The 129,204-nt window shown below is 39.5% G+C and overlaps 2 protein-coding genes across 8 annotated transcripts; both read left to right on the plus strand.

The window, feature by feature from the left end:
• Positions 1–36,550: 36,550 nt before the first annotated feature.
• On the plus strand, positions 36,551–101,566 carry exoc6 (exocyst complex component 6). 7 transcript variants are annotated; one of them, XM_069168594.1, is made up of 25 exons: positions 36,551–36,676; positions 48,469–48,640; positions 50,080–50,127; positions 51,953–52,043; positions 54,806–54,851; positions 59,300–59,353; positions 64,287–64,437; positions 64,531–64,692; positions 65,028–65,096; positions 65,663–65,746; positions 67,888–67,934; positions 68,108–68,228; positions 70,291–70,362; positions 70,958–71,055; positions 71,715–71,820; positions 71,976–72,085; positions 72,231–72,342; positions 72,443–72,577; positions 73,592–73,771; positions 74,576–74,605; positions 81,120–81,261; positions 82,536–82,609; positions 89,026–89,138; positions 90,630–90,641; positions 93,724–101,566. In XM_069168594.1, the coding sequence occupies exons 1-25, from the start codon at positions 36,579–36,581 to the stop codon at positions 93,848–93,850; spliced, it is 2,454 nt and encodes an 817-aa protein (XP_069024695.1). In that variant the 5' UTR covers positions 36,551–36,578; the 3' UTR covers positions 93,851–101,566. The 7 variants fall into 7 exon arrangements, with proteins under 7 accessions (XP_069024695.1, XP_069024696.1, XP_069024698.1 ...); XM_069168595.1 differs by lacking the exon at positions 90,630–90,641 and having other exon boundaries at positions 71,973–72,085; XM_069168597.1 differs by lacking the exon at positions 74,576–74,605 and having other exon boundaries at positions 71,973–72,085.
• Positions 101,567–108,314: 6,748 nt separating this feature from the next.
• cyp26a1 (cytochrome P450, family 26, subfamily A, polypeptide 1) lies at positions 108,315–112,385 on the plus strand. Its single transcript, XM_069168532.1, has 7 exons — positions 108,315–109,014; positions 109,423–109,647; positions 110,218–110,499; positions 110,803–110,952; positions 111,079–111,213; positions 111,628–111,774; positions 111,887–112,385. Exons 1-7 carry the CDS (start codon positions 108,826–108,828, stop codon positions 112,265–112,267), a joined length of 1,509 nt encoding a protein of 502 aa, XP_069024633.1. The 5' UTR covers positions 108,315–108,825; the 3' UTR covers positions 112,268–112,385.
• Positions 112,386–129,204: the final 16,819 nt, after the last annotated feature.

Here is a 129,204-nt window from a genome sequence, read left to right on the forward strand (position 1 = left end):
ATCATCGTGTTCAGGCTAGTGTGTCCGAGCTTTTCTGAAAACTGCCAAACTTGTCATTGCTGTTTTTTATAACAAAGGTTACATGGACAGAAGAAAACAGTGTCAAGGACTAATTTTAAGTGTGAATCAATCCACATCTGGTGCTCAGTGGGTATTTGTGGCAGCAGGATAGTGTGCGTGTGATTGTGTCCAAATACAGTGTGTGTGTGTGTTTATGTTGATGAAAAAACAGCTAGTGCAAAAGTGTGACTCACTGATGTGTTTTAATAGCTAGACAACAGTGGAACTCTGTGGCACGGAAGAATAAGAAAATAAAGTCACTAACCACGTTGCCTTAACCAGGTATGTTTATTCATGAATTGTGAAGTGAAATCTTGACAAAAACCTTGACCATACCTTCAGCAAATTATCATAACTAAATAACAACCCAGAAAAATTATATATTTATAAAATATCAACAAAAAAAACAACTTTGAAACCCAAAGAGATTCCTCATAACAGATGCAGGATGGTCGATCTAGCCACTGATGAGGAAAAATAGACTACTTCATCTCTCTCTGGCTTTTCTCTGAAGTTAAAAAGGCTGATAATGAAAATTTCCTGACCTGAGGTCTGAAACCTTCATAAGATGGACAGGACAGTGTTTCTACAGCTCACTAACAGTCTATTAGCTATGCAGGTGCATGTGTGTGTATGTGCCCTATAGTATATTAGTGGACATAAGTTAATGTGTGGTTATATTTGAACGACTGAGGAATGTGTTGACTGTTGACCTTGGCCAAATGGAAGCCATTATCTCCCCTTGCTGAGGCCCCCCCTGCGCTGCTGAGCTAATAAATTAATGAGAAAACACCACTCAAATTGATACGAGTGTCGCCAGCGGGCGGCGGAAGGGGCACAGAGAGGGAGGAAGGAGATGAAGAGGAGGAGGAGAAAGTATTTTTTTCAAATCACAGTACATTGTCCACATTTCTCTGATTAGAAATCATGCATGATGCTGACAAAGTTTCTTTAAAATGAACAGAGTTGTGTTGAACAGATAGCCAAGTGATTGGGAAGAGCACCACTTGGGTGTAAATGTGAGTTTCCAGATAAATTACCGGTCAACCTTTTGTTATTCCTCTGCTTTTTCCCTGCATTTCCCGTCTGTCTTGACTGCACCTGCCTCATAAAGGAAACAAAATGCCCTGAAATAAAGACAGAGAACCAGTGCAGATTATTTAGAAGCGAAACCTTAGAGGAGGGCCCCATCTGGTCCATACATAGACATATAACTCTTTGGTTAACAGAATTTTTTTTATTGCAACCTGGGACCATTAAGTCATGTCTTCACCACTCAGTGCAGAGGAAAGAGTAGTAAATTGGCCGTGCACTGATTTGTGTTGAAACAGAGCAAACAGTGGCTCCCGTGTTCTGTTTGGTGCCACACACGACCAAACAGCTTTCTGAGGACTTGTAATGATGACAAATGTCTGTTTCTGGGTATACTATGAGAGACAGAACGGTCTGCACACCACAGGTTGCCCCAACATTAACCTGGACAGTGTCCTACTTACACGAGGGAATGGATTGTGATCATTAGATTTGAAATGGATTATATCTTTTGTACATTTGCATATTTTTTTCCCATTAATTCCATTAAGTATGTCATTTTAGCTGTAAATTGCTGTCAGGTAAACTTATTAGAGCAACTAAACAAACAAAAGTACAGGGTTAGGACCATTGAATCTAAATAAAAATGGACCTTGGCCTCCAGATCGGAAAAGTGAAGCCAATGGTGATGTGCAATATTACTGAGGTTCACTAGTAGCTGGCTTCAAAAAGCTGTGGTCCCAATAGAGCATCAACTTTTCTCATGAAGTACAAGGCCAATAAATGTTTTCACCATTCATTCATTCTTACTGATCAATGTTCTGACCGTACGTCTGAAAATAATTCAATAATTAATAAGATATTAGGTCTTAAAGAGAGGTACTCTTTGGTTTGATTGACATACCTGGGGTGCAGTCAGTTTTCCAGTATTAGTATACATGATTCCCTCAAGCAAAATTATAAGGAAACACTGCATACATTTCTATTGTTATGCAGATGACACCCAGTTATATCTATGTAACTATTGAAACAAATCAGTTGGTAAAACTTAAAGAAAGGCTTGGATGACCTATAATTTTCTTCTAAATTCTGACAGAACTGAAAAAAAAAATGGTGTTTTCACAAAACTTGTGTTGTGATTTGGCTAAATATAAATAAAAAAATTAATTTCCCTCTTGGTTTTTAGACGATGCATGTACATTATACGGTCTAATTACATACGGTGCTGATTATTATTGGTTATGATAACCCAAATCTTCATAGGTCTCTACCTTAGGGCAGCACGGTGGTGCAGTGGTTAGCACTGTCACCTCACAGCAAAAAAAAAAAAAGAAAAAAAAAAAAAAGTTCCAGGTTCGAATCCGGTCCTGGGCCTTTCTGTGCGGAGTTTGCATGTTCTCCCTGTGCTTTCTTGGGTTCTCTCCGGGTTCTCCGGCTTCCTCCCATCATCCAAAAACATGCACCTCAGGTCAGGTTACCTGGCGCCGTGCTAGTGGCAGCCTGCTGCAGCAGCTCCCCCCTGAAAGCCCCCCCCCTGCTGTAGTGATGAAATTTCCCCTCGGGGATTAATAAAGTGTATAAAATTAAAAAAAAAACCTCACATCGCTTTCTCTGTTGGATTCCTGCGTAATGAATCTGCTCAGTTTGACCGAGCTGCAGAGATATGTCTCTGCAGCTCGGTCAAACTGAACACATTATTACCTTCATGCATTTGTGTAGAATGTATGATAGCGTGCTTTGATTAGGAATATTTGATTTTAAAGATTTTAGAGATTATTTCAGCATAACAGCTGTTTTTATAATTATCACTTCATTATTAACTTAATTAACTAATGATGCTCTCATTTACTCTTCTATTGACAGTCCCATGACATTTTAATGTCAACATTATCTGTCGAAAATAAGCTTTTTTTTTTAAGATAAACAATTCATTATGTTTATCTAAAGCTAACATACTTCTATATTTGTTCTACCCAACTGATATCATCATGGAGTCACTCTGCTCAGCTTTGCAAGAAGTTGTTTTCTAGAGCTGATTACAGCAGAAATAAGGCAACTGTAAATGCCTGTTACGATGAACAACATTACATACATGATGTACATACGTATACCGTAGTGTTACACAAGAGACGGAATAAAACATAATGTTCAAAATGAAAGTTGTGGAGGCTGAAACATCCTGAATCTGGTCTGTGGGATAGTTGTGGTTATTAAGTAAGTATTGGAGCCTACGTTTAACATAATGCAACTTGAAAGCATGTTTTTGTTAGACATTGGCCAAATGCCAATGTCTTCTGACCTCTATGCCTTCAGTTTGTACCACAGGTGTTTTCCTCCAAAATCCAACCTGATAACATCACTGTGACATCATTAACAGATATTTTACAACTGTTTTCACAGACTAAGTAGATGACTGCCCAAATACTATATGTGTAAAACTGCAGTGAACAGACCTTCAAGTAAGACACTGCTGACACAAGTGCTCAAAATGAACTAAAGCTTGTGTGTACTCCAAAGAAAACTACAATGTGCATGTCAGCAAAGCTGCAACCCACATGGAGATCTGACACCTAAATTCCACCGGGGCTGCTGGAGCTGATCACACCCTCTCTGGACAATACTTGTGTTCCACCAGACATGCACTTCAAGAGTCCCAGTGCAGCTCTTCACTCTGCTCTGCTAAATGTAATTGTTGTTGGAAGCTGCATCTAAGCTGCACAGAGAAATCTGAGCCAAGCAGAAATACCTTGTGCATATTAACGATCATACAAAGTAGAAAATCTAAATAACAAAGACAAATCAAATCAGACAAAAAAAAAGAAAAAGAAACCATTTCATTTCATAGCATATTTATCAATGGTAGAAGCACAAAAAACAGGCAGGCAAAATGTCCATCCGAAATTCTCCCACTGGGGCATGAAGCTATGCATGACATCATAGATGTGCAGGTACATTATATACATGTTCCTAGCATAGCAACTACACAAGTAAATGGCCCGCCAGTCTTAACCATGACCAAGTGTAAGAATGCAGAGACCAACTCAGGTCAACTAGATGTATACTGAGTTGTGGACATCTTTCATTTGGGCTCACTGAGTTACCATTGTCCATATAGGAAATCATGAAAATTGGCTTCTGCTGGAAATTGCCACAACCTCCTCCCTAAATGACCTGTCTGCAGCTCTATAAATATCTAAAGGCAACACATCAAGCACATGAACAGACCTGTCCAAAAATCCCACAGTTCTACATTTGTATCCCATTTACATAAATAATCAAAACAAGATATTTTAATTACAACCTTCTGATTCAGTTATTCGTATAAAAAAATAAATAAATAAATAAAAAAAAATCAAGTTGACTCATGTCCATTGAATTCAACATGAATCTGGCAGTTGGCGTGTGTCATGACGCAGTCATCAGTGTCAGCCATAAAATGAATTTAAAATATAAGTCGGGTTAACTACAAAAGAATTTCAATTTACGTATGCTCTCTCCACGATGTTGTTCCAGCACCTAGTTTCACTCTATTGGATGAGTGTTCTCTGTTCACTTTGACATTCAATTAATGTCAGTGTTTGGCTTCTATAAGACACAGGATTTTATTTTTGCCGTTCTTACATTGAACCGCATCATCACACTGGGTAGAGATTCTAATAATACAAAGGGGAAAAGGCATTTATCGTATTAGTTACTTCCTCCAAAGCAGATTTAACATGATCAGCCCATGGAGGCCAACTCGTAGTACAATAAATTACGACGCTGAAGCTCCCGGACAAGTATGGCAGTTTCCTCCTGCATAAAGTTTGGAGTGCGCTCCTTTTTTGAACGGCCATGATTGAAATTGTTTGTGACACCTACGAATTATCTATTCCTTCAAGTTTACCACAGCACCACGCTGCACCAGAGATGCGTCTGCATGTCTCTGCATAACCATAAAAAATCGGAATAATGTCCATTTGTAGCCACTACAAATAGTTATTATACTAGAGTCAATTACTTCGGTCAAACAAATTATGCTGTGATATGTAAAAGTAAAACAACATATACAGTGGGTACGGAAAGTATTCAGACCCCTTTAAATTTTTCACTCTTTGTTTCATTGCAGCCATTTGCTAAAATCAAAAAAGTTCATTTTATTTCTCATTAATGTACACTCAGCACCCCATGTTGACAGAAAAAAACAGAAATGCAGAAATTTGTGCAAATTTATTAAAAAAAGAAAAACTGAAATATCACATGGTCATAAGTATTCAGACCCTTTGCTCAGTATTGAGGAGAAGCACCCTTTTGAGCTAGTACAGCCATGAGTCTTCTTGGGAATGATGCAACAAGCTTTTCACACCTGGATTTGGGGATCCTCTGCCATTCTTCCTTGCAGATCCTCTCCAGTTCCGTCAGGTTGGATGGTGAACGTTGGTGGACAGCCATTTTCAGGTCTCTCCAGAGATGCTCAATTGGGTTTAGGTCAGGGCTCTGGCTGGGCCAGTCAAGAATGGTCACAGAGTTGTTCCGATATTTCAGTTTTTCTTTTTTAATAAATTTGCACAAATTTCTACATTTCTGTTTTTTTCTGTCAACATGGGGTGCTGAGTGTACATTAATGAGAAATAAAATGAACTTTTTTTATTTTAGCAAATGGCTGCAATGAAACAAAGAGTGAAAAATGTAAAGGGGTCTGAATACTTTCCGTACCCACTGTAACAGCAACAGCCAATAGTCAGGACTGGGTGCACTTCGATGTTGGTCCTTTTTACTTTAAATGATTATTTCTAGAGATTTAATGAGAACATAAATAGTATTTTTTTATTTACTGAAACAAAATCCAGATTACTGCTACTTTTTACTACAAAATGTTCACATTTTATGGATCTGATTTCAGCTCAAACAAAGTGCATAAGGTATTTCCAAACGGTACTGCATATTCATATTTCTGATATACAAAAAGGGGCCCTGTTTTATCAAACACTATCATCATCAGTTTTTGATCATCACTGCTTCAAATTAATTTCCTCTTCTGAAACATCCTCTCCACATTAACCTTGAATGTCGAGCGGATCAATACAGCTTTGTTCAGCATTCCATCTGGTGAGTCAACAGTTGAGCTCTGGAGTTGTCCCTGAAACCACTTACCGTGTGTGTGAAAAAGATCAACATCACGACATTAATCCCTTAAACAATAATCCAATAGATAATGCATAAGGGAGGCCATTTGAAGTGATGGAAAACCGGAGAAGGGACAACGGGGGCCACTGAGAGATTCATTCCTCTGGCAGCTAAGGAGATATCACTTAGTGATTCATTGGTGCACTCAAGTGTACTATTTACTTTTCAATTAGGCCATATACAAATGACAGATAGGGAGGTTTTAAAAGTATTCACATGCTAGTTAAAAGAGTACAGGACTTTCTGCCTGACCATCCAATTTAGATTGAGTCCATTTGAATGAAGACTCAAACAAGCTGCCCTGGCAGGGCACACACACTCATTATAAATAGTTACAAACATCCAACTGAATTAAAGTGCTGTTACAGCACAAGTGACATTTTAGGACAATAAAAAGGAAATCTCCAAATGTGACTGTTGCTGCTGGAAAAGAAAACGTATACAATGTTCTGTTAGATTTATCATAGATAGATAAATAGATTTATTTATTTATTTGTGTAGTTAGTTAGTTAGTGAGTTAGTTAATCATTAGTTCAATTCTTACAATGAAAACTGTACAACACAGTCATTCAACAAGTATCATGTAGCAGAAAAAGGACAAACTGTTTTGCTGTGTCAAATTCAAGTTTTTAAAATTCAAAAGGCTTTATTGGTATGAAAGTTTTAAAAAATGTCCAAAATATAGGACACTACACAAAAACAGTAATATAACAGTAATATGTGCATCATATAGTATATCGCATGCATGTGTGTGTGTGTGTGTGTCTAGGCCATTCACTGTTCCTCAAGTTGTGTGTGGCACATTGATACATATATGCAGGCCTATTCAATCTACGGCTTGCAAGCCAGGTACTGCTAATATATCTATTGGCCTGCATCTATGTATCTATTCATATTATGCTTTAAGTGTAAGAGGTATTTGTCGCCATTAATTGGCAAAATGATGGCTAATAATTTTGTGCAGTCTGTGTATTTTCAGTGATCTTCCTTTGACATTGATGTGATAGGGCATACAGTGTCACGTCTCCTTCTCCCAGGATTATTTTGAATTGGGAAAAGTTATTTAACTGTTTGAAATCTGAAATGACAGAGTTGAGCTTGCTAAAGTAAATGTTCCCTATTTTGTTGAATATTTTACATTGCAAAAGGAACAGGAAGAAACCTCTGACAGACCCAGGCTACGAGGTGGTCGGCCATCTGCCTCTACCTGCTGGGGTGAAGGGAGATCGGAGGGAGAAACGAACATCACAAAGACACCAAAACAAACACTGGGCAGGTTGGTGGAGCCAGTAACTGCAAATCAGATCCATAAAGCTCCAGAGCCATAGATACCTCCAGAAAAATATAGTGAGAGAGGAACTAAGAGAAAATGCACAAACTACGGGGAGAGAAGGCACAAAATGAATAACATGCAATAATTGCAGATAAATGCATGAAGAATATAAAAACAGAGTAGAGCAGAAACGCGTATTGCATCATTGGAGGTTCTGCAGCAGCCTAAACCTACTGTATAGCAGCATAGTTAACTATGCATAGTTATAGTTATGCATAGTTAAGGGGTGGTTAATTAAGGGTCATCTGAGCCAGCCCTATCTATAAGCTGTATCAAACAGTAAAGCTTTAAGCTGAATTTTAAAAGTAAAGGTGTCTGCCTCCCAAACCCAGACTGGGAGTTTGTTCCACAATAGAGGAGCCTGATAGCTAAAGGCTTTGCTTCCCCATCTACTTTTGGAAACTACATTCTGAGAGTGAAACATTATATTGAAATATTAGGGTACTGTGCATTCATGAAACATATGAATCAATTCTTGATTTTACACTGAGCGAATGAATAAAATCTAAAATAGGAGAAATATGACCTCACTTCCTAAATCCCATTAGTACTCTTGCTGCAGTATTTTGGATCAACTGGACACTTTTCATGGAGTTTCTGAGACATCCTAATAATAAGGAATTACAATAATTCAGAGCTAACAAGTGCATGGAGTACATCCATAACTCCTGAGAACTTTTGAGGTCTGGCCTTCTGGAAACATCAAGCCATTTGAAAAAAATATTTCTCCAGTTTCACAAGGAGGAGGACCCAAATGCCATTAGGGAAGTTGTAGAGAGGAAACAGCAAAACATGACTTACAAATAACAGATAAACAGAACACAAATGCCAGCCTGAGGCAAAGCAGAAAAATTCAGGTAATAGACAAAACAAAACACAAAGATCAGACTGATGACAAGTCCAAAGTAAAAACAGAATAAATGGAAGGAAAGACTCAGGGAAAACCTACGAGCACTGGGGAAGGCAACTAAGTAGTGGCCAGCTAGTGGCGGTAAACTGGAAGTGCAATATACTAGCAGGGCTGATTGGCAGAGTGGAAGTAGATGTAAGTAGAAAGAGAGTGGAAGAGCAGAATTAAGGAGAGACAAGTGAAAAGGAAAACTAAATAAAAGACAAAAGAAAAGATAACCAAGGTCCTGGCACTCGTTCAGCAGGTAAACTCACATGTCAAATTGCTGTCACATTTATGTAAGGAGGTGGTGTAATGTTAATATTGCTCAATTTCAGATGCAATTCATATTCATATACATTATCAATCAATTCCAGCCTCATCATTTGTTTAATATCTGTAGAGTTATGTGTGAACAGGATCCACACCCCTTATTTACAGTGAAGAACAGCAGCTGTTTTTATTATCCTCTAATCAAGGCAAACAGACCTAAATGATCCAGTTATAAGCTTTTATTGATCTGCTGCTGGTTGTTTTATGACATTTTTGTGCTGTTGTTACAATCCTACAATAGAGTTTTACTGCCGGGGCCCTTTGTAAAACTTCGTCCGACCGCAGAAATGCTTTGGTGTGTGTGTGTGTGTGTGTGTGTGTGTGTGTGTGTGTGTGTGTGTGTGTGTGTGTGTGTGTGTGTGTGTGTGATCAATGTCAGGATGCTACAATGAATAAGGTGCAGACTTGTTCAGTAGGCTGCTTGTCATTAATGCTACTTCATCTTCTTCATCTAATTAAGAATCCTTTTTCAGTCCCGTCCAGGATTTTGTGATTGTTGCGATCAAAAGTGTTTGATTTTGTGGCGGATTTTCTAAAAAAATTGCAAGTTGAGAAAGATTTTTTTTTCCTGAGGACTAAAGGAATAAAGGAATAAATATGTAATCACTTCCTTTGATGATCGTGCTGCAGATCACAGAAATATATTAGTTCTCATGTTTATTTATTTATTGAACTTAGAAAACCGTGGGGCTAAAAGTAAAAAAAACAAAAAAACTTTCCAGAACAGTCTGTGACTGTAATTTAGGAACAACAACTGCATCAGCTGTCAAAATAACTTTAGATGCTGTTTAATTCATGTTAATTCAACAATTGTTAATACAACAATTCAAAATCATTTTAGCATAAAGTAATATGTAATCACTTCCGTTGATAATAAGTATTTCATTCGATAATATTTATGTGAAGACCCCATTTCCCACAAGACAAACCACTTCCGGTTTCCTTCGGTTGTCAGAGTTTTATTTGGGGATGAGAAAACAGGAGCAGAGCCTCTCTAATAACACAAATGACTTCTCATTTACAATCAAAGCGAGTTTTGTTTGAAAAGACGACTATGCCGTAAAACTTTAGCACAGCTTCTGCTAACACATTTTTTTGCAGAAAAACTATGGCAATAAAAAAATATGGCAAGCTCATGCAAATATTGCAGAGTTTGCTTGAATTTGTGTTAATTATTGCAATCACAAGATTTTATAAACTTTACTTTTAATTTCAGAGCCTGCCATTCCCTCTCTGCCCAGATACTCTCCCTATTGTGCCTCTGCCTTTCAACAATACTGCTCCCAATCCCTCGTCAGACTCCCAATGTGCACTATAACTGCCTGCCCTTGCACCACTGCTCACTTGTCTAGCCATAGCGTTCCAGCATAACTTTTTTTGAGACTTTAACCTGAGCTGGTTGACCTGCCTGCCTGATCCCTTTTGGTTTTATTTGCCACCGCTGAAAGAAATAGTTCCAGTTAAATCCGTTTGCAGGTATATCTTGGATATTTCTTGCAATAACGGTATAGTTGACAATATGACAAAATACAAAAAAATATCACGTTGTTAACTCTGATAATGTACAATTTCATCAAAAATAAGTGTTATGCTGTATATGTCAGCATAAACGTGACAGTAGGCCTTCAAATATTCAGAAAAACTAACCAAAAATTATCTCAGTTCTTTAGTTTGTAAACAACAGAAACTCAAAGTGAGATTCAGATCCTGTAAACCTCGCTGAGGGGGGATTTGAGGGTGCAGCTATATCAGTAGTAGAGCTGCACCTCTGTTAAGTTCACCATGCTCATGATCAGGGCTTCTAATTCCTTCCTCGCCACTGTTATATTGCATATTCAACGATGTTTTGGCCTGATTTTCTGACGTTTGAGGTCAATGTCATGAATTAGTTTTGCCTTTGTTGCACTTCTATTTTGTAAGGAGTCAGCTTCGCTCCACGTGGGAGCTCCGGGGGCAGAGTCGCTGAAATACTAGAGAATATAACAGCTTTCAGCCACGCTTGTTGTGGAATAATCTGCAAAGGTAAACGCAAATCATTAATCATGTCAACAGGTCGGAATATCGGCATTATCACGATGCATTTTTTTCTATCATATTAGAAATTATACTGGTATTATCGTGAATGACATGATATGGTACACCCTTAATTATATACATCCAGACAGTGTTCAGATGGAGTCATTCTGAAATTTTGGGAGATGTTAAGCATGTGTAAACCAATGAGTGTCCCTGCTCCAGATTTTAAGATGGGAATTATTCTGCAGATCGTCTATGTCATGGATTTTGAAAATATAACCATCAATCATCAAGTCCTCCAACGAACACAACAAAAATGCTACTTTTTCATTGTCTTGGTAAGGTTTCGGAAATTAATCAGTTGGCAAGTTACTAAAAAATCATAGTCATGGTTACAAACAGCCCATGCTTACAGTTGGTCCCGCTACAAAACACTATTCTTCTACACTGCTAAGCAACAGACAGTCATGATTAGATGCAGGATTTATTTTGCAGGTTAACCACAGTTTGGAACCAAACAAGAATGTTCTTTTATCATAAAAGCATAGAAACGCATACAAATTTATACAAGCTCAAATTACACATACACACACTTATCACTGCTGGCCATTGCTTATTAATGTGGGGTTTCAGAAAACTACTGATGGGTTGATTTTTCCAGCTATACTGTGACTGGCCAGAACAATGCAGTGTTAATTTGTTTGGTTTCCGGCAAAGGACTGTGAAAACAGTGATGGCCACACAGACAGGAAAGGACATCAATAGATGAGCGATTGCTCGGCAGTGGGGGGAGCTTGACTATGCTTAGCAGAAAGGAGGATGTTGGACAAGGAAAGAGGTTAAAGGACAGCAAGTCAGGGTGACCTGATAGCTGAGTGGTTAGGGTGCATGCCACATGGGCATGAATGCTGTTTGCAGGGAGTCGTGGATCACTTCCTGGCCATTCCTACATCTCTTACTGCATGTTTTCCCACTCTTTTCCCCCACATTTCCTTTTTCTACTGCACTTATACAATAAAAAAAAATCTTAAAAGAAGTTGACTGAATAATTGCATAATTAAGAAGAATTGCAATTAAGAAAGTAACACGGCACCACTCCAGGAAAATAACACCATGATAGGCCATGCAGGAAGAATGTTGTGTTCTGTACAAACACATGCTTTCACATTTGCAAATGTATTCCAGACTGATTTATACCCAACTTGTGTAAACAATGTACGGTGTTCAAACACTTTATGGCTGCCAGCAAAGACTACTGAGCTACAGAAAACATGTCAGATACGGAGATAGACGTTTATCCTTTTTTATGACAGGAAGAAAGTTGTCTAGTTGCCCATGTCATCAGGATATGAACGAAATCATGTCGGACTGCTACTGTTCATGTTCGTTTTTGGTCATGTCATAAAAGAGGCAGACTTTTGTGGATATGCAGAATAGACCGGGCAGCCGGCACAATTTGCCCACCAACAAATAAACAGGATTGACTAAATATGTGCATCATTGGTTGGCCAACAGCCACGTGACTGACAGATGAAGTGCCCGTTGATTAGTCGAATGCCACATCTTTCTGTATTTGTCTAAAATTAAAACCCCTCGCTGTCAACAAGCCAGGGGGGATGGGACTGTTTCTAGTAGGCTTGACTTTGCTGATGTGAAAGGTTGGATGTATTTATATGGAACTGGTGAGTCTTAGTCGAGCCACCACTGGGTTGACCACCAAGAGATGGGGGCTGATGATGGTCTCCAAAAAAGTTCAACATTTTCCTCAGTCAAGTGCAAGGGAGAAATTCACAGCAGAGCTGGCCAAAAAGTGGAGAAATCCCAACCGCATCGTTCAACAGCTTGGGACCCTAAACTATCAAGTTGTTTTGGAGGATACAGGTCAGGATGTGAGAACTGTGCATATCTGAAACTTTAAACCCTTCTACCCGCGTGTTGAGGACTTGGAACACATGGAAAGGAAAAAGGTACTTTATATTTTACAGTAATGCTCAGAGGAAGAAGATTTCTCAGGTTTCCTACATTAATACTCTGCAGAATACATGCAATTCCCTGAGTTACCACCAAGCGTGGTCTTGTCAAGGGGTAGGAGCCCTTTACCAGCCGGACAGGAAAGAGATTGAATGAAGCATACCTGTGAGCTCGAGGAGGGGCAATTCACAAATAAAAGAAGCATGGAGGAGAACTGAGGAGGAGTGAGAGTGACTGAAAGAGAGGCAATTTCAAAATGTAATTCAGTTTCTGGATTTAGTTGCTGTAGAAAAGAAAGTGTTATATATTTTCAAGTAACTGAGCACTTGATTATCCAAGAACTGGCTGGACTGCTTTGAACTTTTTTGGAGACCAAGGCCTTGAGGAGCTGTGTGGATCCTTGGAGCAGGTGAACTGAGCTGAATTTGTGCGACTCCCTCTTGAACCTGTTTGGCTGGAACTGAAGACCTCTCTGGTTTTGGTTGGGTGTAAGATACTTCTCCTTTAAGGAAACTCTCCAGGCTTCTCCCTTTCCTTCCTTACCATACCCCTTCATCCTTAACCGTCATCTTCCTGGACATTAGAGCCCTTCCCCATCAGTTTCTTTGACATAGAAGCTCCTGAGGTCCAAACCCCTATAAACACTTATGATGCAAGTGCACACTTACAGACCCAACTTCCAAGACGTCCTCATGTGGAGACACCTGATGCCCATGGTCGTTCAGGGCCCCTATCTCTTCCTCACATGGAGGATTTAGCCCATGTCATATCAATCTCTTGCTTGAGAAACTGCGGATGTGCATCACTCACCTGATCCAGGAGGAGGTGCTCTAATTCTTACAGCTTCCTCTTCATATTCAATATCAGAGTCTCAATGTGAACTTCCAGGAGAAATCCCTACTTCTGCCTGAACCAAATTGAAGGAAAACCCCAGGAGGGCTGGGACAGGATGCTAAAAGCAATGGAGGATCAAAGTCAAACAATAAAATAACCAGCAGTAGGTCTGAAAGGAAGTCAAAACTCCATAAATTAACAACTTAAGGATCTGGAGGATCAAATAAATACAAATGATCAAAAGATGACATCCCATAAAGAATGTATGGAAATGGAAATGGATAAAGTAGTAAATGGAATCAAAACTGAAACCTCCTTCCTATCACAGATTCACTTTATGTTGGAATAACTTCAAGTAGAAATTCAGCAAGCTCTTAAAAGTTTTCACACAGATCCTCAAGAAAGTATCTGTAGGTTATCAAAAACCATTGAAGAAAATGACATTAAGATCATGAATTGAACTACAAACATCGGAAAAGTGGAGGTGGGGAGTAAGAAGTGGTTACAAAGCCCTTGAAAAGCAAACTTCTCGCTGGAGAGAAAACTGGAATCTCTTATTGTAGAAACCAAATCTACCACCTCTTATTCAAGCTCGAACATTTGTCCAGTTGATAAACCATCCACAGCTACAGCTGTACCTACAGCCCCAGCTACTACAAAAAGTGATCCTCTCAGCTTAACCTTTCCTACCTATGGAGCGTCTATTGATGATCCCGCTCCCCTCAATTACTTATCCAAATGTCACGATTTTCTTGCCCTACATCCACTAGCTGATGCTGACATTCAGAACCATACGCCAGGGTACTGCTTGTGATTGGTGGGAAATCGCCCAATCAAAAATAAGCACCTGGAGTGAGTTTGAAACTGAATTTCTTTCCACTTTCCTCTTATGGCAAGGCAAGGCAAATTTATTTGTATAGCACATTTCAACAACAAGGCAATTCAAAGTGCTTCACATAAAACTATTAAAAGCATCAAAACATCAGGCAAAGGAAAAGCAAATTTAAAAACAATTAAGAACATTGATCGAAACATTTAAAAACAGTCATTAAAACATTAAACAAGCTAAAAATAGAATAAAAGTTGCAGTGCAGTTTAAGAAATAAAATACAGTAATAAAATGCAGAAATGCAGGAAATTGATCAACATCCTTGAGTTTGGTTCAATTGAAGGCAGCAGCAAACAGAAAAGTCTTCAATCTTGATTTGAAGCAGCTGAGAGTCTCAGCAGACCTACAGCTTTCTGGGAGTTTGTTCCAGATAAGTGGAGCAGAAAAACTGAATGCTGCTTCTCCATGTTTAGTTCTGACTCTGGGGACAGAAAGGAAACTCATCCCAGACGACCTGAGGGGTTGGGATGGTTCATAAGGTTGCAGCAGATCACAAATGTATTTTGGCCCTAAACCATTCAGTGCTTTATAAACCAACAGCAGGATTTTAAAGTCAATTCTTTGTTGGACAGGAAGCCAGTGTAAAGACTTCAGAACTGAAGTGATGTGATCCACTTTCCTGGTCTTAGTGAGGACTCGAGCTGCAGCATTCTGAATCAGCTGCAGCATTCTGATTGACTTTTTAGTCAACACTTTCACACACAACAAAGTTCACACTTTTTAGTGTGAACACACTGTTACAATAGTCCAGTCTACTGAAGATGAATGCATGGACAAGTTTTTCCAAATCCTGTTGAGACATAAATCCTCTAATCCTTGATATATTCTTCAGGTGATAGTAGGCTGATTTTGTAATTGTTTTGATATGGCTGTTCAGATTGAGGTCTGAATCCATAACTACACCTAGATTTCTGGCTTGGTTTGTGGTTTTTAACATCAGTGATTGAAGCTGAGCGCTGACTTTCAATCGTTCTTCTTTGGCCCCAAAAACAATTACTTCTGTTTTATCTTTGTTTAATTGAAGAAAATTTTGGCACATCCAGTTGTTGATTTGTTCAATGCATTTACCTAACCCTTGTATGGGATTATAGTCCCCTGGCGATATAGTTATGTAGATTTGTGTCGTCTGCATAATTATGATAACACACTTTGTTTCTTTCCATAATCTGAGCCAGTGGAAGCATGTAGATGTTGAACACAAGAGGCCCCAGAATTGAACCTTTGGGAACACCACGTCATTTTAGTCCACTCTGATGTGTAATTAGCTACAGACACAAAGTATTCTCGGTCCTTCAAGTAGGATTCAAACCAGTTTAGTGCTGTGCCAGAGAGTCCCACCCAGATTTTTAGTCTGTCTAGTAGTATGTCATGGTCGACCGTTATGAGGACGAGCTAGCTGAAAGTGGGCAAACCTGAAGACAAGAAGAGAATGAAACCATCAGAGATTTTGCTTTCTCTTTTAGAGCTCTCTGTAGAAGATGGCAACCTTCTCTCACAGAAGCTAGCATTGTTAAAATGACTCTGAAAAACATCAAACCAATTCTTGCTAGTCAGCTCAGGGGCCGAATTGAGACTGTTGAAGATTTAGTGTGGTTTGGTCACCAGCTAGAAAAAGACCATGAACAGCAGCTTGAGTACACTCAAAGGATGGGTGTTAAAAATGCTGACCCCCTCCCCAAAAATGCCACATCTGGTCAACCTGTTGATAAACCCAGACCTTTTGTTTTGTGCTGGAGATGTAAAGGCAACGCCCCTTCCCTCTCCTGCCAACATTACAGTTCATCTATCACGTCCTCTATTTCTCATAGGAAGCCAGCACCTAATCACCTTCCATGTGCCCCAAAACCAAAAGGGTTGCCTGGTAACGTTTTTTTGTCAGTTGTAAAATCCAAAAGACCTGTCCGATCAACATCCAAACAAGTAAAGGAAATATCAAGTTTAGAGGCTCCACGTAATCCACTCAGTAAACCCTCAAGTCCTCCACAACTACTTATACCAATTTCCATCGGTATATGGTGTGGAACATCCATAGTTGACACCGGAGCTGATGATGATACATTCATTCATGAGTATCTCTGGGTGGAATTAAAGGGGTCAAAGACTGACCTCCAGCCATGGGAAGAAGATCCATTGTATCTTGCTAATGGTGAGGCAGCCACTCTCCTTGGATAAGGAAAGCTGTCTGTGGATCTTCAAGGAAAAGTGCCCACTTTACCTATAACTGTACTCGGGCCAAAAGCTCTAGTCTGTGGTATGGTTCTTGGCCTCAATTTCATGTCTAGTGTTGGGATGGTAATCAATGTGACTGATAAAGTGTATAGTTTTAAAGCAGACCCCTCAGTGACTTATCCTTTGCAGCCAGGTAGAGCCCATCTCCCACGGAATAAAGATCATGAGAAAAAAACAAACACCCAAATGACAAAAAAAAATCATTGGGACAACAGTACAGTCGTCGTTTTTTGCTGGACAGAAATGGCGAGGAGGCATCTGGCCTAGGCTGGCAGCTAGCCCCTGCAAGCCGGCTATCCCAACCATTCTCCTCGCAAATGTACGCTCCTTGGGCAGCAAGGTGGATCACATGCATCTTTAGAGGTCTACCCAGCTGGACATGAGAGGGTGCTGTGTTTGTGTGTTCACAGACATGGCTGGACGACAACATTCTGGACTCTGCCATTGATCTTGGCACCAGGCGGACAGATTTTTTGATTTTTGATTTTGATTTTATACACTTTATTAATCCCCGAGGGGAAATTTCTTCACTACAGCAGGGGGTCTCTCAGGGGGGAGCTGCTGCAGCAGGCTGCCACTAGCGCGGCGCCAGGTAACCTGACCTGAGGTGCATGTTTTTGGATGATGGGAGGAAGCCGGAGAACCCGGAGAGGACCCACGCAAGCACAGGGAGAACATGCAAACTCCGCACAGAAAGGCCCAGGACCGGATTCGAACCCGGAACCTTTTTTGCTGTGAGGTGACAGTGCTAACCACTGCACCACCGTGCCGCCCAACAGACACGACAGAGCCTCAGCTATGGCAGGAAAGACTCGCGGTGGCAGTCTATGTCTACATTTCTAGTCTATCTAGATGACATTATTGTGTATTCATCTACTGTGACTCAGCATTTTGAGCGCCTGTACACGATAATAGATCGACTATGCCAAGCCAATCTGACCATTAACGTCAAGATGTCAAGGTTTTGCATGCAAGAAATCAAATTTCATGGGCATATTGTCTGGAAAAGGAGTCAGTGCTGATCCTGACAAAGTCGAGACAATTCGATCGTATCCAGAACTGACAAATCTCAATGAGGTTCAGAGGTTCTTAGGGCTTGCTGGATGTGTTCATAAATTTGTGCGTGACTTCACAAAAACTTCTCCACCCACCATGGGTCACCCAAATTCAGACTTTCCATTCTAGTCTATACTGACGCCAGTGATACACGTCTTGGAGCTGTGCTGACCCAGTGCACGGAAAATTAAAATTAAGTAGATCTAGCTTATGCAAGTCGAACACTGAACAGAGCTGAAAGGAATTTCTCTGTAACAGAAAAGGAATGTGTTGCAATCATCTGGGCTTTAGAAAAATGGCAACATTATCTCAAACCAAGGCTTTTTACTCTCATTACAGATCATTGTGCTTTGAAATGGGTCCTTTCTTCAACAAAGACCATGAATTGCTTGATCAGATGGTTACTAAGGTTGCAACCCTTTGATTTTTTTGTTGACTATAGAAAAGGAAAACTAAATAGTGCTTGAGATGCTCTGTCATGGATCTCTCCTGGTGTCAGATGATGTCTGTACTCCATCAAAATGGATGAGGATATCCCTATATCCTTTGAAAGAATTTGGGAAGAACAACACAAGGATCCTAATGTGGAGAAAATCATGACTCAACTAGCTGAAGGATAATTTCTGAAGTATAATGATTTTATTTTTATTTTTTTTTAATTTTATTTCACTTTATTAATCCCTGAGGGGAAATTTCTTCACTACAGCAGGGGGGCTCTCAGGGGAGAGCTGCTGCAACAGGCTGCCACTAGCGCGGCGCCAGGTAACCTGACCTGAGGTGCATGTTTTTGGATGATGGGAGGAAGCCGGAGAACCCGGAGAGAATCCACGCAAGCACAGGGAGAACATGCAAACTCCGCACAGAAAGGCCCAAGACCGGATTTGAACCCGGAACCTTTTTGCTGTGAGGCGACAATGCTAACCACTGCACCACCGTGCCACCCCTAAATATAATTTAATTTAAGGGACAGTGCACTGCGTCAATGAATGGGGATCACCAGGTGCCCAGCACTCCAGCTCAGCATTGGTACTCCGAGACCACCTGCCTGCCACCTGTGCGACCCCGCCCAGATCTAAGCTACTTCTGTGTGGAGCATGGGGGCTTTCACACGACCAAGTTTGGACCAGTGCTATTTGTCTCTGTGGTAGTGGGACGTGGCTCAGCTGCAGGACGGACTATTTGGGGGAGTGGTAATTGTCTCTGCACATAAAAGCCCCTAGAACAGGGGTGGGCAATTAATTTTCCCAAAGGGACTCATGAGAAACTGGGACTGTTGTGGAGGGCCGGACCAATAGGCTGAACTCAGTTCTGCTCAATATTAATTTTATCTCTTTATAAAAAGCAGTAAATTGTATGGTTTTTATTAGCTGCTACTGGTAGTAGTAGATGTTACAATTAGGCTATTAAAATGTGGTGCAAGCATTATAAAAACGACAACATTATATCACTATTCAATCAACATTCGACGCCCATCTCTCCGGGACCCAGAGAACAGACGTTGCCTAGTTGCAGAAGCAGTTTGCTGTTGTGTTCTCCCTCCTGCCAGGACGCACGAACCTCATAGTGCACAACATTGCGACGTCTCCGGGTGTGACGGTGCGGTTGCGACCCTACAGGTTAAGTGAACACAAAAGAAAAGTGGCTCAGAGGGAATTGGCTGCTTTGCTGGAGATGGTAGTAATAGAAGAGTCCAACAGTGCCTGGTGTAGCCCCATTGTTCTTGTTGTCAAGAAGGATGGATCTATACGGTTCTGTATGGACTATCGCAGGGTGAATAATGTGCCACGATTTGATGCGTACCCAATGCCCCGGGTCGACAAACTCCTGGACTGACTGGGCACTGCGCGTTTCTTTATGACACTGGATTTAACCAAGGGCTACTGGCAGATTCCTTTCTCGCCAGAGTCCAAGGAAAAAACGGCCTTCTCCACTCCGTTTGGGTTATACCAATTCACCACGCTTCCCATTGGGTTGTTCAGTGCCCCAGCCACTTTCCAATGCCTCATGGACCAGGTGCTGCATCTGCATGCTGCATGTGCTGCCGCCTACCTGGATGATGTCATCATCCACAGCACCACCTGGGCGGAGCATGTGCAGTGGGTGGGCACGGTGCTGGAGTCCCTGAGGCAGGCTGGGCTCACCGCCAACCCAGGGAAGTGTGTAGTTGGATGGAGGGAGGTACGGTATCTGGGGTACCACTTGGGTGGTGGGCAGGTGCACCCTCAGGTGGACAAGACAGCGGCTATCGCAGCCTGCGGCCCAAGACTAAAAAAAACGTGAGGCGGTTTTTGGGGCTGGCGGGTTATTACAGACGGTTCATCCCGAACTTTGCGGATCTGACCAGTCCCTTGACCGAAGCTGACCCGGAAGGATGCCTCAGATCTGGTCCAGTGGACGGAGCAGTGCCAGCTGGCATTTGAGAGGGTGAAACAGGCTCTCTGTGGGGAACCACTCCGTCACACACCTAACTTCTCTCTTCCCTTTACCCTGCAGACTGATGCATCGAACAGAGGGCTGAAGGTCGTTTTGTTAGGCTAGGCCAGATGGCTTCCCAGCCTAAGTTGGGCGGTGGGGGTATGTGGTAGTGGGGCGTGGTTTGACTCAGCTGCAGGAGGGACTGATTGGGGGAGTGGTTCAGGGAACGGTGCCTGGAAGAGGCTTAATTAGCACAGCTGCAGTGAATCAGTGATTGTCTCTCTCCACATAAAAGCCAGGAGGTCACCGGACTGGACTCACTCCTGGGAACACAAAGCAGCAGGCTGGCTACGGACAGAACCCGTGGCATGTGCTCGAATGCCCGGTAGGAGAGCACAAGAGCTCGAAGTCATTGTTTGTGTGGAATAAAGAAGTTGGAAAACTGTACTTTGGTGGGTTGTTGTGCGTTCAGCCGAGAGAACCCACAGTGACAGCAAAGATGTCTGGCACAGTCTCATTTGTCACATAGTATCACATTACAGGGGTCCCTATTTCTTCTTAATTATGCTGTCTATTTAGCATGATGAACTGGGCTGAAGGAAACAGCATCTATAGTGGAAAACATATTCATTTAAGTTTAAACCTCATCACATTTGTTTGAAATCAAATCTAAATGGTGTGAAGGGCTTCAAAACTCGTGAGACACAAATCACTGCAGACAATTAAATATTAAATTATCCTGTATTATCATCAGAAACATTGCTTAAAAATGATTCACTTTGAGTCAAGTTTCACTTGTCAATTTTTTTTCCCATTGTGTACGTTCATTTCCTACACATTTTTAGTTCTCCAATTTGTGTTAATTAGTTGAAGTTTCTGCAGTTAAATGTTCATGTTGGCACTGTAGACAAGTTGTGTATATGAAGTGTTTGTCTTACAGACAAATACCTTGTGACAGAACAAGCTCTCCATGAACCCTGCTGCATTCTTGCTATCCATGGGAAATGTTATCTGAGAGAATGAGGGTAACAGGATGTGCTGTTTTATCATTTCCTCCCAGTCCCATTGTTTTGGGCTACATCACAACCAGTGAGGAAAAGAGGAGGCGGTGGAAAGAAACTACAGAACTGTCGGGATAAAGAGGAAGATGGGTGTGTCATTAACCAGTTCCACAGGAAGATGGGCTCGAGGCATGCAACAAAGCCGGAACCCCCGCTGGGTGTTAAGGTGCAGGCTGGCAGGGAAAGCAGAACCCCCCTGAGGACTGGATCATACGCCAGAACACTGAGCAGACAGAAGACTCGAGGCCAAGGCAGACAACCATCTCTAGAGCCAACTGAGGAGCAACTGAGGAAACTGTCAGCAGAACCTCGAGCAGGCTGGGCAGCCTTCCCACATCGCCCAGCCTGACACCTTTTCTTGCACCTTTGGTTGCATTAGCATGTATCGTTTAATGTTGCTTGTATTTGTGCCTTCTTCTGTGTGTTCCCATTGGTCTGTCCTGGGGCCTGTACATACCAAGCATATATTTTCATTATCTGGCTTAACTAAGCCTAACAATCATGATCACATGAAGTGGTCACACAACGGTGGTTATCACCTCACTAAGTCAACCCATGGTTTCGCAATCCAGCTTTGTGCGCATTCACCTGAAAGAGGCGGTGTTGTAGATTAGTCTACTTTCAAAATGACAAGACGAGACAGGACTTAACTCTGAAACTTTTCTTTAATGAATGAAAAAAGGGTATATTACTTACCTCATGATAATAAATGGTACAACTTGGTTGCTAACAATAAAAAAGTAGGTAGTGTCTAAACATAGCTTTTATCTTTTCCTAAGAGCATTGTGGGTAACAAGGTGAGCCGGTGTCAGTGGCTGTGATTCATTGATATCTGTGCACATATGTGCAGAAACCCTAATTTATTTTGACTTCAGCTTTATGTCAGGACTCAAAATGGAGTATGGTTTTTCCAAGCACCCTTCTCATGCTAATTTTAACTGAATGCACAAGTCTCTCCCACAATACGCCCCACCAGGCTGCTTTTTCAGCAACAAATAGCCAGGAGATGCCTTTTTTGCTGAGTCTTGCAGCTTTGGGTCTTTGCTGTCTTCCATAGCTGCCTCAAGTCTCGGTCAGCTCTCTTAAATAATCATACATTATTTGACAAAGTCACCTCGCATAATTCTTTCGGTGAATCTTTTCAAACCTCACTGGACTGATTAGAGACCGGCTTGAAGTAAATTGTTGGACAAGTGAGCAGTGCAACATACAATTCCTTTCTGGGACCACTGTGCCTTCACATAGAGTGATCCTGGTAAGTCACCCGTGACCTCCAATAGTGTCGGCTCCGCTATTATGTCCTTAGGTAACGGTGCAGTAGTCTGGTCCCGACTTTACCTCGAAAGTCTTGCAAAGTGTGAACCTTGGTACGACTCTCCTAACTATCTACTTTGCCCTTTAAATCCAATATCGGTCTCAGGTTTGCACCAAAGTGTCCTTTACACTTGCATTCATTATCTTGTCATGTTGATAGAGACAATTTTTCTGTTTATCTGTGGTTGTTGGGTTAAATCCATGGGTGACGTCAGAATGTTGGAGCCTTCCTCCCACCCTAAGCAGCACATCTTCATACAGAAATGGTCTTAGCTCTTAGATTCTGGACTTAGTGTTGAAGGCCTTTCCTTCCCTGCCTTTAGCTCGATTTCTGGGCCGAAACTCTCATTCTGGCTCACTTTGAGCCAGTAAATTATGCATCATCACATAGTTTTGCGCTTGAACGCATGTTGGCTATAGATCTCTTTTATCCAGGCTGTCAACCTGAAGACTGTTTTCAATTTACGGTCCCTTTCCAGGCACTGGTTTTAGGTGCTCTGTGTCTTGATTAACAAGCTGTACAGTGATATGGTATCTGGACTGGAGTTCAGAGTTCTCCTCATCTTCTTGATCATCACCTCCCAACTTCTAAGGTGATATCAGACGATTGTTCCATTCCATCACACTGTGGTCTGCTTCAGATCTTGCACAGTTAAGCCTCTGGTTGGAAGGTCTCCTGGGTTCTTTTTCCCTTGTTGGTGTAACAATAACTCTGGGTTGGTCAGGACTTGGATTTCCATCACTCAGTCCATCATTTGTTACCAACAAATAGTTTCCAGTTTTGAGTTGATCTAAAGCAATTCTTTGCATCACCTGCTTTAATTCTTGTTTGAACTGGTCTTCAGGACAGTAGACTCCTCATCCTCCATGGAGGGGATTTTTGCCCCATTTCATGCTCCCTGTGTCTGGCATTAAGGCTATGTTCAGACTGCCAGCCAAAATCAGATTTTTGTCATATCTAGATTGATTTGTGAAAGTTTGCACAGTAAAAAAATGCAATGCAATTTTTGCAATCCAGATTCAAAGCACATGGTGGTTTAAAATGCGATACCAATTGGAGATGCGTCTCTATCTGGACGCTCCGCTGGCTCAGGTTGGATTTCTCGCGTCATATGCAACGCGACACATGGTGACGATGTCAGTTTCAAAGACAGAGTGAGTACAAGCAATGCCTCAGCTAGCAGAACGCTATCAGAAAATGGAGAGTTTAGTGCTGTGGAGGATAACAATAACAACAATCCGTGGACAGGAGCCAAAATAAACTGTCTGCTGCCACTTCTGTACCAGCAGCTTGTTGGAAACCCATGTCACCAGCTGTGTGTACGTCATTACCACAGCAACCCATGCAGATAGGTTGGTGATGTCTGGGCACACCTAATCCGATCTGTTCACTTGCAATTAACAGTGCGGACAGTCTGATTTGAGAAAAAAATCTGAATATGAATCTGACAAGAATCTATTATCAAATGTGAACATTTGATAACAGCCTGTCCCTCCTTGGCCATTTCAATTTTGTCATGTACATTATAACTTTAATTTCCTATCTCCAAGACTTCACGTCTTGTACTGAACCCCTATTTGAAACTGTTAACTTCAATGGGGGTTGCTTGTCAGAGCTGGCATTTCGGAAAGCTTTATTAAAGGACTAGAATGGCATCTTAACTTTTATCATGACTATTAGCTATCAGCAGCCTCCCCACAACTTTTCACTGACATATTTTGGCTTTGTGCGAGGTGTAATTCTGTGTCCCTGCTTTCTCTATAGGTGTTTTTTTTACTGATATCATTTCTACAACAGAGACTGATTCAAGCACTGAAGCATTGGACTTGTTGTGGCCTACTTATAAGATATGAAAGTAAACTACCACTTTGAATTATGTTTTTATATTTATTTCTTATTTGCTCCTCAGTCTGTTTGACACCTGTGGGGCTGCAGGTGAAAGGACAAGACAGAGACTGTCATACATGTCATGTGAATACATCTAACATAATATTTTAATGAAATACACACACGTAAATATAACCAGATCTTCCCCTGCGATGGTCAGGTGAAATTATACGCCTTTAAATTTAGACAACATATTCTTACAATCTGTGATTGTTTTTGCCAGCACAACCTTGTGCATTTGGCTGCTGCAGCTGTGCTGCTTTCTGCAAGGATTATTTGTTTAACTTCATATTTTTGTAAATTCTAATTCGCTCCATGTTTGTAAAATATGTGGTTCTACTGCAGTACACTTGTCCATGTTTGTGATTGGTCATAGGCTAAAAAACGCAGCTCTGTCAGCTCTGTATTTACTCACCTTAACATGAAAAGAAATTTAGAAAATCACCAGACACAGCTTGATATTGTATCTACACAGAAAGCATAGCGCGAGTAGCACATTCCCCAGAGAAGCAGTAGCCATAGCAAGCAATACCTCTGTGTGTCTATACAGAGGATGTTCAGATACATTTTTAAGCATACGTATTTTTAAAGTCTTCCGAGCCCAATATACAATACCTGTAGTTGCATTCCCAAAACAAGAAATATAGACTTGTAGCCTAAAAATAAGTTTCGGGTTGCGTCTATGTGCATATAATGAACATGAAATGCGAGTCTTTACGCTAGACAACCTGATTGACTGACATAGTACATCATAGTAAAAGCACTAATAATAACCAAAATTGTTTAATTTAAGTTTTAAATGTGGGAATTAAGACTATTTAATTGGTCTAAATGAGCAATCAAAATGTATTAAAAGTGATCAATAAAACAAAGCATTTTAAGTAGATTCAACATGAATTGGAATTTTGACTAAAATCTACTCAGATTATTTGGCTAAAGTTACAAAATACATTTATTTGAAATTTACTGAAATACAAATAGTGTACTTCAAAGATATATCAGGATTTCAATGCAACAACTTTACATACAAAAATTAAGTAGGTTTAACAAAAAACTTTTTCCAATGTAATAATCTGCAATCGGTTACATTTCAAAAGTAACTTTCCCAACACGGGGTGTAAATATCTTAATCGCATCTTTTATGGTGAAGTCAGTTTTACTGTGTTTGGTTTCGCTGTGGTCCTGTTGAAGGGGGGAAAACAGTTTCCTTCCTGTATATTCATAATGGTGCCAACTGTAAAACTGTCTTTATTCAACACATTTCTGATGTTACTCGTCCCAGTGAAAAAAAATGGTTTTACACGTCCTGCTGTCCTTTCAGTTCCTCAGGAGGAGAAATCAAGATAAAGCCACAAGGTCTTTCCAGTTTCATGCTATCTCATATCAGTGCAGGTATTGTCATTCATAGCGACATAACCTATATCACATTGTTATACATAAATAGATTGTGCACTGTGTTTTTATTCATCCATCTAGTCCCACAGTTTTTTCCCCTCACACCGTCCTTTGATCTCTCCGTCTCTTTGACTTTAAACTCCTCTATAGTATGCAGCATTGTGAAGTATAAGTGATGGCACACAGAGGATTTGCCTATCAGTAACAGCACATGCTCTCTTGTTTCAAAACAACAAGTTATCTAAGACCACATGTCTCAGCAGAGCGTATGGCTGCACTGCTTTAGTGAACACTGCATGTGTGTGTGTGTGTGTGTGTGTGTGTGTGTGTGTGTGTGTGTGTGTGTGTGTGTGTGTGTGTGTGCATATCTCGGCCTCTCTTTCAGTTCTCCATTCTAAATGAATGCGGAGCCAATTTCACAACAATGACACAGACTTGGATTAGCACGCACACATTGTTAATTTAAAAACACACACACACTCAATCAATCAACCAAATTTGTATCTGCAGTGCAAAATCACAATGGAGTATGGTTCTAATACACTTTACAATTAAGGTAAATAAAGTAATAAACAACATTAAATAATCAATGTTTAAAAACCACACACAATAGAGGCATAAAGAAATAAATTAGAATAAATAAATAAAGGGAATGTTTTAAGCCTTCTCTTCAGGGTGTACTGTGTAAACCCGAAACATAAAATGAGATGCTTCCACAGGAGAGGAACCTGAAAGCTAGATGCTTTGGATCCAATTTTACTTTTGGAAACTTCACTCTGTGAACGAAGTACTTTTTTAGGATAATAGGGTATGAGGTCTTTAAGATATGATTTTAGTCATTGAGGGCTTTTTACATAAGGAGAAGACTTTCAATTCTATTCTTGATTTCACAAAGAGCCAAAAGAGATATGAGAGAAATAGTCTCCATCTTGCAACACCCGTCACTACTCCTGCTGCAGCATTTTATAGGCCTTTTATTATTATTGGGACATCCCAATAATAAGGGATCACAACAGTCTAGCCTGGTAACAATGCATAGATTCATTTTTCAGAATTGCGCCAAAGCAGGACGTTCCTGATTTTGACAGTTTTACACTGATTCTAGAAGAAGGCAGAAAGAGAGGCTAACTTTATGTAATTTTACTTGATTTATCCTGGTCAAAAATGACTCCAAGTTCTCAGAGCAGGAGTGAAGGCCATGGTAAAGTGATCTCAAGTGCAAATACAAAAACATTAGCTGAATTTAGAAGTAGACATTTACTGGTCATTCAGGCCTTTATGTCTTTTAGACATGCTTAAGTTTTGACAAACTGAAATGTTTCATTTTGTGTCATCTGCAATGGCAATGGCATGTATCCAGTGCCGAAGGGAAGCATGTGTAACGTGAAGCGTATTGGACCTAGTGCAGAACCCTGTGAAACCTCATGACTGCCTTTAATGGACAGAGCAGGAGAAAGCAAAAGCAGTGAAGACTAATTGTTCCAAATATTGTCGTTTGATTCAGAATCAGCACCTGAGTTACACACGTTTTTGTGACCAAAGGGCGCACATCAATTTCTTTGTCAAACGCTGGAAGTCTGTAAAGGAGACCCTTACAGTGCTTCAGGAAGCTTATGGCAGTGAAGCAATGAGCCTGGTGAGGTGTTTTGAGTGGCATTCAACGTTTTTGAGGGGCGGAAAACAGAAATAGGTACATCGGAATTCATTGACCCACCGTCATCTGAATTGAGCCAACACTGGTTTATAACACTACAATACTTAATAATACATATTTGACCACTGTGGAAAGGGAGTGAGTATTTTTTCCCCAGTAGTTACAATTATATTCATATCGAAGTTTGTGAAGTCATTACTACTGACAGCTAAAGGATAACATGGCTCAACGGTGCAATGATTTTGTCAGGCTGGCTATAGTGCCTCAATTAAACCTATGGGGTTGTTCTATTTTCACTCTTTTAATGATGAATAATATGCGGGTTATGGCATTAATGAGAGCTCCTTGTATGTTATCATGCTACGGGCTAAGTGAGATTCTTCTAAATTAGTGAAATGCCACTCACTCACCAGTTTATATGATGACAAGCTATAAAGAGTGCCGTTAGGAAAAGTACCATGGAGCGTGGATCCTCTGATTCATTACTTTATACATACAGAACGGGAACAGAAACCGATTTCATTCTACGACTTTTTAACTTTTTCTTTACAATAAATCAAACAGAGCGATGGATTAAGGCAAACAGACTGAAGCTCCACCATCAACTGGAATAACAAAAAAACAACAACATCTGATTAGAGAGATAGCAGCACCATCAACAAAATAACCCAGGAGTTTGGGAGTGCAATAGGGGTTGCTGCCCTCTATTGTATTACCACATGACATTAAAGTAAATAATAATAACAACGTTTTCTGACAAGCTGTGAGGTTCATAACTGTCAATCGAGCGTGATTAAATAATGATCAAACAAAAGAGGGTTTTCTAGGAAACACTATTAAATATTCAGTTTCTATGTCGTATGTTGGAACAAGATCGAAGGTATGATTAAAATACTGAGTGGGTTTATGTACATTTTTAGACAAGGCAGTTGAGTCTCCTAATGAATTAAATGCAGTACTGCGGCTTTCATCGTCAACATCGACATAGATGTTAAAAAATTCAGCTCTATATTCACTTTATCTGTCATACAAACTGTACTATCTGGTGAAAAACCTTGGTAGGAACCTTCTGTGAGTTCTGAGAATAAACGATGGAGTTAACCGGCATGAAACGTCTGTCATACAGTCTGGTGTAAGCCTCCAGATACTTCACCGATGTAAATATAACAGAAAACAAACTCGGTTAGTTAAAATGTCAAAAATTCAGAGTAAGGGGCAGGCGGGCAATACACTCCAACAAATGGAATTGTTTTTTATGTTTTCCAATCTGGATGAGGAGGCTAAGAATAAGGCTTTTAAATAAATTCTATTAATTTCAATTCAATTCAATTTAATTTATATAGTGCCAAATCCCAACACAGGTTATTTCATGGAACATAATCAATCATATCTAACTTTTGGTCTCTGGTTGAATAATAAGCTTGAGTCGAACATTTGTTGCAACTGTAGTTCGAGGACTGTGAGTTGATGCAGGTTTTTGTAAGACAAAATAAATAAATGTGATGATCAGTTTCAAATAATTTACCAAGAGAAATTTAGATGAGATAGATCTAATAATTAATCCACATTTAATTCTCCTGCTTTCTTGCTCTTTCAGAAAAAGGCAGTGCCAATTCTCAACAGATTCCCATTGCCAACTCTTTCTTGTATTGATCCTTGATTGAATAAATTTAAGTGGTTGTGGAACAGATGCAGGCTCAATTGGGTTTGGGTTTTTTCTGAGGGTGGACCGGAAGTAGCTATCTCTGTATCTGAACATGGGACAGATGATAATCGGTTTGAGGAGGTGTTTAATACTTTATAAAACATGTTGTTTCTTTAAATGCGAGCATCAAAACCAATTTGGATGGATATCGTCATTCCTAAAGAAGGAAGCACAATTCCAAAACAGGTTAAAAAAGTCTGATAAAATCGCACTTTAAAGTGAAGATGAACTACTTAATAATGTGACTATGGTTTGTTTGATTTTTACACTAGCCAAGATATGACTTCAATCAAACTTGATATTCGCTGAGATTTGATAGAATACCTGGTTATATTTCACTGTCTTTTTTTTGTTTGTTTCTACCCAGACACAGTAGATGTCACTACTCCCACTATCTCTCCCTCTCACTGCTGCCATACAAGCTATGGTCCACTGCCACGTACCCCTGTCATCTGACTTAAATACTTAGATAACTTCCATAACTACTATTGGCCTAATGCTAACCCTTAACCTTAACCTATTGTAACCTTAACCTATAGGTAAGTAGGCTGTTGGGTGTGTCACCGACACAACCTCTAACTAATTGTAGTAACTCTCTCTTTGTCTGTGTTTCTTTTATCTCGCAGGTGAAAACACACTCAGCTGCCTGATTGTAGGATCATATTACGTTTATAAATAAACTGCTAAAACTGTGATTTATCATTAAAGAAAACACGTAATTTTAATGGAAAACCTAAGAAAAAGTGAACAGGGCTCCTTCTCTAACTCCTTCTCCAAAGCTATTAATCTATAGCTTTTTAGCAGCAAGCAACGTACAAAGGATGGCGGTAGCTGCAATCCCACCACAAGTTCTCCAGGAACTTCAAGGTCTAGTTATCATGAAAACTTGTATTTTGCTTTGTGTTGTGTATTTGGGGGCTCTCCCTGTGAACACTCTGAGCCTAAACAAGTTGAGTGTATCCGAACATTTTGTGGAAAGCCATTGCCTTAAACCATTTAAGTTCAGGAAGAAAAAGAAATAAAACAAAACAAAACAAAACAAAAATACTTCGCTTCTAAAAACAAGGTATGAAGTTGTGCAGAGGACAGAACAGAACAGCAGCGCACATATTGTGATGGACCCTTGCAAATGTCTCTGTTGCCAAGATGTTGGACAGACACCCACAAACAGTCTTTAAATCTGTACAATGGAAATGTTGGTTTTTTTTGCCGCTCAATAAGCTTTGAAATGAACAGAGTTTTGTGCAAAGAATTTTGTGCAAGTTTTCTTAGTGTATAAGATAAATGCAAACACTGCCAGGATTGCCATTTTTGCAATGTGTTAAAAAAAAGAAAGAAGAAAAGACAGAGAAGTTTCAATTCCTACTGTTTCTCAGTGAAAACTTGCCCTCTTAAAGGAGACAGGAGCTGGGGGGGCTAACAGCCTCTGAGAGGTTCGTGTCTGCTGAGCAAAAATCTGTGTGTGTGTGTGTGTGTGTGTGTGTGTGTGTGTGTGTGTGTGTGTGTGTGTGCGTGTGCGTGTGTGAGTGTAAATGGTGAGTGACTGAGTAAATTAGACACTCAGAGAGACACTCAAAGAAACATTAGAACCTTTTGTCTGGATGACAGGAGTTCTTTACAGAGACACAACCACTTGCAATGAGCTTTGCCAAGTCAAACCCACCGTCCATGACTGTGACCTCCGAGTGGTGAAAAATCTCTGCCCCTTTAAAAATATCCTAGAGCTTTTGCCTCCTGACAGCCATTACCAACAAAAAAAAAAGAGATGTTTCAGCTGTCCTCCAATGGATTCTACAGCCTTTGTTCAGTTTTTGGCCAATGAATAATTAATCTATCTATGTGGTAATTACAGGGCAGCGGCACACGCAATTATTAAAGTTACTTACATTTCCCAAATAATGCCATTTTAGGTCACCTGTTTTACAACCAGTGGAACAAGATGTATCACTATTAAATTGTTTACTTCTTTTTACACAAAGGAGTACGCAATTTAAGATAGATGCAGGAGAACAACAAGAGAGACACTATGTCTATTGTACTAATTAATGTTGGAAATTAAAATGTATCTATACCAAAATTAGGTGTTAACCGAATAACCAAAGCATTCTGGTGTGTGTGAATGGCCCTGAACTGTATGTGTGTAAATACATATAAGGCAGATACAGGAAACTGCGCAGCAGAGTAGAAAAAAACAAAAGGGTTGGACTTTAAATGTGTGTTAGGTTGCAACGGTGACGGGAGGAGCTTCACAGAAATCAAATGTCTTTCATTCAAATAGATAATGACATTTTAAACTGTTGTATATTAAGGAAACCATGTAATATGGTGAACCTACACATCAGACAACAGGAGAAGCCTGATAGTGGGCTCGACAAGTTCTCTGTTGCTCCCTCTGCAGGTCAGTATTTGCCAGTGCTGCACGGACATGTAACATGCTTGACTTTTATGCAGCAATCAGCATGCAGCAACTTTATCCAGCAATATTCTTGAAAGCATTTTTATATTTTATATATATATGTTAAATATATATATATATATATATATATATATATATAAAAGTTGCTGCATGCTGATTGCTGCATAAAAGTCAAGCATGTTATATGTCTGTGCAGCACTGGCAAATACTGACCTGCAGTATAATATATATATATATATATGCACAGACCAGCATAATTCCCTGGATAGTTTTTAACATTTTTAAGATGAGCAGAGCTCTAATCAGAGTGAAAGTGAAAACAGTGCAGTTTACACTTAAGCTTCTAAGGAACCAACAGAGTGCTAAACCTGTCTTAATACTTGATTCACTGCTCATAGAGCTGTTGATAGAACCAAGGTGATTCTTGGATGGATTGGTTTCTAACAAAACAACATTCTTAACACACCTAGAAGGCAGTTTTTCTGTAAATTTTTAAAAGTTCCCTTGACAAAGTCATGTATTTCCCAAAATGTCCAGAAATAAAAAGTGATCTAGTGGGCTCCTGGTATTGTCTGAAACATCTGGACAACCAACCTTGCTCCAGGATGTCCTTCAGTGCTTTTTGTTTGGAGTGTAACTTACAATAGAGGTCAGCAGTTGCAGAGCAGCCTGTGCTTTGGACAGACACAGGAAGCAGGCAGAGGATGGAAAGGAAGAGCACATGGAGAGAAGAATGGGCACAGCGACTTCTCCCCGCTGTGACTCAAAGATCCTCTTCCAAAAAAGACACACTCACACAATAAGACCACTTGATATGAAGTGTATATATATATAGTGCTCATTTTTGGGCATTCTGATGTGAAGCGTGAAACCTTCACCACAACAGGATCTGATATGAACACAAAGTTTATTTTCTATGTATTCTGTCGAGCTTAAAAATCATTCTTGTACCTGCAAAAAGTTCAAATAAAAAATAATATAATACAATGAACAAATCTCAAATGTTATGCTCTTGGATAAATATGACCGGATGCTCCAAAACATAACTGCAAGTTTTGACTCTTCCTTACACATTTCTACATGGTACTCATGTTGCATAAGTCAGTACATAATCAGTACTCACTGGTTTGCACTACTGGCAATTACATTTTACTCAAGGTCTACCAGGACATTTTCTTGTGCACCAGCAGTTCTCATCAACTGCCAGTACTCTTTTATGCCCTCTCCATATCAGGTTATGGCACGTAAGAGCAGATAGTCCAAATTAACTGTGTACGAATCAGGACAATTTCTGAAATTCATACTAGATGGTGATGTGTAATTCACGAATGAGTTTGCTCTGAGCTGGCTTCTTTACAAGAAGGATAGAAGCCGGCTCCTGTCTGTGAGCCAGTTTCTTTTTTCTCTTGTTTTTCTTATATATATACACTGTATACTAGTCCAATTCTCCTGAATAGTGGTATATATTATATATACATATATACATATATATATAAGATTACAATAGCTTTGACCTTTGACTACTCAAATCTAACTAGTTCATCCTTGAGTCCAAGTGAACAAACTGTGCCAAATTTGAAGGTCACAGTCTGCTTAACCTTTGACTATTGGCAACCTGTGTGTTGTAACTTCATCCTTCAGCCCAAAGGGAACATTTGTCCGAGATCCGTAGACATTTCCTCAAGATGTTCTTGAGAAATTTCGCTCACAACAACAGGAGTGGTGTGACGTCACAGTGCCGCTGACCTTTGACTTTTACTTTTAGATCTTTAATCTTTATACTCGCATTCTTTCTGCATTGTGCAGCATCGATCTAACTGTGAGTTTGTTCCGGCAACTCTGACACAGTTCCTATACTGCTGGTATGCATGTGTGTGTGTGTGTGTGTGTGTGTGTGTGTGTGTGTGTGTGTGTGTGTGACCCACTTCTTGTTTTTGGTGGAGTAATAAGGAAACTCATAGTCAGGGCTTTTATAGATCTTTGTGTCAATCGCATTGTCGACATTCAAAATGGGCCAATACATTTTGAGACCAATAGAAGGAAATAGAAAGCGGTTGTGTAAGCCGGCCAAGTACTTCTGCTCTGCCTAAAATGTAGTTTCAGAAAAATGTGGTAGGCTTAATCTTTTTGTGGTACCATTTATTTTTATCCACACCATGCAGGTGGCTTGCTTATACGCTGACATCACAAGACATCGTCACATATTATTCATTATACCTTTCAACCAAATATTTATCATTCTCTCTCTCTCTCTCTCTCTTTCTTTAACACACACACAAACACAATATAACTGTACAGTATTTGTAAAAAAAAAAACAACCCAAAAAAACCCGTCATATGTAAGAAGAATATGAACTGTTGTACTTAAATAAAGTTCTGAGGTACCTGTACTTCAGATATTTCCACACCCATCTCCATTTACGATCTGCAGTTTGGTATTTGATATATGTAACAGAACAGAACAGAACAGAACATTTTTTAAAGTACACACTTTGTTGAGTCTTAGAACTTTTGTGTGCAGTCTAAGTCCCATTTCAGCTTCTGGTCGAGCATTTCCTTTGGTGAGGTGTTTAGGAGGAGGTTTAAATTCTCACACCAGTTAACAAATTAGTCCAAAACTGGCCCATGCTCCTCCTCCCCATCAGACAGGGGGCTCACCGAGGCAGTGTCATCTGCATAGCTAATAAAATTGCTATTTGAGAAATTGCTGGTGGAGGACTTGGTGTATAAAATAAACAATAGAGGAGGTAAAACACAACCCTGGGAGGTCAGAATATCTGCTAAAATACTGGGTTTCATAAATAAAATCTTGGCATGTATCTTTAGTTCCTCAAACTCAGAGTGCAGTAGGGTCATAATTGCATCATCTATCTCTAGAGGCTTGATAGGCAAATTGCAGGGGATCCATGAGGTGCTGTGTTTTTGAAACTATCGCTCCCAGCACTTCCTGACCAATTCTAACACTGCTGTAACGTCACTCAGTTAAAAAAGCTGTGCATACAGTGCAGTATTTAACATATAGCAGTACCATTGCTGAAAATCCATTGTTACCTTTTTATATAGCTACAAAATTAAATAAGAGACTTAATCAACTACCAAGGCCACAGTGAACAAGTGACTGTGCACAGTAAGTGTTATATTGAATATTGTATTTATTTGCTTTAGCTAAAGCTCTGCCATCTGCATTCTGTAAACTGTAGGAGAGCGCATTTCTTGGGTAGCTCAGTTAACATTCGTGACAACAGAAAACCAAAGTATGAATTATTGCTATATACAATATGATCTGAATTATTCTGTATATTTCATGTGAGATGTGACACTGCAGTGTTTTTTTAAATAATCATTCACAATGTTTTTCCCCCAGACAAGCTCCTAAAGAGTTCTAAATATAATTTAAACTATGTTTTTCATTAGCATTTCAATCCAATTTAAGACTTAACTGTTATTCATTCACTGCCTGAGGCCAAAAACATCTACAACTTTGATTCTTTATTAGCTGTTGACACTGTTTTAAGTCTAGAGGGGTAAATAAATCAAAAAAGTCAAACTTCTTCAAGCTGTTTCTTTAGGGTTCGTTGTAGATACAGGGAACAGTTGAATTCAGTTTTGTTGGCTTCAAAGTCCAATGAATCACAAGGTCTCTTTTTCCTGTTGCACCCTCTATTTCTGCTGACCATAGCAGGTGCCCTGGAATTCAGCATGTGCTCGTGCACACACACACACACACACACACACACACACACACACACACACACACACACACACACACACACACACACACACACACACACACACACACACAAACACACAGAGTTCTTGCTGTCCCGCTTTCTCACTCACACATGCAGATATTTAGTCTTCAAACTTCGCGTGGAGAGAAATGGCCAGTGACAGGGTCCATGCTGCTTTACCTGACCCACCTAGTCAAGATGAAAAAGAAGAAGACCGAGACGAAAAGGCTTTTGGTAATATTTTTGCAGACTTAGAATCTGTGGACTTGCCTCTGGGAACCACCTTAAGGTAAATTCAAGCAATATTCAAGATGTGATTTTTTTTTTTTTTTACAAACTTAATCTAAAGCCACAATTGATGGTAGACACACAACTTAACTTACAAAATGAATGATTTGAAATGCTGTTTGATCTTAACTTCTACCACTGCAGAGGTTGCTGTGGTGGGACCAGGCTGTATCAGTTGTATTGGCTCCCTTTTTTCAAAGGTTGACAATTTACTGACACAGCCCGGCACTAATCTGACTATATGTGCTTCATTGCTGTTCCATCAAATTCTGTGAAAATTGAAATTGTGAATTTTTACAACAAGCTCAATAATATCAGGGTTTACGGACTCATTTTTATAAGGCTGCAATTTTCTTTGTAATTAACAGTTTAAATTAGGCAGTTTTTCAAACTCACTCTGGTGATGTGGAGTATTAGATTTATTGTATTAAAAAAAAAAATCCCAAGTGTCTCTGATCCATAGAGCCCAGAGTTGTTCAGTTTGGTCTGTGCAGCTGGTATTAATCAATTAGGGGACATTTTTTAATGGTGGAAATTACAAAAAAAAAAAAAAATACCCAAGGGTTTGGATGGGTGTAACTTGACACTTTTAAGCAGGGTTAGTGCTTTAGTTATGAAGCAATTTGCTTGTATTATTGAAATTGTAACCAATTTCATGACAATATGTTTCTGCTTGGTTGATACAGCGAAAAACTAAGATGGTTTTACAAATCAGCTACTGTTATTTTTGAACAAATTTTGTTGCAAGCACCAAATTCATAAAACGTAAAGGATATGTGGAGGGTGGGGGGACCTGCCGTCACTGACGTCATTGCAGTTGTAGAGCGCCTCCCACAGGCCAGACCTCATACTGACCTGCCCTGTGTCGGAGCTGCAGTGAGTCGTAATATACACATAACAATCATGGCGGAGAATGAAACCCTGGAGTGTATAACGGAGCACGAGCGGATTTTGCAGGAAATCGAAAGCACCGACACGGCGTGTGTCGGTCCTACTCTTCGGTAAGAACATACGGTTTCTTTGAGATGCCCCTTAACGATTATAACGTTTCTGCGTTTGGTTGCGTGTCCCAAAAATATCAGACCTATTGTTCCAAGACCTAGCTTAGCTGCCCTAGCCACCGGCAGGCTAACGTTAGCAATTTCAGTCTACAGGCTTATAATGGTGTTGAAATGAGGAGTGAGGCTAGCTGGCTTGTTAGCGAGCAGGCTAACATTTCTCTTCCGTTTGAGTCCATTTTGACACTGCTGTAGATTAATGTGGGATTTCCCCGGGCTCATGTGTTAATGATGGACGACTGGTGACCTGTCAAAAAACGAAAACACAATTTGTGGGTGTGGCTGTGGCACTTCACATCTTGATATGCAGCTGGTGTTAGCCAGGGGCTAATTGTAACAATATCCGCTAGTTGTTGGACAGTAATAATAAAATAAATGCTTCTGACAGACCGTGTTACAGTCAGTCATCTGGACCTCCCTTTTTTGTTGTTGTTGTTGTTGTTGTTACGTTGTGCTGTGGCCAAAAGAAGCTCGATAGCTCGGATGCTGAATCGCTCAAGCTAATGCACTGCTTGGATGTATTAAGTAGCTAAATTAAGCTAAGTCCGCAATGAATGACAGCAGGATGACGAACCATTTACAGCCTCCTCTCACATATACCTGTTCTGCAGACATGCCTGTCGGCCCTGATTGTTTTTCCTGCTTACCTGGAGGAAACCACTGAATAATATGTGCCCTCAAGGGGAAACACTACGTTGCTCTCAGCTCGTTCCGGTTTCATTGATTCCTTTCATGATGTTAACGGCACTTTCCTTCTAACAGCACAACCAATGCGTTTAAGGGTTACATGTTCAAAAATGAAAAGTAATTCCCCCTTTACCTGATTGTAAGCCCCTACCTAACAAACTTTGTTTAACAGACAACACTTTTCTGAGTCCTACCAATTTAGACTATCATACTTTAGCCATCCACAAGCCTTTTGGATTTCCACTTTGGGACCTATTTCTGATCGTGTGTTTTTTCCTGCCTGTAGTGAAATGTCCAGCTTAACCCTAAATTTATAAAATTAGCATCACTCTTGAATGGAATCATTATTTGAAATCTTTGATACTGTCCGTTGAACCCTGGCAAAGGGAACGTTGCAGATGTGCAGATTTTTATTAGTGATGAACATCTCGCTGTCAGTGAATTGACCTAATGTGGAAGTCACATTAAACCGACTGTATCTGCCCTACTTCCTGGTAGCAGCTTCAGGGTTGAATGCAAGTCAGATATTATGTTCATTTGTTTATATTTGTATATGACGTCACTCTTGGACTGGTACAACAAAACCTATCTGGAGACACGCCATCACGTACACTTTCATGCTTTTTCAATCATGTATTAAACAGAGGTCAAATTAACTATGATGAAGTTATAGTCCATTTGTTATTCACACAGTTATTACTGATTCAGTGATGATTTTATTATCATAGATTGTGAAGGTAAACAGAAACACCTTTTCATTTTCCAGTCCACAACTATAACATCAAAGTAGCTACAGTAAAGAACAGGTATCAACCACAATAAAATAAAAAAAAAAAAAAGCATTTCCAGTAGAAAATGCAAAGTGTGAATGCAAAAAAAAGCAGAATATTGAAAAAAGTATAAATGGCAGAAAAAAGATAGAATAGCATAAATGTCCTCAAAAAGCTGAATAGCTTGATAGTTGAAATCGCTTGAAGTAGTAGTAGTTCGCGACCAAAAGACGTACGGAAGAAGTCAGAATAAATAGACAATAATAAAGTTGAAGGAAAGCTTGAAGCATTCACAAAGGTAGCAGATGTTTACTGCTGGTTCCTTTCAGGGTTTCCCCTATATGACTTTAACAGTGGCAGTCTGCTGCTGCTAAAATGTATCTGCCTCTGCAGGATTTTGTTTATTGATTCATTTCACTATCTTATCTCTTTTAAAAAAACTAATGCTACATTACTTTGTGCTGCAAACACTTCATATCGCATATTCACACAACGTGCGAGGAAAGCATATAAAAGAGAAACTTTGCACTCAGCTGATAATGAGAGCAAAGCAAATTATAACAACGAGCACAGGATAGTCATCGACAATTAAGCGAGTCGAGGTGACTATGTTTTCTGGATAATTATTTACAAAGGCAAAACCAGTCCTTCAACTTCACGTGTGCATGGTACAGTAACTTTACAGCAAAGACACTCATTTGATCATACACAGGTGTGTAAATTGACCTGAATATGAAGCTTGTGTAGTAAATTATTTTCCCCAAAAATGATCTACTACAAGCTTGGATATTATTTTTGTGGGTGGTGTGAAGTTTGCACGTGCTTTTACACACAAAAACCTTTTGTAAATCAGGCCATAAGTCTCGTATTATAACCAAGAGGAGATCATTGATGTGTCAGGTAATTTTAGTGAAACCCACACTGAATAAGGGTGAAGTTCTCAAATAATTTTTGAAGTATTTATCTTTTCTTCAGTGTTGCTCTTTGTAGATAGTCCATGCACCCTTTTTAAGAGCTGTGCATACAGACTTATCTGCTCGAGCTCAGGAGACGGCTCATTTTGATGGAAATTAGATTGTAGATTCGTGGTCTCCCCTTTCCATGGTAGGAATGCGACGTTGTTCGTGTTTTTAGCAACGTTTAATTGACGAAGTACTGATGTCAGAAGTTTAAATCTGCCACATTTTCCAACTTAACCGAAGTTGTGTCTCCTCGTCCTCCTGTCACATGAGTTTATTTGCTTTAACGTCACTGTGTGTCGTGAAGCTGCAGGACACTTTTGTTTTTGGCAAATGATTATCTTAAAAACGTGATTACCTCTGTTGTTGCATTGTGAACATTTACCTGCTGCTTGTTACAATCATTGATTGTCGGCCCCACCAACACTTCATGTTTTGGATCTCCACGCTGTCCTTTTCTCCATCTGCTCTCCTTTCACCTCCAACTGGTCAAGGCAGATGCTCGGCCCACCTCTGAGCCTGGTTCTGTTAACAGATGCTCCGCCCACCTTTGAGCCTGGTTCTGTTAACAGATGCTCCGCCCACCTCTGAGCCTGGTTCTGTTAACAGATGCTCCGCCCACCTTTGAGCCTGGTTCTATCGGAGGTTTCTTCCTGTTAAGAGAGAGTTTTTTCTTCCCTCTGTTGGAGGTTTTTCTCCCTTTTAAAGAGGAGTTTTTCCCTCTTAGCTTATGTGGGAATTGTTGAATTATTGGGTTTCTCTGTATAATATTGTAAAGTCTTGCTGTAAGGACTTTAATGTGTTAAGTGCCATGAAATAACCTGTGTTGTGATTTGGTGCTATATAAATTGAATTGAATTCTTATTATCTGGTCAGCGCAGTTTACTCACAGGTGTAAATTGACCTGGATAGGAAACGTCCCTAGTAAAAAAAATAATACAACGCAAATTTTTAAAGAGATGACACGGAGTCGTCACCTCCTCTCGTCTCCTCTGCAGCGGCGCTCCTCTTTTAACGGTGGCATACTGCCACCACTAAATGCATAGGGACACAATGGATCTCATGTTGGAATCTGCAATACTCAGTTTGAAAAAATATTCAATGACTTCAGTCTTTTTAAGTGTAGTGTCACCAAAACCACTCCACATGTCAATAGTATTTGCAAAAATGAGCTAACTAAGCATTGTAGTCATGACCAACAGGAAGCCATTGATGTGTCAGGGTTTTTCCAGAGGACGGTATGCTCCCGATCATGTGCACACACATTCACGGGTCCTGTGCCATTGATCGGCTCAAGCAAACCCTTTTTTTAAATTTTTTAATGTATTTTAGAAGTTGTGATCAGCTTTACCCTACCACTGTATCGCCCCGCTGAACTACACTGAATGAAACAAGATACTCTGTTATTGACCTCGTTCCTCTGCACCTGTTTCATTTCACTAAAAGGTCGTACTAATTTCTGTCTTGTTGCTCTCGAACGCTCTCTTGTCCACAACGGGGCGGAGCTGTGCCTTCGTGGGCGGACACAGGTGAACATTATTGTCCTGGCTTTACTAAACTGACATTGGTAAGGGCAGGTAATCAAACATAATATATAATATTGTGGTGCCTCCCTGTGATGCGTATCAACCCTATAACTTTGAGGCTATTTTCAGGATAATTCCACCACCTTCAGTTTAGGCTCTTATCTTGTTCATTACAAGGGCTTACCATTCCTGCTGCATCTTTAGGTTAAGGCTATCCCGATCTTCCATCCTTTGATATACTGTAATACTTTCATATTTTGTATATTAGCCTTTGTATTAAAGGAAAAAAAAAATCCTCTTATAAAATTGTTCTGTATTTACATGTATATCAATCTCAATCTTGGCAGTAGCAATATTTGTTCATAATTGGCAGTATCTGATTATATCAAAAACCATGATGATGAGACACTATGAATTAGTAGTTTGAAAAATGATGCCCTTATACCCAACAGCAATACGTGTCATTGTTTTATTCAGTGAAGACTTTTGACTGCAACTTTTGAAAAGTAAACACAGTTGTAGTGTAGTTTTATAGTTTAATGTCTGTTGAGTTCCTTCCTCTGCTCACAGGTGTGCTTGATTGGTCATTTCCTTGTCTGCTCTTCCCTACTTTTTTGGTTTCTTGCTTACTTTCACCCCACTCTGCTAAACAGTATTTATTCATGTTTTTAAAAAAAAATAGTTTGTGGGTGTTTATTTTAACAGTGATTTGCCAGGAAAGAGAGCAGAGGAATGACATGCAGCGAAGGTCCTGAACCGGACACTCGCTGCTAATGAATGTGACATTTAATAACTCTGCTATCAGGACGCCCAGCAAATGTACTTTTTTAAATTTATTTTTTTACTTTTCATACAAATTTAAATGTAATGTCAGCCCTTTAAAATGATGCCATTTAAATGCATCGGGATTTGCTGAAATACCACATCCACACGCTGCAGTAACTGAGTGCCAAACTAGCATTTACCGACAGCCTGTGAGACATTTAGGGAACTGTCCTGGCTCCTAAATGGTGGAATGAGCTCCCCAACGACATCAGGACAGCGGAAACTCTGTACATCTTCTGCCGCAAATTAAAAACACACCTCTTCCGACTTTACCTTGAATAGTAGAACTTTAGTAGCTTAAAATGGCACTTACTGATAGCACTTTGTAGTTTGGCTTTCTTGAAGAAATTGTATTTTCTTGATTCTTGTTGTTCTGGGTTTTGTACCCGCATGGTTGAAATGCACTTATTGTAAGTCGCTTTGGATAAAAGTGTCAGATAAATTAAATGTAATGTAATGTAACATCAGTAAATTGAATAGAATCTAATGCGATTCTGAATGTGAAATGTTTAGGCATGCATCCGTTAATTGTAGTGTCTACTGATATACTGTATATGAGGCATTTTGGGGGACATCAGAAAAAATAACCTGAGTTACACTCTGCCCCTCTAAACTATGAGTCCCTGCACACACATCAGTGGGAAACGCTGAGATCTTTCAGAAATGATGGAGATCTAAGAAATTAGTAAAGATTCTTGTCTGTTGGTGCTAGATCTGTCATCATAATTTGATTATTTTGGTGTACAAATATGTGGCTGTTACCATTCCCAAGGTCCCATATTTATGCAGTGATGAGTTTGTGGGTAGTTCAAGGAGAAGAATGTCAAGCTATATTCAGAGTGGAACCATAATTACATGTGACAACTAAAAAAACTATTTTCTCTTCAACGCCTCATCACACAGATGGCACTGGTATTTTTGGACAGCTCAATTATTTGGTTGTCTACCCACCCCCCACTCCATGCAAATACGAAGGGATATGAATTCACAGACAATAATTATCAGGCAGGATTAAAACCCTCCTGTATGAAGTTAGGGTTCTTCTTTAACTAGTCAGCTTCATCAAAATGTGTGGCTGAAATTTTTAAATGCCCCTGTAAATATTGTCCTTCCTATCAAAGGCAGCGTTTCTTGAAAACATAATTTTCTTTGGGAGTCCTTTAAAACACACGTATGTGTTATTATAATATTAAGCATTTCCCTTGAAAGGTTTGAAACATAACATACACATAATTTAAACTTAAGTTTGTACTGGTTGTGTCCAGACTGGTTGTATATTGCCGCCTTAAGTGATTATGGTACATTTAATAAAATGTAGTTTATTTGCCTGCGTGGCGCATGTTGTCATTTCATTTTGCTGTCCTCCATATTAACAGATGAGAGCACTCGCTCTTGCATCCCACGCCGTGTGTGTGCACTGTAAAGTTTAAAAAAATAATTTAAACCAATTTGCTTTAAATCTATGTTTTGGGTCTGCGGGTTTCAGTAGACGTTGTAGTGACACTTGGAAGTCTCGGGAACTTTGCTTACTTTAGCACTTAGCTGCCCTGTGGTCACTTGCCGACATACAAACCTTATCATTGTGAGCGAAATGCTATGTGGGGATTCACTGTCTGCTCGGTGCTTCACTCTAATGATTGTGCTCAGCTGTGGTCGACTTATCTGCTAGCTTTAACTAGCAGAGATTGTGCTGCACCTCTCTTTTTTTGAAGGACTTTCACACAGAACTTTTTGAAGTCTGTAGTCGTCTTTGCTTGTTTCTCCTGTTTGCATCGTAGCATTTAATCTCACAGCACCACACAGTTTTACTGGGCAAAGGTCCAGAACCTTGTAAGCACACATTACAACCAGGCATCAGTAAAAAAACAGGGAAAAGTAGCAAGAACGATAGGCGCATGCATGCATCAATTTTATATATGTTAATGACGACTGTAATAGGCAAAAAAAATACGCTCAATCCATAGTGTTATTTAAATTTTACCTAAAAAAATTCCAGTTCTCACTGAATTTTAATATTACAATAAAGAAATTATAACTGTTACTTTAATATATTTTACTATACCACAAAATGCTTAGCAATACGTCTGTGAAGGTTCCCAGTCATGGTCAATCTAATGTTTGTCAATGTCCCGTTCTTTTTGTTTTTTTAGTTACTTGAAGACGTTTCGCTTCTTGTCCGAAAGGCTTCTTTAGTTCTGGCCTTTAAAGAAGCATTTTGGTGAATTTATGGTTGACACGATTGTCTGACCACGTTGTTGGTGTGTTGTATGGTTGTTTTGATGAAGTTTCTTAATTTTTTTATTTTTACTTATTTATTTGTTTAATTAGTTTTTTCTTACTGGTCTTTCTTTGTCAGTTGCATGGTTTAATTATTTATTTATTATGGGATTTGTTTCTCTTTGCTGTAAAAAAAAAATGCCTTAATAAAATATTTAAGTATATATATAAAAAAGAAGTCTTTTGGATGAGAGGTTAATTCTCTTCAAGAAACTAAAAGAAGTCCTGCTGTCTTTGGATAAAATGTAATATAACACAAAATTTGTGTTGTTCAGTATACTAAATGACTGAAGGCAACTGTCCTGAGTTTTGCTGCCACTGTGGAAATACATTTGAGATGAGTGAAAACGAGTTCACAGCGTTCTTGCGGCAGGGAGAAAACCTGTCGAATTCCAGCTGTCACAGATGATGAAATTCACACTGGAGATGTTCAAAAATGACCAAATAGCTCACGCTCATTTAAGAAATACTGCATACTGTATATCTAAAATTTCTGAATGTAGCATTTCACTTCAGTCTCACTAGATGGAGCTTTTACTCCTCAAATAAAGCTGAAATGTTTGACAATGTCAGGAGGGCCGGCCATTGACTTAGAGATTTTGTTTGTCTGGGAACCTCATTCATCATTTCCAATGGAGAGTCACTGTCTGCTCAGAGACACATGCACAGCAACTACTGATAGACATGTTTGAGGCTGCAGCTATTATTATATTTAACACACTGGGTAATTTGCTAGTTTCAGAGTTAAAACTACTGGACATTTTTCACATGTTGTCCCTGCTATCTGCTTTACTGTGTCTAATAAATATATACGCATTCTTTGAACCTTTACTAAAAATACATACATAAATAGTTTACAACAAAACTGAGTAGAACCAATAACCCCAATATCAATAAAATGTTAACTTGTATATAATATTTGTGTTATTTCAACCTAGATTGTGAAACTTTTACGTACAATATGAATTATCATCAGTTGAGTGTCCAACATAACATTTTTCCCCACTGGCCCACTCTGTCGGTAGGTTACCGTTTTACTGTCTGGTTCACTGGTGGTTCACCAAGACAAGAAAATAACCCCTCTCATAAACCCCTATTTAATTGCAAATAGACCAAAGACGACATATCAAATGTTGGAATGGAGAAATTGTATTGTTTTATGTAAAGATTTTGAATTTGATGCCAGCAACACATCTCAATAAAGTTGGGACAGGAGTATGTTTACTACTGTTTTGCATTTCCTCTTCTTTTTACAACACTGTACATTTTTGGGAACTGAGGAGACCAGCTGTTGGAGTTTTGGAAGTGAAAAGTTGTCCCAAACGCATCCTTTTTAGTGTGGCTACCCATTTTATTTAAACGATCTTAAAAAAAAAGCTTAAAAAAAGACCCCAAAAACATCAGTATATTACATGTATTGATATTGAGATTAATCATCGAAACCTTATAAATTCAAACACATTGTATCAAAGAAATGCTGCTGACTCTAATACAACGTTAGCGACTCGAAATGTCCAGAAACTATACACCCAAGATCATTTATCACCGTCGCTGAGTTGTGATTTCTGTTGTTCACTTTAAGTTTTTCTACAGTGACTGTTGAAGTTAAGCTATTACAACAATTTGAAGGGGAATTGCAAATATATTATTTATTTTGTGTGTTCTAGTTTTTGTACAATGATTCTCTAAGTGGAATTGATTAAAAGTGATGTAAAATATTTTCGTTTGTTTACTTTTATTCTTAAAGTTTGTTTACTTTCTATTATAAAATTCTGCATTAGGGAACAGCTTGACTGCAGGCATTTTTTTTTCTTAGGACAATGCAAATCTTCTTGAAGTGTGCACAGTTCAGCTGTTTTATCTAGAAAAATACCCGTATCAGATTGGGACTTGATATTGGCAGATATTGAATAGTCAATGATTTGGATGGGGGGGTAAAAAACTTCATTAGTACATCTGCACCAGCAGCTAATAGTTAGCATGGGAGCTAGCCGTTTAGCCTGCTCGCATCAGGGAGCTGCTGGTTACATTACATTACATTTATCCAAAGCGACTTACAATAAGTACATTTCAACCATGAGGGTACAAATTCAGAACAACAACAATCAAGAAAGTAAAATTTTCTTCAAGATAGCCAAACTTCAAAGTGCTATAAGTAAGTGCCATTTTAAGTGCTACTATTCAAGGTAAAGTCTGAAGAGGTGTGCTTTTAGTTTGCGGTGGAAGATGTACAGACTTTCTGCTGTCCTGATGTCGTTGGGGAGCTCATTCCACCATTTAGGAACCAGGACCGCAAACAGCCCTGATTTTGTTGAGTGTTTAGCTCACAGTGAGGGAACAACAAGCTGATTGGTAGATGCAGAGCGGACCATGTCCTGGATGTAGACTAGACCCGATCTGTTCGCAGCATGGTACGCAAGTACCAATGTTTTGAAACGGATGCGGGCAGCTACTGGTAACCAGTGAAGGGAGCGGAGGAGCGGAGTAGTGTGAGTGAATTTAGGAGGTTAAAGACTAGTCGAGCTGCGGCATTCTGGATGAGCTGCAGAGGACGAATGGCACTCACAGGTAGACCTGCCAGGAGGGAGTTACAATAGTCTAGGTGTGAGATGACCAGAGCCTGGACCAGAACCTGCGTTGAATCAAACAGTAGCCAAAAGTGGCCGGTTTTTCAGTCACAGTAAATAAATCCCCATGTTCAATGCCGCCACCAACTGGTGACTTATTAACTTCCTGCAAACTGCTAATACTGTGCAGTTTTTTTGTCCGACTGGCTGTTAATTGGAGGCAACAACTACATCAACACTTTGGGCCCAAGATGAGCCGGGTCCTTTAGGATTTAAGCACCAGTGGTTATGCTTTTATTCAAGTTTTTTTTTTTTACCAATAATAATACTGAAGTAAACGCAGGACTGCATTGTTTTCATAAAATATGCATATGGCAAAAAAAGGCACGCACAACTTGTGCATCAGGAAAACGGAATGCGGGCACGGTTGTGACGAAATTTCGTATCGTGGGTAAACGAATGTGTTTCAGCCGTACGCCATCATAAGCGCTGATACTGTCCTGCTCTTGCTGATTCGGTTTGTTTCAAATTTAGTTACTCCTCTGCCTCCTTAAGTGATTATGGTATGTAACCCACATTAGTTTTACCAGCAACTAAAGAGTTATCTCACACATGCAATACTGACGTTTACCAGAGAGGCGCTCTCGTGCACGTCGGGAGATCAAGTCTTCTCCCGGGAGACTACCCTTTACGCCTCCAATGAAACAGCAGGTCATGATCTACACCACTGAAGAATCTCATTTGGTTGATTTTTGCTCACTGCTTTTGAGGAGCTTTATTTATTTGATTGTTAACCAGATCGACTCCGAAGGAAGAAGTTTCTTTAAGTCTGAGAAGAATCTCCGGTGAGTGACGAATGCGTTGCTCACAGTTAGCCGTTGCTGTAGAGCTACAAAGGAGGACAGTTGTAACAGTTGTTTAGTTGGGCTAAAGATACCAATCAGGAGAGAAGAGAAAAAAAACAGTCGGAGATAAATATTAATTTGTTGATGAATATTATTTTACGTGGTTGATATCTGTGATTGTGGAGCTACATGTGCGCGACGGGGCTAGCTAAGTGCTGGGGGTTAATGCGTTGGGACCTGTTGAGGCGAGCGGGAACGATGATGTCATTTTCTTGTTTTTAGCCAGAAGTAAACGGTCAGATTGAGAACAGTGTTGAGTGTGTTGCTTAGTAACTGTGGACGTTTAAATAATGCCTGTTAAGTATAAGTGATAGATGCCACTGACACATGAGTACATGTGTGTGTGAAATATGTTGGTATGTTAATATTGACCATAGTGAATATTATTATATATATGTGTGTATACTATATTACTGGTCATTTACTGTTACACCAACAATACAGTTTAGAAATTACAGTACTGACATCGTATTCAATTCTGCTGCATGCAGATTGGTTTTTTTTTGTATGGATCTGTGATGGAGACAGCGATCCCCAGAAACCTCCACAGAGCGCTGGAGCTGAGTGACCCTGCGATCCCTGATCATCTTCACCGTGGGTGAAGCTGCATTTGGGCTTCTTGGATTCTCCTGCCGGAGCACCGACGAGCAAAAGATTCAGATAAGAGTTAGTCTGAGAGCCTCCAGACGTACACTACCGGGTAGTAGACTAAAAGACAATAGACTGAAACTGACTGACTGTGAGAGAAATACCGGTTGGGGTTATGATTTGAATTTGTTATTTTTCTTTTATGCTGTTCCCTTGATTTTCTGTGCGTGTTAATAACTATAATAAATTGCAGTTCAGTTCCTTGTTTTAAACTGCAAACATTTGCCATGTTTCATTCACTCCCAGAGCGACAGTCCTAAACTTAACACAGGAAATCTAGTGTGTTACATAGACTACAGGTACATTTAATAAAATGTAGTTTATTTGCCATGACTGTGGTAAGCCTAAATGAATTAGGATCACGATTTTGCACCATGAAAACCCCGATCATTAGCTGCCATAGTTAGCCAGCCCCCGGCTGTTGATGCAAGCCAAGCCAGTGCCGCTCCTATACTGCGAGCCAAAGCAGTATGGCCTTTCATGAGACTTACCTTTTTCTCCGTCTTGCTTACCCCTTTTTTTCTCTGTTCCTTCAACATCCTTGTTTCATCACTGTGTTTGTCTTTCTCAGGTCTATTTACGATGACCAGCCCAATGCTCACAAGCGCTTCATGGAAAAGCTGGATGCCAGGATAAGGAACCATGACCGTGAGATTGAAAAGATGTGCAATTTCCATCACCAAGGCTTTGTGGATGCTATCACAGAGCTCCTCAAAGTCCGCACTGATGCAGAGAAACTGATGGTAAGAGAGAATACTGCAAAGAAGACAGCAGGCCACAAAAGTCATAGATAAATATCAAAATACAATTGCCATGTTAAGATGACCACATAAAAAAGTTTTTTTTTTTTTTTTTGTCAGACAGCATACTAGTAATTTCCTTCATACCAGCTTTTCTTTCAACAATCTGCTCCAGAATTGCAGACATATTGGAAAAAACCCAAGGAGCCAGTTTCACTTTTTGTGCTCCAGGTGGTAATTCTGCAGTCACTGTTGGCCTGATGTGTGGTTGTGTCAGAAACAGTCCTTGGTTTTGGTGGACCACATCCAGAGGTGGTCTGAGTTCGGTTCCCTTCAGAGGGGTTTGAGTTGGAGTGTTCACGTGTGTGAAAAATGCTGACTAATCGCTCTGAGTTGGTTTCCATAATGGTCTCGGTTGACTTTCTGTGAACGTCACCTATATCTTTGCTGTCAATCATTCCTGCTCTGGGCCTGTACCATCGATGACTGAGTAAAAGAAACTGTGATTATGTAGTTTGTTTCCCTTTTGAAGCTTCACTGTTGAAAGGATTGTCATCAAAAACCTGACCGGTCAATTGGGTCATGGCTCTCAGTTGTGTGACTAGAGCCGAGAGTTCAAAAATCCCCATCCAGGATCGAGAAGTTTGTCACTGAGTCTTGTGAGAAAGAGTCTGTCACAAGCCATTAAACCTCATGAAAGGCCCAGTGCAATGACGATGGGTTCAGGTCCTCGCTCCCTGGTTAATCTGAATTTGCCTGCCTTTGTCCATGCTCCTTCATGGACAATGAGCTGATTACAAGGCTGAACAGCTGCTGCAAGGGAGGCAGAGGGAAAAGAGAGAGCATGAAGAGGGGGAGCGGAGAGAAAGTAAGGTTGGACAGACAAGTAACACCAAATATAACAGAACCCAGACCAAGTTATTCATACATTCTTAAATGGCAATAAAAACAAAGTTTCTCATACTTTTACTTTTAAGCAGAAGTTCCTTTGTCACAGAAACCATAAAACTCCAATGATGGATGAAGATTTTCACTACATCCACCTTAATCAGACTTTGAGATTATAGTTGCCGACCTACAAGATGTGTCCCTATTCATATTCTAAGAATTCAAATTGGTTGGTTTTATTTTGGGTTTTCAACGTGCAACAGTTGCATTTTTTCATAAGATTCGTCTACAAATCTTATAAAAAAACAAAACCCACCGATCTTCCAGTCCATCCCTCAATACTCTGTGGTTCCCTGCTCCAAGCGTATTAGTTTCTGAAGAAGTCCATTTTAAAAAAAAAAAAGAAAAGAAAAACACCTCACTGATTGTTAAATATCTAAATCGGATTATATTGTGTAATTTTTGAAGTGAAAGTTTTGGTACGAATTCAGAATAGAGGAGAACAACAAAAGGAGCTGTACAGTAAAAACTGATGTCTGTGTTTGTTTTCAAAGGGTCAAGTAACAGACACTAATCGGAGACTACAAGAAGCTGGGAGGGAGGTAAGTCTGTGTATTTGTGTATGCATGAATGTGTAGAAGACAAAGCAGTGCTTTTTGTTCTCGTCAGGACATACAGTGGGTACGGAAAGTATTCAGACCCCTTTAAATTTTTCACTCTTTGTTTCATTGCAGTCATTTGCTAAAATCAAAAAAGTTCATTTTATTTCTTATTAATGTACACTAAGCACCCCATCTTGACAGAAAAAAACAAATGTAGAAATTTGTGCAAATTTATTAAAAAAGAAAAACTGAAATATCACATGGTCATAAGTATTCAGACCCTTTGCTGTGACACTCATATTTAACTCACATGCTGTCCATTTCTTCTGATCCTCCTTGAGATGGTTCTACTCCTTCATTGGAGTCCAGCTGTGTTTAATTAAACTGATTGGACTTGATTAGGAAAGGCACACACCTGTCTATATAAGACCTTACAGCTCACAGTGCATGTCAGAGCAAATGAGAATCATGAGGTCGAAGGAACTGTCCAAGGAGCTCAAAGACAGAATTGTGGCAAGGCACAGATCTGGCCAAGGTTACAAAATAATTTCTGCAGCACTCAAGGTTCCTAAGAGCACAGTGGCCTCCATAATCCTTAAATGGAAGAAGTTTGGGACGACCAGAACTCTTCTTAGACCTGGCCGTCCAGCCAAACTGAGCAATCGTGGGAGAAGAGCCTTGGTGAGAGAGGTAAAGAAGAACCCAAAGATCACTGTGGCTGAGCTCCAGAGATGCAGTAGGGAGATGGGAGAAAGTTCCACAAAGTCAACTATCACTGCAGCCCTCCACCAGTCGGGGCTTTATGGCAGAGTGGCCTGACGGAAGCCTCTCCTCAGTGCAAGACATATGAAAGCCCGCATAGAGTTTGCCAAAAAACACATGAAGGACTCCCAGACTATGAGAAATAAGATTCTCTGGTCTGATGAGACCAAGACTGAACTTTTTGGCATTAATTCTAAGCGGTATGTGTGGAGAAAACCAGGCACTGCTCATCACCTGCCCAATACAATCCCAACAGTGAAACATGGTGGTGGCAGCATCATGCTATGGGGGTGTTTTTCAGCTGCAGGGACAGGACGACTGGTTGCAATTGAAGGAAAGATGAATGCGGCCAAGTACAGAGATATCCTGGAAGAAAACCTCTTCCAGAGTGCTCTGGACCTCAGACTGGGCCGAAGGTTCACCTTCCAACAAGACAATGACCCTAAGCACACAGCTAAAATAACAAAGGAGTGGCTTCGGAACAACTCTGTGATCATTCTTGACTGGCCCAGCCAGAGCCCTGACCTAAACCCAATTGAGCATCTCTGGAGAGACCTGAAAATGGCTGTCCACCAACGTTCACCATCCAACCTGACGGAACTGGAGAGGATCTGGAAGGAAGAATGGCAGAGGATCCCCAAATCCAGGTGTGAAAAGCTTGTTGCATCATTCCCAAGAAGACTCATGGCTGTACTAGCTCAAAAGGGTGCTTCTACTCAATACTGAGCAAAGGGTCTGAATACTTATGACCATGTGATATTTCAGTTTTTCTTTTTTAATAAATTTGCACAAATTTCTACATTTCTGTTTTTTTCTGTCAAGATGGGGTGCTGAGTGTACATTAATGAGAAATAAAATGAACTTTTTTGATTTTAGCAAATGGCTGCAATGAAACAAAGAGTGAAAAATTTAAAGGGGTCTGAATACTTTCCGTACCCACTGTATGCATGCTCATTAACTGCAAGGAGAGTTCTGTATTAGACATGACCGTTCTTTAACCCAGTAGTCATCAGTGGTGGCTCTTTCTCATTGTCTCCCTTTCATTGTGTGTTCCCTCCCCCAGGTGACAGCTCAGACAGAGGAGGTGATTCGCTGTCGGATCCAGCAGAGGAACATGGCTACCACTGTGGAGAAGCTCCAGCTCTGTATACCAGGTACTGCTGCTAGCTCTGTGTTAATGTGACGGTCACTTTAATTCTAGTGTTAATGCGGTGTTAGTGTTAGTTACCTGAGTAACCACAGGGTACCACTGGAGTCCTTATCCATATACTCCTGTTTTAATAAGACCAAGAGCCGTATTCATAGAGCTTCCTCGTTCAAAGAGTTACTTTTAACAACGGAAATTGATGAAAATTCATAGAATGATGACATTTTATAAGAATTTTCTCTTAAAGTTAACACTAGATCATGGTAAAGATGAAAGTTTTTCACAAACCATCTTAGCCCTGTATAGAGGCTTAAGAGTCACTTAAGACTTAAGGAGGAGAAAATGGCAGAAAGATAGAGGTAGGAGTGTAGCAGGCCTGTGCTACCGTGGGGGTTCCTCGTGGACACAGACGACCAGCTGAGTCACAAAGTTCGTTTTTAAGTTGCTTTATTTTCCCAGAGATACATTCCACTGCTCTTTGCTCTGGCGCTCTCCTGCCCTGCCTCCGAGCGTCCGTCCAGTCTCTTGTCTTCTCTCTCCTCTCCAGGTCCTGCTCACTTATATAGGAGAGAAAATCATCCTGATTTAGTTCCGCTGTGCCAATTATCCTTCTCCTGGCACCGTTCCCTGAACCACTCCCCCCCTCTCTCCCCCCCGCAGCTGAGCTAACCACACCCCGCCACCACAAGGAGAAATAATCTCCAAAAGCTAAATGACAAGTGAGTTAATGAAATGCTCCAGATTAGATTGTGCAGGGATAATGTTTGTGTCACATCCTCCACTCAATAACCCAGTAATGCAATAACAGCAGAAATGAAAGTGATCTCAATGTAAAGATATTTGGCAACTGGAAACATGTAACGGTGCAGCAGTTGATGACTTGGGTCTATCGAAACTTCCTGTCAGCTGAGTGATCACACAAACAATCACAGCACTTTCACAGCCTCATATTGTGATGCATTTAATTACATTTCCACTGGATGTCCACACCTTGGAGGCTCACAAAAAGAAATTCATGGGCATAGCGGGCGTTTCCAGTGTTGTTGGTGTAATTGATGGGACACTCATCCCTTAGAGAGGGACCATCCAGCTTGTTATCAGCACACAGTTCAAAAGCCAGCAACTGTGACAGTATAGGGGTGAATTAGCGCACATGGCATTGGTAGCTTGCACTTCTGGGGAGGCACCATCAATGCTGGATGATGTATACAGGTTTTGGAGAAATATATTGTGCAATCAAGAGAATGTTTTTTTTCAGGGAAGGCCGTTCTTATTTTACCAAAACAATGCCAAACCGCATTCTGCACGTTTTACAACAGCACGGCTCCGTAGTAGAAGAGCCCGGGTGTTAAACTGGCCTCCTGCTGTCCAGACTTGTCACTTATTGAAATCATTTGTAGCATCATTTAAATACAACAAAGGAGACCCCAAACTGTTGAGCAGCTGAAATCCTATATCAAGCACCCATGGGACAATATTTCACTTTAAAAGTTTCAGCAACTGATGTCCTCAGTTCCCAAACATTTACAGAGTGTTGTTAGAGGTTACAAGCAATGAGGTGATGCATGTAAACATGCCCTTGTCCCAATTTCTTGAGACGTGTTGCTGCCGTCAAATTCAAAATGAGCATATATTGTCCCGCCATGGAGCTGCATGTCTCTGCCCTGCGCTTGTCGTCTCCACCAACAGTTCTTCTCTTCTATCTCTATGCTGTCCTTTTCTCTCTCTGCTCTCCTCTCACCCCAACTGGTCGAGGCAGATGGCCGCCCACCCGAGCCTGGTTCTGTCGGAGGTTTCTTCTTGTTAAGAGGGAGTTTTTCCTTCCCTCTGTTTGAGGTTTTTCTCCCTTAAAGAGGAGTTTCTTCCCTCCTAGCTTATGTGGGAATTGTTGAATTATTGGGTTTCTCTGTATAATATTGTGAAGTCTTGCTGTAAGGACTTTAATGTGTTAAGTGCCATGAAATAACCTATGTTGTGATTTGGCGCTATATAAATAAAGTTGAATTGAAAGTTGAATGTTTTTCAGAAAACAATCAAATTCCTCAGTTTCAACATTTGATGGTCCATTTGGGTTTACGTGATTTGCAAATCATTGCATTATATTTTAATTTCCATTTTACACAGCATCCCAACTTTTTTTTGGAAAAGGGGAGTTGTAAAATATATGTAAAAGAATGTGTCAAACAAGCGAAACCACACCTCCTCACCAAGGGTAAAATTTCTGTCCTTTCTTGCTCAGTTACTCTGGCAATTTTCCTAAAGAACTCCTTGCTAGAAATTATTTGCCCAAGTTAGGAGCATCCCTGACAGCATTATCAGAATGTTTAAGAATACGGCCCCTGTTCTAAAGAAAATCTACCAAACCAGGAGATACAAACCACAAGTTCCAAAAATATTTGTTGGTACACACTGGTATAAATGCTTTCATAGATGGCACTTCAAGAGTTGAAACAGCATGAGGCTGCTGTTTATAATGGAACTGGGAGAGTAGTTAGATGTCATAGGTTTCAGAAATCATAGAAAAAATACTGAGTCACAGTATGGAGGCCTGCAACTCCGACTGAAACCACTGCTAACCTCATATATAATATTTTGTCTGATTTTGATTATTTTCCTTGGTTTGGGTTCTTTTCCCTAAACATGACATCAGACCTTTTTTCAGACTCTTTCTGTTCAAAGTTAAATTTGTCTTTTTTGGGAGGGGCGAAATTTTGTAAAATGCTTGAACCAATGAACTAATCCTGTTTCCTGTCATCGCTTCCTTTGCAGTGCTAGAAATGTACAGCAAACTAAAGGAGCAGTTGGAGTCCAGAAGGTAACCATCTCAAATACCATTTCATCACAATGTGACTTTAGTGCTATTAAATAAAAATAAAAAAATCACAGGGATTTGGAAATCTCTTTAAATTCTCAGGATTTTAATGAAAACTTTAGTACCATGCTACATCACAACTGGGCCTGGTCAGGTGTGCTCTATGTGCTTGTGTGAGGGAAAGCCAGACGGAGTGGTGTGTTAAATAGACTTGAACTTTAAAAACCCGTAGAAGCGAGTGCAGCTGTGTTTTCCCCTTTTTAAAACCTGGTATAGAATTCCTCTTTAAAGAGTGACTTAGCAGCTGAAAGTTATTATTATTTTTTTTTTTATCACTTTTGGTTTGTGGAAGGGTACTCTAAACATCACACCAAAACATTACTTTTTGGTGTGATGGCAGATGCACACTTCTGACTACAACCAACCACATCCCTCTGAGAAAGCTGGCTGTGGTCAGTGGTGAAAAGAGTTGAAACTCTGAATCACAGTGAAAAGACTGCTTTTGCTGGCAGATAATTCAATTACTTAAAAGTAAATGTGAGTGTAGTAAAACAACAGACAAAACTTAATATTTCTGTGTGCCGTTACTCGTGCTGAGAATTATGACCAAATATATCCAGTGCAGTATTTTTATGGTTTTTGGTGGTTTCACGTTATATCACGGTAAACCTTTGGCTTCACTGTTTGAAGGGCGCTACCGGTTGATAGCCTCAAATGTGATGACTGATGACTAATTGCATAAACTTGGAATTCCAACATATTTTTCTGCTGAACTGTTGGAGTCAGTAGTTAGTTTTGAAATCAGCAACAACAGTGGTGACTTGCCAGTCTTCATACATTTATAGATAGGCTTTTGATCCAGACAAATTTATTTAAAAACTCTTAAAAAAAATGGCAAGTAGCAGAAACAGCTCCCCTTGGTCTTCACTCTCCAGCTCTCTTTTCTGTTTTTGAATGTATCGATATGATGGAGCCTCTCACATGGTGGTTAAATTTTGTGAATGTACAATTATTAAATAGAAGTTGTTTATATCTCAGAAATTGCTGTATGCCATGATGCTTTGACCTGTTAAAGAGTTTCTTACTAACCATTAGTGAAAGTGGTACGCAGTTAATAGATACACTCAATACACTCCACACCGTCAGTGCTATTAGTTTGTATAGTCCGGTGCCTAATATGTAGTTACAGCAATTGTTTCGAAGTTGAATAGGTATGAAGGTATATGAAACATTTATGTTGTGTGGGAATTAAAAACTGCACTAACATTATACTTGTATTCTCATGTCCATATTTTTATATAAGCTGTTTAGGTGGCACTTTTCCAACACAAAAATAATAGAAATCAATCATCTTAGTCTCCAGACAGTCTCTAAAGTCATGCTCTGCTGTGCAAGTTTTGTTTGAACTTCATTTTCACCCGATGAACTCTATGTTTGGCCATATTTACATGCCTGCCTCTGTAAAGAGGGAAAGGGATTTCACTCTGGACAGGAAAATAATGACCCTTTTTCTTGTTCATTACTGTGTACCAAAGGAAGTGACTATTCATTGGCAGGATAATTGACCCTCAGTGTGCCCTTGTTCACAACAAGGTCCCCTCACTACCGGTCCACCATGGCCCTCAGCCAATCCAAGGCAATTAGACCATGCTTGCCACCTTTGGAGATTTGTGTGTGGAGTGTACTTTAAACCAGAATTACATGGCCTGTACCTTGTTGTATGATTTGGAATGAGCTTGTATGGTGCATATCAACTTTACTGCCGTGTTTTATGTGATGATGCTTAGGTAACATTCTGGTCAATGTCCTGCCACTTTCAACCTTTGTTTCATCTCTCCTTGTGCTCCGCACTGTGACAGACCTTTTCTGTGTACAGTTTATGAGAGTGCCCTCTGTTCATTTGTATACAAGACATTTTACACTCACTGACCGACCAATTAGATCCCCTCACAGCCTGCCTATCAGCCTAATGAGGGGAGCTCAGCACACTGACCTAACATTGAACCCTTGTGATTTGTGCACAGTATGAAAGATCACAAAATCTTGATAACGAAGGTTGCAGTTTGGTAAGCATTTTACAGTGTGTGTAGACTTAGATGTAGGTCTTAAATTCCCCTCCTATTCATGTATTTAAGCTTCCCTATTACATTGTGATCACTGCCTACGTCTGATCTACGAAGAAACACGGCATTCTCTTTCTCTCCCGCTCAATGCTCATGTGCTATTCAGGTGTTCTACATCGCTGGCTTTGGGCTGCCAGTCAAGATGGAGAGATCGAGGCAGTAGCGCACTGATGAAAGAACACTTTGAAGGGAAAAAAATGGCAGTGTTTTAATTATTCAGAAATTTTATTTTATACATTTTAATAAAATGTAATTTCACATAACCTAAATGTATATTTTAGGCCCATAGCCCTTCTTCCTAATGACATTTTGGCCCATCCTAACAAAGAATTTGGACACTGCTGCTTCAGATGCTCTCTGAAAGCATTGTCATTTTTCTCAGAACACCATCATGTATTTATTTTACACCTGTTACTGTGCTACTTGTTTTTGCCACTGTTATTGCTTTCTTGTTATTTACAAACCCTGGTTTCCTAAAAGGTCACAGTCACAGTTTTTAAATGTGCAGTGGAGGGATGGTGGCAAAAAGTGAATCGACATGTGCTGCTTGTTAGTACCATCAGATATATGATCTATTTTACAATCGAGCATGAAGGACTGACTGAGCTGGAACAAAAAATAGACAATTTACTATACAACAGGCTCACAAATCATTTTTTATCAGCTGGTGGTCATGGTGATTGATCAGAATGTGTTGGTATTATATGTATTACTACGAGTTTATAATTAATAATAAAAAGTTGTATTAAGACTATTCAGAAACATTTGTTAATGCAATACATTTTAAACAAACTGATAGCGTTGTTGTTTTTTAACAGAACAACTAGTACAGAAGTCAACAACCGTAAGTCTCAACCATAAATGTCCTCAGAGTGGAGGATTGCAGCCAAACCCACTGAGCTGTCTTCTAAAACCTGAAGAGCATTTTATGTACATTTTACACAGCATTTTAACTTTTTTTGTACTTCTGATTAATATACAAGTAAATAAACACATGAGCACGTACAGGATTGTGATTCGAGATGAGTCGACGCTGCAGTCATTTAACAAAAGACATCCTTTCACACTCAAGCCTAATTTTAATTAGCTGTCTAATAGAAATTTAAGTCATATTTCACATTTGCATTTAACACTGACACTATCTGAACACTAGAGTTCGTAATTCTCAACTTTACCTGTCAGGCTTGACTTGATCACGTCTCAGATTATCTAATTATTCTAGCAGGTTTGAGAGGGTCAGGCTCTGTGCTGCGGTGGATTAATGAACTTTGTGAGAGGTGGCTGCGGCTTTTCCACAGCTGTGGGTCTGATGTGTTTCAGAAATTACAAATGAGCTAAACTTAAAAATAAATAAAAATAAAAACAAAATAAACCCAAAAGTAGCCTTTGGGGAAACAAGTATCATGTAGATAGTTTGTGTTTGTTTTTTTTGTTTTTTTCAGTAAAGAGCTGCTTTATAGTCACGAGTTTTGTTTCCAGGTAAATCTCTTCTACTTTCTGTACAGTTCAGCTGCACATGGAAGAATAATGCAGACTATTTCTTTTCTGGTAAACAAAGGAAAACAAAAATATCCAAAACTAATGAACCTGCTGTAATGTGATAAACACAGGGACATGGCACTGCATTTAGTGTTTCTTTTGCTTATTCAGAGGGTGTCAGTTGAGTGGGTGGTCTTGGATGTATTTGCGTACACACTGCTAAATGTGGTCATGTGCATTCCGGACCATCTTCAACTGTCTTCGCAGACCTGATCTCAATCTGTTCTCATTGCATCCGGGGTACTTTGACCTATCCGCCTATGATCAGGAAGCATGTCAATGCCAAGATGAACAGACGATTATATGCAACTCCACACTTTTGCCTTCATTCAGTAGGCTATGTGCAGATCTATGAATATGCAAATAGTTCTTGGCTTTATATCCAAGCACCCTTACACCACTCCCCTGCTGCTCGAGCTGTCATTTCAATAATATAGAAAGCTCCACCCCTGAGTTGATGGGATTGATCCCGAAGGTATGCGACATATGAACTTCTGTCTGTCTAAATCCAAACAGAAATGCTCAGCTTTGACATTGACTGTTTTTTTGTTTGTGATATGGCTTCTAGCATATAAAAATAACTGTTTGGACTTACTGGAGGGGGTCTTTAAGAAGGAAGGGGGAATGATTACATTATTCAAGCCAAGTGTCTATGTTCAAATGGTCACCTGACTATTGTTTCAAGACTGACTTAAAAAAAAAAAAATTAACCTGTGGATTAATGGGTGTATTAAAATATGATAGCTGTGATTGCGTCCTAAGTGAAGCTATAATTTTTTGTCTCCACAGATATTATGCTGCGCTGAAAACCATGGAGCAGCTAGAGAAGATCTACATCCCAAGGTAGGACCATACAATACAAGCTGTTGAAGTAATAGTCAATAAGAAATTCCCCCTTTTCCCCTTATAAAAGATTGTAGCTTGATCCTAGACAACTTGGATTCATTGAAGTGACAATATATTCAACTCTGAGTTATAGTAAACATCCATGTCACACTGTAAAAAAAACCCCAACAACTCTTAAACCACACCTTCAAGGTAATCCACCTCTCCACTGGTCATATTATCCATACAGTAAAAGTAAAAAAAAAAAAAAGCAGAGCGCAAATTTTAACCTTCCTGCTCTCCTCGGGTCTTTCATGACCCGTTTTCAAAACCATTTTGATCATAAACGTGTTATTTATTTGTCATTTAATTTTCCCAATTGACCCACATTTGTGCAGCTGTCCTAACGAGTCCTTTGCTGTTCGTTTACCAACATGGGAACACAACAAAGACAAACACACACGCACACACAACACACACACGGACACACACGCACACACACACATGGACACGGACACACATAAACATGGACACGGACACACATAAACACACACGTTCAAAGCTCCATGTGTGCAGCTGTCCTAACTCGTCCTTTGCTGTTCCTTTCCCGACACGGGAACACGACTAAAACAAACTCACACACACACACACACCTATGCACATACACACACTCGCACGCACACACACAGACACACACTCGCATGCACACACACGCACACACACACACACACACACACACGCACACAAGTTCAATGCTCCACACGTGTGCAGCTGTCCTAATTTGTCCTTTGATGTTTGTTTCCAAACACGGGAACACAACAAAAACAAACAAACAAACAAACACACACATGCACACACACATACATTTTCACATACACACACACACACACACACACACACATGCACATATAGACACGCACACACACGTTCAAAGCTCCACATGTGTTCAGCTGTCCTTACTCGTCCTTTGCTGTTCGTTTCCAAACACGGGAACACAACAAAGACAAACTATCTTTCTCTCCCTCACACACACACACACACACACACACACACACACACACACACACAAGGTGCGTGACATTTTTTGTGTTGAGTTGGAATGACATTGACTAACAAAATGTGCCACAGAATTGGACGATAATTTATGTATTATGTTTTATAAAATATCAAACCAGACCGTTTCAAAGAAAAAAAAATTAATTGGTTTCAAAACAATTTCTTTACAAAACAATGACAAGCACCAGACAGTGATATTCCATCAATACATTTTCCTTTGATCTTATTTATCCTAAAAAATAATCCACAAATTTGGCTTCTTTTTTTTTTTTACTCAAAAATGACTTATAATTTCAGAAGAAATGAGGTATATTGATCAAATTTTTTTAATAAAAAGCGTAAAACTAGTGTCGGTGAGTTGGAATGAAGTTGGCTGACAAGGTTTAATAACAAATGTGTGATGGAATTTTCCATTATGCCTTACAAGCACTAAAAAACAGACCGCGTCAGTTTTGACAACAGGAGGGCAGCAGGTGTGATTATTTGCTGTTTTTTTGCTGCCATCGGAAAATATGAAATGGTTTCCAAAAAAAAATTCAGACAAAAATATGACAGATACCAGTCTGTGATAATCCATCAAGAAATTAAAATTTTATTTCCATTATAATAAAAATAATTTACAATTTTCACATTTTTCTCTCTCAAAAATGAGTACAAATTTCATGAAAATGAGGTCTATTGACCATACATTTTAAAAGAAAAGTGTAAAACCAGTGACAGTAAGTTGGAATCGAGTTGGATGACGAGGTTTTTTTGATTTTTGATAAAATATTATTTTTGATTAATTTTCCATTATGCCTTACAAGCAGTCATACTAGCCGGGTCAAATTTGAAAGGTTTAAAAAAAAAAATTAAAAATTTTCATTATAGGACTAAGCACCTTTTGTCGCAGCTCTTACATTGTGTCTGCGAAGATAGCAGGAAGGTTAAACTGTACCAAAAGAAGATTTTAAGTTATGTCCTCATAAACAAACTAGAATACCCACCATTTGAGCTCTCGTGTTGCTAGAGTTGGTGGTTGTTGATCAGTATGACAAAGGGAATGAAACTTCCTTCCAAATGTAAAAATGTCAGATATAGGATTGTAATGTAGTCATGCAAAACATGAACGATAACCTCATACTATCAGTACTAGGCATAACCAAAAAGTTCAAGTGACCTAACTTATTTTTACAATCCAGTCTTTCTACTTGCCCCATCAAATCAAAGCATGGCCGGCTTAAGAAGAATAGACTGTAACCACAAGAAAAGACAATACGCTGGCAAACAGTTCTGTAACCACACACAGTGAAGCATTATTTGGGTTGAATGTCAAATTTTGTTCCCCACTGGCCCTTTTGGCCAGTAGGTCAGAGTGCCACTGGCCCTTGTATATTTTCAGTGTCCCAGGAGCCAAAAACTGAAAATAATGCTCCATAATTTCAGCTACAATTTAACTACAATTTATTGATGTTCCCTAAATGCATCACATGCACAACATCAGTAGACGCTACAATTTACTAGACACTTAAATACCTCCAAGTATTGGTAGATGCTAGGTAAATGAATGTGCACAGAGAAGCATCTTGTCTCGTATCTTTTGTATGGCCAAACTTTTTCAGTTAGGTGCACCGGACAGCACATCATTTTGAATCACCCAAGATTTTTCACTGCGCCTTTTGACGCCCAATAATACATTTTAAGTATTATATACTCTGTGAGCCTAACCTTTTCCAAGTTAGCCTTCACACTAGCTAAATCAGACCTGGGCATTGTACGGCCCCTGGGTTACATCCGGCCCTCTGGCTGTCCCTGACCGGCCCGCGTGAGGTCAATGGTAAATTAGGAATCAAACATAAATAAGTGTACATCATGCATGGGTAACCCAGAAGCCCAAGAATGTAATGTGAAGAGTTCACCCCCCCTCCCTGAGTCACCGGAGGGAGGTGATGTTCACGACATCCTCTCACTGCAGCAGGTGAATCTTCATCTGAAGGAAGTTGTTGCGTCGGCTGCAGGAAGCCGAGGTGAAAGATGATCTGTCTTCGTTTCAGCTGCTCATGAGGAGCCTGAAAGACTTGGATTATATTATTATTATTATTATTATTGTAGTGCGACATAATACACACTCACCTCATTTTACCCCAAATACCCCAATGGTACCCCCAATTTACAGATGTTCCCTAAACGTCTCACCACGCGAGCTAGTGGTCTGAATGTCCTGGCTTTGCACGTAGCAGAGCCCTTAGCCCCCCCCCCCCCCCCCCCACACACACACACACACACACTCTCTGAACCACCACTCACCTACCGGAGATCCCGCAGCTGAGACAGGTGCAGGAAGCAGACAAGATTTGGAGCAAAGTACGACATTTTGAGATTCCCAAGAGATATCGAGTGCTTGTTAACTAAGTTGTGTCAGAGAATTGTGAGTAATTTACCTTGAGGAACATAGCGAAGTAAAAACCAGTCAGGATAACAACGTTTTGTATGATGTGAATTAATTATGGTCATTGTTAGGAGCTGTTTAGCCTCCACCGCTGGCGGCTAATGAAGCCATGAAGCTAACTTGAGCACAACGTTACCGCTGCTGACTAGCACATAAACTGTGTGTGTGTGTGTGTGTGTGTGTGTGTGTGTGTGTGCTGAATTTTACTGTAAATGTTGTAAAAGTAGGTTGATTGCCAAGTGTATTATTTGAAATTGAGGCAAAAATAAGACCTGTGAAGGGGCGGTAGGAACAAAATCCGAGGAACTTAAAGTATCCAATTTTATTTGCACTTTGTTTTCTGAGATCTCCGAGGTTTTGAGGATTCAAACAAACAACCGAAAATACTTAACCCTCCTCTCACTAAACAAATAACTGAAAAACGGCAAATGAGGTAATGACACTACAAACAAAATATCAATAGCACTTGTTCCATTTTTGTATAAAGTTAATTTAATGCTGGTCTTTGAAATACTGCAAAAATATGCTCATTTTCAAAATCTTTTTTGTGAATGTTGATTGAATAGTGATATAATGTTGACGTTTTTACAATGCTTGCACCACATTTGAATAGCCTAATTGTAACATCTCTACTACCAGTAGCAGCTAATAAAAACCATACAATTTACTGCTTTTTATAAAGAGATAAAATTAATATTGAACAGAACTGAGTTCAGCCTATTGGCCTGGCCCTCCACAACAGTCACAGTTTCTCATGAGGCCCTTTGGGAAAATTAATTGCCCACCCTTGAGCTAAATAGTGGTGCCTAAAAATGTCAAGACTGCCCAAATGGCAAAGTCTGCTTCATCTTCCCCTCGTGTATTTCAGCCATTCACTAAGCATTTTTACAGGTAGTTGCCAACTCAGCTGTTTGGCACCGTGCTGGTAGTGCAGTGGGTTTATCAGAGCTTTTTCAACGAAAATGTCTGTCTTCTGTTGCTGGAAATGGCTGATTAAAACTGCAAGACTGAACCAGAACAGTTGAAGTTGTGAGCTGCAAAAATCAAACCAATGAGCAAGTTTAAAAAGCTCTGCACAGCTGAGGGCAACTCTGCGGAAGTTGCTGATAATTTGACAGTGACAGTGTTCACATTACACATCATCATTTTATCAACTGTTCACATAAAGATATTAATTTATACTGCTTGATTCCTTCATCATTTAGTTTCCCCTTTCCCACACTCCCATTTCGATCGCAACTACGTCTCATAAAAGAAAGCAATGATGCCAAGTTTAAAATATTTTCAGCCTCGAGTTGTACATGTATAAATCTCTAATCATGTTGGAGCTTAGTGTAATTACAGGATTAGGTTATTTCCCCAGCTGTTTTATTACATTATTTTTCATATAAAAATCACGTCATGCTTGTTTGGACACTACTTTGTAAAGTGAACAGGCCTGGACTGACTCTGCTGTGTCTCCTGCAGGGTCAGTCAGTACCGGTTCTGTCAGATCATGGCTGAAAACCTGCCTCGACTGAGAGAGGAAATCAAAGAGATATCCATGTCAGATCTAAAGGACTTCCTGGAGAGCATCCGAAAACACTCAGACAAGGTTGGAGAGACCGCTATGAGACAGGTATGAAATTGTATTTTTTAACAAATACATTCTAAACAAGAGCTGTGAAAAAAACTTATTCATCACCTCATTGGCGACTTTGTGTCTCTCCAGGCACAGCAGCATAGGACCTTTAACAGCGCTGTAGTGAAGCAGGTCGGCGTGGGACATTATACCAAGCCTGTGTACTCCCTCAACGGACGAACACACACTCACACTCCCAACGGCCTGCTGATAGACGACGACACAGGAGACGAGGAGGAAGCTGATGAAGAGGTGAAGAAACACAAAGTGAAAAAAAACTATTGATCTTTTTATGTTTATGTTTCCGTTTATGTTTTATTTTATTTTAACGAGTCTGTACTGTATGCCATATAAAAGGGGATAACAAAATGTACAGTCAGATAATAGTGTTGAGTCCTGGCATAAAATAAATTCATTATGTTGCATAATGGGGAACTATTTTCTATTAAAATTATAGTTAATCTTCACAGAATCTTTCTACCGGTTTTTGTTAGATAATATAACTGCGCTGCTGATTGAATCTAGAAGAATAAGTTAATAAACAAGTATTTTAATGGTAATCACGTTTCCTCATTTACATGTGACAGGTTCTTACAGCTCAGGACCTGGTGGACTTCTCACCTGTCTACAGGTGTCTACATATTTACACTGTGCTGGTAGGTATTTCTTTCATTAGACAGTTTTTCCACAAACAGCGTCATGCCAAGTGTCACAACACATTTCACTTTTATAAATAATAGAACTCATCCAACAACAACAAAAAAAAGATTCAAGAGTTTCAAATGGTCAACACATTACCTCATCACTGAGGTTGAAATAAGCACAGCAACAGTGTATTAATGCAGCGCCGTTCCATAGAGATCTGTATGAACACTCCATTTCTCCGTTCATTAGAATTGGATAAGCTCTCTTCAGCTACGCTAATACATTTGCACCATAGCTCAGAAAATATTTGATATAGTGCTGTTAGCTAGTTCAGTAGAGGGAACCGCAAGCCATATTTCTGTTTTTTACATAAAATGGTGAAGAACTTAAAAAATGTACCCCCCATGTGAATGGTTTGAAATCTACATTAATTAATTTCCAAATGTAGATCATGGCAGCGTTTCTCTTTTTTTTATTTGCAAAGTAAACATTCTGGCTTGTAATAGTGCGAAGAATCCTTGCTAGCAGCCTTATAAGCGTTTATTGAATCGGTTTCTGTATTTTTCTGTGTCTGCAGGGTGACCGAGAAACATTTGAGAACTACTACAGGAAACAAAGGAAAAAACAGGCTCGGCTAGTACTTCAACCGCAGGCTAACATGGTAAGCAACACGCATTGTTAAATGCATGTAATGCATATAATTGAAAATCATTGAATTAAATTTAATTTGTAGTCGATACCAAACACTAACTTTCCTGACTTCAGCTCTGTTCTAATGGGCTAAATGTTTTTAGATGAAGCAGCTTTAACCTCAAAAGGCAGCAAAGTCGATAGCGTGTTAAGTGAATAAGCAAATAAGGCAACAATAGAAAATACTTCTGTTGTATTGCTTTCACTTTAATTGCTGGAAAATGCTCTTTTTAAATGAATATTGACTGAAGGAAAAAGGCATCACAAATTCAGAATTCATGTTTTTGACTTAATGTAAAGAATTTCAGTCTTTGTTGCCTCCAATAAAATACACACTGGTGAACAATAATGCATGCTGCTATGACAGCACACTGCACTGACTTTTTTTTTTTTTAAACAACTTCTTGCCATGTTAGCAGAATAATTACCCCAAAAAATTGCAATGACCTAAGATATCTTCACATAGTGGAGATGGTTACATATACATACACTCACCAAGCACTTCATGAGGGATGTAATTATCCAATCAGTAAATTATTTGGCAGGGATCAGTTTGACCGTGGCATAACATGTCCCACGTCCTGGTTGGATGGGCTACAACAGTAGAAGAACACGTCTGGTTCCACTCTTGTCAGCTAAGGACTGAACAACGGCATAGGCTCACCAAGACCGGATCGTTGAAGATTTAAAAAAGAAAAAAAAGAAGGCAGCCCGGTCTGATCAATCTCCATTTCTACTGAGGCTGTAGATGATCTGCTCAGAATTTGGCTGTAACAGCATGAATCCATGGACCCAACCTGCCTTGTGTCAACCGTGCAGGCTGTTGCTAGTGGTGTAATAGCGTAGGGGGTGTTTTTCCTGACACGGTTTGGGGCCCTTCATAAACATCTGTCGTGGTTTGAATTTGTGGTCAACCGATTAAATGCTATTTTAATATAATTGATATCAGTTGATACCTGAGCTTCCAAGGCAGCTAAATGAAAAATGTCTGCAGACACATCTCAACTCAACTCAGCTTTATGTATATAGCACCTTTCATACAAGCCTGCAGCCCAAAGTGCTTCACATTGGAGCAACATACACATAAAAAACAAAGATCCAAACAAGTCGGCAAGTGTACAAAACAGAACAATAAGATAAGAAAATAAGGTAAAATTCGTAAAAATATAGGTTCAATAAAATATAGAAATTTAAATTGCAACAATAAAACCAACGTTGTAAGAATCAATCATAAAATTCAGGAAAGTAAAGAAAAACACGGAATGAAAACAATAATCCAAATTTAAAATCAGGATGATAAGCATCACCAAAGCCAAAAAATATAGGTTTTTAGTTTTCTTTTAAAAAACACTTCTGATGAGCTTCTGATGACCAAAGGCAGTGAGTTCCACAGTTTAAGGGGCATAAAAAGAGCTCTCACCAGACCTACTGTGGAACACATGAGGAATATTTAAAAGAAAAGCAGAGGATGACCGGAGGCAACCTTGTCATTGTGTCTTGGGTGGAACGATGTCCATTCGTTTTGTCGTTCTACGGTCAGATGTCAGGGGGCACTATGAATCAGTGGGAAACTTTCCAATGCTGAATGTAACATTACATGTAAGAAAACAGTCAAACTTATATTCTTAGCTTTTAAGAGCTGAGTTTGTTTAAATGGCCACTCTTTATAACATAAAATGTTTACTTTCTGTATAATTAGATTGATTTCTGTCTTTAGAAGGAACCCCCGACTATTTAGACTTGTAGACCTTCTTACATTACTGTTAGCATCAGCTACATAAATGTGATGTAAAAAAAAAAAAAAAAAACACTGCAGATGTCTTCGTTTTGAAGTTATTTCTCATTTATGTCTTAGCTAGTCACAGAGATAACAGTGGTTGGGACTGAAAGTTATGCCAGAGAGAAAGAAAACAGAAGCAGGCAACCTCATCGGGAACACTTTGCTCTGATGGTCTTTGCCATTTCTTCTTTTGATTTATGCTTTTCCTGCTGACTCGTGCATTGATGTGTGTTAACGTGTGTGTGTGTGTGTGTGTGTGTGTGTGTGTGTGTGTGTGTGTGTGTGTGTGTGTGTGTGTGTGTGTGTGTACGTGTACGTGCGTGCGTGTTCAGCACGAGACAGTGGAAGGCTACAGAAGATACTTCAACCAGATTGTAGGGTAAGAAGCACCCCTCTCAGGATGTCATGTGTGTCAGACAGTGACGGTTGATTCTTTGTGAACTTAAAAGTATTGAGGTGTGTGTGTGTGTGTGTGTGTGTGTGTGTGTGTGTGTGTGTGTGTGTGTGTGTGTGTGTGTGTGTGTGTGTGTGTGTGTGTGTGTGTGTCATCAGGTTCTTTGTCGTGGAGGACCATATCCTGCATGCCACGTGGGGTCTGGTGACCAGAGCTTTCACTGATGAACTGTGGAACATGGCCCTCTCCAAGATCATTGCTGTGCTCCGCACACACTCTGTAGGCTCACAAACACACACGCACACACACACACACACACACACACACACACACACACACACGCGCGCGCGCGCTCATACATATGCACACGCTGGCGGCAGGGAGTTGACTGTGAATGTGAAAGACACTGTTGAGAGTTAATAGAGATAACAGGGCCTGCTGTGAATCTATTTACCCTGGAAGAACCTTCATTCATTGGCTGATATACACACACACATAACATTTTGGAGGTCAGTACACCCACAAACACACTAATGATGTCACTCTCAAGAGAAGAGGTCTAAACACACATACGCATGCAGCCAAAGAGGAGGTCATTTGGACCCTAATGAGAAACAGATTGCAACAATAACAGCAGATTAAGAAGGCATATTCCTGACCGCTGGGCTGCAGTCAGTTGTTAATGTCCCTGTGGATTATGCTAACAGGACAGCGAATGGGCCGCACAGCATGGGGTGAGAAGACTAACAAAGGCCCTGGTAGCCCCTCTGCTGGGACATGACACAGGCAGCTCCATATTGCCAGGGTCCTGCACTTCCAGCGACTGCATGGCCAGTGCATAGGAACAAAGTGTATTTCCCTAACCTATCCATCCAGTCTAATTCTCAGCGTAAAACATCCAGAAATGTATGTCAAATAAATGTTGGTCATATGTTAGTTCTCCCTAATTTTCAATGAGCAAAACTCAGCATAACTCTAATCTGTCCATTTTCATCAAGCGAATACAAAAGAAACACACCTTCCTTATGATTTAAAGATCATGTGACTTAATAATCATGTCGTATGTAGCACTGACCAGAACATGGTAGATATAGACTTATAAAGTGATGAGATTGATTTCTGCCACTGCTGTGATTTACTGCTGTTAAGTCCGATCTCCAGCGGATTGTTGGTGTCTGTGTGTAACGTCTGAGTAAACAGAGGCAGGCAGCCATCGCTTCATGTCAAATCTCAGGCTGTGTTAATTTACTCTGTTGATTTACATACTCCCGACTTTGGCAGGATCCTTGTGTTCGAATCAAGGACTCAACTGTGCTACTTTCTGGGTCATAAATCACTCTGCATCCCAGAAAAATGGAGGGACTTTGTTTGTGTTGATTGACCCTCGGCTAAGGCCCGCCCCCTCTGTCAGTAAGACTGTTTATTGACAGTGATGGGACGGTTACTTTTGAAATTTAATAGGTTACAAATTACTAAGTGTAATGTGACTATTTCAATAACTTCACATTAATGTACTTATTACACTTTGATTACTCTAAGTTTTAACACTAAAGCTGAAAAGACAGAACTATCACTAGGGGCTGGGTACTGTTCACAGTGTTTCCACACAGGATCCTGACTGTCTCTTTTTAAATATATCTTCATCTTATCTTTCTTCATGGTTACCCACCTTGGCGTGTTCGGTTCGAGCAATGCACAGTGATTTGACTGGCAAATGAGAGGCAGTGAAAATTCAAACAAGAGAAACCATCAAAAACAAGGCTCCAAATACTGACAAATGAATGGAACCTGTTCAGATGGAGACAAAAGGCATTCCTGTGGTGGAAAAAATGCAAAGCAACAGAATAAATGTTATATTCTACATATATATGTTTTTTAGAGAAAATAATATTTTCAGATGTAATCAACAACATTTTGAGTTGTGATTGTAATTTAATTATATATATTTTTTCTCAAAACTGTAACTAAATTTAGTATATTTATTTTGTAATTCAATTACATGTGACTAGTTGCATCATACCAACACAGGTTACTGATACACTTTCAAAGCTTTCTATTCTAGCGCTCACGTACACATTTTACATTGACACTAAGTTGAATATGTTGCATCTATAGACAAACTTGTTGGTATAGAAAATATTGCTTCTCGTTAAGCTAAATTTAATTTGGAAGACATATTTTTTACTGAGAAAATAACTGTTGTTATGCAGTTGAAACTTAATAATTACAACAGATAATCCATATGGAGTAGGTGATCATAGATTTCCTTTCCCCAACTTTTTAATATTGTTTGCTCAATAATTATTATTTTTATTTTTATTTATTTTTTTTTAATCTCCAGTCATACTGTGATGACCCAGACCTGGTCCTGGAGCTGAAGAATCTCATGGTCATCTTTGCTGACACCTTACAGGTTGGTTCAGAGGTCTACCTAATGTTAACAGCTTGGTAAAGTATGTAGAATGATTAAAACATTTGCTGTTTCGTATCACCTCTTTTCCACTGCTGGCACTTGCTCAGCTCTTCTCAAGTCGACTTGCTTTTGGTGCCAGTTACTTTTCTGAATTTTGTTTTCCACTGCAGATACTGTAGTACCCCCCTCAATTAAATGATAACTGCTCTGACATCATCTGTACTGCAACAAACACTCTCTGCTGAATGGGTTTTGTTGGCAACTAAACCTGCTCAGTTCACCACGGTGTGGTTTTGCCAGTTGCCATTAATTGAATAGTCCAGTGACTACAGAAAACAGCGGCCTGACTAGTTAATGCGCCCGCATATGCTCACATAGTATGCAATGACAATTTTCTCTGACCAATCAGTTGTCTGCAGTGTTTTGATGTCACCTTTTTAATATCAGTTCAGCTCTCTTGGAACCTCAACAGGGTAGTATCAAAATGTTTTACCCAATGAAAAACCATAAAGAAGGGATTAGATGAGAGTAAACCAGAGCTGGTACCGGCAATGGAAAAGAGCCCCGGGTGTGATGTTTCTTCATGTGTGTGCAGGGTTATGGGTTCCCGGTAAACCGCCTGTTTGACCTGCTGTTTGAGGTCAGAGACCAGTACAATGAAACTCTGCTGAAGAAATGGGCGCTGGTGTTCAGGTGGGACTGTTTGGAATTGTATTTCTTTTGGGATAGGTCCAGAAATCTTTTTGACATTAATGTATATGTAACAGAATATACCTTCAGACTTGTGTTACTTCTCCGAACTTTCTATGTTATAAATGTGTTGTGTGGTGAGTTCTAGGATAACATAAACCCCTTTTAGGGATCATTGAAATAAAAAAAACAGCAGGTTCTTACTGACCAGTCATCCAGCAGCACTTAGTCGTATTAACTTTAACCCAAGACCAATGTGTTGACCCTGTTGAAGGTCACAAGGTGAAACTTGTCAGTTTCACAATGAAGTTGTTCTTAATGGTACAAGTGTTGTTAAAAATGTTTGCGTTGATTGCTCTGAAACTATGCAATCTTCTTGAGTATCAGAAACTGAGGAATCTGAGTCACTCTAGTACTTACTCATTTCCAATGAGGTTTATTTTACATACAAAATTTGTCATTTCATTTGTGACCTCTTGGTCCAGCTTAGGTAAATTAATAGAAAGGGTAATAGCAGGTGATTTTAATGTAGATTGAAGTTTGTGAATGAAGAGTCTGAAGAAAATAGTACGAGGGGCAAACTTTTTAAAGAGCTAATATTTGATAGTAATGTAATAATAAATTCAAGTGTGTGCAAACATTCAAGATGTTATTTTCTACAGGGAGATCTTTGAGTTGGACAACTACAGTCCCATCCCTGTGGACACAGAGGAGGAGTATAAACTGGTAGTCAGCCGATTCCCCTTCCATGATGCTGAGATAGAGAAGGTAATAAGTTCAAGTGCCAAAGACTCTCAAACTTGTATATCCATTTTGCACATGCATTTATGCACATGAAGGAGGTATACTGTGTCCTCTGCAGATAATCAATAATAGATTTAGTACTGTTGTTTTGTGTGTTTTGTGTGTCTGTGTGTAAGCAGCAGGACTTTCCTAAAAAGCTGCCGATGTCCCAGTCTGTCCCTCAGATCTACACACAGGTCAAAGAGTTCATTTACGCCAGCCTCAAGTTCTCTGAGTCATTACACCGCAGGTAAGTTCTCGAACAGCTCAAATGTTCACATATGGACCCTGAAACATTTCTACAGATCTGATCTTCACATACTTTTTGTCTTTTTATTGGGCAACGGTATAAATATCTGGGCTTGCTGAACCCAAACTTTTGTTTGTGTGTCCAGTTCAACGGAGATCGATGACATGTTGCGAAAATCAACCAACCTGCTGCTGACGAGAACTCTCAGCAGCTGTCTGCAAAACCTCATTAAGAAACCTCACATAGGACTGACTGAGGTGGGAGTAGATCACCAATACCAAAACACTGACACATATTATCATGACAAAAGGATTTAGTACAATTATTAGTCTAAAATGAAAACTTTCCTTCTGTTAGCTGGTGCAGATCATTATTAACACCACCCACCTGGAGCAGGCCTGCAGGTATCTGGAGGAGTTCATAACAAACATCACCAATGTGTCTCCTGAAACAGTTCACACCACAAGACTTTATGGCTTGTCCACATTCAAGGTAAAATGTCAATGTAATGTGTGTTAATCTTGTGTGTTACTGCTTTCAAAAAATTTTCTAAACCACACTAGCTGACCTAAATATAAGGAATAAGGAGAGAGTTAAAAACAAACTGTACTTTTGCAGATTTGGGGAGAGGGGTAGGAGTCTCGAGGAAAAGATTTTGATGTGTTGAATCTCGGCTGCTTTTACTCATTCAAACCTGTTTTTGTTTTGGGTAGCACCACTACATCTGGGAAATTTGTGAATAGCATTTAGTGCCTTCAGAGGAAGCTGTTTGAAGTCTTAAAATGTAATAAATGGCATCAAAATTGTAATGTCATCTATTATCTGTTCATTAATTAATTTGTAATTATTCTTATATGAACTTCCGATAGTTTAATAGTAACTCTGCAGATTCCCAGCATCAAACGTCACAATGTGAAATTGTCTCCAAAAATAATGATCTGTGGTTGTAGATAACAATAAAACCATCAAGACTTACCCACAATGCTATTAAAGGCATAAGATATATGCAGATAACATGCCCACTTACTTCCTCATCGCTGGTCACATTCTGACACTGTGTTCCACAGGGCATACTTATGTACTAAGTACCACCATACAGTTTTCTTTTTTAGAAGCCATCAGTAAGATGTTGCGTGTGTTAAACAAAGGGGTTAGAAAACGTGTCCATTTCAGGGTCAAATAAAAGTTGGTGGCTGATGCATTCAAACGCTATGGTTATTTCACCGGTCAATGCGGAACTGCCGTGTGTGATTTGAGACGACACTATATTGTTGAAATTCAAGTACTACACAAGTAAATGTACATGACATGTAAGACATGTTAGAATACGAAGTGAAGTATGTCATTTGTAAGTCCTTGTTACTTACTTCCTGTGAATTTTAGAGTGACCAAAACAAGCTACAGAAGCATAGAAATTACTTTTAAAAACAGAAACAGGACATCTAATGTATTTACTTAACTGTAAGAACACACTCCCATGAGGTCTAACGAAAAGTATTTTTGCAGGATGCCCGTCACGCTGCAGAGGGAGAGATTTATACCAAACTGAACCAGAAGATCGACGAGTTCATCCAGCTAGCGGACTATGAATGGGGCATGGCCGAGTCAGACGGCCGGGCCTCGGGATACCTCATGGACCTGATCAACTTCCTGCGTTCCACTTTCCAGGTCTTCACACACCTCCCGGTGAGTTTGATCCACACACTACCCTCGACCCGTTGAATCCGCCGCCTCTCCCGTGCAACTATGGGACATTGACATTGTTGTTTTTGATTTTTAAACTTTTTTTTTCAAAATGGTGTGTTGCTGTGTTTGTCATGTTTTTGTTGATAATAAGGATGTGAGGATTCTATTTTTGTAAAAAAATGTTTTTACTGTTTTCTTTCCATTTTCCCTAAACTCCCTGTTTTCTGATATTTTCCTACATATTCATCCAAATCCCTATTAACGTGTGGGGACAGTCTGACGATGAATTGGTTTACATTGTGAATTTGAAGTTGAACACACAGTATATGTTGCGTTGGCGATCTGCGCTTATGCATGTTACTGTCCCAAAAAAATTGCTTTTGTGCACACTGACATCATCCACACCTAACAAGGCACATTTGCTGACAGCAAAGTTTGAAGGACGGTGTCCTGGCTGAGATAGCTGACTGCTACAGCCTTTCAGTCCCATTGTCTAGTCTCAGTGGGCCACTTGCTTGCTCCTCTATCCCAACCTTTTATCATGTCTTGAATGACTTCCTGCCTGTATTGTATTTTTGTTTTTTCAAGAATGTCTCCTGTCTCCCCATCCACACCTTCTGTAATGAAAAGCGCTGTAAAATATTTTTTTACTCCTTAATTAATTTGTTTTGTCAAGCATGCAAGATATCTCTCGTTGAATTTACTTCCTCCTGTCCATTTATTGTTGCCACATTTCTTTTCCTGTCCTTTCCCTCTTTCCCTGCCCCTCTTCCATTTTTGGTTGGTTTGGGGTTCACTGCTCAGAATAACAACAATGACCATGCCTCGATGTCGGTGAGTATTCCTGCCTGGGTTTTTATAACACAATGCTCCCATTCTACAGTCAAAGGGGAGATGAAACGCATGCTTATGTTTGACTGTGGGACCTCCACTACTCCAGGCCTGTGGTTTTGTTGGCACCAAATGACATCCACAATAGCTAAGACCCGAAGGCAAGGTCCATTCGCGGTTATTAAATACTGGCCAAGAAAGGTTTTTCACTAAATGAAACCTCTTTTGTGAAAAACATCTTTTTTTTTTTTCATATGGCATGGTTTCAATGTCTTGTTTACAAGGGTGAAGGTTTGGTTTCAGATGTTGGTGGCAGGCATGATTTCACAAATGAAGAAAATAAAGTAGAATAATAAAATATGTGTGGTGGTTTTGAAATGTAGTTTTGAAGTTGGGGACAAAACCATCTGTCATCTTGTGGAACAAAGTAATCGCAGCTCAAATCTCCATTATAGGCTACAAACCACTTTTTGTTTGCCCACACATATTTTCCCCAGTTGCATGCTTTTGTACCCGAGGTGTACTTTACCATCAGGTCTATGGATGTCTCAAGCAAATCCCGGTAGCATGGTCCCTTTTTGAAAATGTATGCTTCCTTTAACACCACTCAAGATTTTTTTTTAACATCTGACATTTTCTGGCTTCACGGTTGCCTTTTACTCTGTCACTGTTGGCTTTACTTTTACGACTACGTCTTATGTAAAAATGAAGTCAAAAGTAATTAGGCCACAGCACATAGATGCTGCCAGGTGACCAGCAACCTTTTGGATGGCTGCACCGCGATGTCAATACATTGTATATTTTGCATCTGGCAAGGTAGACATAAATGTAGTTTAATGATAACAGCTGTGTTGTGTACTTGGCTGTACTGACATTAAATATATGAGGGTGCATCGGCTACGGTTGCGTGCGAACGTTTTGCAGCCACGTGACGGGCACGAAGAAGGAGTAAGCTGTAACATCTGTAAGTAAGTATTCCAGGTTTTGTTGCTTGATCGACATCAATGCCTGAGTTACACGTGTTTTTGTGAGCAGGGGTCGACTTCTCTGTGGCAATGACCAGAGGGCTCAGGTGTTGATGTTGATCAAATAAGAAAACTTGGAATACGTACTCACAAAGGTTATAACTTCTCCCTCTTGCATGCATGTCACAGTGCTGCGCAACAGGAGCAGTCTTGGGACTTTCTCGTAAATGATCGCAGAACTGAAGGACTTGTTAGATTATCTGAAACTATATTTCCAATGGCAGAATCAGGGACTCTATCTGACAATTTTTCGGACTTAATGAAAGACAATCTCACAAGTTTGCTCACTTTACGCAGTGATTGTTGTGGAGTTGGAAAGGTTTGCAGATTTTAGCTTCTTTCTTCACGCTACTGCTTACAACACTCTTCACTTTTACAACCAGATGCAACACCATGAATAAAAACAAGTAATAAACCCTTTTGCCTTTGATGTGATTGAATGTTTTAAAGCACCTTTAAGACCACAGCTCCAAACCAAAATGTTTGCATCTTTGTTTTTCTTTTTCCCCTATCTGCATTAAATCAGCAAATTAACGTTCTAAACACAATTTTCAAATTTTCAAAAATGATGACGCGGCGAAAATAACTCGTATTGGCCCTCTTACAGTGGGTACGGAAAGTATTCAGACCCCTTTAAATTTTTCACTCTTTGTTTCATTGCAGCCATTTGCTAAAATCAAAAAAGTTCATTTTATTTCTCATTAATGTACACTCAGCACCCCATGTTGACAGAAAAAAACAGAAATGTAGAAATTTGTGCAAATTTATTAAAAAAGAAAAACTGAAATATCACATGGTCATAAGTATTCAGACCCTTTGCTCAGTATTGAGTAGAAGCACCCTTTTGAGCTAGTACAGCCATGAGTCTTCTTGGGAATGATGCAACAAGCTTTTCACACCTGGATTTGGGGATCCTCTGCCATTCTTCCTTGCAGATCCTCTCCAGTTCCGTCAGGTTGGATGGTGAACGTTGGTGGACAGCCATTTTCAGGTCTCTCCAGAGATGCTCAATTGGGTTTAGGTCAGGGCTCTGGCTGGGCCAGTCAAGAATGGTCACAGAGTTGTTCCGAAGCCACTCCTTTGTTATTTTAGCTGTGTGCTTAGGGTCATTGTCTTGTTGGAAGGTGAACCTTCGGCCCAGTCTGAGGTCCAGAGCACTCTGGAAGAGGTTTTCTTCCAGGATATCTCTGTACTTGGCCGCATTCATCTTTCCTTCAATTGCAACCAGTCGTCCTGTCCCTGCAGCTGAAAAACACCCCCATAACATGATGCTGCCACCACCATGTTTCACTGTTGGGATTGTATTGGGCAGGTGATGAGCAGTGCCTGGTTTTCTCCACACATACCGCTTAGAATTAACGCCAAAAAGTTCAGTCTTGGTCTCATCAGACCAGAGAATCTTATTTCTCATAGTCTGGGAGTCCTTCATGTGTTTTTTGGCAAACTCTATGCGGGCTTTCATATGTCTTGCACTGAGGAGAGGCTTCCGTCGGGCCACTCTGCCATAAAGCCCCGACTGGTGGAGGGCTGCAGTGATAGTTGACTTTGTGGAACTTTCTCCCATCTCCCTACTGCATCTCTGGAGCTCAGCCACAGTGATCTTTGGGTTCTTCTTTACCTTCTCTCACCAAGGCTCTTCTCCCACGATTGCTCAGTTTGGCTGGACGGCCAGGTCTATGAAGAGTTCTGGTCGTCCCAAACTTCTTCCATTTAAGGATTATGGAGGCCACTGTGCTCTTAGGAACCTTGAGTGCTGCAGAAATTATTTTGTAACCTTGGCCAGATCTGTGCCTTGCCACAATTCTGTCTCTGAGCTCCTTGGACAGTTCCTTCGACCTCATGATTCTCATTTGCTCTGACATGCACTGTGAGCTGTAAGGTCTTATATAGACAGGTGTGTGCCTTTCCTAATCAAGTCCAATCAGTTTAATTAAACACAGCTGGACTCCAATGAAGGAGTAGAACCATCTCAAGGAGGATCAGAAGAAATGGACAGCATGTGAGTTAAATATGAGTGTCACAGCAAAGGGTCTGAATACTTATGACCATGTGATATTTCAGTTTTTCTTTTTTAATAAATTTGCACAAATTTCTACATTTCTGTTTTTTTTCTGTCAAGATGGGGTGCTTAGTGTACATTAATGAGAAATAAAATGAACTTTTTTGATTTTAGCAAATGGCTGCAATGAAACAAAGAGTGAAAAATTTAAAGGGGTCTGAATACTTTCCGTACCCACTGTATATAAGGAAACTTTAGAGCACAGCTCCTCTCTGGGGTTCAAAAAACAATTTGCAAGGTTCAAGGATTTCAGTTTTTTTTCTCGCATACCTTTGAATTCAGGGATCCCTGACTGTCTCTTTAGTTTTGTGTTAAAGATTTGTTTTTGTTTGTTATTTAATTGTGTACCTCAGTAAAACTGCAGACTGTATTATCCTTGACAATGAGGACACTACATCCTCCCTAAGTCTGAGTTTTTGCATCAGTATCTGTGAGAATGGGTTGTGTTGATCGGCCCTTCTGTGCCTTATCCACAAACACTGTAATTTACTGATCTATTCAGAGTTAGCGTTTCAAACACGTGAGGGGAGCGTTAGCTTGTAGCAATTCCACTCATTTTAAGGGGATGAAAATCACAAAAAATCACCACGCCTCAAAGAGGTGGAAATGCTCACGATTCTTATTCGCTTTAGAGTTGTAAACATGATGCTATAGATTTATGTCAAGTGTTACAGAGCATGTCTAATTATTGATTGAGATCAACATGTTCCCTATCTGCATGTGTTTGGCTTTGGTCTTTGCTTGATGTATGATTCTGGATATTTAGTGGTACTGAAGATCAGTCTCATAGATTTGTAATTGTTATCATTGGACTTGATGATAAGCTGAGCATGTTTTAGCAGATATATAGAAGATTTTATGAGGTTTAAGGAGGCCTCACTAAAACAAAACAGTAAAAACGAAAGATTTGAAGTGCATTTTTAGTCTTCTAGTTTTCTTCCTATCAGACACATCACCTCTCTTTCTGTCAGTGCTGAAAGTGTAGTAAGTGCTTCAAGGACAGAAAGTCATAATGACATTACAATAACTTTTGTTTCACAAAACATATAGATTTATCTTTGTCATTTTGTTTCCGTTTTTTGTCTGCTTAATGTCTTTCTTACATATCAAAAAAGCATTGTTCATTTGATTTCTTGTTTCGATTAGAATTTGTTTTGAATTTATGCATGATGCTGATACAAATCACAGCTTTAAAAGCATAATACGCCTCTCTGTCTGCACGGATGTAAACATGAAGATGTAGATGGACAGTGTATGCGGTGGGTGTTGCCTTTCCTGTCCTCAGTCTTATGCGTACCCTGCTACTGCAGGTCTCTTTGCGTGTTTTGCAGCATTAGCTCCAATTTTCAATTCAATTAATTTTGTTGGCAGTCAACTCTAAATTTTTGCCTGTGAATACCACAGTTTAAAATCAACTTACCCTGAAGAGCACCAAATAGTTACACATTAATTACACCAGGTAGATGCAATATAAAAATGTGCTTTGTTTTCGATCTCAACATATCCTAAAGGTCTTTTTACACCAGAAAATGGAACAGTACATTTTATTCTTGAGGCTTTGCAAATTCAGTGGTCCTCAAAGCTTCTTGTTATACATTCTCTACTTTGGCAGTAATTCTGTGTATTACTGTAGCTGGCCAGCCAAGTGATACGCTTCCTCTGTTTTGGGCTTTCTAGCCATCCTTTCTCTCAAAGGTCAGCACTGTCAACAGTTAATTAACAGTGTCAATTTTGTGTGTCAAAGTTTACCAACGTTGAATTTAATAAAAGACTCGTAAGCAAACACACTGATTGCAGCTATAACAACGTAAATACCTGCTATAACTACAGAATTTCACTTTTTGTGGTCATTCAAAATCTGACCAAACCTGTTCTATTTGACTGCCATACTTGAAAGAGTATCACCCTTGCTACCCAGCTGAAACCCAAACTTAGTGTCAAACTTTGTTGGTTTTGCTGCAAGTATGTGAGTTTACGAGGCATGGACATTTCATTCAGAATAACTTAACGAGGGTGAATAGAGAAAGTTCTGAGACAGTTTCTGTGGTGTGCAAAAGGACTTGAGTTAAGTGATGTTCACAGAGCTTAGGGAAACAATAACTTTAGAAAGAAAGTATGACACATTTTTGGTACCAATGGTAAATGCACATTTGAGATTTCACCGTGGACTTCAAAAGAACACGCACATCAAATCTTATGTCAAACTCGGAATATCGGCAACAGAGAACCTTGAAATACTTCAGGAGGCCTACAACAATGATGCAATAAGCCAGGTGAGGTGTTTTAAAGAAGCGTTTGGGCTTCAAGAGGTGCAGAATGTCACATCGGTCCAAGAACGAAGAAGGGCATCAGGTTAGGAGTACAACTAGGTGGGTTTATCTTTGACATCTGCAAGGTTCGTGCCCCGTTAATTAATTCTTCAGATTGTCAACTGTGATGTTCTGAAGCATCTGATTGGAAAAGATTTGGTGCAAACCCAACAATGTCACTTGAGTTCTCCCGACATGACGATGCACCCAGTCGTGGTGTGTTTGATATCGGCAGGTTTCTAGCCCAGAACACGACCAACCCACCAGATTTGGTTCCCTGGGACTTCTGTTTCCCCAAAAATGTTGCACTCACTGCTCAAGTTTTTAGGTGCATGTTGAAATCACAATTGTGCACGTATAGTACTGCATGTTGATCCAAGGTATTGCTTCCTCGGCTCTGTGCACGTCACTGTATTGCTGCTTTGTTCTTGGATGTTGTTGATTGCCCCCTCTGCTGCTGCATATGTTGTACGTTGCCGCTGATGCATATGTCATGTCACACAGTACATGTTTTTCACTCTGTCTGAATGGGGCGTGGTGGTTGTCAAATTCCCAAGGCAGAAAGACAACTTGTTGTTAATAAATTATCTAAAAATTGAAGAAAATGGAAAAAATACTAAGTATAAAGAAGCCTTGGCACTCACAACCCATAAGTTCCTGACCGCTGGGCTAGAGGGTAGATTTTGTTGATTGCTACCTGTATATGCATATGTGCTTCATTTATATTGAGAATTGGTTAACAGCTAACATTGATTTATCTTTTGTCCCCCTTGTTCCTTATCCCCGTTTCTATTTTACTCCTGTATCTGCTTGCCACAAACTCTCCTTCTGTTCTTTGACCATTTAACCTTTCACTCTATTGACGCTTGTTTCCCCTCAATCTGTTTTATACCTATTTACACACCTCCTTTCACTCATCTATCCTTCCTACACACTTTCTCATACCCCAATCCTTTCTGTGCACAATCCTTCCCTCTTTTTTGATCATGTTCACTCTTTCCAATTTCCTCATCCCACCTGTTCCCCCACCCCCTCATCGTAATCTCCCACTTCTCTTGCATTTGGTCTGCACTGCCACCCCCCCCCCCCCCCCCTCCCATCTCCCCCTGTCTTTCTCTGTGCAGGGAAAAGTGGCCCAGACAGCTTGTATGTCAGCCTGTAAGCATCTGTCCACATCACTGATGCAGATGCTGCTGGACACAGAACTCAAACAGATCAGTATGGGAGCCATTCAGCAATTCAACTTGGATGTCATTCAGTGTGAATGTGAGTAGAAAGAAATCAGAAACTTGTTTTTCTCTACTTATTCCGTCTGTAAGAACTACAGTATTTATTAATGGCTGTTTAATCACATGGTATAACTAACATTAAAATGTACAGACAGTTAAGTGGTATAGAGTGTTTCCTCCTGGATGGAGATGGAGCAACTGAAGTGAAGCACACGTGTGCACAAAAAAAACAATTTATCACACGTGCAAAAACAATGCACACCTTGCTGCGAGGTTTCTGTGTTTTCCGCTAGGAGAAGGGTTCTTGAGGCCTAAGTACATACTGTATAGTGTATTTGGGTGGAGTAATGATCATGGGAACTGTCTATCTTGCTAACATATAAGATTTAGGAAAATAACTTTTATTGGAACATCAAATCAAATCAAACTTTATTTGTGGAGCATCTTTTGTGCAAAATTGCAATACAAGGTGCTTCACAATGAAATCAAAATACAAAAATGTATAGGACAGATAAAAGAAAGAAATCAAAATAAAATTAAAAAAAATATATAAAATAAGTGACATGGCAGAAAAAAAAAATCAGTATAGAAATTAGTGACATGGCAGAGTATATAAAAGTATTAAATACACATAAAATAGATCACGAGAATGCCAAGTTAAAAAGGTATTTCTTAAGATTCTTTTTAAAGCTGTTTTTAAAGATTGTGAAACTCAGCTCGACTGGTAGACTGTTCCAGAGGTGAGGACCGTTTACCCTAAATGTAAACCCATATGTCTCTTTCCTTACCCTGGGAATTACTAAAAGGCCAGTGTAAGAGGATCCGAGTGATCTGCAGATCTCAGGGTCACTGAGAGATAGTCACTGCAAAAGAATGAGGCAGGATTAGTGGAATTTGGCACCTCAGGCCCCAACTCATCTCTCTCAGATACGATGGACACCAGAGAAGCAGGCAACACCTTCTCTCCATGCTTTCAGGAGGATGAGGTGGTAAATTTATGTTGCTCCGGCCATTGTCAGAACACCCCACCACCTGCTAGTCCACATCCCCCCATTTGCCGTATGACCACACGGTGGAAGAAGTATTTTTTTCTGCAGGTGTACAACCTCCGCTTGCAAAAACGATCAAACGCTTTGTAAAATGGAAAATAAACACACGATGCGATGATTTGGAAATCATGTTAACCCATATTGAATTGAAAATATATCAAAGTCAACATATAAAATGTTGACATTTTATGAATATACTATACTATAAGTTTAAATTGACTTTTTCCTGGTGTTCTTTTTTTAAAATATTATTTCTTCTCAGTGTTTGCTAGCTCGGAGCCGGTCCCTGGTTTCCAAGGAGACACACTTCAGCTGGCCTTCATCGACCTACGACAGGTAAACTGAAGAAATAGATGTAATTGTGTACACATTCTTACCAAGTTTGTCTGATGTTTATTTGACTCGAAGCTTTTGACTGTAGCTCTTTGACATTATTAGATACTGGATTGCTAGTTGAACTTTGCTGTATTTTTTTTAATCTTTTTGATTTTATGTATTCAATTTTTATTTTTGTTTTTATCTGCGTGAATGATTTAAGTAGGACTGTAACATAGGGAAGTACTGCAGGTGTTTTCATAGGATTGCTGTTTTATTTACACCTTTAAAAAAAAGTTAATTAAAAAAAAAAAAGTGCCTATCATCGGCGCTTCCTTGGTAATCGGGCTCATATTCAAGGGTAAAAAGGCAAAAATTCTGTGTAATTCAGCAGACATATTCAAGCATGCTCAAACAAGTGAATTACCCGTTTGTCAATGCAACATCAGCAGTTTAAGGTGTTCTAATGCATTGCCTGCTTTACTTCTGAAGTAGGTTTGTGATGAAGAGGTACCATTTGCTTTGTCTGCTACTTTAGCCATTAGTCATTATGAGAGACCATCCTGAAGTGTGATTTCAAGGATTACCTCATTGGTAACAGCACATCCTGAGGTGTGATTTAGTGGATTGTATCAATGGAATATGCTCTTTTCACAATAGGCAATGCACTGAAGTGTATGACAGCATTACTTCTGTTGCGCATCTCATGACAGTTACATGTTCATGAATATTTACAGCTAAGGAAGATTCTATAGTGTGTGATTTCATTCCGTGACTGACTAGTTATGTGGCTGGATTATTTGGAAGAAAAAAAAATGCCAAATTGGTTGAAACTAATCTTTTTTTTTTTCTTTTTTTTTCTCCCTGTCTACCAGTCTTGTATTACGGAGACAATGAGCTGTGTTACTGTATACTGAAGAGATAATTTATGGGTAGAAATAAACTGAAAACAGATCAGATATGACTTGATTGATACTTGGCACTTTACTTCTCGGCTGTTCCACATCAAACCTTTCTATATTACTTCGAAGAAAACTGTGTTCTTACTGGCCTTTTCAACTTTCACTTGTCCTATAGTTCACCTGCTCTGGGAAATTCCTGTTCTCCACAAATACAAACACAATCCTTCTGCCTCCCTTTTTTTCTGTAACCCAAGTGGTATGTTAAGTGTTGCTTGGTCTCATTAGTTTGTGTCCATGTTGACCTTTTAATCGGAGCCTGAGGTGGAGGCTTGACTCTGCATCCAGTCCAGGTCACAGCAGAGTGAGTGAGAGAGTTTAATATATTAGAAAAAAAAAAAAACTTGAGCAGAAAAAGCAACCAGCTCAAATGATAATTTAACAACACTTAGCTGTGCATTTTCCACTATTATTTGCTCAAGAAAATAGAAAGATAGGGATTAGCATGTGAAGGTATGCTGGTTTTGATTCTTTTGTGGCCACAGTGATCTCTAAAATGCTTTAATTATTTAAAATTTTAAACTGAAGCTTTTGTTTTTACTGAAATTTGTTTTGATTTTCTCAATTCTTTTCAAAACCCTCCCACATAAACTATTGTGAAATTACAGGGAATGACTTGTTGTTTTATTACCCAACATAAAGGGTAATCGTAAAGATGTATCAATACGCTTTCCCAGCTGCCAAGATTTAAATTCTTGTTCAGGAATACGGAATCATTAATGTTTGTTCAGTTGGCCTGGATATAGTCAAATTTGTTAACACTTGATTTCATTAATTGGTTATTCCACAGTACTTTCCTGAGACATTTCATAAAAAACATGAATTAGTACCTAGCATATATGAAAAAGACATTGTTTATTCAGGTCACTTACAATTAATAGCTAACATAGCTTATAAAGTGTTTTAATCATTTTAAAACATGTTAACTGAATATTCAAAACTATCAAACATTTCTACAGGCAAAACATATGCTGTAAAATAGTTCTAATCTTAATAAAGAGGGTATATTTAATTCAATTCAATTCAATTCAGTTTTAAGTCACAACACAAGTTATTTAAGCAATATTACACTCGAGGGTGTGCTTTAACATGATTGTTGGCACAGTGACAGTGATGTGGTCCGTAAGCATCATGATTATACGATGTCGACTATACAACAAGTTACCATCTAAATATAATATGTAAACAAAATGTATTCATATTGTGGGGCCAACTCACTCTGTTTCCAGGCAATACATGGGGTATGACTAAAACCTGGAACTACTAGTTGTATAATTTGGAGCACAACATAGTAAAGTCCTTGCAACAGAATCTTAAAACATACAAAGGAACTCAACAACTCAACAATTCCCATGAGGGAAAAAACTCCCTTTTAACAGGAAGACAGCGGGAAGAACAATAAGAAACTCCTGAAAGAATGCTGCTAAGAGGTGGGCAGCTATTTGCCTCGATTGGTTACGGTGAGGGCAGAGAGGAGGAGGAGAGAAAAGAACAGCATAGCGATCCGAGACAATTGCTGCAGACCAGAGATGTGAAACTTCAGGTTCAGGAATATCAGAAAAAAAAAAAAACACAAAACGGTGAAATGCATAATAAACAACACACAAAAGTACAGGAAGGACAAGGCATGAAGTTAATGATGTGTAATGATGGCTTATAAATGTAAAGAGACTCAAAGAAAGAGAGTGAAGAGGAGCTCTGTGGATCATTGGAAGGCCCCCCAGCAACCTTGGCCTATAGCTAAAGGGAGGGTTAAGGGTCACCTGAGCCAGCCCTAATGATAAGCTTCTTCCACTTACTTGGGTTTAAGCAATTCTTTGAGTTAAATTCCTCTGGAACTCAACAAATGCTTACAAAGTCATACTAACTAGCACTGCAGCTAGCTATTCTGTTCATAAATGTTGCCTCAAATATGTAACACATAAATACATTGAGTCTAAGGATGCTTGAATCAGTGTAAGTAATGTTTATTTAGTTTGGAATATAAACACTGCACCAGGTTGCTTAAAGCCCAAATTTACCAGAAAAAAATTATAAAAAGCACGACCTTCTGTGCTCTCAGGGCGATATACGGCCCCGCCTGGGTCGGTTTTTGGTTAGTGCTTTGTTTTCTGCGATGCAGCTCTTTAGACAAGATGCGTCCTTGTGCCTTGTAAACAGGCTGTTCGGTCCACATGTTAATCCTGGCCTTAGGTGGTGGGGTTAAGCTGTATTGACAGGCTGAGGTTACACAGAGGTCGTCCTGAACTTTCTCTTTATGAAATTGTTGTTGATTTTCTGGGTGTGACTGCTTTTTAGATTGTTATCCTGTATTTATTAAGAGTGATGTCATAAAGGCACTGTGATGCAAAAAATATTTATTTTAAGTTATGGTCAACAATGAACTAAAGTGCCTGAATAAAGTGTAGGCTTTTTGAGTAGCGATATAGAATATAGCAACCTTAAAAAGCTTGCTGTATGTAGCCTCTTAATAAAGATATATGGATCTGATCTAATATGGACGTGTTTATTGAGAGTAAAACATCCTTGAACAGTCTAGTTGGTATGGGACTAAAACACATGTTGAAGATATATTATATGTTTGTCAGTATTTAGTCGCCAGGCCTGTTTTCCATTGCACAGTTTCAACTGAAGAAGCCTGTTAGATGAGAGTAAAACATCTTCAAGAAAATCAAGCAAGTCAAATTGCCTTTGGATAACTTGGTCATGTAGACAGTTCCTCTTTCTAATGTTAGAAAGTTCTGTCTGAATGAAATTATGTTTTGGCCCTATACAAGTCAAATCAAATTGAACTGTATGGACGGCAGCGGATTAAGCTTATATTTTTTTTCATTTTGTTTAAAAGTGATACTAAACTAAACAGTGACTTTTTATTATTTGTGGATGCGCAGGGTAACATTAGGAGACAGGGTGGGCTGGGGCTAGCTGGTTAGCATGCTAACCTTCATAGACAGTCGTGCAACATAATACACAGATGTCTTTGACATGAAAATTAAGATGGCAATCTCCAAGATATAATTGAGGTAATTTTTTAGATAGTGTCTCCATTGTATAGTTTGTCCACTAAAGAGCACTCGCATGTATATTTTTAAACTATAAAATGTTGTATTCGCTGTACATTTTAGTCACAATTCTCTAAAAACTTGAAATTGTATCCTTATCAAAAATGTTTGTTTGGGTTACTGGTTTATGTTTGAAAATGGGTCTCAGCCAATATAATATCAGATTTTTATCAAATATCAAAAAGTCTACAATCTGTTGGGCTGTAATGAGTGAAATACCGCTGATAAACTGTCACTGCGAAGGAAAGCTGTGTGAACAAAAACATATTATCGTAAAGGATAAGGTCAATGGCCAGAGTAATAAAAATAACGTGTGTCTGCTAAAAGACGCTGAAAGCTCGCCCTGTCTGCTGCCTCTCTCAAGCCACCAGAACCACAATCTGCTCAAAACTGAAAAATCAATGTCTTTCTTCTCAGTCAGCAACAGAATCAGCAGGTCATTTTTTTTCTCACATTTTTCCAAGTTAGAAATATAGGGTATTACTGACATGCAGTAACCCAGCTACATCAAGGTAAGGCTATCAATAAACAGAATGTATTTGGTTATTTATCCAAATTGTTTCCAAGTTGTCTGCATGGTTACAGATCAAATCTTTATTAAAAGACCTGTATATATTGCAGTGCACTGAAAACAGTGTTTTTAATTACACCCAAGTCGGACTAACGTAAACACAAATGACACAAGAAATGACAGGAATAGTAGTAATTCTAGGAATTTAGCTGTATGGTGGAAAATTCATTGAAAAATATAACAAAAACAACTGCTGTCCTGGTCCATCCATTCAGCCCAAAATGATTTGCGGCTGTAAGACATGACCAAAACACAGAGGAAAAATAAAACTCTAAGGCTGTTTTTGTTTAATAAATGAATCAATGTTTTTCTTCAATGAGGTTTCAAAATGACTGAAGTTGAGGCAGTCGCTCTCTTTCACTCATCTGACTATACTTCCGCCCAGTCTTTGCAGGCCTAACACATATAGTTTGGCTCATTTCAGCTAATCCTGTTGCAATCTACCCAGTATTAGAAACAGTATTTCAAATCTCGCTTACCCATCGATGTGGCTGAAAGGTTCAGTAATTCTAACATCACACACCGAAGTAAAAAAAAAAAAAATCACCAACTACGCGTTAGCGTCCTCAAAGTTAGCATATTGCCAACAGTATAATAAACTCTCAATATCATCATTAATTGCCTTTTACTAACATTAATCCTTTGGATGCCTTGGATTACAGATGTCCTTAGTTTATGGAGTTGTTGTTAGCGTAGCCATCACAGCCAGTCCAACTAATTGATGATGTATATACATATAATCCGCATAAAATCCGCATCGGCATGTGCAGCTGGATTGTAAAAAAATATCCTCTAGTTTTCCTCAGTGAATACATACACCGTCATTTCAGACGACCGACCCTAAGATAGACAATTGTGAGAAAACACCCTGACTTCTTTGTCAATAATATCAATGCCGTGAGAAAACGGCTTATTGTACGATAATAGCGAGGATTATTGGTAGTGCAAGGCAATCAACGATGATATTGACAGTTTGTGGATTATATCGTTGTAAATATGCTAATTTTGAGGATGCTATCGACTTTATAGTTGGTCAACTGACACTTGAACTAGGTGCAGTGCACTTTATGCCTGCTGTGCTGCGCTTTCTCCCTCAATACAAAAGTATCTTGTGTGCTCAATTTAGTATCTCGTGGGCTCGATTTTATTTTTTTTCTCTCTATTGCCACTCCTGGGCTCTAAACTGCATGACTCTCTGTATACACATTGGTCACACCAACCACCACAACAAATACATCGTCAACCTGTAGGAAACACTGATTCTCTTTGCATTCTTTCACAAGACTTTATTATTACGGTCATCCATAATTACTGAAATCTTTCTTTTTTTTATCATAATTTCACTCTTATACTAAAAACATTCTATTAAATTACACTATTTCTCCCAAACAGTCAGGCAGCAGAGATCACTGCAGTATACCGTGACCACTTTTAACGTACTGAAAGTTGACAACTATAAATAGCAAATAGATTTGGCCCTGTGTGTTTTTAAGATTGTTGTATTTGAATTTGTACACCAATGTCTTTCCTGAATTGGTAACACATTGTGATCTGCGAAATCAAGCATTGATTCAATATGTAATCAAAGAAAATGATCCCCTCAAATCATAGAATAGAAAAGTGGAATTCCTGTTTCCAACTGTCCATAAAATCAAGGGCAGCATCTGTGATGGTAACAACCTCACAAAAAAACCCCAACTATAATTATTGTTAGAGAGAAACACTACTCCGTATTGATTCAATATTAATAAATGTAGCCATATTTATTTGTATGTTTTTTTTTTTTACGTTCTGCAAGATTCTGTTGTAAATCTGAGGGTTGTAAAATTTCTGTTTGTTTTGTAGCTCCTGGACTTGTTCATGGTGTGGGACTGGTCAACATACCTGGCAGACTATGGCCAGCCAACCTCCAAATACCTGAGAGTGAACCCAGCTACTGCCCTGGCTCTCCTGGAGAAGTAAGTGCATATGATATGTACACTACTGGTTTTTCTACAATATCTCCCCATCAGTTTTTAAAGGGACAAACAGTATTGACAATTCACCTAGGCAGGGGGTGAGGAACGAGCATGTAAATAGTCCATCCATCCTTAGACCAACCAAATATGCAGAAATATACTTTTGAACGGGGGGAGGGGGGTATCCAGGATAGGCTCCATCCTCCACTTATTGGCCAAATGGTGTTGCTATAAAAGGCCGTGCCTTTCACACCACAAGTTGAAATTTGACAAATGCTACCAAAATCAACACAGACATTCTTTAGATAATAGAACTCTTACATTTCCAATAGGTCTCAGTTGTTTGATCAAAAGTATTGGACAACACACCCAACATCATCACAATGATGTTTGATTTTTTTTTTTGGGGGGGGGGGGGATTTTATCCTCAACATTTTGATTGTTTTAACATTTTAAGTTAAAACAAACAATTGTTTGGTGCTAATGGGCTTTGCCTATGAATCAATGTGCTCCATCTAGTGCTTTCGCTCAATTTCCTTAGAGCTGAAAGAAGAGATGTGAAACTTGATTAAGTAACTCGGTAGGATGTGCTAATGCTTCCCAAAAGTATGATTACAATTACCCAGATGGTGGTGCTATAATTAGAATACAAATTTGGTAACTCTGTAGATATTTATGTTCAACCAGCTCTTTGCTGCACAGGCCTTCAGTTGTAGCCAAATTAGTTGCTTCCTTCTTTTGAAGGCAAAAGGCCTTCAACCCACACAAAAACACTTGCAGCTATATTTGTGTTTTGTTACTGAGCATACTGATACTGTATCTTTTGTAAGTTTTAGTCAGCACCATCAGACCGAGAGCAAACACTATCACTTCTGCTTGCGACAGTAACGAGGTACTTTGTTGTCTCAGGATGAGCAAATGTTAGCAAAAGGGAAGTTAAATTAATTGGTTTGATTTTTACATAAATATGGCTCCAGGTTTCATTAATTCAATTAATTGTATTATGAGAAATATTTATGCGTTCTGCTAGGAAGTACTGAAAAATGTGATATAACATAAACGATTCCATTTTCCATCATACTTTCATATTTCAGCCAGTATGATTGTGAAACAAGTCTAAAATGCCTTTTTCTGTTTGGAATGTTAAAAGTCTTAAAAGATTTAACATTTAACTTTTTGAACACTGCAGAAACCCTGTAAACCATGAAGCAGTTGTCATGTGCATAAAAACAAAATACACGTCAAACACCACATTCTATTGCTGTTAGTGTGCTACTACAGCAACACATATTATCATGACATTTTAAAGATTAAAATATTAAACATCACGTTGATAGTACTTAATTCCAATAATTCTCGTACACAACAATTAGATATAAATCTGTGTGTTTTGTGTCCCTGCTCTCTCTGCATTTCGGTTCCAGTGTTGCTGTTCTGTTTCTCTAAATCTTTTCTGCTTTGTTTCTGCTTCTGCTAACTGCTGCTTCTCAGAGTCTACAGGGGGTAGGTGCAGCATCCTCACTGCTTTTCTTCGCCCCTCTACATGCATGCCCTCATAAGCATAGAGTTATATTGTAGATGTGGTTGTACCTCCTCAATACTGTGTATACTGCTTCCTCATGCAGCAGTATTTCCATATGTGCACCCAGATTCTTTGCCATTCTGGGATGTTTTAGCTGTGTCTGAGACAGAGTGTTTCGCTCCAGAATGCCCTGAGATTTCATTTTTCTCTGCACAAATTCAAGTCGCACTGTTCCAGAAGCAGAAAGTAGCCCCAAAATGTGACGGCAATTCCTCAATGTTTCACCGTAGGTAGGGTGTTCTTTTCATGGAAAGCGTCCTTTTTTCTTCTTCTGTGAACATAGAGCTGAGCTGACTTGTCAGACACTGGTGTATCTAGGCTTGCCAGCTACCGCTTCTGGTTGAGTATGTGTCTTGAGTATCAATTTGTCATTGTTCACGAAGAGCTTATTCAAAGAAGCTTCGTCAGCTGGTTTGGGGGAGCTCAGCTGTTAAAAATGTTGCGACGTCCAGGTCGTAGTATTATGTGGCTTTTCCAAATGGGCAAATGGTCACATAAGTGATTTAAAATGACTTTTTCAAGGATTCTAGAAACAATGGGGAGGTTTGATAAAGGTCCATATTTTGTCCCCTATGAGTTTCAAGGTCCTATTTGTCATTCATCAATATTGAGTTTATCAAGTATTCGTACTCTGAAAACATATTAACATTATGAGGTGGTTTTTTTTGTATGCATTATTGTGCTCTTTATCTAGAAAATTAAAAGTTTCTATTTTAATAGTCAAACTCAGAGTTAGCACTATAAGGTTCTATTTGTGAGCCAATCAGTACTTTGAATGCTCTCATGAGGACCAATCGGGTTCTGCTTCTTGATGATGTCGCTGCCCTGCTCAGTAACTATTGGAAAAGGAGTGCAGAAAACAAAAACTCTGGGCAATTAAAAAAAATGTCACGCAACATGAGGTTCATGATGATGATGATGATCATCATCACATGAAGTACAGCAGTACAAATGCCAGACAAGTTTCTTTTAATCTTTTAGATCTTGCTGAGGAGTTTACAAATTTAATATCATTTTGACATTGTATATTTAGAATATTTTTAGGGTATGAAACAAACTTGTTCTGAATATCAGTTTTGCTACTTAGAATGCAGAAACTTTTAAGCTTAATATCTCAAAACTGCTGATAGAACTTTATTGAGTTTTGAAAGTGAAATGTGGTCCCATTCTTGCCTGATAAAGGATTTCAGCTGCTCAGCAGTTCAGGGTCTCCTTTGTCATATTTCTGATTTCATGATGGCCCAAATGTTTTCAATGGGTGACAGGTCTGGTCTGCAGGCAGGTCAGTTTAGCACCCAGACTCTTCTACTACGGAGCCATGCTGTTGGAATATGTGCAGAATGTGGTTGGACATTGTTTTGCTGAAATAAACAAGACCTTCCCTGAAAGAGACGTTGTCTGGATGGCAGCATATGTTGCTCCAAAACCTGAATATATCATTCAGCATTAATGGTTCCTTCCAGATGTTCAAGCTATCCATGCCATGTGCACTAATGCATCCCTGTACCATCACAGATGTTGGCTTTTTAACTGAGCGCTGATAATAATCTGCATGGTCCCTCTCCTCCTTAGCCTGGAGGATGCGGCGTCCATAATTTCCAAAAATAATCTCAAACTTTGATTTGTCAGACCAGACGACAGTTTTCTACTTCACCTCAGTCCATCTTAAATGATTTCGGGCCCAGAGAAGGCGGCGGTGTTTCTGGATCATGTTTCTATCTGGTTTCTTCTTTGTAGAGTTTTAACCTGCATCTACAAATGCAGCGATGAACTGTGTTCACAGACGATGGTTTTCAGAAGCATTTCCGAGCCCATGCAGGGATTTCCACTCTAGAATAGTGTATGTTTTTAATGCAGTGCTGCCTGAGGGCCCGAAGATCACCACCATCTAATATTGGTTTCCAGCCTCGTCCCTTGTGTTCAGAGATTTCTCCAGATTCTCTGAATCTTTTAATGAAATTATGAACCGTAGATGATGAGGTCCCCAAATTGTTTGCAATTTTACATTGAGGAACATTATTTTTAAATTGTTGCACAATTTTCCCACAGTCTTTCCTAGAATGATGAACCTCTCACCATCTTCACTGCTGAGAGACTCTGCCTCTCTGAAATCATCTCTTTATACCCGGTCATGTTACTGATCTGTTGACAGTTAATTAGTTTTGAAATGTTCAAGCAGATGTTCTTTTTTAACATTAAGCATTTTTCTCAGTGTTTATTTGACCTTGTCCCAACTTTTTTGAAATGTGTTGCTGGTTTCAAATTCAAAATGAGCATATATTTTTCATAAAACAAAACAAATTCTCATTCCAGCATGTTCTTTTACACTTAGTCCCAAATTTTTCTGAAACTGGGTTTTATATGTTGCTTCAAAAAAATGATAAAAAATTTCATAATGTGGGTAATTTTAAGAAAATTGCTCAAGGCGTTCTTGAGATATGTCACTCACAAGGATAGGACAGATGTGATGTCACTGTGACCTTGACCTTTGATCCCCAAAATCTAATCAGGTCATCCTTGGTACCAAGTGAATGTTTGTTAAGTTTAAAGAGATTACCTCAAGGTGTTCTTGAGATATTTTGTTCAGATTGCCTGACTCTTACAAGCTAAATATTTTTCTATTTGATCTTATTTCTATTGCTAATGCAGAGGATTTATGTAGCTGTATGGCCCGAGACGCATTCATGCACACTAGTGCTCGATAAATATGGACATGTGAGTCCTAAAAGACCTCTGAATGCGGTCTGAGCAGATCAGATCCCATTGCTTTCCTCAATTGATTTTGGATGCGTTCACACCTGTACTTGTAGCTGCCCACTTGTGATTGGATCACCGAGAAAAACACACTAATGTGAGGTTGTGAAGAGGGCTTTTAACAGAACTAAACAGATTCGCTGTGAAAGGCATCCTCAATGTATCCATAATTCCCCACAAATTGACAAAAGGTTATTTTATCCTACTGGGCCTGAACATTTGACTGACTCTGTTTTTTTCTTTCTCCAGGATGAAGGACACCAGTAAGAAGAACAACATCTTTTCTCAGTTCAGGAAGAACGACAGAGACAAACAGAAGCTGATAGAGACTGTAGTCAAACAGCTGAGGAGCCTGGTCAACGGCATGTCCTCCTAAAGATACACACACACACACACACACACACACACAGACACAGGAGTGATGTGTGTGTCACAACAAGCTGTAATAAGTGAAACATGCATGCAGTGACGAGCACACACTGAACTGGCAAGAAAGGAAGAACATTTTGACACATGTAAAGAAGTTACAACATACAACATGGCGGATACGCACACCGAAGAACCACACAGAAATTCTACACACTCAAAAAAGGGACAAATATACAGTTTATATACACACTTAACATGAATGCACAGCAACACACACACACACACACACACACACACACACACACACACACACACACACACACACACACCGCACAAGGCATGCAGGGAACGGACTCCTAGCAATTACAACATACACACTCACACAAAGTTATATTCTCTCCTTACTGTTATACCTGACTGAATACTCAGTGTAAATAACACACACATCCATACTAAACAAATTACCAGACTTTTCACAGGAATGAACAGTAAAATGTTTGTAAAGTATTTTTAATGGCCATCATAAGACAAACTATGTTTTGTACATGTGTGAGAGTGCAGTGATCGTAGCTGCAATGGGAGCCTGGTACTCCACAGGAAGCGACAGACAGACAAATATTGGGACAATGAGGTCAAAGGTCAACACTTAACTGCTTCGCGAGTAAAAGAGATGAGCTATTTACTAATGTCCTGGCAAAGACACACACGTCAGCATGATAACGTCACTTCACTTTTGTGGATGAAGTGGGAACGAAGTTAATGACAATGTACGAATCAAGTTTTTCCATAATAAAGCAACTATTTCTAGTTGTGTCAAATGACTGTCTTGTAGATTTTTTTTTTTTTTTTTAAATAATGATCATTTGAAAGAAAAAATTTCAGGCCTTATTCAGCCAACATCTCCAATTTAACCAGTTGTTCAACATTGGCCTGGTTTTAAAAGCCAAAAAAACCCCATTAACAACACATTTGAATGCACAAAAGACATCAGCTTACTCTGAGACATCAGGTTATACAGGTAGAATTCTACATTGTAGTGTTTGTGTATATGTACATCATGAATATGCTATTTTTATGTGTGTGCTGTTCTATGAGCATTTGGTTTCATAGTACAAGTGAAAAGCATCTCAAATTCAGACATGTCTGAAATATACAAATGTAAAACCAGGTTACAAATACACAGTGCAATCTGATATTTTCTACACCTACGATAGAAACCAGGTATATTATTTTAATTGCATTGAAAAAAAAAATCACATGACTGTAAATATGCACTAAACTTTTAAGTCCATTTGCAACTTGTTCAACTTCAGCATGCGTATATGCACCATTTACCAAATGCAAATGGCCTTTATGAAAAGAAAAAGCTGCACCTTCCAGTTTTATATAACCTCACTTCATAAACTGCTGCAATGAAGACGTGGCGTGGTCAGTCATCCGACTCAAGTGGGTGTCATGAACACGTTTGCTTGTATCAACTGCTGTAAATTACTTTTTTTTTTTTTTACATTAAAATATGAACTAGTCAGCTTGCTTGACGCTGCTCTTCACCCCTCTCTGCATTAACCTTCAGACAACATTTGCACATATCGTCTGGAGAATTATACCGTAACTCCAACCCAAGAAAACACCAGAAAGAGTAATCAATTAAACCTGTGCCACTGGAACTTTCTGTGGTTTCTCCAGTCTCCTGGTAACCAGTCAAGAATAGAAATATCAAAAGTTAAAAGTTAATAATAAAATTAATAAATCCTTTTTCAAATGGTTACTCTGGTATGAAAAGATTTCACTGCTCCTATTTGTTTGTCAAGCATCTATGTATGGAAATGTCACTTGTCCACCACATGTTACGCCTTAACTCGATGTGCTTTTGGTACCAGTTACTTTTCTGGATTTTGTTTGTGACATTTGCTCGGATTTTTGCTGGCAACCAAACAGAAGAATGTTTTCACCTCCTCAATGACCGCATTGTATATTTGTGCGTTACAATTACTTGAGTAGTCAACTAAAAAAAATCACATTGATAAACACAGTGATGCAATTCCAGTGACAATTCTCTTGACAAGTTAGTGATCTGCAGTATTTTCACATCGGCTTCAGCTTGCCTGGAATCTTGAGATGTGCCAAAAAAAAAGAAGCACATACTATCTGCAAATTTTGCCCACTGCAAAACCAAAAAAGAAGTTAAGCCATATCATGTGGTAGAAAAGTTGCAAATGACGGTCCTGTCAGAGACCAAGTGAACTCATTGTCCCAATACGTCAACTGTTAATACTGTGTATGAGTGTTTGAAAAAACAAAGTGATGCTGAGGTAAAGGACGGAAGAATAGATGTTGATGTCTTCAAAGACTAATGTTCATGAAAAAAAATGAGGTTTTATTGAACTCCTGGTGGCTTTGCTTGCTGTTTGTCTTTATTTTTTTCCTGCCTCACAATGTACATTTAAGCTAACCCCCCTGTGACAGTCTCACAGTTAATTCATGTGGGGGACCTCAGTGTGTGCTCCAACACAACATAGTAACATGTTAAGACATTTTTTTTTAGAGAGAGAGAGAAGAGAAACAGGGGCGGGTCTTTGACACCGAGATTGTAGTTGGAATCTTTTACATGTTTTCTGCACATATGGATGTCAAACGTGGGTGGAAATCTTTTAGTGACTTTTTTAATTTTTTGCTCGATCTTGTGGTGTACACAGGCTGGAAAACTTAAAACAAAATAATGCAATCTGTTACAACATGCAAATTCATGAAGCTTGTTTATACTGGATTGTATTCAATTGTGCAGGTAGCCATAACTGGATTTGTTTACCGATTGCACCAAGGGGGTTGATGACGGTTTTAGGTTGGAGCGTCACTAATGAAGGGTTTGCATGCGATATGAGAAATTCACCACAGTCACAAGAAACTAACAGTTGGTATTAACATGCGATCTGTGTACAGCATATGTTGGGTGTAAACAGATGGAACAAATAGTAATACAAATGTGACTGGACCAGCTAGACTACCTTTGATGGTGTATTGTAAACATATCTCATGTTTCCTGTATTGCATATAATTATATATATATTTAAAAAAAATTAAATAAAAAAAGTTAGTAAAAAGATAATAGTTATGTAATCAAAAAAGATGCCCTGACAAAGCCAGAAAGCCAAAAGTCTTACAATATTAGTCAAAATACATATATTTTATAAAACGTCCAAGCATAAGTTTAAAAATTACTTGGAATTGATTCCAAGTTTTGGGTGTTTTGAGTTCTTGAAGATCCAGTCACAGTGGACAGAATCAACATTATTTATTGATAGCAGGCAAAAATGCACAAGGCTGTGTTCAGATGTCATTATCCAGATCACATGTTAATACCAGGTGGAGGGATTTCCTGCCACATTTACCGATCCACATAAACGTGATTGTCACATAGCTTGGTGCTGGGTGGTATACTAGGTTTTAATTCCTGCGTAGTAAATTATTTTTTTTAATGCCATACTGGTGCAGCATTTAATGTCATTGACGATACATACATGTAGTCATAGAACTGAAATAACATTTAGTTATCACCATTGATGCATTCAGTTGCAACTCCTTTTAACTTTGCAGGCTATAATTTAAAAAAAAACAACAATAATGAATTAGTAAACCCCAACTAACATAACAATTTACATTGAATATTAGGAAAGGCTAGTGGTGGGGTCACGTTATGAGTGGCATCCACGGATGTAAGTAAATGGTCAGAGAGTCAAGAAAGACGTGTTCAGAGCATTGGGTTTGAGGTATGTCTTTTGTAGTTTGCAAAAAGTCACTGTTCTCCACTTTTATGCATCGTACATATAAAAACAAGACATGTTACCCTCCCCCCACCCTCTTCCTCCCCCCACACTTATGCCACAAGAGGGTGTATACCATTAAGGGAGCATCTCTGTGTGCGAGGCACATATGGTTAGTGGTAAGAGAAAGGTTGGACAGAAACGTGCAGCGATGCATTGTAATACCTGTGTACTTTTGCAAATTATCAAGTCGAGAAAGAAAATAACAAATACCACTGTCTTTATTCAAGCGTGCATGAAACCTCCACAATCCTTAAAAAAAAATACAGAGAAAAGCTTTTGGTCATACCACCCAGCACTATCTTGTACAATGTAGTGTCCCAACTGCACTCATTCTGCAGCCACAGCACAGTTTGTCCACTCAGTGGTGCTGTGGGTGTTCAGGCGGTGGCCTCTCCTTCCTTCTGTAAATCCTGTCAGTTGGAGGGTTAAAACATTTATAAGTTAACTGCAGTTTTTGTCTTACAAACCCACCCAAACTACTTGGTTTATACTTACAAGAAATCCATCCCGACACAGGGCCTGCAATCTAATCTTATTAGTGTTTTAGATATACATATACTGTATATTTAATAGCTCAATAACTTGATTTGTTTTTTCTTTTGGTTCCTCAGGGTGAAAAGAAGCTTTAGAATTGCATTTCCCACAAAACACAGCAATAATGAATTGGTTTCTTTACAGCCTCAGTGCGGGTTTGACGCCGTCTTCAAACCTGCACTTGTCTCCTGATGACGAGTTTTATATTGAGACTGTTTCTGTTCTGTTCATGTTTTGGGTCTGTGCTCTTCTTTCAGCAGGCATTTTTTTGCACTGAAAATGATTGAAGTTCTTTCCTATGACATTTAGTTAATTTGCCTTTTCTTAATAGTTACCTGTAAATGCCACTGTATATACTGCATATTTTGTATAGAAAATATAATAGCAGTTTGTCTGCTACAAACAGAATTGGAGATTGACACTTGTGATATGCAACTCCATCAACACCTAAAGTAAATATGTAATTAATAAGAGTTTGAATTAGTGTTTCTTGTTTATGTGGGGAACAGTCGAGGACAATGTTGAGATTTTTTTGATTCATGTGGGTACCTTCTCTCCATTCAGTTGCATGATTAAAATAATAAAATATGATATTGTGCTCCAGCGTAAAACATTCCAATATGAACTACTTAATTACTGTTCCTGTAGATTTGAGCTTTCACCAAAGTCAGTCTTTGTCAAAGGGTTTCCGTGCCATCACCTCCTCTCTGGGTTTCATCTCATTAGTATCAGCTGCTTCTCTTGTGTACAGGGCTTGTGCCATTTCAGCGCCCCCCTCTCTTACCATTAATGTCCATTTTACCATCAATTCTCAAATGAAAGCCAGTTTTCTAATAAGTAAATAGAAGCTGGACCATCCCGAACAAATGAAAGCTGGGTAATAAACATTGTGGATAGGTGGAATACTATACTGTGTATATTTGCAGTGCTATTTTCATCAGTCATGCTTACCACACCACTGAATGGTGCTGTCATATTTTCCTTTTTCATTCTCCTGTTACATTCTCTAATTTCCACAAATGCAGTTTTCAGTACGCATGTTTCCATTCACCTTGTGCATTAATAACCCTGAGTGGAAACACAGAAAAATAAAAATACTGTAAAAGTGTCTTTACACCTGGCTCAAGTAGAAACATTGTCCCATCAATAAAAAAACATGCAACAAAGATCAATGGAAACAGACAAATAATTGATGATTTACATGGAGTACGGAGAACCAACTCACTAGTATTCTCATAAAGATAGTTGATGGAAACGTTATTACATTTTCTGTTACATTTGACATTATTTGCATTTTCTTTTGCTGATTTTCTCAAAATTTGGTTAAAATTTCAATTTGCTTGGTTGACTATTTCCAGTCCTTTTCAGTCCCTTCAATTTTATGTATTTGTTATTGTTGTCAGGCACTGACAATGTAACTCCAGACTTCCTGTTGAGGTTTCACCTTTAAAGCCTATCAGAACAAAGTTGAAGAAATATGCCCTTTTAACAATTGGAAGTTTTTGGGGTATTTTTGAAGAAAAAAAAAAAAAAAAGGCTGAGCTGAAGCTATAGACCTTTTTAACAACAAACATTTTGACTGTCAATTGTGTCATTCACAGGTGTACTAGTGATGGCTCAGTTGGTTCCAGTAAAGCCATGGCAGTAAGCCAGCATGCACAAAAATAAGACCTCCCCTAATGTGGAATGCAACTGTCATTATTACACCTTTTAATAGCAGGGAGGCTGTGGCTCAGACGGTAGAGTGGGTTGAACACAAATCAGAAGGTTGGTGGTTCAATCCCCCGCTCTTCCTGTCCACATGCCTGAGTGTCCTTGAGCAAGACACTGAACCCTGAGTTGCTCCCGATGGTGTACCATCGGTGTGTGAATGTGCTCCTGATGGCAGCACCTTGCGTGGTGATCTGTCTCATGAATGGGTGAATGGAAAAACCATGTTAAAGCACTTTTAGACCAAAAGGTGATAAAACACTATACAAGTACAGACCATTTACACCTTTGCTTTCCCTACAAGTCAAAAATGTCTGCTGTGAAAATGGTGTAATAAAAAAATGGGTTTGGAAATAGCAATTTATCTGAAAGGATTGGAAATGACTCGACTGAAAATTAGTCCTGAAATCTACATTATTCTGAATACTAATGCAGCCAAGTGTGGGGATTACATGGCAAATTAAAAGAGAAGTAGATTACAAAATGTTTGCACTTACTATAAAATACAACTCAACCCTTGCAGTACATACTACGTATTATACAATGTGCAGATCTAAAGAGAATTAATCAAACCATCCACCACACTACCCATCCTTTCCAATTTTATAATTGATCATTCATATTACTACAGATGAATTGTCAGGCTACAGTTACACTGATTAGTAGCAGAGCTTTTACAGTAAATGTAGTTCAAGGAAAACTGAACAAGACCGTGGATCTGCATGCTTTATCTGCGATCTTTTTAGCATTGGTGCCAAGGAATGATCTAAATACAGAAGATCAATTTCCCCACGGGGATCAATAAAAACAAAAATTACCTTCAGTCTAACAGAGTTATGAGCCAGTTATGGATATTGTAAAGCCACAAGCAGTATGTTCAAGACAAATGTTTTAATTCACACACCTTTTCCAGTTTTTTCACTTTTAACTACGACATGCCAACTGATGATGTCACGGTTCATACCTCAGAACCGATTCTCTCTGGTTCCAAACTCCCCTTTATTTTTGTGGAAACTGGCAGAACAGCTAAAAATTTAGGTTTGCGAACCAGTTTAAATCTTGTTCACTGGGAGGAAAAATGTTAGTGCAGAGATTGTTTTCATATAAATCCACCCTGACACTCCTCGAGACAATTCTATGCTAGCTTACTGGTACCTGCCCAAAAAGGTTCCAAATTCCTAGTTTAGCCAACAAAACCATAAAAAATAAAATTAAAAAAAAAGCATATCATATTTTCTCATTATGTTAGAAAATATAATCCAGTCTGAATTATCTTTCCCTTCCAGATGTATTTCCTGTTGCATATTAGTTTTATATAAATCAGATTTTTTTTAGGAAATAGGTTTGTAAAAACATTATCAGAAATAAAGACCTCACTCTGTCTCCTTTTCAAGTAAATAATTAAATAAGTAAATTTTATATTTATGAGAATGAAGTAAATTCAGATATACATCTACACTCTTTTCTTTCAAATCCAAAAAGCAGTGTAGTTTTTCTTGCCTTCCACAGAACTGGAGAGAGGGTACAGTTTGATATCCAAAGGAATTCTTGCTTTGACTTTGTCACTGTTCTCAGTAAGAAACCCAACGAGATTTTGTTTCCCCAAATTTGTTGTTTTTATTTTGTGTGCTTTAATAAAAGTTTATTCAAGAGTAGCGGTTGCTTGTTATTAAACATATTGTTTGATGCAGAAAAAGTTCCGTGGAAATTGGGGCTGGGTATAAAAAAAAAAAATCTATTCTCTGATGCAAATTGATTTTGAATTGAATAATCCAATATCAATTCATAAATCCTGAGCTCGATCTTTTGGCCACATAACGTTCAAACGGTCTGCTAACGGCAGCGACTTACTTGTCTACCGTGCTAAAGTTCACGTGTATACTTTGCGAGACGTTTGTGGAAACTTAAGATTCTAGTGAATTGAGTGATATGAACCATGTCAGGTTCAGTAAACAGCTTTGTCAGACCACCACCGAACAAACAGACGATTACAGTACTGATGTAGCTCGTCTATGAAGTCTCACCGTCCAGCAACGATCCATCCAAGTCCCACAACAAAGGTCTGGTTAAATCAGCAAAGGTCAAGTAAATCCAATGCAGTTAAGTATTTAGTTCAAAACAAATGAATAACTCGATAATATACACGATCCGCTGTTGCATGATTTGAAACTTCCCAACAAGCGTTTGTAATTTTCTACATAGTTAACAGTAAAGTCAGATAGCATCTTCACACTGCTGGTTTGATTGGCATCTCATTGAGCCAACAGGAGCTTTGGTATCCTGTCCCCGGCCTACAACAGCCAATCAGAGTGTATCGAGGGTAAGTGTCACATCAAGCCTGCCGGAAGTCACGTTGGCGATGATTGACGCTTTGTATAGCCAATGAGATTTTGAATACGAGTATACAGCCTCAGTGGGCGGGGTTTATACTGGAAAGGAAAGAGAGAATCTTGTTGTTGTGAAGATTTGTTGTTGTCTAATAAAAGGTGAATTGATGTGACTGCTTTAGGGTCTATTCTTAATGTAAACAATATTTTTTTCATGTTTGAGGGTTCCTTGTAAAATTTACAGAATTGGTTCTGTAAAAGCCAAACAAAGTTGATATTGTAACTAAATTTTACCTAATCAAATCTGTTAAATTGAATTGGAAATTGAAATCGAAGTGGGACCTTGTGAATCGGAATTGAATCGATTTGAGAAATCAGTGCCAATACCCAGCCCTAGTGGACAGGAAGTGGGTGAAAGTGTGGTGGTCTCGAGATGTGAACATGGATGAATGAGACCAAAGCTAGAAGTGATTGAGAAAAACTCATATTAGCTGAGCCTTTAAAGCCACTGAGGTAAAAGTCTCTCTCACACACATTTATCAAAACGATAGAAGTGTCACTTCTACTGGGAAGGTTTTTCTTCTATCATCTTGTATCTCACCCTCACTGTGTTCTACCCACAAAACGGTATATAAAAGTTGAATGTGGCTTCCAGGTCTAAAAAAATGAGGTCGATGAGGAAGTGACTCAAGCTGCAATACCACCGAGTGGTCAGGGCCCCAACAAACCTTGGACAGGCCAAGCATTGCCATGATCTAAATGTAGTGAGCAGCTAATATAATAACCCCACCCGCTAATGTGTTGACTGTACACAAATCAATTGACAGTGGTTTGGATATTTCTTTTATTGACTGGTATAACTTGTTTATTAAATAATTATTTGATATTGATATTTCAGCAGGCAGAGCAGTTGTTTTCACGCTTTAAAGCCTCTTTCTTTCTCCCTCTCTCTCCCTCTCTCTGTTTGACAGGCAGTGAACTTGGTTGCAGGGGTTGCACGGGAAAGTTCACCAAGATGTCAGGGTCACAAGCAGGTCAGCCAGAGCGCAAGCTGGGGGGAGGAGTGATACAAACACACAGGCACGGCTGCAGCTGTTCTGAGCTTGTGCTGACTGCGCACTCTCTGCCTTGTGTGCGTGTGTGTTTATGCGTGTACATTGTACAACTGTCTTTGTAAGAGGCAGTTTTGAGCTTCAGACTATTGAGACCATCATCACCAGGTCACGGCATCTGGAAAACTTAGCCATACAGAAAGTGTATAACGACCTTGTAAAAAGGAGTCAGGGCAATAGCTTCATAAATATCTTGATTGCACATTGAACAATCAAATTATTTTATCATCCCTCAACATCACCCTAAAAGTTTGTTGAAAAATAAATAGATAAATATAATAACTGGAGCAATAAATACTTAGTTTAAAAATATAACTGTTGAGGTAAGGCTGAACTTAGAAAGGTTTGCCTAAAGAAACAGGCCACTGAATCTCTAGTGCAATATCGTTTTGCAGTAGCAAGTATACGTTTAGTTTGAAACGGTAGACATGAAAAACCACAACATAAAAACAATAATTAATTTGCACGTTGCAGTGCTTGATGCGTCAATCTGTACACTGAGTAAAGTCCAAAGCCTGAGGAATAAAGGAATAAAAGCTGCTTTTACAATTAGGGTGAGCAGAGGGCAACAGTCTGTATGTTGGCTGTAATGTGCTGTTGAACAATCCATTGCAAGAGTCCATTGGTAATGGAGGTAAGGAACAAGCGGCCAGTCCAGAAAGAGGAGGACATTGATACTGATCTTCTTCAAAGGGATGGTTGACGAAGCGGAGAACTTTAGCCAAACCATTAAACACCAGCAATGTTCTCCATGGCGTCTCTAGCTCTCTGGGTTCCGCCGCAGGATATAGCTGTGATACGAGGGTATCAATAAGTTCCATGCATGCTGCTCATGCGCAGCACCGTGATGCGGGAGAAAGATATAACCCTAATGAGTAACTGGTACAAATATATCCTCTCGATCATCATCAGTTCCTGAGTTATACATGCTTTTGTGAGTCGTGGAACGGTTGCGTCTGCCATTGGTTTACGCACCTGAAAGTTGAACAGAGAGCGAACATCAAAGTTTGTGACAAATTATTGAAGTTAGAAGAAATGGCAATAAAGATGACCTATTATCCTTTTCTGTATTTTCTATCATATATCAAGTGCGATGTTACAGTGTCGGATGTTCAAAATAAATGTGGGCCAAATTTGAAATAATGAGGTAAATGTATGTGAAAGTGATTCCTCTGAGAAAAATGTTCAGGCTGTGGACTGCTCAGATTTCTTTATATGGCACCTGATCAGTCTGTCTCTGAAGTTGTTCGAACTCAAAAGGTCTCGCCGTTGCCCCTCAGCAGCCTTCTGGAAGCTGGCCAATCAGAAGAAAGTGGGCTTTTGAGACAGGAACTAACATGGTTTGTTTCAGACAGACTGGGGGGCTGCATAAAGACCTAGTTTAAGTTGAATAAGGATTTGTATTTTGGAACCTTGAATCATGCAAATTTACTCAAGTGGAGTTCCAGAACATTTTTTTAAAAAACAGGAAAGGAACATAATAGGTTCACTTTTAGAATCTCCAGGGTTCAACCTCAGAGGAGTGTGAACATTATCAGTACAATAACTATGTTGGACTACAAGGTACATTTTGTGGAAAGCTGATAAGTTGACCTCTTGTTAGATCTCTTGGAGAGCCTACATGCACTCATTAAATTTCATTGCAATTGGCCAATCAGAATTAAATATATCCAGTCTCCCAAGTGTAGTTTTTGGCAGTGTGGTGATTCATGTGTTTGGACCAGGATGACATCTTTTTTTAAATCAACAGTTGATGTCTGGTCAGATGGAGTCCAGCAGGACATTGTCTGGTTTAGAGTGTATTTATGGAGCAGCATGGGGATATGTGGATATATAGGAATATAGAATATAATAATAATACATTTTCATTTTGAAACAGCGTAATGAATCAGGCAACAAGACGTGACTGATAAACCTAAATCAGGACGTGAATGTGGGTGTCTGCATCAGCGTTTTCATAAGTCTGTTTTAGGAGTCCAGAAATATCATAGTAAGGTGGATGCTAAGTCTTAAAATAGTACAAGTTTTTAAATCGAAAATGTATGTAGCGTTGAAATTCCCTTCAGACGCACACACATGCACACACACACACACACACACGCACACACACACACACACACACACACACACACACACACACACACACACACACACACACACACACACACTGTTTTCTTTATCACACCTGAATACCAGAATCTTGTTTCACACATTCACAGTGATGAGAAAAAGTCGTCCGCTACAGCATGACCACCTGGATCCCCTTTCAACCTTTACATCTCTCACCCACATGTACAAATATTTGTGACACAAGTATCTGTACATTTTACAGTTTTTTAAGTTGCCTATTTACTGCTGAACATCAAATTGTAAGAAAGTTTTAGTTAAATCTAACCTGTCTTTAAAGCCCAGAAACCTGAGAAGTGAGGCTGTAGTATTAGAAGCTCTGTCTTTGTGGTCTGATCTGAATGTACCATTCTGTGAAGTACAATTCATCTTATTTTTTTTTTAATGCAAAGTCGGATGTAATGTTAGCCCTATGTTGGAGACAATGCAGAAGTTAGCTGTGATTTAAAAACCGGATTAGCTGCAACAGCTTTTTTACACAGAGAAAGAACTGGTGTTGTCTGCTGTTTATTTTGCTACACAGTACGTCGGGAAGCAATCGGGACATTGGGAGTATTAAATCCTGAGTGGCGATGTGGAGATGGATGTAGAGCTACATGCAGAGTGTAACGACGATTTAAATTTCATGCAATTTTCAAGTTTATTTTATCTGCACTGCTCCGTCACACAAATGAGGCAACAATATTTTTGGAAAGCGCAAGCCGTTCAGTGTCTTTTTTTTTTTTTTTTTTTTTGCTGTGTCTCTCTGTGATGAACATTTGCTTACACAATTCAACCAGGAAGAAATGGTGGCAATTTGCACACAATTTGAGTCCATGGGGTTCTAAGGGTTAACCCTCCATAATATTGCCTGCTGGTTGTATACCTACACTAACCACTTAAGTTGTAGTTTACATGCACATATGTCCAAAGTCATTTCAATGTTGCTGGAAAGGAGCTATAAATTCTAAAATCTGGATTGTTCACACAAACTTTCAATCCTGACAGCACTGAAGATTTATATAGTCACCACATTTTCTAGACGGACAACCCGGGGTAATGTCAACAATTCATATATCTGGAAATATGGCTTATGGTAACATTCTCAGCCTTTTGCCCCTCGGTTTTGGAGTTGAATAATGGATATAAAATAATATTAATCATTTTATCCGTGGACGTGGGGGTTACAGTGACCTTGAACTTTGACCTTTCACCACCAAACTCTAGTCAGCTCATCCTTGAGGCCAGGTGAATGGCTGTGTAACGTACAGGGACAAATTCTGTGTCGAAAAATCCATGAAATGTTTTCCCAAACTGCCTGTCTTTTTGTATTTGTGATTGAAAACATTGGTTATCTAGCCTCATTTTCATGTAGCAAACAAGACAGATGTAGTGATCTTGTTTGGATACTTCAAAATGGATCTTTAGTGTAGCCAATGACAACATAAATTGTACCAAAAAATTGTCTAAACAAATGCTGTATTTATAAAAATTTTCAGTGGTGAGCAAACTATAATGTAAACGACAGGCTTAACTGATCACCATCGTTTGTCTATCCATAACTGCGTGCATACAATCTAACATTACCATCATCAGATAAAGAAAAAAAGGGAACGAATATAAATTCTATCACTCATCCGATTCTATGACCTGCCCCGATATTTTTACCCTCACTCCTCATGCCTAAACCTCACCGACATATCAGACATTGTAGCTCACAGAATCTCATGCGTCACAGATTTCAGGGTAACACCAAACTGAGGTCAGACATGCCAGGACGCTACAGTGACTCACTATCGCCCCCTAACGTCCAACATGGTGGGCTTTCATTTTTAGTACAAATTACACCTTTAATTGTAATGTTGGCTACAGTTTTAAAACCCACAGATTTCTAAATATAACCCATATTCCCAGATAAACATACAGGGGTCACAAAGGAAAAGTCATTGAATTGTATATACAGGCCATGATTGGAGACTATATATGCAGCCTATATGTGAACGTAATAGCGATAGTTGCCTTCCATTCCCACCAGGGTGAACCTGGGGGCGCCCTCCTTTAAAAAAAAAAAGCGCCAACAGCCAGATCCGTCCATGTAATGTCGCTGTAAAAGCAAGCAGCCAAACTGTCTCACCCCGACTGATCGGTTGGCTCTCTCACACGCGCACACAAACACACACACACACACACACACACACACTCACACACACACACACACACACACACACACACACATACATTAGGCAGGTCGTAAAATATGAGTCCAAATGCAGAGTGAGGATGTGGTGACACGGCTGATGAGCACCTTCTCCGCTCAGTGTTTACTTTGCATGCGCCTGCGTAGCCCGCGGATAACCTTGCGTGCGTTCGTGTGGACGCGCGTCCCTCCGCCCGACTCTGCTGACCCAAGTTTGAACTCTTCGGGAGAGATATCATTTTTTATAACACACACACACACACACACACACACACACACACACACACACACACACACACACACACACATCAAGAGAGAAAGAGGGCAGGTTAAAGTCTTTTTGGAGATTAGGAGGTGGTTCAATGTGAAAACATTTTGATCGAAGCTGCGAGTCAAGCAGAGTTCAGCTGCTTTCCAGCGAGGTGTTAAACATAATTTATCCTCATAGTCAATTTGAACAATTACAGTCCCAGGGATAAAGCTGCCAGTGTCATACGGTTTGGCACGCAGCCTACAAAAATATAATTTGTATCCGGTTAAAATGCAATTGTAAGCAGAAGCTATGCAATACGATACAAACAAAATTAATAAAATAAAACGCAGGCTTAACTTTGAATGACACCAGTGAGACCCACAGGGAGAGGGATTAACGTCCCCATTTCCATTATCTGAAGCTCCCTTAAAGTGTTGCTTAAATATTTTTGCTCTTAATTGCAGGCCGCCCTGCAGGCATGGTCACTGATCCTACAAACAGGGGCTTAAGCCAAGGTAATGAGTGTGTAAACTAGCTGCCTTATTGCCAACAAAGGCGTCTTGGGATGCGCCTCTATTGTCTGGGAGGGAATCATCACCTTTTCTCAGTGAAATCCGCTGGGATTGTCTGCGTGCAACAGGAGGTAGGGATTTAAGATGCGGTTTTAGGAACAAATGGTGAGGAAAAGTCAGCCAATACAGGCCGGAGGCGGGGCCGAGCAACACCCACAATTAAAGATGAACTTTGTGTGAACTAATTTATCTGAGGGAGGAGATGGCAACAGGCTGGCTGCAGTCCTGTGGCAGCCCATATAAGCGCTGGACGCGCAGCGCACAGTCTCAGTAGCTGCCAGAGCTCCACCTGGATCGGTACACCGCCCCAGTTTTAGACACCGCCTGAGACAGAAAGCCGTTGCAGCATGGCTGTGAGCACACTGCTGGCCACCCTCCTGTGCACCATCGTCCTCCCTGTCCTTCTGTTCCTGGTGGCAGTGAAGCTGTGGGAGGTTTACATGATCCGAGGCAGAGACCCCAGCTGCCCCAGCCCGCTGCCCCCCGGATCCATGGGCATCCCTTTCATTGGGGAGACGCTGCAGCTCATCCTCAAGGTAGTCTACTGTTAAATGCTGATTTATACTTTCACTTGAAAACACTTTATGATGGCCCAGACACTGTGAGGAGATGTGATTTTAACTTTTATTTATCTATTTTTCATTGTTGACATCTTGGTAAAATAATAACATTCTATTGTTTTTGGCTTACACACCTTATGGCACCTGCAAGGTTGAGCTTGTAAATATAAGTAAATATGCTGTAGACTTGTAAATATAAGTAAATATGCTGTAGTGTTGTTGTTTTTTTTAACGTTATCATTATTTAATTAAAAAAACATGTAGACAAATGTAGACATTACTTTTCTTTCTTTTTTTGCATTACCATGTGTATGATCTCCAGAGCTTGTGACAGTGTCTGATTATTTATCATTTGGTACCGGTTTTGTGTTTTTGTTTTTGAAGAGACGAAAGTTTCTGCGGATGAAACGGCAGAAGTACGGTTACATCTACCGCACACACCTCTTCGGAAACCCCACGGTGCGCGTGACCGGCGCGGACAACGTCAGGCAGATTCTACTGGGGGAGCACAGGCTCGTGTCCGTGCAGTGGCCAGCTTCTGTGCGCGCCATCTTAGGCTCCGACACGCTCTCTAACGTGCACGGAGCCCAGCACAAGACCAAGAAAAAGGTAAACTGGGATGGCATTTGAAATTCTCCTTCACAGGAACGTGGAGCATCAGTAACAATCACGTGGACTAAAATATATTTTTAGGCCTTTGTTTGATCTGTCCAAAATATTAACTTTGAATAAACTGCTTCTTTTTTTTACTACATCTCCTGTCCAGAAAGATAAACAAGGAAACTCCAGACCAATCAAATCTATGTAGCTACAATTTACAATTGCTTTTTTTTTTTTTAAGTTTTACTTTGGTCTGCTTAAAGTAAATCCAAATCCGATCTTTTATTTATCAGTAAGAAATGAGACCAGAATTCTCTATTATGTTTTACTTGCTTGAAATTTCACAAAAGTTTGCATCAGGGAGATAAGTTGATTTGCACTCTAACAGGCTGAAATCTTCTTAATACACTGCCGTATTGTGTAACGAAAATAAACGGAATGATTTCTGTTGGAGATTTTTGCAGTCTGTACTTTCTTGCACTACAATTGTGATAACTTGTGATAAACTGAGATTTGGCTGAAATGGATGGATGTGCTCGGATAAATCTAACCCTTCGTCATTTTTCTGTGCTCCTCCAGGCCATCATGCGGGCCTTCTCCAGGGAGGCTCTGGAGTTTTACATCCCGGTCATCCATGAGGAGGTGCGGACTGCGGTGAAGGAGTGGCTGGCGAGGGACTCCTGCGTCCTCGTCTACCCAGAGATGAAGCGGCTTATGTTCTGTATTGCCATGAGGATCCTGTTGGGCTTTGAGCCGGAACAGATCAAGACCGATGAACAGCAGCTCGTCGAAGCTTTTGAGGAAATGATAAAAAATCTTTTCTCCTTGCCTATCGACGTACCTTTCAGCGGACTGTACAGGGTAAGAGAAACTGAAAATTGTCATTAAATCGGGTCCCTTTTTAAGTGTCAGCATGTGATGTCAATGTAAAACTCTGGTATAGTCCTTTAATTCAAAAGAAGCCCATCACATGAGGCAAACAGCAAAGTGAAATGGTTGAAGTAATGTGCTTGGATATACATTCACAGTTTTGAATTCATCTACTAAACCTTTGGTCTCTCCCCTTTTCTGACGTTTGCTCTTTCCTTCTACATTTCCACCTTCCTTCTATCCTTCACTCCTTTTTCCATCTGCACTCCTCCTGCCATTCTTCTCGTCCTCCAGGGTCTGAAGGCGAGGAACTTCATCCACTCCAAGATAGAGGAGAACATCAAGAAAAAGCTGCAGGAGTCCGAGAAGGAGCCGAGACACAGAGATGCCCTGCAGCAGCTCATAGACAGCAGCAAGAAGAACGGGGAGTCCCTCAGCATGGAGGTAACGAAGACGTTACATCGTATTGCTGTATCTGAAAAAAATAAAATTTATGTTTTCTATCCTTACAAGCCATTGTTTTGGTTCTGGGCCTAAAATAATCCTATGTCTTGACTTTTCTGTTTCTAGGCCATCAAAGAGTCTGCTACAGAGCTGTTGTTTGGGGGCCATGAAACCACAGCCAGCACAGCCACCTCCCTGGTCATGTTCCTGGGTCTCAACCCCGAAGTAGTAGATAAACTGAGGCAAGAACTGATGAACAAGGTAACTACACTGTAAAATGTAACAGCTATAAACTTTTATTTTCACTTATGGCATGTTAAACTGTGAATCAGGAGGATGTTGAAGCTATGCCACATGAACAGGGCTCAGTTGCTCAGATCAACATGGGCTTTCCCTGTTTCTTTTTTCGTCGTGTGCCATGAGTTACTGAATAAATAGGCTCGTTTGAACTTGGAAAACCAGCAGATTTAACGAGCTAACCTCTAGTAAATGAGTAAAGCATGAATAGATGTATTGTTTTCAGCTGTCTTTTAACATTTTGCACTAGGTTTTAGAATATTTCATAGCACAATCTGTTATGGATTGACTCAAACAAGTCTGACATCGACAACCAATACAATCCCAGCTAGGTGCCTCCTGCTTCTCCTCATGCTCCTATTTCTCTCTTATGTTCAGGAAGAGCAGGGAATGGACCTCCAGAATTTGAACATTGAGTCTTTGGAACAGTTGAAATACACCGGCTGTATCATCAAAGAGACTCTGAGGATCAACCCTCCCGTCCCTGGAGGTTTCAGAGTGGCACTCAAGACCTTTGAACTCAATGTAAGCAAACAAAGTGAAGTCTCTTTGAAGTAAATACATTTTTTAAAAAATGGGAGATTTCAGAAACACAATGCAAAACCTGCTCACTGATAATTTTCCCTTTCCACCTCAGGGGTACCAGATTCCCAAAGGCTGGAACGTTATCTACAGTATCTGTGACACCCACGATGTGGCAGAGATCTTCCCCAACAAAGAAGACTTCCAGCCGGAGCGCTTCATGACCAAACCCTCCGCAGACTCCTCCAGGTTTCAGTACATTCCGTTCGGTGGCGGCTCCAGGATGTGCGTGGGGAAAGAATTTGCCAAGGTTCTGCTAAAGATCTTCCTGGTGGAAATGGTCACAAAGTGCCACTGGACTCTATTAAATGGGCTGCCAACCATGAAAACAGGACCTACTGTTTATCCTGTGGACAATCTGCCAACCAAGTTCACCAGTTATGTACAAAAGGAAACTGAGATAAAGAGGGGTTGTGTTAAAAGTACCGTCGAGTGAAATATGAGGTTTTACCCCAAAAGTCTCAAATCAGGTGCTTTTCATGAGGTTTTGGATTTCTGTGGCTCTTTGGAAAGTTATCGTTGGCTCCATCAGAAAATGTGTTTTCCTCTGGGCTTATGTCAAAGTGTTTTTTTTATATATATTGTACATATTGTAGATTACTTAAGAATGTATTTTACAATTTATATTATGGTTTTAATAAAATGGATTTGTATATATTCCTTTTTTTCTGGAGTTATGAACAAACTAAAATGGAGGCACTATATACACTAATCACTTCTGAGGAGTATCTATAGGATTGTGTACATATGTAATGTAGAGTCTGTTTATATAACTCTGTCTTACCTCTACTTATTTAAGTGACTTATGTTATATTGTATGGGCTTTTTATTTAATAAAACTGTTTTGCAGAGAACCTTTACGTTTATTTGTATTTACTCTATGACCACACCTTACTATGCTGATATGCAGTTGGTCCTTTGCTGCTAAAACTGCTCCGACCCATCAAGACATGGGCCCTTGAAGACCTGAAGGTGCCCCGATACAAAGCTATCAGCAGCAGATGCTGTATGATGTGTCTTGTCCTGCATGTACCCCAACAACTCGTTGTCAGAAATGCTGAGATGAAAAAGTGGCTGATCCCTAGAGGTGCCATTCGTATTCCACGAGCACATACCATTTGTTATTGGCAAGTGCCACAACAGTCCTACCACTTTAAAAGCAGCACCTTCTGTTAGGAAATTATATGAGCTGGTAGAATACAAGCAGCATACCACTGGGAATCAGCGACTGCACCATCAGTGGCACACCATCAGCCACTTTTTGTTTTTTGTGTCAAGATCTGGGAGAGACACTGAGGCAAGGCTAACTGTAGGGACCAAGGGGAAGGTAAAAACAAAAACGCAGACAACCACCACCTCTAAATCTAATTGACACTTAACTGGTGTAATTATTTGTTTAAATAATGAAAGATTGGTTTTAAGGGGAGTTGTTCTCTGGAACCATTTCTGATTTACTAAGAGTGCATCTATCCATTCAGCACTCAGGTGCAGCATCTCCAGGTCTGGAGAGAGTTACTAGATATAGTTAAGGAGGACCCAAACCCAAAACCTGGGAGTAGCAGCTCTGTACATCGTTACAGCCCATCTCTGTGTTCCAGCTAAAATCATAAATGCGGTTTTTTTTCTCTCTGTTTCAAGAAACTGTGTTTTTAGAGGGGAGACTGAACTTTGTTGAAACTCTGACATATTGGTAACTACATTTGATTTTGGGCAACTTTTCAAATCTAAACTTAAGGTTTCATTGAAAATGTTTAATTGTAAATACATGTTTAATAGGGTACTCGTTATGCTCTGTAATCACAATTTACTTCAAACAGAATTTAATAACAGAAAATAATGAGTGCAAATAAGTTGTTGGTGAGCTGTGTGATTATGATTGTAAATAATAAGATAAAGAGAGCTTTATATGGTTTATTTGAAAACTCCAGGTAAAGCTTGCTGATGACAGTTAATGTATTTGCTATGTACACAGAGACCGTGGGTGGTCCCAAGACACTCAGACAGGTCATTATCCTCACAGAATCAATACATTGTGAGGAGAGGAGAAAGAAACATCGGAGAGATCTGGAATTCGTAAGAAAGAAAGCAAAGCAGAGCACTGATGACCCTGGCAGATGAACAGGCGGAGGGTGAAACAGAGTTCATACTGATCGGTTCAGTTTCAGGGCGCTCAGTCAAGCCCTCCACTGGAAAGACGGAAGTAGGCCTGAAACATGGATTCATGACTACTGCAGGGTCAAAGATAAGATTATTTCATCACATTTAGGACAACAGTTAATGGATTACCGTTGAAGTGTGTTTATGAGGTAAGGTTTGAAAGTAGCAGGTAAAAATCAGGAGCTGTCTTCAGATAGGAAACTTTATTCAAAGAATGGGTATTTATTGGGCAGGGAGATCAGCTGAACACCATCTTCCTGTCATATGTCTATTAAGGCCTTCCTGCCCTGCTCACCTGATTGTTCTTGTTTTCTGTGCCTCCATCCCTCCTTTTCCTTTTCCATCTCTTTTTTCCCCTATCATCTCTCTTAAGTCCTCTACAGGTCAACCAGGCATGGAAGCCATGCTTGATATACATGCTCCATTATCCAAATTAGGATGATGCTGTGCACTTTTCAATTTCAATAAATAATTCAAATGCATCCCATTTGATGGTGTGGTCCCTGCACATGAATTGTCAGATGCCTAAAAAAGTTTTTAAAAAATTGTGAGACCGACTTTAGCCTGATTCAACTGGTATCGGGGGTGAGGAAGACTTGTAGTGATTAATTTATGAAGATTTAGAGTGGTAGATTAATATTGTCTTTCAAGAAATAGGTCAGCATCCTTGGAAATATGGGTGCTTTATGTTAACGTGCATGTCAGACCCCTTTCTCTCCACCAACACTTCCTGTCTTTATCGCCACTATCACTTTCAGTAAAGGTATGCAAATAAATTAAAATACCATTAAAAACATTCTGGGAAATTTGTTTGTTTCTAAGATGGAGCTGGGTTGTGTTGAGCCTAGCAACATCAGTCCTGGAAGCTGGGTAAAACAGGTCCAAAAATATTCCCATCAACAACTCTCACTTAGTTGATTTGTTTATTTATAGATGAACTTAAATATAAAAATGTGCAACAGTGTATCCATCCACCTAGCCCCTTCTTATGTAACATCTCAAGTTACAGTGTGGGTTGCTTGATATTGTCAGAGAGCGCATGTTTTGGTTTGGTTCTGTTCTCAGACAACAATAGCACATTTAAACCTCACGGTGAAAACATTACTTAAACTGTACATGCATTTGTGGATGCGATGACGAACTGTGTTCACAGACAACGGTTTTTGGAAGTGTTCCTGAGCCTATCTAATGATTTCCGCAACAGAATTGTCTGTTTTTAATGCAGTGCTGCTTCAGGGCCCGAAGATTAAAACCAGTCAACATTTTTTTTTTTTTTTCGGCCTTGTCACACATTTCTTCGGATTCTCTGAATCTTTTAATGGGTTTATGTACCCAAATTGAAATCCCCCAAATTTTCAAACATTAATCTTAGATTGTTGCACTATTTAAACCCCCTTACACAACTTGACCAGTCTTTTGTTGCCCCTGTCCCAACTTTTTTGAAACGTGTTGCTGGCATCAAATTAAAAGTGACCATTCATTTTTGATCGAACAATAAGATTTCTCAGTTTCAGCATTTGTTTTGTGGTCTTTGTTTTTATTTTCAATTCCATATGGGTTTACAGGATTTTCAAATTCGGGTTTTAATTTAATTTTACAGTGTCCAAACCTTTTTGGAAACAGGGTTGTAATACTATTATCCTGTCAAAAACTTATGTTGTTGTAGTGTCAAAGTAAAGCCCATTATGTGTTTAATAAGATGATACATCACAGCAAACAATGACACTATATTGTTAATCATAGATTTTGTGTTCAAAAGCTTATATCCTATGATCAACTCTAATCGTTTGCACAGAAAAAAAAACATTAATTATTTCATATTTCTAATTTACAAGGCAACGTATGGGCCTAAAAATATCTGATTCTTATCAGGCACAGTGAAGATGCCTGATAACTTCAGTGGGCAGCTATTTGGACTGATGACCAAGGTCGCTGACAGTCTGCTTATCTCTGCTCATAGCGCCCGCAGTGGAGAAGTCAGTTGAAATCAGCGGGAGTGTTAATTCCTCAATCTTCGTTTGCAGGGCGTCTGCTGTTCCCACCACCCCTGCTGTGGAGTCACAGTAGTGCCCAATAACAGATGCTAATGACATCGTTAGCATGGTTGTTTGTGACTCACTGTGATTCAAAATTTGAGAGACTGGTAACAAGATCAGCAGGTCAGATAGAGTTCAGCGCCCTCGGAGAGCTCCCTAAAACATCAATTCATTAATTGCAACTTTTATCAGGCGGTATCCAAGTGGTCCTTCTGCTTTTAGAAATAAAAAAAAAATGTTGCTGGAATATTGTGTCGAATGGAGAACAGACAAAGGAAAGAAAAATGCAAAAGAACAAATTACTCTGATTAAAGACTTATTTAATTGAAAGAGCTCAGCTGAACAGGTCAGGAGTTGATGGTCACACCATTTAATTATGATTTCAGTTGTTTTTCACAATCTTCCTCCTTCCTTAAACCTTGTTTTAGTCCCAGTAGCACTCGGGGCCTTTTAATCAAATCTTAAATGGATTCAGAAGAAAGCACATTACAATAAATATGTAATGAAAAGATCAAATTTTTCCAGTGTTTGACATGCAGTTCTCTGTGAGCATGCTAACTTAATGTTGTTTTAAACCAATCTTTACTTGTTTGAATGCCATCTCTTCTGCCTCAACTAATGATGTTATACAATGTGAGCAGGGGACAAACTTACACTAAGCAGGGACCTCATTTATAACCGATTAGTATGCACAAAACAGGCCCGAAAAGAGGTGCCCATGCCAAAGTTGGGAGGTATAAAACATGCATGCATACGGAAACTCTGACCCATGTGTATGGACATTTAGGTGACAGGGGAAACTGGCGATGCAGATAGTAGGTTGATGAGATTGCCAGATTGTAAAAATAGGACACCTTTATTGTCCTTGTATCGCAATTAGAAGTGCACCTCAGGTTGGTGCTTAGTTTGAAAAATAACATACAACCTCGCTTCCCAAAAAGTTGGGATGCTGTGTAAAATGTAAATAAAAACAGAATGCAATGTTTTGCAAATCATGTAAACCCACATTTCATTTGAAATAGACCAACGACAACATATCAAATGTTGAAACTGAGAATATTGTTTTCCTGGGCCTTTTTATGTGAAGTTTGCATGTTCTCCCTGTGCCTGCGTGGGTTCTCTCCAGGTTCTCTAGATTCCTCCCACCATCCAAAAACATGTGTCTCAGGTTAATTGGTGGTTCTACAAATTGCCTTTAGGTGTGAATGAGAGCATGAATGGTCTTTGTTTCTGTCTATCTTTATGTGTTGGCCCTGTGGTAGACTGGCGACCTGTCCAGGGTCTACGCTGCCCTCGCACAAACTGTGCCGGGATAGGCTCCAGCCCCCCCCGTGACCCTGTTCAGGGTAAAGCGGGTATAGATAAAGGATAATGGCAGCAACACATCTCCAAAAATTTGGGTCAGGGGCAAAAAAAGACAGGAAAAGTTGTGAAATGCAAAAAGAAACACTCTCACAATCTCTTACAATCAGAGTATCCCAGATAGGCAGAGTCTCTGAGGAGTGAAGATGGGCAGGGGTTCGTCACTCTGTGAAAGATTGCCTGGGAAATAGTGCAACAATCTAAAAATAATGTTCCTCAATGTAAAATTGCAAAGGATTTGGGGATTTTTATCATCTATGGTTCATAATATCATTAAAAGATCCAGAGAAAACAAAGAAACCTCTGTAAGCAAAGGACATAACCAATATCAGAAGGGCCTGATTTTCGGGCTGGCCTTTCCCTAATATAAGGCTTGAATATGAGTCCTAGACTAACTGATTAAATTGTCATCATTGGTTGGAACAATTCAAGATAACATCAAATAGCATTAGATATTTGCAGAACAGTGTCAATAGTTTTTAAAGATACTTTCTTATAATGGACGTGTATTACTAAGTATAGTAGGACTAGTAGTGTAATAGGACTATTTTTCATTGTACATATTATCAACAGTGAATGACTTGTTAGCCTAGATGCTCAGCCAGACCTTGTATTGAAGTTACTAGGTTGGATGAAACTACCTGCTGACTGGAAGGTCAGAGCGCCGGTTCCTTAAACATTATGGCACCTACGGCTGTAGTAGGTTCTCTCTGCCACGATAGTACCTGTGTATTTTTGTCGGGAGTCTACGACCTTTTTTTGCTCCGAGAGCTACTTTGACAAAAATGATAGTGTCTAGGAGCTATTCACGTCGAAGTAACATGCAAGAGTTGTGAGAGTCTCTCTGATGTCTGTCCATGTTTCACGAAGGAGCAGAACTTAACTCTGCCTGTCCCTCCTCTGTTACACCGACACAGTGAGAAAGCAAGGGGGAGCTTGTCCATTTGTTAAATCGTTCATATTGACAGCATTGTTCTCTTGGACAAGTTGAAGAAATAAATAAATAAATGCTAAAATGGTTCATCAAGTATATCTTGGTCCACCCAAGTAAGTCTATGTATGAAAAACACTGCATATTGTTTGAACCTTCAGTGAGCTACTGGAGACCCCTGGTCTAAGTCTTGATGTTGTTACGACAACTAAAAGGCACTTCTTTTTCTTTCTCCGGGTCCCTTGGGTTTCCTGTTTGAGTGTGTGAGTTTATTGTGTGTTGACCAGCATGGGTGTGATCTCCTCCACTCCTGAGACCCTGTACACACCAGGCATTAAAGTCCCATCGGAGTCGTCCTGGCTTGATCGGATCAGCTTTGGTCAGCCTTAAGTATGACAGTTCACACCCGGCATTATCATGCAACCCAAATGTGTTTCAAGTGACTACTTGTCATCAGATATTCCTCCCCCACTCTGTATGCAAATGACACATAGGCTACATCAAGGAAATATACAAGTAGGCTAAATAAGCACAGGAGGAGAGGAGTTAAAGCAACAGGAATTTAACAAAAGGAGACATGTCACTCACTGAAGCCTTATTCTAATGCTCCATCTATTAGAAATATTAAATGTATTTTATGTTTGTAAATGTCTGAAAACACTTCGTTAAGTTTGTAATTCCCAATTTGAAGCGTCAGACCCGATCAGTTTGGATCAGATTTTTTAACTGTTCCAGTGTGTAAAGCTTTGCTGCTGTGGATATATGAACTGCGCAAGCAGGCAGCTGCTCTTCCACAGCCTAATTCAATACCATTACAATAAAGTAAAGTAATAAAGCAATAAAGTATTGCAATTCCATAATACATTTTATTATACTTTTTATTCACTCTTTTTATACTAAACCATGGGAAAAAAAAGTTTAATCATACACTTCTAGAGACTATTTATGTGATGAGTCATATTTCCAAAAACAATGCCCATTACCTGCCAGTCTTTCTGCATTTTGAGTCCCATGCCTTGCTATAAATACTTGGCATATTCACACAGTGCATTTGGGTCTGTGTACCCCCCGCCCCCCAAATTCCACCTATTTACCTTAAAATTCTGACTTTGTTAGTTTTACTGTTTGTTTGTTTGTTTGTTTTTGTTCATATAATTGTACCGTATATGCATAATGAGGAAAAAACAGTATTCCAATCCACTATCTTCTCTACTTATGGTATAAGTCACAATACGGTTGACTTGGACATTTGTTAAGTTACTTTTAACATCAGACAGTAGAGCCATCTGGCACCTTTGTTTTGATCAGCATTGAACTAATTCATTATTAAATATTGTGTACATTATGCCACTCTGCACCTGCAAGAATATCATTTTTGTCATCGTTTTTTTCTGTGCAAGCAGTGGTTGTGCTTTGAATGGGATCTTGGAGCTGGCCACTATAAATGATTTCACAGTTAAATATTAAGCATCACACAGCTACAGAACAACTTCTATCATATTTTTTTTTAAATAAATTGGCCGACAACACAAGTGGAAATGGAAGAAAAGGGGACAGAAAGAATGTTAAAAATGGAAGCAATTTCTTCACACCCATATTTTGACAGATGGTGAAAACCAAGACCAAAGCTGAGAGGAGATTCCGCCTCATTCATCTTCTTATCACAGAAATACAGTCATACTATCACTCACACTGATGCTATGGGATAAGCACACTGGCTGACAGCAATAAAGATTTTTACACGTTTTAGGTTAGGTGTCATCACATATATGACGACAGTTCAAATAGCAAGGGCTTGTTTTCCTGGTAATTGTTAAATGAGCAGCAGTTCATGGCTTCCTTGAACTTTATCTTTGTTTTTGTGAGTGGATGGAAATCTGAACCCGTAGAACTGGTGCGTTCACCATAGGTTACACTATTGATTGTGTGTATGTGCCTGTAAAGTACACCTCTCAATGTGGTTTGAAATCATACTTGAGGTTAACATTTGTGAAGGATTTGTAAACCATATGCAGGTTTCATGATACGTACACAGTTGACCTAAAAGCTCTACAAATATGTTGCTACATTCTATTTGATATTTTTGAACCCTACTTTCTGATTGTCTTAGTACAAGCTAAGGAAAACCTTTTCATCAGCGTTTCATCTTGATCTGTTCTAAGTATTCTCATGGCCTTGACAATATTTGTGCTGCCAAGTGTTTATCATTTACATAACATGATCCTGAGAGCTCAGCTGAAACGAGAGCAGTTGTCTTGGTATCACATGGGGAAATCCTCTCTGTTTCACTGCTGTCAAAGTCCACAGGGATTACAGTGTGCACATTTTCTGAGCTGCCTATTGCCCTCAAACATACTTTTCCAAGTTCAAAAGTTCAGCACAGTTCTGAACTCTGTCGGGGACCAGCAGGGCAAGCGGTCTATTCTTCGGGGGTTAGTCTGTACTTTCAATAACAGCTTTTCCCACTAAGGCTCAGTGAATATTTGGGATACCAGGGGAGTTACAATTTAAGGTCAAAGTGAGGGACACTAATGACTTAACAAAGAGGTCATCCAGGAGGCAGCAACAACACATATGCATGTGCAGCAGTGATAGCTTGATCCCCATGTCAAAATCTCTCTACCCTACATACACAGCAACTGACACACATGGGGGGAGGCAACTGATAAGGATACTCTTTGAGACATACAGTATTTAAAAGTAAAAAGAGTTTATTATCAAGAATATAAATTATAGCAGCATGCACCTTTAGCATGCATATTTTACAATTGTATTTGCAATTAAATTGAAATAAGAAGATGAAATGAGCATGCGCACATTGGCATTGGATTGTCACAAACCTTAATAATGAACAGAATCTCTGACAAAACAAGGGTACTTTAACATCATGGTTTAAGTAAAGACCAGCGCTGAGACGTAGACGCATGTCCTGGCAGGCTGATGAAACAGTAATTTTCTTCTCGCTTCTCTGTGTGTGCAACTGTGTACGTGTATGCATGGAGTTTTGGAGTGAAGTCTAGCAAGTGGTATGTGCAGCAAGGATTCAAGGGTTTACTGTCTGAATTGGGGGTTGTGCGTGGTGGGGGTGGGGGTGGGGGTGTCTCTCAACTGGAGACATCAGGGAGTCTATGCTGGTCTACGAAGCAGGGTGTGGTATTTGAATGTAAATGTTGTCAAGGACACGTTAACGGTATTAGAGGATGAGTGCTGTTTGCGCCTTTCATTTCCTTTTTTTATTGTCTTTTAGATGTTTGATTGATCCTGGGCTCATGAATGTGGGGAATCCTTGTAAAAGTTCAGTTTAGTGACCCTCGTGACCTCCTCACCTGCTGTATCCTGTCCTCTAATTGCTCATTCACCTACCATTAAGCCTAAATCAGAGCGTAAACCATTTTCACAGACCTTTTTCAGAAGAGTTTAAAAGTGATTTTTAGAATTCCCCAATTGATTTTTATTCATTGCAACTACAAAGTTGTAACTCTCGTCTACAAAAAGACTTTCTCTGTACTATGATGTATGAAAGTCAACATTTCCTTGAACCACATATATTTTTAACAATAGAAAAATGTATATTGTTAAAAATGTAAGAATATTTAACATCTGGTTCAATGGTTCTGTTCTGATCCGTGGAAGTCAAATGCTGACATTTTGTCACAGAGATATGCACAAGGTACTCTTTAGCATTTTGTATTGCATATGTGCTGATGGCTCTTTTGTTAAGGTTTGTTTAGATTTAGGAAGAGAACATGGTTTGGGCTAAATGTATCATGGTTGCAATTTAGGTTAAATTTGGATATAGGCACCAGAACTACTTTGTTAGGATTAGGAAAAGATAACGGTTTGGATTAAAATAAATAATATTACGTTGCGTATATCATACACTCTATGTACGTTACTTAAAATAAATCCACATTGTCTTTAGCAGTCTCACAGCCTCCCGGGTGAAAGTCCGGTGTTTGGTCTCTGCACTCTGGACAACTTCAAACTTATCAACTTCAGCATATGAGCAGCACAGAGATGTCAGCTACACTGACTGCTTCTTTTGGCACACCCATAAAACAATTATTTAATTCCTGAACGCTGATGATGCTGAAAGCCTGAACTACCATATGAATCATGGCATATGAAATCCAATATCCTTGTGGTAATAACAGTGAACTAAGACAACAAAATGCAAAGTAAGCACAGGCAGAAATAACATCTATGGCTTGGCTTTACATATCCTGGAATATAGATTTGTGGGTAACAGGGCTCTTTGTAATTTTCTATTTCTATACTGCCATTCATTGTTGATAAGAATGACAAGGGAAGAGCTTACTGTCTTACTCTCTTATTACTTGATTTTTGTTTACCCTCGTAAAGAGAGAGTAAGAGAGAGAGAAATACATACATTCACCTGTTAAATTACTCATATAATTACAGCTTATATTGGCTTTATATTTGACTAATTCTATCACAGAAAGCCAGTTTAAATGCAATTTTTTTTAATATATACAAAATATGTATAATTTTTTTCATGTCTGTGACATATTCAGATGCCTATATAAATAAAAAAAATATGGCGAAAGGAGTCTGTTTCATTGGAGATAATTTGATCTGAAATTCAGGGGCAGAACCACACCACAAAGAGAGACAAATAATTAAAGAGGAAATCAAATCAATCGGACAAATGATTTAAAAATTACCCTTTGAAACGTGATGACATCTTAATGTTCCTGTTATTCATAATGTTGCTGACGTCATTGAGAGTCTAGTGTTACTACTGCAATATATTTCGTTTTGAACGTTATTACCAAAATGTATTACATTTTCCCTCATTTAAGACTAATGTCTTTCACCATGTCTCATTTTTATCAAAGAAGGATATAATCAACACCCGAGCACCTGGGGAACTCAGAGTGTATATTCAGGGTAGCAGAGTGAAAAGCACAAAGTAAATTTGGATTTCTGTTTAAGCTTTATGCATCCACGCTGGCATTAGCTACAATCGGACGCATTATGTTTCCAGTGTGTCCATCCTTCTTTACATACGTCTGTCCGTGTCGACATACATTCACTCAGTGCCAACGAGCATGTTGGTGGTCACTGTCGCCTCACATTGAACATGCTCATGAACACAATATCTCAGTAATGGCTCAAGGGATTTTCTTCAAGTTTGTCACGAATGTTCACTTTGCCTTTAGCATTGCAGTAATTGGATTTTGGCGGTCAAGGTCATATGGACCCACATGTCTTTCCTATTCTTCTGAACGCAATATCTCAGGAACGCCTTTGAGCGACCTTCTTATAATTTGGCACAAATGTTCATTTAGAGATCAAACGTAAGAGTTCAAGGTCAATAAAACCAGAAGTCTCTTATTTTAAATTTGTCAAGGATGAACTGATACATTTTTGGTGGTCAAAGGTCAGAGGTCACAGTCAATATGACCTCACGCCTGTCCTACACAAGTCCTACCCATCATTCCCTTGAGGGAATCTCTTAGCATTCGGTAATGACATTTACTGTGGCTATGGCTAATCGTGTCCACATGCCGTGGTGTTTTTTGGAAAGACACTGAACCCCAAGTTGCTCCCGATGGCGTACCATTGGTGTGGTGAATGTGTGTGTGAATAATGGCGAGCACCTTGCATGGCAGGTCAGCTTGCTCACTCTGGCCCGAGGAACACACATGAACTGGTTTTGAGTGTACTATGGGCTTTTGTTTCGGGCGTACTGTCACCCAGCAGACCTGGTTTCCCGGCTGTTCGGGAGTTCCTGGGAACCAGCTGAGGGAGCCAACTACCCTGGGTAGCCCGGCACCATCTACCAAGGCCTGGTTTGGTACTGCAGGTAGTTGGTTTTTTTCATGGTTCTGAGCTGCGATTACAAATCAGTGACTCTTACTTCCAATGCTGCAAAAACACTATATTTATTAGATTTACTATTATCACTAAGGGGAGACCAAACAGGACAGGGAAGGAAAAGCAGAGGGAGAGAAAAAAAAACCTATTGCTAATGAACCTGAAAGATTAGCAATAAATTCAGGTGCTTAAGGAGAGCAAGCGTGTTATAATTTGAAAATTGCTAATGTACAACGAGAGTTAAGAAATATAACCTCAAATAGCAGAGATAAATGGTTTTTAAGACAATTTTCCTCAACTGTCACGATTGGTAACGGAAATATTTTCCAGGACAGTATGTTGTAATCTTGTGCATACTGTCAGTGCGACCACTTTCATTCAGAGTTTTTCTGTATTGAAAGTCATACAGAAATGTTCCAACTAAACATGATTGCCATTTTGACTTTTACAGAAAAGTGAGCATGGTGCTTATCCAGACGTGAGACTGCATATTAAAGTGTTAAATCTGAGGTCAAATATGCACAAAGTGTTATTGATCCTGGTCAATACAGATGCAGCAGAAATGTGGTGTAGTAGTCATCCTTGTGCTTGACCAGTGATTACAGCCCATTCACTGAGTCCAGCATCACCTTCTCCAACACCATCTGGTACGCTGCAGCTACCGCCAAAAGCAAGGACAGACTGCAGTGCATCATTCGCTCTGCTGTAAGGCTGACTGGCTGCAAACTGCCATCCCTCCAGACCGACCCCTTTTTCAATTACTTTCCTCTGACAAGAGGCTGAGCTCTACCCTGACTAAAACCTCACTCCACAAGAACTATACAGTGCATCCGGAAAGTATTCACAGCGCTTCACTTTTTACACATTTTGTTATGTTACAGCCTTATTCCAAAATGGATTAAATTCATTTTTTTCCTCAAAATTCTACACGCAATATCCCATAATGACAAAGTGAAAATAGTTTGTTTAAAAGTTTTGCAAATCTATTAAAAATAAAGAACAAAAATATAACACGTACATAAGTATTCATAGCCTTTGCTCAATACTTTGTTGAAGCACCTTTGGCAGCAATTACAGCCACAAGTCTTTTTGAGTATGATGCTATAAGCTTGGCACACCTATTCTTGGGCAGTTTCTCCCATTCTTCTTTGCAGGACCTTTCAAGCTCCATCAGGTTGGATGGGGAGCGTCGGTGCTCAGACATTTTCAGATCTCTCCAGAGATGTTCAATCGGGTTCAAGTCTGGGCTCTGCCTGGGCCACTCAAGGACATTCACAGAGTTGTCCCGAAGACATTCCTTTGTTATCTTGGCTGTGTGCTTCGGGTCGTTGTCCTGTTGGAAGATGAACCTTCGCCCCAGTCTGAGGTCCAGAGCGCTCTGGAGAAGGTTTTCATCAAGGATGTCTCTGTACATTGCTGCATTCATCTTTCCCTCCATCCTGACTGGTCTCCCAGTTCCTGCCGCTGAAAAACATCCCCACAGCATGATGCTGCGACCACCATGCTTCACCGTAGAGATGGTATTGGCCAGGTGATGAGCGGTGCCTGGTTTCCTCCAAACATGACGCTTGGCATTCAGACCAAAGAGTTCAATCTTCAGACCAGAGAATTTTGTTTCTCATGGTCTGACAGTCCTTCAGGTGCCTTTTGGCAAACTCCAGGTGGGCTGTCATGTGCCTTTTACTGAGGAGCGGCCTCCGTCTGGCAACTCTACCATACAGGCCTGCTGGGTGGAGTGCTGCAGAGATGGTTGTCCTTCTGGAAGGTTCTCCTCTCTTCACAGAGCAACGTTGGAGCTCTGTCAGAGTGACCATCGGGTTCTTGGTCACCTCCCTGACTAAGGCCCTTCTCCCCCGATCGCTCAGTTTGGCCGGGCGGCCGACTCTATGAAGAGTCCTGGTGGTTCCAAACTTCTTCCATTTGCGGATGATGGAGGCCACTGTGCTCATTGGGACCTTCAATGCTGCAGAAATGTTTCTGTACCCTTTCCCAGATCGGTGCCTCGATACAATCCTATCTCGGAGTTCTACAGACAATTCCTTGGACTTCATGGTGGCTTGGTTTGTGCTCTGACATGCACTGTCAACTGTGAGACCTTATATACAGTGGGTACGGAAAGTATTCAGACCCCTTTAAATTTTTCACTCTTTGTTTCATTGCAGCCATTTGCTAAAATCAAAAAAGTTCATTTTATTTCTCATTAATGTACACTCAGCACCCCATGTTGACAGAAAAAAACAGAAATGTAGAAATTTGTGCAAATTTATTAAAAAAGAAAAACTGAAATATCACATGGTCATAAGTATTCAGACCCTTTGCTCAGTATTGAGTAGAAGCACCCTTTTGAGCTAGTACAGCCATGAGTCTTCTTGGGAATGATGCAACAAGCTTTTCACACCTGGATTTGGGGATCCTCTGCCATTCTTCCTTGCAGATCCTCTCCAGTTCCGTCAGGTTGGATGGTGAACGTTGGTGGACAGCCATTTTCAGGTCTCTCCAGAGATGCTCAATTGGGTTTAGGTCAGGGCTCTGGCTGGGCCAGTCAAGAATGGTCACAGAGTTGTTCCGAAGCCACTCCTTTGTTATTTTAGCTGTGTGCTTAGGGTCATTGTCTTGTTGGAAGGTGAACCTTCAGCCCAGTCTGAGGTCCAGAGCACTCTGGAAGAGGTTTTCTTCCAGGATATCTCTGTACTTGGCCGCATTCATCTTTCCTTCAATTGCAACCAGTTGTCCTGTCCCTGCAGCTGAAAAACACCCCCATAGCATGATGCTGCCACCACCATGTTTCACTGTTGGGATTGTATTGGGCAGGTGATGAGCAGTGCCTGGTTTTCTCCACACATACCGCTTAGAATTAACGCCAAAAAGTTCAGTCTTGGTCTCATCAGACCAGAGAATCTTATTTCTCATAGTCTGGGAGTCCTTCATGTGATTTTTGGCAAACTCTATGCGGGCTTTCATATGTCTTGCACTGAGGAGAGGCTTCCGTCGGGCCACTCTGCCATAAAGTCCCGACTGGTGGAGGGCTGCAGTGATAGATGACTTTGTGGAACTTTCTCCCATCTCCCTACTGCATCTCTGGAGCTCAGCCACAGTGATCTTTGGGTTCTTCTTTACCTCTCTCACCAAGGCTCTTCTCCCACGATTGCTCAGTTTGGCTGGACGGCCAGGTCTAGGAAGAGTTCTGGTCGTCCCAAACTTCTTCCATTTAAGGATTATGGAGGCCACTGTGCTCTTAGGAACCTTGAGTGCTGCAGAAATTATTTTGTAACCTTGGCCAGATCTGTGCCTTGCCACAATTCTGTCTCTGAGCTCCTTGAACAGTTCCTTCGACCTCATGATTCTCATTTGCTCTGACATGCACTGTGAGCTGTAAGGTCTTATATAGACAGGTGTGTGCCTTTCCTAATCAAGTCCAATCAGTTTAATTAAACACAGCTGGACTCCAATGAAGGAGTAGAACCATCTCAAGGAGGATCAGAAGAAATGGACAGCATGTGAGTTAAATATGAGTGTCACAGCAAAGGGTCTGAATACTTATGACCATGTGATATTTCAGTTTTTCTTTTTTAATAAATTTGCACAAATTTCTACATTTCTGTTTTTTTTCTGTCAAGATGGGGTGCTGAGTGTACATTAATGAGAAATAAAATGAACTTTTTTGATTTTAGCAAATGGCTGCAATGAAACAAAGAGTGAAAAATGTAAAGGGGTCTGAATACTTTCCGTACCCACTGTATACACAGGTGTGTGCCTTTCCAAATCATGTCCAATCAACTGAATTTACCAGGTGGACTCCAATCAAGTTGTAGTAACATCTCAAGGATGATCAGTGGAAACAGGATGCACCTGAGCTAAATTTTGAGTGTCATGGCAAAGGCTGTGAATACTTATGTACATGTCATTTTTTTTTAAATTTTAAATAGATTTGCAAAAATTTCTAAAAAAATTATGTCACGTTGTCATTATGGGGTATTGTGTGTAAAATTTTGAGGGGAAAAAATTAATTTAATCCATTTTGGAATAAGGCTGTAATATAACAAAATGTGGAAAAAATGAAGCGCTGTGAATACTTTCCGGATGCACTGTATATACTCTATATATTTGTCTTTTATGATGATATTCTATTTATATACCAGTTATCTTTGGTTATCACTTGTTACTTAGTTGTATTTTTGTCACTTTGTATGTCGTTTTTTCTACAATTTTTAGTTTTTGATTAATGCACACAAGTGTAATTGGATATAAATTCGTTTTTGATTCTGCTCGTCATTCCCTGGGTATCAGAAACTGTTGTTACATCAAAGCCACTGGCATCACAGAGATATGCACTAGGCGGCCTCCAGCGAATGTGCCATGACCATCAGATTGGAAGCAGAAGTATAAAGGAACGTAACGAGTGACAAAGTCTGCTAGATGCATCAAACACAGGACTTCACAGAAGACCCTTCCATGTGAAAAAACGTGTAACCTATCTAACGTACATAAAGGGACTCATTGCAATGTTACCTATCTAAGTAACATACTGTACTTTTAAAAAACCCAAACCATGATCTTTTCCAAAACCTAAACGAGTTTTTTTGGTGCTTATACTTAAGTAGTTTTAGTACTTAAACTTTACCAAGTTTTTGTTGGTGCCTAACACATGACCAAACTGTGAGCATGTTACATTCAATACAAACCATGATCACTTAAGGCACCCTGTGAGAAAGTCTGAGACACTAAAAAGACACCTTGTGTGTATCTCTGTGCTTTGACAGTCTGGGATGAGAAAGGGTTGGTCACTATCAAAATCACTGCATTCAACTCCTGAAAGGAGTGTACAAATTCAAAGTGTACAAATTTGGTTTTAGGAACTTGTCCCCAAACAGGCAGAAACAGCGGTAGCAAAAGCAAGACCTGCGATGATGGTGACAAACAACATTAATTATAAAACAGTTAAAACAATAATTCCATGAATTTCTTACATGGTAAAAGTTGAGCAAATGGTAATAACAAGGAGCACAAACCACTGACCCCCGGTAGGAAAGAGGACACTGAAGAAAT

The sequence above is a fragment of the Embiotoca jacksoni genome, unplaced genomic scaffold (genome assembly GCF_022577435.1).
Source record: "Embiotoca jacksoni isolate LCO1_2020_lvr unplaced genomic scaffold, fEmbJac1.0.p SCAF_40, whole genome shotgun sequence".
Classification (NCBI taxonomy): Eukaryota; Metazoa; Chordata; class Actinopteri; family Embiotocidae; genus Embiotoca; species Embiotoca jacksoni.

Excerpts from the sequence above, each read along its gene's own strand:
- exoc6 (XM_069168594.1), top strand. The coding sequence starts at position 36,579 with ATGGCGGAGAATGAAACCCTGGAGTGTATAACGGAGCACGAGCGGATT. Across the intron at positions 68,229-70,290 it reads CTGTGCTCCGCACACACTCT|TCATACTGTGATGACCCAGA; the intron begins GTAGGCTCACAA and ends TTTAATCTCCAG. Across the intron at positions 71,056-71,714 it reads AAATGGGCGCTGGTGTTCAG|GGAGATCTTTGAGTTGGACA; the intron begins GTGGGACTGTTT and ends TATTTTCTACAG.
- cyp26a1 (XM_069168532.1), top strand. The coding sequence starts at position 108,826 with ATGGCTGTGAGCACACTGCTGGCCACCCTCCTGTGCACCATCGTCCTC. Across the intron at positions 110,953-111,078 it reads GGGAGTCCCTCAGCATGGAG|GCCATCAAAGAGTCTGCTAC; the intron begins GTAACGAAGACG and ends TTCTGTTTCTAG. Across the intron at positions 111,775-111,886 it reads TCAAGACCTTTGAACTCAAT|GGGTACCAGATTCCCAAAGG; the intron begins GTAAGCAAACAA and ends TTTCCACCTCAG.